We start from the raw sequence: 142,569 nt of genomic DNA on the forward strand, positions 1-142,569 counted from the left end.
AGAAGAGTGGACAGATTTGAGAATTAGTAGGTAAATTAATTAGTAGGTAAGTGCATATTGGTGCCTACAGGGAATGAGGAAGGTTGGGCCCCCCTCATATTTATGTTTGGACCAATGGTGGTGACTCTGACAGGAAAAAGAGCAGGCTTATGGGTGAACAGAAGGTCTGACCTGAATTTATGGGTGTGAGGTGACCGAGTGGGGATGTTCGGAAGACTTTTGGCTACGTTGGTCTGAAGATTGGAAGAGAGGTTTGGCATTGGAAGCCATCTGTGTCCATATGGTAAGATGGCATAGGTGGCACTCCTTTTTTCCTCAGGATCTTTGTTCCGTATCTGCAGTGGATGTACCATATGCTGCACGTTGGGGATACAACGGTGAACAAGAAGACTGGGTTTCTGGAGTTCCTGTCATGGTGCAGCAGAAAGGAATCCGACTAGGAACCATGAGGTTTTGGGTTTGATCCCTGGCCTTGCTAAGTGGGTTAAGGATCCGGTGTTGCCCGTGAGCTGTGGTGTAGGTCGCAGACACAGCTTAGATCTGGTGTTGCTGTGGCTGTGGTGTAGACTGGCGAAACAGCTCCAATTCGACCCCTAGCCTGGGAACCTCCACCAGCGGCCTAAAAAAAAAAAAAAAGACTGAATTTCTGCTCTCAAGTGTCTTAATCTATAAAATTAAAATGATCTATAAAATCAAAATAATAGTGATATTAAGAGAGATGAGTTGGAAGTTCCTGTTGTGGCTCAGCAGCAAGACGTCCGACTAGTATCCAGGAGGATCCATGAGGACGCGGATTCCATCCATCCCTGGCCTCACTCAGTGTATTTCCGATCCTGCGTTGCTTGAGCTGTGGTGTAGGTCGCAGACACGGCTTGGATCCTGCGATGCTGTGGCTGTGGTGTAGGCCCAGGGAACTTCCATATACCGCAGGTGCGGCCCTAAAATGCAAAAAAAGAAAAAAGAAAAAAAAAAGAAAGAGAGAGAGAGCTGAGTTGAATTCCGTTCTCGTTCCCAGAGCAGAAAAAGATACTTGCATACTTTAGCTTTTATAACCTGTTCGGGCTGGGTCTTTTGCGCAGGCGCCCTGGACTGCCCTGGGGGCAGGGGGTGGGGCGGGCCTGAACCGAGAGCTCTGCCCCGGGGCCTGGGCCCGGGAGGGTGGAGGGAGTGGGCTGCCCTGACGTCATCAAGCTGCGCGGCCCGCAGGGCGGGACCCAGAGCGCGACAGCGCGGCCGGCAGATCCGGGCGGGCTTGTGGGGAAGCGAAACTGAGGGAGGAGGCGGCTCTGGCAGCGGCAGGGCCAGGCCTGGTGGCGGCGGCATCGGCGGCCTGATTCCCCCCTCTCCGCTCCTTGGCAGCTCGCCCTCTTCCCTCAGCGTGAGTGCCGACGCGCGGCCCGGGGGGAGCGAGCGGGCGGGCGCGCGGGCTCAGCATCCACTCCTCTGCCGCTGCCTCGGCCCCCCCACCGGCGGTCGTGACCCTCACCGCCCCCTCTCTCTCCTCTCCTCCCTTATACCCTTTCCCCCCGCGCCCTCTCCCCAATTCTCCAGCTCCGCGCAGCCCGAGCTGCTGCTGACAAACGTCTTGCGCACACATTCACACACTCACGTTATCTACAAATGAAGACTGGCCCGGGGTTTATGGGAGCTCTTCTCTTACCCGTATGAATAGGGATGGCAGTGCAAAACCGAGGCCCGGGGAGGGAAGACTGGAGAGGGAATTTGAACCCTTAACCTTGGGGAGCAGCAGGTAGAACCAGGCCTTCTGCCTTCCACGTAGAAGTTCCCTGCCAGGACACATTCTTTTGCCCTGTGTAGGTCACTTGAGCTGGGCACTGGTTAGCTGTGTGGCCTTACCCTCTCGGGCCTCAGTTTTTTTTTGTAGTGGAAAAGGGGAAGGTTGGGTGAGGTGATTTAGGAAGGCCCAAATCTATGGTGGTTTGGGAGGAGCATCAGTCTCCTGCTTTTCGCACACTGCTTCTCCTTTCCTTTCACCCACCTAAACCCAGTTACTGAGTGCTTCCAGTCTCCCGCAGAGTCGCTAAGAATCAGAAGGCCAGTTTTTGCTTAAGTTATAGGCCTTTTGGGGGGCCTTTTTTTTGGGTGGGGGGGAATTTAAGACCGCCCTTTAAAGTGAAATGTGGCGCAGCCTGGTTTTGCTTTCTGTTTATTCAACGGTCTCCCGTTCTTTCTACTGGCCCAGGGTAGCTCCTGCCTGTCCCTAGTAAGAGGCTGCCTCCTTAGGAAGGATGAGATTTTTTTTTGTTGGGTTAGCCGACTCATCCTTGAGCTGGAGAGAAGTGAAAGGTGATTCATGTTTGAATCATGAAGGGATCAGTGGTATCTTTGGATCTCATCACTCTCTCGCTGCTGTGACCCATGCACCTCTCCTCTACCAAGGAATTGCAGCCCAGGTGGTCACCCACCTGTTTTGAGTACTTTCTCTTTTCTGAGTTCTCTTACAGCAAACAGTAGAGTGTAAACCACACTGTATTCACTTCTACTTTTGCTTTTTCTTTAATTTGATCGTTCATTAAGCTTTCAGGAATCTCATCATCACTTTATTTCATCTCATTTTTTTCCCCCTTCATGCCCTCCTCTCATGCTTACTCATGGGCATGGATGATGGTGACATGGTGCCTTTGCTGTTTCCATTCTTTTTTGTGGACGTGGGGTTCTTGTCCTTAAAATTATTGTTTCGGTACATAGGTCCTAGGATAGGCTATCTCCGGTCCCACTAGTTTTCCCATTCTTCTGTTTTCTCGGTCCTAAGTCAACCACAGCTTCCATTCCTTACTCTGTTTAAAAAATTTCCCAATTCTTCCATGTTTTAAACATCCTGAAGTAAATCAAAACCCAGTATTTGTATCATACTGTGTAATCTCTCAATTGTCCTGGTACAATAATAATAGTGATGAGAGCAGTCATTCTAGGATGGTCTTCTCAATCTGGAAATATATTTTCATTTTATGGCCACACTCGTAAGCATATAGAAGTTCCCAGGCTAGGGACTGAATCTGCGCCAAAGCTTCAACCTGAGCTACAGCTAGGGCAATACTGTCCTTTAACCCACTGCACCTGGTCAGAGATTGAACCCATGCTTCTACAACACCCAGAGTTGCTGAAGTTGGATTCCTAACCTACAGCACTACGGCTGGGAACTCTGGAAATATTTGTGGATAGTCATTAGCTTTCACAGTTAATTTCCATTGTACAGTGGTGTCACACATGGGCAATGTTGTATGAAAAATGTAGAATAACAACCGCCTATGGTGTTTTTCCCTCTATGGCTTGTGGAGTTGATCTATGACTTTGGTATCTAACACCAGTGGCCCAGGGGCTTCTGGGTCTGTGAACACCACATTATCCAATAAATTCCACATTTTTCAATCAGAGCTTGGCTAGTGTCCTTCTTGGACCTCATTCTGAGGAAGAAGCTACTCAAGTGCTGGCACTGCAAGCTGTTTGGGGTTGCCAGCTTTCATCCCATTGATGGTTTGTATTTTGGAGTCCCTGCTGTGAGCCTTGTGGCTCTGACAAGGGCAGCTGACTATCTGGATTTGTGGTTGCAGTAACAATGAAGAGGAGAAATGATCCAGAATGCACTGCCCCTATCAAGAAACAGAAGAAAAGAGTTGCAGAGCTTGCTCTGAGCCTCAGCTCTACGTCTGATGATGAACCTCCCTCCTCAGTCAATCATGCGGCAAAAGGTAAGCCTACCTGTGTGGTCAGAGGCCACTGACTGTCTGGTTGTTTGAATCCCTGATGCCTGACTTGGGCAGAATACTGTCCACGGCCCCTTGAGGAAAATTAGGCAAATGCTACAGAGATATTGGCGGCAGACTCTCTTCCCTTCTACCATCCTCCTGCAAAGAGTGGGGAACTTGTTTTAACTAAAAAATTGGAATTTGGGCCGCTGTGTCTTAATTCTGTTGCTGGTCCTTCAGCAGGTGACACTCTCTTGCTCCCTTAATCCAGGTGGAAGTAGTGGTGAGCATCGAGGGCCCTGTGCTCTTAATGCTGTTAATGATCCTGGGGCTCTATCACAGGGCTGGGCTCTTTGCTGCGGTGATCTGCTCTCATTCCCCTCAGGTTTTTGCATTCTGTTTCCTCAATTTTCTTAGTAGTTAATGGTCAGAAACACATCCAAATGAATTGGAGCATCCTGTATTCACTGTTTATATTAAGCTCTAAGGATTTCACTGGTCTGGTTGAAACTAGCACTTTGCTTTGCCTGTTTTTTAGGGTTGTAGATGTTCACAGTTTCCAAAGGTGCTTTCTGTGAGAAATTATAAAGTGTGTGTCTTGAAGCTTGCCTGAGATACCAGACAATTGGAGGTGGCTCCCTTTGCATTTGCCTTGACTTGCCAGCTGTATTAATTTCCTCGGGCTGCTATAACAAAATACCACCAACTGGGTGGCTTAAGACAACAGAAATTTATTTTCCACACTTCTGGAGGTTAGAAGTCTAAAATCAAGGTGCTGGCAGGGCCATTCTCCCTCTCAAGTCTCTTAGGAAGAATCCTTCCTGACTGCATCTAGCTTCTGGAGGTTGCTGGCAATCCTTGGTGTTCCTTGGCTTGTAGCAGCATAACTCCAATCTCCTCCTCTGTCTTCCCTCTGTGTGTGTCCGTGTTCGGATATCCCTGTTCTTATAAGGACATCATTTAGTGGGTGAGGGCACACTCTAATCCAGAATGCCCTCTTCTCAATTTGATCATATCTGCAAAGACCCTGTTTCCCAATGCCATGTTCCCAGGTGCTAGGCGGTCATGACCCTCGGACACTGTTTAACCCAGTGCACCAGCAGTCTTGCATTTTGGATCCTCTGGTGGATCCCTGGTAAATTGAAGTGAAATTTGGTGACAGATTGGTGACTGAAAGAGTGTGAAAAATCCATGGAGTATGGTAGAAAATAGTTTATTCTCAAGTTGTGGGCTAACTGTAGGGCAGTTACTTATCAGCTGTACCAAGTAGCTGGTCCAGAAAGGAGAAGCTTGACAGGCCTTAACAGCTAATGAAGCATTTGCTGCAGTGGTAGTCCTGGCTGGGGAAGAGACTGTCTTATAATCTTGTGTGTGGAGATATTCATGCCTTTAAAGTTGCCATGGTGGATTCTGGGGGGGGGGTGAGAAAGGCTGTATGTAATTGAGATTACTAAGTGGGAAGGCAAAACTATATTGGGTGTATTGGTTCTAAGGGCTGTCAAGGAAAGGGAGTTTCACTTGTTACCTGGGATTAGAGCACTTTGATGAAGGTTTCATGTCCTTGGGCAGGGCTGCGGGGTTGAGGGAGAAACGGCCTGCAAGGGAGAAAGGGAGAGCATGTCTGGGGGAATAAATGATGCTTTGATGGTGGAAGTATCTTGTTTTAAGTGAACCTTGGGGGATGTTTGCTCTCAATAAGATGACTCCAAGTTAGAGGAAGGGATATGGTGAAGGATTTTTCAAGGGAACCAGTTGTTTGTTTGTTTGTTTGTTTGTTTGTTTTGGCTGCCCTGAGGCATATGGAGTTCCTGGCGCAGGGATCAGATCCAAGCCACAGCCACAAACCAAGCCGTAGCTGTGGTAACACTGGATCCTTAACCCACTCTGCTGGACTGGGGATTGAACCCGCATTCCAGTGCTTCCAAGACACTGCTTATCCCATTGGGCCATGGCAGGAGCGCCTTGAGGGAACCAGTTTAATTTAAATTTCAAGCTTTTAAAAATGTGACTGTGCTGAATTTTATAACTGGCAAATAGAACCAGAATATACAAATGTGTTACTCTCATTTAATCTGAGACTGTAACTACTATATACTATTGAAGTTTGTATATTAAATGGTTGTAAAGGTAACATTATATTGACTATAACTTCTGTTCAGGAGCATTTCTATGCTTGGAAATAACTAAGATCCATATTCATAAAAAAATGTGACTGTGAACTGAGACTGTCTTCCTCCCTCCCACAAACTTCCTTTTTATTTTTTTGTCTTTTTAGGGCCGCACCCGTGGCATATGGAGGTTCCCAGGCTAGGGATCTAATCAGAGGTGAAGCCACTGGCCTACGCCACAGCCACAGCAACGCCCGATCCGAGCTGCATCTGCAACCCACACCACAGCTCACGGCAATGCCAGATCCTCAACCCACTGAGCAAGGCCAGGGATGGAACTCGCAACCTCATCGTTCCTAGTCGGATTCGTTTCCCCTGCACCATGGTGGGAACTCCCCTCCCACAAACTTTAATTGTACCAAATGGCTTTAACCTTTCCTAGAAGTAGCACCACATGACTCGGTCAGGATTGCCTCTTGCTGTTGTGTGTACAAAATGGAAAGCTAGAGGTGGCCAGTACCTTGTATGTGTCTGGCAATAGGCCAGCTGCTCCCTTTTATTTGCAGAAAATGAGGCAGGAGGCAGAGGCAAATAGACCTTGCTAGATTTCTCCCAGACCAGCTAATTTTAGGAAGGGACAGCTCCATATTGACACAACAACTCTGAGAGCGGGAGGCTGGTGTCTTCATCAGTAAGACTGCTGTCTGGGCCTCTCCTCCTGCAGTCTCAGGCTGGGCATGGAGTAAATGCTTAGTAAATATTTACTGAATAGAACTGAGAGAAAGTAACAGTAGTATCTTTTCCAAGAAGCTTAAGATGCTTGGCCTCTTTCATTTTGCCTCTCCCTCCTCAGTCTACAGAGGATCATTTCATTAAGTACTTAGCATTTATATCATCTCTGTTCTGTCTTGGCTTCTCTGAGGCATCCCTTGGACAGTGTGCCCTGGTAGTTTACTGTCTTGCCAGCAATTCCATATCCCTTGAGATCTGTATGTCGCTTTTCTATTCAAGTCATTGCGTTAAAGCAGGTGTGTTTCCTGTTGCTCCAAACACCACTACCTGGATGTACTGCTGAACAGATGATTGAAAAATGCTCTTTAGGGAGTAGAAATAGAAAAACAAACAGTACATTGCCGTTTCTGTCTGTCTGGGCCTTGTTTGTGCTTCCTCTGCTCGATCAATGTGATGACTCATTAATAAATCTAGTTTAATCACTTTGTTTATTTCACATTACTGACAAGGGAGCATTGCCAGTCAGACTGACATCTGACCAGACTAAAGAACAGGGATGTTGTTTTCATGGCCACTGGGCCATCATGTCTTCTTTTGAGTATTTTAAGAGGAATTTGAAGGCAATTTCAAGCCTAAGCAAACTCTTGGAAATTTGCCATTACATAACAACCTTTTGAAGCAGGGAGAGGCAGATGGAGGTCATTTTGTTCTTTCTGATTATTCGTTACAGGGAAACTGAGGTCTAGACCCCAAGGCAGTTTCCTGGTCTCCTCCACTGTTGGATCTCCTATGGGCTCTTGGCCCTCCCACAGCCTGTTGCTTTGGAAATTGCCAGGTTCCTTCGCTGGCACCACACTATAAGTGCTTTCCCTTCCACTAGGTTTAATTTTTCCCTAAATAGGCTATCTTCCCTGAAACACCATCGCCTTCCTGTCAGCCCAGATTCATGTCCTTAATCAAAAACTTCCTTTAACGGTATCTGTTTAAATTGCTCTAACGAGTTACCATTTGTCCAGCATGAAGGAGAATTTGAGTCTTTAAACAGGAATGAGTGTGTTCCACAGCAGTTGTTAGGCAGGATGTGAGGTTTATTAAAATCCATAATTTATTCTTCTGTATCTGTGTGTTGCTCACCTTGGCCACTAGTGCCTAGAGCTGCCCCTCCTTGTGTGTTGTCACTTGTATTTTTCAATCTTGGCATGTTTGACCTACTGTTCTGTTATGAAAAATTTTGCCAGTAGCTGGAAAACCTCTGATTCTTCTATAAAATGAACCTTTTCTTCTTTGAAATGATTTGAGAGTAAAGATTTCTATCAGGTAGAGAAGAAATCTTACATGAAAACTCTAAATAATGTTTTGGGCTCTCTAGTAGGTTTTAGAAGGGAGCTCCTAGGGAGGTAAATGGGAATGCCACCCAGCTTTGGCAAGTTCTTAATGAAACTAATGATTTTAATAGACTGACCTTATTACTTCTCTTAATTTATATCCTCATTACAAGATTGTTTGCTCAATGTTTGCTAAATTCTTATCAGTCTTGGGAGGTTAAACCTCCTCTTTAAGTTCCTGCTGCAACCAAGACAGTTGCCTCCTTTTCATTTGAAAAGAGTGGCCCCAAAGGCCCAGGGGTGAAAATGAGTAGTGGCTGTGGCTGTCTCTGGACATCAGGACTAATCTAGGGAACTTTATCTTAAATCATGTCAGGCTAAGAATTGGCTTTCAATACCAAATGAAATAAAATAGAGAAATAAAGCTTATCTGTAATCCAGCACACTTCTTGACCTCACAAAGAACAGTCTAGTAGGATGATTGCTGTCCTCTGAAGATATGTATGGAAAGGAACCAAATTCTTTACAAAGCTTAGAATGATCCTTTATTTTTTATTTATTTTTTTCTTTTTTGGCTGCCCTGCAGCATATGGAGTTCCTGGGCCAGGGATCATATCCCAGGTGCAGCTGCGACCTATGCCACAGCTATGGCAACACCAGATATCCTTTAACCCACAGGCTGGGGATGGAACCTGCATCCTGGTGCTGCAGAGATGTCGGTGATCCTGTTGCAACATAGCGGGAACTCCACTTTATTTCTTTATAGCTTTTTTTTTAAACTCTAATTTTCAAAATAGTATATTGTCATTTCTCACCTTGAAAATGCAGAAAAGGGAAAACAGAAAATAAATATCACAGCACCTCTCAGTTTCCATGGTAACTCACTGGTAATGTTCTGGGTCTTTCCTTCTGAGGGGCACTCCCTGGCACTCTGTGATGTGTGCTGCATTGGTCCACGTAAGCAGCTCAGCTTCTTATTGAGGGAATTAGGTAGCCACCTTAAGAGGACGAAGGGAGATTTGTTGTCTCTCATTCAGGGATATTTTCAACCAGAATTCCTCCTTGCTGACTGCTTAGGAGCCAGGAATTTGGTTGTAAGTTTATTCTAATTTTTTCACCCATATTCACCTGCCTTTCTTTTGCAAAATGTTATAATCCTAAAAAAGGCATATTTATCTTAGCTATTGGATTCTTAAGCCCTCTGAAGGTAGCATTGTTACTTTTGGATGGTATTCCTTTGTATATAGAATGCACCTTTTATTTTTTTGTTTCTATTTTAAAATTATTTTATTTTTGTTTTGTTTTATTTTATTTTTAGGGCTGCACCTGCAGCATATGGAAGTTCCTGGGCTAGGGGTCCAGTTGGAGCTACAGTTACTGGCCTGTGCCACAGCCATAGCAACGTGGGATCCAAGCCACATCTGTGACATATGCCTCAGTTTGTGGCAACACTGGATCCTTAACACACTGACTGGGGCCAGGGATTGAACCCTCGTCCTCAAGGAGATGGTGTTGAGTCCTTAACCTGCTGAGCCATGACGGGAACTCCCTAGCATGCACCTTTTGTAAAACACGTCCTGGACCAGAGTTGTTGACATTAAGCAATATTAGTGTTTTGTTCTCTGGGAGACCTGACAGATGTTCTGTTTCATTCAGCCTGCTGGAGTGCAGGGTGCCAACTAATAGTCCAAGGGGGCTCACTCAGTTCTCTCTTGGATATAAGTATTCCATTCTCATGCTTAAACTCTTGTTGTTGAATCTTTAAAAAAAATTTTTTTTAGAACATCAGATTTTTAGAGCACTTTAAGGTTCATAGCAAAATTGAAAGTACAACAGTATCTCCTACACCTCCTGCATATGCAGAGCCTCCCCCATTAGCAACATCTCTTACCAGAGTGGTACATTTGTTACAATTGATGAACCTGTGTTGATACAGATTATCATCCAGAGTTCATAGTTTATATTATGCTTCATTCTTGACTTTGTACACTCTGTGGGTTTGAACAAATGTGTAATAACATGTATCTTACATTTCTTGGGGCTAAATGTCTTCCACTACAGGTGTGAGGTGTTATAAGAGGGAATGTCCTAAGGAGCTGTACACTTAGTAGGCACTTAGTAAAGATGACAACTGGGTGGCAATACTTTAAATTCACTACAGTGAGCACTTAATTAATTTCTGTTAAATGCGAAGCCTCAGTTCAGGTGTTGGAGATAGAAAGTTGATTGTGGGCGTTCCTGTCATGGTGCAACAGAAACGAATCCAACTAGGAACCATGAGGTTGCAGGTTCGATCCCTGGCCTCACTCAGCGGGTTGAGGATCCATTGTTGCCGTGAACTGTGGTGTAGGTTGCAGATGTGGCTTGGATCTGATGTTGTTGTGGCTATAGTATAGGCCAGAAGCTGTAGCTCTGATTGGACCCCTAGCCTGGGAACCTTCATATGCTGCAGGTGTGGCCCTAAAAAGCAAAAAAATTAAAAAGTTGATTGTGACTCCAGCAGTGACCCTGTCCAGTGGTGGCATGTGGTGATAACTAGCTCTCAGGCAATGTGTGAGTGCTGTGCTGATGGTGTGATGCTGGTGCTCCTGGAGCACCATGGAAGGGAGAACTAGGCCTGGGGTGCTGAGGAAGGCTTCTGTCTTCTCTGAATGGCAGCCCTTAGCGAGTTTGTGTTCTCATGGGGAGGTGGGTAGATCAGGGCAGGCAGGCTTTACAGTGAGGATGTAATCCTCAAGTTATGAACACCTATATAGTGCCCATTTGGGGTATATAAAGAATCATTTTACATGGCTGCCCTCTGTGCCTTTTCTCAATGTTTCCCATGAGCAGCCGAACTTTGACTCATTTCAGGGACTTCCTTTCTTAAATGGATTGTGTTACATTGCTAAGTTAATTTTTTTCTTTTTAAACATTAAAAAAAAAAATTTTTTTTTTTTTTTTTTTTTTTTTTTTTTTTTTGGCTTTCTAGCGCTGCACCTGCAGCATGTGGAGGTTTCCAGGCTAAGGGTCAAATCGGAGCTATAGCTGCCAGCCTACATCACAGCCATAGCAATGCCAGATCTGAGCCAAGTCTGTCACCTATATACCACAGTACACGGCATTGCTGGGTCCTTAACCCACTCAACCAAGCCAGGGATCAAACCTGCAACCTCATGGTTTCTGGTCAGATTTGTTTCTGCTGTGCCCCAATGGAACTCCAAATTTATTTTTATTTTTATTTTTTGCTTTTATAGGGCTGCACTTGCGGCATACGGAAGTTCCCAGGCTATGGGTCAAATCAGAGCTATAGCTGCCAACCTACACCACAGCAACATGGGATCTGAGCCGTGTCTGTGACCTACACCACAGCTCATGGCAATACCAGATCCTTGACCCACTGAGTGAGGCCAGGGATTGAACTTGCCTCCTCCTGGATACTAGTTGGATTTGTTTCTGCTGAGCCACAACGGGAACTCAAAAATGTTTTTTTCTTATTAGGTCTGCACCTGTGGCATATGGAAGTTCCCAGGCTACGGGTGTAATCGGAGCTGCAGCTGCTGGCCTGCGCCACAGCCATAGCAATGCCAGATCCCTGCCACATCTGTGACCTATGCCACAGCTCACGGCAACTCGATCCTTAACCCACTGAGTGGGGCCAGGGATTGAACTCGCATCCTCATGGACCTTAATTGGATTCTTAACCCATTGAGCCAAAATGGAAACTCGTATTTTAAATTTTAATAGATAATATATTCTTATTGTTCATAAATCAAAAATATAAAAAGATAGCCAATATAAACTCTAGTGGTATAAAAATATAGCAACTTTCACTTTTTTGGGGAGTTCCCGCGGTGGCTTAGCAGTAACAAACCCGAGTAGGATCTATGAGGATACAGGTTTGATCCCTGGTCTCGCTCAGTGGGTTAAGGATCCCGTGTTGCCATGAGGTGTGGCGTAGGTTGCGGTTGCAGACACGGCTTGGATCCTGCATAGCTGTGGCTGTGGTATAGGCTGGCAGCTGTAGCTCTGATTTGACCCCTAGCCTGGGAACTTCCATATGCCGCAGGTACAGCCCTAAAAGGTGAAAAGAAAAAAAAAGTTTCATTTCTTGCACTTCCACTTGTTCCAAGTAATCATTTTGGTATTCTGTTTCCATGCCTCAACCCTTACACGTATGGATAATCATGTTTATTGGCCTTATATATTTTTCCTTCCAAAAGCTCTTTTTGCAATTATAAGAAATAAAAACATATATTCTTTTAAAAAATTTTTTAGGAGTTCCCATCGTGGCTCAGTGATTAACGAATCCAACTAGGAACCATGAAGTTGTGGGTTCGATCCCTGGCCTTGCTCAGCGGGTTAAGAATCTGGCGTTGCCGTGGGCTGTGGTGTAGGTTGCAGACCCAGCTCAGATCCCACGTTGCTGTGGCTCTGGCGTAGGCCGGTGGCTACAGCTCTGATTCGACCCCTAGCCTGGGAACCTCCATATGCCGCGGGAGCAGCCCCTTAGAAAAGGCAGAGAGACAAAAAAAAAAAAAAAAAATTTTTTTTTAATTTTTTGGCTGCACTTGGGGCATATGGAAGTTCCCAGGCCAAGGACCAGATCTGAACTGAAGCTGCGACTTATACCACAGCTGTAGCAATGCTGGATCCTTAACCCACTGTGCTGGGCCAGGGATGGGACGTGTTATCACTGCAGAGACAATGCCAGATCCTTAACCTGCTGTGCCACAGTGGGAACTCCCATAAATACATATTCTTTTTTTTTTTATTTCTTTTTTGGCTGCCCTGCAGCATTGGGAGTTCCTGGGCCAGGGATCAGGATCCAGACTGTACTTGCATCCTACGCCATGGCTGGGGCAATGCCAGATCCTTAATCTGGTCTGCCAGGGCGGGGATTGAACCTGCACCCCAGCACTGCAGACACGCCCACCAGTTGTGCCACAGTGAGAACTCCAAAGATACACATTCTTGTTGTCCCTCTTTAGTACAAGAGTTAGGATGCCATACTCATGAATATGGTCTAGGTTTTCTGTTACTCAGTTGACGGTGTGTCTTGGTGATCTCACCATTTCCATACATAGAATGAAGGTTCCCAAGTTTCCTTGGTTCTTGGCACTCTTAGTGGTGCCCTAACTTTTTTCACTGTGCCTCTCAGAAACCAAAAGAAATACCTACTGGTTTATTAAGTACATAGATCTAAATAACAAGCATTTATATCCTAACAATAAATAGGTATTTAAAAGAATAATGTTAATAACTTGAAGACATTTAAAAAATTTTATTCTTAAAAAACAAGGACATTATTAATGAGATTTCTGTGCTGTTGCGCACAGTACAGCTTCTCAAACCTTGGGATCAGATTGGGCACCACCCCTCTCATTTCCTTTTCAGCATTCCTCCTGGCTTGCAGTTTATAACCATTTTCAATGGAAATATGCAGAAATTGTTTACCAAATCTGTTTCCAAGTTTGCCTGAGAAACTACCTGAATAAAATTACATTGGGTTGAAGTATCTTTCAGGAGATTCATGGGTCTGAAAAAGAGAGAAAGGCCCAGTCACAGTGACTATGGATTATCTAGACTATGGATTATCCACTTTTGGGCAGGAGGCAGTTAACCCACCACTCTGGCACTTGTTAAGGTTGGTCTTATTCAGAGTCCTTTGGCAACAAGGTTGCTGACCACAAAGGTAACGGCTTTGCTCACTCGGGGGGCAGCTCCCTCCTGTAGCGCTTAGGAGCAGCTCCTCTACTCTTGGCCTCTGTTGGTGCCACTGCCTGAGTGCCCCATCTTCCCTGTCTCCTCTTTCCTCCCCTTCCTTCTCTTTTCTTTGTTCCCTGTCTTCCCCTTCCCCCCTCACGGCTCGATTCCCCCCCCCCCCCCCCCCCCCGAGCTGGCTCTTCTCTGGGGCTGTGCTGTAGACCCACCCTCTTTATCTGTACGTTTCAAGGACATTGAAAACAGGAAATTAAACAAATCAGAAACTGTGAGTCCCATGATAGAATTGTTGAAAATAAAGCCAGGGAGTTCCCATCGTGGTGCAGCGGTTAACGAACCTGACTAGTAACCATGAGATTTCGGGTTCGATCCCTGCCCTTGCTCAGTGGGTTAAGGATCCGGCGTTGCTGTGAGCTGTAGCATAGGTTGCAGTTGCGGCTCGGATCCCACGTTGCTGTGGCTCTGGCGTAGGCTGGTGGCTACAGCTCCGAATTGACCCCTGGCCTGGGAATCTCCGTATGTCACGGGAGCAGCCCAAGAAATGGCAAAAAGACAAAAAAAAAAAGAAAGCCAGGTGTCAGTGTTTGGAAATTGATGTTCAAATAAATAACAGCAGAAATAACAATCTTTTCTTCAATACATATATTTTATATTTGGCAGTGTTCTTTCAAATATATTATTTCATTTAATCTTCAAACAAGCCTATGAGGAAGGTACTACCATCCCACTTCGAACTCCCGTTGTGTGTCAAGTACCACTAGGAACCTTCAGTGAATTGCACAGTTTGTAAGAGGCAGAGAATACATTGGACCTGGGTCATTTAATGAACTTCACGTGCATAATACATGTATTGAACCATTAGTTGCCTAAGTGAAACTTGGAATTCTGGAGACTGTGCTGTGCCATAAACACACCAAAACATTTTCCTTTTTTCTTTTCCAGCATGCGCTACAAGCCTAAGTGGGTCTGACAGCGAGACCGAAGGGAAGCAGCGCAGCTCTGGTTCTTTTGATGATGCGTTCAAAGCAGACTCTCTTGTGGAGGGAACTTCTTCTCGCTATTCCATGTATAATAGTGTTTCCCAGAAGCTTATGGTATGTCAGTGCTTGGGGTGGGTTTCTAAAGCTCTACCAGCAGAGTGTGAAAAGAGAAACTCTACTGGTATGAACAGAAAGCTAGGGCATGAGTTTTTCCTCTGCTTGCCATCTACTACAGTTGAGTAGAGAGTCTGTCCCCTTCTTGATAGAAGTGTCACATTTGAGTCTTCCATGGGACGTGGCTGCTCAGGCTTGCTTCTCACGTCTTGTTCAGAGTTGGATCTCCCTTTGGTGTCCTTAGTAATGAATTCTTAGGCGCATGTGTGGAACACATAGATGTGTGTCGATGGATAAAGAGGCTTCATGCTGAGATTTTTGCTCTAGTGAGTGAGCTCAAAAGAAATGACTGAAATCCTGCTCACTCCCAGGTGTCTGAATAAATGGGAGTAGCACAGTTTTCTGTATTACTTCTAAAAGAGTATCCAGTTTTCCTTCCCAACTTTTGCATCCCATTGATCTACCACAAGAAGGACAGTGAAAAGGAAGACTCCCTTACCTTCCTCATCAGATTGTGGTGTATGTGCAAAGGTTAGGGCAGCCCAGGTTTGCCTTCTGTCTGGCTTCAGGAATATTACAGTTGACGCCTCCATTTGCTGTTGGATTCACTTAAGAACTGCCACTTCTGAAGTCATCGTCAGGATTCTGGTTTGGGAGCCAAAAACGTTGGGGGGATATGGAAGATGAGGTTTGTGACTCAGTCATACTCTGACCTGGGGAAAGATTTGTGGCTACTGTAGGAGTTTCATCCAGCTCTTGAGCTGGTAATGCCCCTTCCATAGGGAATATAGACCTTCTAGGGGAAATCACATCTTCTTAGGATGGGGGTTCTTTTGTTAGACAAGGGTCTGTGGGTTTGGGGGTTCAGGTCTCTGGTTTGGGGGGTATATAACCGGGCCTAGTGTCTCTAGAGTGTAGTGTAAGCTCTTTAGTTAGTTGTGACATTTAAAAAAATGTTTCTGTCCAGAGTCTTATAGTACCTTCCATACCTCAGTTTTACATGAAGTGGTTTTTCAGTTAATCTCTTGATTAAGACCCTCCAGACCCTCATTGTCCTTGCCTGGTAAGACCATTTGGCTGGCTAAGGGGTGAGGTTTAGAAGTTGCCGCTTAAAGCAGTGCTGTTTTAAATTATGGTCTCTTTATCAACTCTACTCTAGATCTACTTCTCACTTAATCAGACAAATTAGCTGGAAGGATAGTTGTGCAAATGTCCAGTGAGATTCATTATGTACTCTTGGTGCCTTTAATTACAGCTATGAGGTCCCTTCTCATTTATCCAACTTCTAGTTGCCCTAGACTTTCACCTCCAGAATAGACAGCCACCGGGCCCATAGTTAAACTGCAGTTATTTATTTATGCTTCTTTTCATTAGGCTAGAAGGAAAGCTTTACGCCTTACTCATTTATATTTCTCAAATAACATGATGTCTTAACACAAGAGGGCTAAATAATTGCTTATTTATATAAATGCTCCAATATTATCTGTTTATTTATATAAATGCACCATTATTTCTCTTTTTCAGGCCAAGATGGGCTTCAAGGAAGGTGAAGGATTGGGTAAATACAGCCAGGGTCGGAAGGACATTGTTGAAGCTTCTAATCAGAAAGGTCGACGAGGCTTGGGTCTTACACTGCAAGGCTTTGACCAGGAGCTGAATGTGGACTGGCGAGCTGAGCCAGAGGTAACTGCTGTGGAGAGGAGACCGGAAAGCTGTGGTTGTGTGACGTTACATAGCCGTGTTAGCAAACTAGTCCCCAGAGGCAGTGTGATCAGGGTAATTAGCGGGGATTAGAACTAGTTTCTTACATGGGAGATGCTGGGGGTGTCCAGAAAGGAGAACAAAAGCCAGGAGGAGATATGGTGGGAAGTGGATTCATTTCCTGTTGCTTCATATAGGACTATCTGTGACCAGTGGGTAGAAGATGCTGGAAGGCAGTGTGTCTCCACAAAGGACTTTAATAAATAGATACAGCTTTCCACCAGTGACAAAAGTACCTAACAAGGTAGTACGCTCCCTCTGCTGAAAGGATTCAAGTGAGGCCCCCTTTCGTGCTGGGTGAGTGACTGGATCAGGTGCTCTCCCAGGTCCTTGCACCTCCATAGGTTTATGACGTCCCAGTATGAAATAGGTGTTTGTTTATGCCATATAGCTTTTCTGTTGTGGGTTTAGTCTGCTTATCTACTTGAGGACCAGTTTGTTTTAACCCTGAATACCAAAAGAGACTCCATCCCTTTTCATGGCACAGATAATGTTGAGCTTTTTTTTTTTTTTTTTACTATTTATTATTTATGCCCTGTCTTATTCCACAGAGGATTTGAAGTAGGCATAATAAAAGCACCTAAAATAATGGTGATGGAGTTCCCGTCTTGGCTCAGTGGTAACGAACCTGACGGTAACCATGAGGTTTCGGGTTCGATCCCTGGCCTCACTCAGTGGGTTAAGGATCTGGAGTTGCCATGAGCTGTGGTGTAGGTCGCAGATGAGGTTCGGATCCCATGTTACTGTGACTGTGGTGTAGGCCGGTGGCAACAGCTCTGATTAGACCCCTAGCCTGGGAACCTCCATATGCCTCAGGTGCGGCCCTCAAAAGACAAAAAGACAAAAAAAATAAAAATAAAAAAGATAAAAACAATGGTGAAATATTACCATTATAGAGTTGATATTAGAGAGAATAGAACACAAATATCTAGCCTTCCACATCATCGCTGTAGTTGAGCTTAAGATGTGGCTCTGAACTCTGGAAAAAATTGATATTTTATTTGTCTCCTTGATGTCCCAGTTCAGGAAAGAATTCCTGTGAACCTGTGCATGATGAAAACCTAATAAGGGAGTTCCCATTGTGGCGCAGTGGTTAACGAATCAACTAGGAACCATGAGGTTACGGGTTCGGTCCCTGCCCCTGCTCAGTGGGTTAACGATCTGGCGTTGCCCTGAGCTGTGGTGTAGGTTGCAGACGCGGCTCGGATCCCACGTTGCTGTGGCTCTGGCGTAGGCCAGTGGCTACAGCTCCGATTAGACCCCTAGCCTGGGAACCTCCATATGCCGCAGGAGCGGCTCAAAGAAATAGCAAAAAGACAAAAAAAAAAAAAAAAAACCTAATAAGATGTCAGATTGTGATGCTGACAAGTGAGAGCTAATGGTTCTAGGGCTGGTCCTGCTCTGTTGCCTTTTAGTTGTCAAGACCCGCGGAATAGCAGATGAGACAGTGCAGAATAGGGCAAATATTTGTAATTGGGTGCTAGATGTAGGTTTTTACCTCAGAAATACTTAGTGATTTCCATGTCCTCATTTGTGTGAAAACAAGTGAAGAGTCCCTATCCTCTCAGTGGGGCAGAATTGGAACTTACTTTGCTAAACTCGGAATCTGAAATTTGTTCATCTTTCTCTCTCTCTCTCTCTCTCTCTTTTTTTTTTTTTTTTTGGCTTTTTAGGGCCTCACCCGTGGCATATGGCAGTTCCCAGGCTAGGGGTCGAATAGGAGTTACCCCTGCCAGCCTACACCACAGCAATGTGGGATCTGAGCCAAGTCTGTGACCTATACTACAGCTCACAGCAACGGTGGATCTGGACCCACTGAGCAAGGCCAGTGGTCAAACCTGCATCCTCCTGGATACTAGTTGGATTTGTTCCACTGCGCCGCAATGGGAGATCCCATATATCTCTCTTTTGAACAGAGGCAAGCTATTGAGTTTCTTTTTTTTAAGGCAAGGCTGTCCTAATTACCACTTACCATAGTACACTTTTTTTCTTACAAAAGATGCCCTATCTATTGGGTAGGAGTTTGGCTCAGCTGTTAGTTGGTGGCTACTTCTTTAAGGTGGATGAGTCTGGGCAGCCTGAGGTGAATGTCCAGTTCCTGGAGTCAGTGCAGGGAGAGTGCTCAGTGGCCACTGCAGCCTAGGAATATGGAGTGTGAGGCGTGACTCTTCAGAGTCCACTTTGTAGGTGGCCATGGTGTTCAGACTTCCATGGGGAGATTGAGTGCTTTTCACCTCCTAAGGGGTATTCGAGGTGTTTGTGTCCTTCTCTTCAGAGTTTATAGTTCACAGCTATTTATACTTAAAGCAGTGATAGATTTGAGCAGGGGGAAAAGCCATGATTCGCTGCCAGATTCATCGACAGTCTTCAGTATTTTTGGGGGGGACGCGCTATGCCCGTGGCATGTGAAAGTTCCTGGGCCAGAGAGCAAACCTGTGCCACAGCAGTGGCAATGCTGAATCCTTAACCACTAGGCCACCAGGAAACTCCAGTAATTTTTCTTTTAAACTTTTTCTCTATTGATGGTGGTTGGCTTGTCCTCAAGACCTTGCATTGTGTTACCATTTTGTGCCTTTCAGAGTGTATATGTAATATTACCTCTAATCTCATTGCTTCCATTCACGATGGTGAATCTCTTCTCCACACTTGCTTGGGGGGGAACGTGTGGACTGCCATGCAGGTTAGCCACCTGTTTAGGTTTTATAATTCAGGTCCTTCTAGCCCAGTGAACTTAGCCCTAGCTGCACATTAGAATCGCCTGGAGGCTTCTAAAAATGTATTTACACCCAGTCCCCACCTCAGACCTACAGAATCATATTCTCTGAGGATGGGGCCCAGGCATCAGTACTTTTTAATTTTTTTTTTTTTTTTTTTTTTTTTTTTTTGCTTTTTAGGGCTGCACCTGCGGCATGTGGAGGTTCCCAGGCTAGAGGTCAAATCCGAGCTCTATCTGCCGGCCTACGCCACAGCCACAGCCACAGCGGTTCCGAGCCACATCTGTGACCTACAACTCATGGCAACTCCGGATCCTTAACCCACTGAGCGAGGCCAGGGGTTGAACCCGAAACCTCGAGGTTCCTAGTCAGATTTGTTTCTGCTGAGCCTCATTGGGAACATCAGTACTTTTTAAAAGGTCTGCAGATGATCCTAATGTATAGCCAAGATGAAACCCACTGTTTTTAGCTTGCTAAGGAAAGCAGTTGAAAAATCAAGAGCAAGCAGCATTAGAGATGCCTGTTTCTGCTCTGTCTTGGAATGAAAGGTTTCAGGAGGTGAGACTCGTTGCACTCAGTCTTCCTGATTTAATTACCTCATCATGAACTTAGTCTTCTGTGTACTTCACTGGGCCTCCACTATTCTGCATATAGGCCTCTTGAGTTAAGGACCATGTCTCTGCATTCTGAGCACTTAGCCCATAGTAGGTATTTATCAAATAATATTGGAACAAATGAAAGGAACTTTGAAAGTTGGGGAACTTTCTAAGGATTCAAACCAGAATTGGACCTGGTCTTCAGAAGTTAAACTTTAAAATTCTGGCTCTCAGTTCTCATGTCTGATACTGCTTTTGGCCCCAGCTTCCTGGACCCTTTTCACTCTGAATCCCTCTTATTGTCTTGGGGAAGCCCTGGTGGGTTGTGGCCTAGCCCTGAGGGTCTGTCTTACCTGACTTACTTGCCTCTCTTTTGTTTGTAGCCCAGCGCCTGTGAGCAGGTATCATGGTTCCCAGAATGTACCACTGAAATTCCAGACACTCAGGAAATGAGCGACTGGATGGTTGTGGGAAAGGTAGGACTTCAGGAAAATGTACCCTGAATTCTTAGCAGTTATCTCCTGACTTTTCTCCTCCTCAGGTCCAGTATGTACATCTGTGTATTCATGGTTTAAGAAAAATGTGACTCTGAGCTTTCTGGCAGGAATAAAGCTGCATCAAGATTGTGTGTCGTGGAGTTCCCGTCGTGGCTCAGTGGTTAACGAATCCGACTAGGATCCATGAGGTTGTGGGTTCAATCCCTGGCCTTGCTCAGTGGGTTAAGGATCCAGTGTTGCCGTGAGCTGTGGTGTAGGTCACAGATGCGGCTCGGATCCCACGTTGCTGTGGCTCTGGCGTGGGCCGGTGTCTACAGCTCTGATTCGACCCCTAGCCTGGGAACCTCCATATGCCGCAGGAGCAGCCCAAGAAATGGCAAAAAAAAAAAAAAAAAAAGTGTGTTAGGGGCTTTACAGTTACCTTCCTGGGAGATAAGGCAGACAGGGTTTTTTTCTCCCAATCATTTAATGTGCAAGGCAGCACAAAATTCATAACTTCTGTCTTCCTTGTGGATGCTTTTTAGAGTAGCTTATTATACATCTGTGTATTTTCTGGTCACTGTTGGGCACTATTCCAGGTAGATAAAAAGACACTATCCCTGTCCTCAGAAAGTAATGAGGAAGTTGTTACAGAGGGAATTTGTTTAATCTCCTTCTGGAAAATAGAATAAAGTAGCTAGCTATACCACGTCAGCATCATCTGGAGAGCAGTTCTCAAAGTTTAGGGGCCCCCAGGGATCTCCAAGACCCTTTTGGGGGTCTACCAGGGAAAGATTATTTTCATAATGATACTGAAAGTTCTTTGCCTTATTCATTCTTATTCTCTTAAAGTGTCTAGTGAAGTTTTCCAGAGGCCATGACATGTGATAGCACATCTCATTGAATGCACAAGTGGCCAGGAGAATCTAGCCGTCTTGTATTAAGCCAGATATTAAAGAGATTTGCAAAAATGGAAAACAGTGCCACTCTTCCCAATATGTTTTTATGAAATATAGTTATTTTTCATAAAAACATGTTGTTTTTGTTAATGTAACATATTCTTTTAAACTGACTATTTAAACATTTTTACAGTTTTAATTTCTTTTTCTCTCTTTTTTTTTTTCCCTCAGGGTCACACCTGTGGCATATGGAGGTTCCCAGGCTAGGTGTTGAATCGGAGCTATAGCCGCTGGCCTATGCCACAGCCACAGCAAAGCTAGATCTGAGCCGGGTCTGTGACCTACACCACAGCTTACAGCAATGTCAGATTCTCGACCCATTGAGCAAGGCCAGGGATTGAACCACTGAGCAATGCCTCCTCATGGATACTAGTCGGATTCATTTCCGCTGAGCCATGATGGGAACTCCCCAGTTTTAATTTCTAATAATAAACCTCAGTATATACATATGTATATATACATATATATGTGTGTAGATAGATGTGTGTGTATGTATATAAGTATGTATGTGTGTTTGTGTGTATATATATGTACATATATATATTTTTCTCTCCCATAAGCTAAAGCTCTTTGGGGTCCTCAGTGATCTTGAGGAGTGTAAAACCTGAGAACACCAAACTTGAGCATCATTGCTTTAGAGGTAGCCTCATTCAGACATGAGGTGTTGGGCTTGACATCCCCATGAGGCTCCCTCGCCCTCGTTTTCTATGGCACTACCAGGTCAGTGGCTGGTGTCCTGCCTCCGTACTCATCACAAGTCAAGAGGCTTCCTGGTTGAAGGACAGGTTTCTGTCATCTGGGGCGATCCCCATCCTTCTGCCTCCTACTTTGGGGACAGACAGCTTGGAAGGCTCTCCTGTCTGCTTTTCTCAGCCTCGGCATTCATGAGTCTTGTAGCCATATGGTGCTCTAGTCATAGCACCCAGGGGGCTGCTTCATCTTCCAGCCATCTGGAGAAGAGCCAAGGGGATTTAGGATTTTCTCTTTCCTGCCCCTCAGGGATTGATATTCTTTGGCAGTGACTCAAGCCACTTTTTGCTCTACTCACTCGGAACCATAGTGCTTCCATTCATCCTCCCAAATGCAGTTGCACATGGTTGTTATTTTTTTTTGCAACACCCACAGCATATGGAAGTTCCCTGGCCAAGGATCAAATCTGAGCCATAGCTGTGACCTCTGCCATAGCTGTGGCAATGCTGGATCCTTAATCCACTGTGCCACAGTGGGAACTCTGCACATGGTCATTATTGATTGTTTTCTTCTCCCTGTAGAGAAAGATGATTATTGAAGATGAAACAGAGTTTTGTGGGGAAGAGCTGCTTCACAGTGTGTTGCAGTGTAAGGTAAGGCCTTGTGGCTAGAGCTGGAGTTGAAAGTTTTGTGTGAGGGGCTGTGCTGGGCTTTTTTTATTCTTTTGAGTCAGTTGTGGGGAGGCTGAAGTTTAGCTAAGATTTTTCCTGGAGTTCAGATGTGTAGCTTGGCACATTTTTGTGAGGTGTCCTTTTTTCCTGGTGACTGGCCTGACCTGTAATGTGCTGTCCCTGTGGTCAATAGCCAGGAAATGATCTATTTAATTTCAGTGGGTCAGTGTCGGTTCATTGTAATCCTGAAGGGGGGCTGGCACAGTGAAAAATCTGGCATCATTCTTTAGCATCGGATAAATCTTTAGCATCAGATAAATCTTTAGCATCAGATAGGGTTACATTCAAATCCCACTTTTGCAGCTTTTGTTGTTGTGTGACCTTGGGCCAGTTGCTTTAGCTTCTCTGAGTTTGAGTTTCCTCATCTATAAATTGGGGAGAAAATACTTCTCAGGGTTGTTGTGAAAATTAAAAGAAATATTTGATGTCATTTGGCCTAATTTGGGATCAGGAAGTGCATTGGCTGGGGCAGAATGAGCCAAAGAAACTGTGAGGGGGAAATGGGTTGGAGGAGAAGCAAGGCCTCAGACTAGCCTCATAGAGCTTATTTTTCTGGCAGACAGAGTGTTGGGAATATCTTTAAAGTGACTGGCTGTCAAGTGAAGTGAGGCTTTCTTTTTTTCAGAGAGAAAATTAGAGAAGGGAGAAGGGGTCCCTGCTGTGTGATAGGTGCCCTCAGAAGCCCTGGTCCCTTGGGAAATTGCACCTGGAGTGGAGAAGTGGATTTGCTGTGAGGATTAGCAGTGCCAGGAGGTGGCTCTGTGCCAACTTAGTAACCATTTGCCATGTACCAGGCACATACCTACTTCCTTTTGATTTTTTACCATTTTATAGGTGAGATCATTGAGGGTCAGAGTAATTGAGCAGCTTGTCTAGGGTCACACATCTGGTCATTACAGAGCTGGGACCCAGCAGGAGCCTAGCTCTTCAGAGGGCTGTGAATTGAGCTCCTCAAGCTCTTAAGGCACCTGTTCCATCCCAGAGGGCGATGCTCACCTTGAGGTTCTGGTTCTCTCTGGGCAGAGTGTGTTTGACGTCCTGGATGGGGAGGAGATGCGGCGAGCTCGGACCCGGGCCAATCCCTACGAGATGATCCGAGGAGTCTTCTTCCTAAACAGGTTGGTTGGCATTTCCTTCCTGTCCCCTGATGTGCACTTTTCCACCTTTGCCTTTCCGCCCTGCTCTCCATATGTCTGCTGCTGAGGTGTGCTTTTCTGTCTTGTTTTGTTGCAGGGCGGCAATGAAGATGGCTAACATGGATTTTGTGTTTGATCGCATGTTTACAAACCCGAGGGACTCTTATGGGGTGAGAACAAGATTTTGCTTCTGAATTCATAGTGCTAAATGGGCTTAAGCTTCAGTGGCTCAGAAACTGCCACTTGTGCAATGCTAGGAGAGTATTCCTGCTAGGTGATAGAGATGTATTTTGTGGTAGAGATACATTTTGCTTTGAGCTCTTCCGATAGGGTTCCACAGTGCTTCCTGTGGTCCCAGGATTGCCCCAGTAAGTGGCTGTCTTTAGGGCTTTAGGTGCCAAATACCAGCCCCCAACTCTGCAGGTCCTGCTGCTCACTCCCAGTGGAAGAGGGCAGGGCTCGCAGCAGTGGAGAAGGGACATTCCTGATGAAATCAGCAGCTTTGGCATCTACAGGCCTAGGGAGCAGGGAGGTGAGGTTGGGAGTTAGGGCATAGATCCGCCCTCCTGCATTCATTATACATGTCTTTATCCAAGCCCCTGCTTTGTGGCGGGCAGACGCTAGGCCACAGTGCCATCCCCTTCCCCATGGTTAGGTTGTGGACATTCTGCTGGACTTGAGAGCTGATAAGGGTACAGGATTGGATGTTTGTACAGCCTTTCTGTGCTCGTTGGTGTGTGGAGGCCTGTTGCTGCCAGGGAGCTTCAACCTGCCGCTTCCTACCACGGATGAGGTAGAGAGTAAGCATAGTCAGCTCTGCTGCCTATAGGTTCTGCACCCTCAGGTATAGAGGGCCAACTGTACAGTGTCATTTTATAGAAAGGATTTGAGCATCCACAGATTTTGGTGTCCGCAGAGGGTCTTGGAAGCAGTCTCCTGTGGATACTGAGGGGTGACTGTATATTGTCCTTACAGTGGAAACTTGTGACATCATCTGATTTGGTTGCTGTTTGTGGTATGAAAAGGCAGTACTCTGGGAAACGTTTGCGTGTTGCATGAAATGTGGATATCTTGGGTCTTTCATTGTTCTTTTTAAAAATCAGTATCGTGTCTGAAGATCTAGGCTGTGACCAGTGAGGCATGAGGGCAGGCGGGTGGTGTCATTTAGGTTCCTACTTTCTTTGGGTCTCAGCTGCCTCTTTTCTGAGATTAGCCCTTCCAACCTGGGAGGGCCGGTTTAGGACCAAAAGGCTCTTAAGATTTGTTCCAGCTCTAAGATCTGTGGTTTCAATTGTGGCCACTTTCCCTTTCTGCCTCTCTGAGCAAGCTTTGTGTGGGATCATAATTACCAGTCTTTGGCCCTTCTCAAGAAGTGGTAGAGCAAAATGATTTCCTCTTTGCTACATCATTTTTCTGAACACAGTCCTTCCATAATGATAGAGAATGAAAAAAGGAAATTTCATTCTAGCATTCCCTTCAGGGTTTCAAAGCCCTTTTACTAAGTCCTAGAAAGTTAGTTCTCTTTGACAGTGAAGGGGCCAGGAGCCGGCTGTTTTTGCTTCACTCACCCTCTTTCTACTAGGCCTTCGATTATCCACTGCTTAAAGAAACTTATTTTCCAAGTTCTTTAATGTTGCAGCTTAACCTGCCTTACTGCTTCCTCCATGCTGGCAAAACTGGCAGGTAGACCCTTTCAGCCTTTAGTTATTTCTTTCCCAGCTCTCCCTCCCCATTTTCCAGTACTAGCAGGCTGCACAAAAGGGCTCTTGGAATTAGTGTCCTGAGAAAATTAGGTTGATATAATGTTGATTTAATTTTCCGAGCTCCATGTGATTTCCTTTAAACCCCTGCCTGGCAGAGGAACTCTGTCAAGCTGATGGGAAGTCACAGCATCATTTTGGGCTTTTGAATGTAAACGCCTCCAGCAGCTGGTATTTGGTTATTGTCTTTTGCTGTCATGAAAATGAAGTAGTCATCAGGGTTGTACCATTCAGGTTGAGGGTGGAGCTGTTAGTTGCATGGGAAAAGGCCGCTGAGTTTGTGATGCTTTAGGCAGTTTCTTGGCTTGAATTGATTGATAGTGGCTATGGAGAATTGCCCTTTCAGAGATGTTCTTCTGCACTCCACTATAAAAAGTGATTTCTCTTCAGCTCCTAGTGTTTCCTTCTCTCTTTTCACCTCTGTTTTCCCTGGAGGACCAGAGTGACAGCCGAGCCCAGCAGGCTTGATGTGTTTTTCAGGCAAACAGAGACACTCTAGAGCAGTCCCCAGTAGAGATGGGAGTGGTGGAAGCCCCAGGCACATGCCCAGGTTTGCTAGGGTCTCAGTGGCTCTTAGATCAGGCAAATTATAGAACAAAATGTGGAGAAGCCTGGGGAAGTGTGAGGAGGTTGGAGGTAGGAAGCCAGAGGGAAGGTCTCTGAGATTTTTCAGTGTGTTTCTGCTTCTGCAGGTTGTGGTGAAAAGGAGAGAAGAGGCTAGGGTAGGGAAATAAAGAAATTGTAAACAAGAATTGAAAGGGACCAGGGGCAGAAGGGAATTTAGATTCTTTGGGTATATGGGAGCATATTATAAACCAGAAACATTATGTGAGAGATTTGTGGGCCTGAGGTTATGGTTGAGGTAAGAATACACTGGTTGTGAAGCATAACAGGAGACAGAAACTGAATGTAGATCTTTAATGAATGTAGATCTTTAAGCTTCAGTGCTGTCTTGGAAGAAATTAGACAGCGCTTACACAAAGTGCCCCTGCGTGTGGAGCATTGCGCTAGGCATTACAAAGAGAAAAGGATGGAAGGGACAGAGCTTTGTCTCTAAGGAAGTTGCTCTTGTTGAATGTAGTGTCATCTTATGTTTGTTTCGTATTGTACAGTTTCTAAAGGTCTTTGACGTGTGGTACTTTATTTAATCCTACAACAGCCTTAAGAAATAACCTACATTAGTCCCAGTGTACAGTGGATGAAGCTCGAGCTTCAAGACATAAATTGTGCTTGCCTTGGATTGCAGAGCCTGTGAATAGCAGGGGTGAGAACCCCAGCTGTCCTTTCTGAGAAAAGACCTTCTGGCTGTGGTCTGTGAGGGCTACACACATCTTGAAATCACAGAACAGATTGTGTTTATGCTCTCCTTTTGGAGATGTGATACCTTCATTGATTCATTCCCCTTCCTTCTCCCATTCTTTCTTTGGCCAGTGGCTCACCCGGAGAGGCTGGAGCCTGGCGCTAGGGCGTGGCCAGTGGTGAGGAAGGTCGTTTTCACTCTTTCCAGTGGGCGCAGCCTTAAACTTGTAACCCCTGCCTCATAGCTGCTTTGCAGTCTGGGAAGTGCTGCATGGTGTTCTTGACAAATGCCATTAGGTCTCTTTTTGTGTGTAAATGATTATAACCCAAAAATATGAGTAACTGATGGCTCGGGAACAAAGAATGCTAGTGTGGAGTGGCAGGGAAAGGGAGAAAGAGCTAATATACCCTAGCATGCCAAGTGCGCTTGTCACAGGATGATGAAGTGTATTTTTAGCTAAAGTCACTTTCTCCAGGGGCTTTTTCACTGTTTTGATGAAGCTAGATAACCGTCATCAGAGGCAAGGCCCTTGTCACCTAAAAAGTGACTGGACTGTGAACATTAATATTTCCATTTCTTTCTTATAACTGTTTCCCCTGAAGCTTCTGATCATTATCTAGCTGTTACGGAGCCCTGGCCAGGCACCCAGCCATGCCAGATCTGCAGAGAGGGAAGGCTGAGTGGCCTCCACCCCTTCCTTTTGGGTGTTCGTCAGGTCCTCTTCTGCTCCTCTCTAGAACTCAGCCTCTTGTCACCAGTGCAGATGGTATGTCCTCTCTGCTATGGAGGGTTGGGAAAGTAGAATTCATCTCCTAGGACCCGGGTGTGTAGAAGAGAAGTGTAAACACAGTATAGGCCAGTGCCGCATTCAGATTAGATATTAAATTTTAGGTTAAGAGTTAAAGCCACTCAAGTGGCCCAAACTATAATCCAGTACAAATACAAATGGTGATTGTAATTTAGTTATTCCTTAGGTGGGCACTCTGATGGCTGCCTGGAAGCTGCACACCAGTCTCCTATTCTTTCTACCTTGTCAGTGCCCAGCTGTGCCCTGCCCCAGGCCCCTGCTACCAGAGGGGCAAAGGCCAGAGAAGGGGGAGTGTGAAAAAGGAGGGCACTCCAGGCACGGCAGTATCTTGGCTGGGGTTGTGGAACAGGATGAGGGCTCTGGTGAGAGCTGAACCAAGTCTGGAGTTTAGTTAATAGTAGTTGCTGGTTCAGTTTCTTAGTTTTGACAGTGCAGGATGTTAACAAAACTGGGTAAAGGGTATGTGGGAACTTTGTCCATACAATTTGGCTGTAAATCTAAAATTATTCTACGATAAAATGTTAATTGGAGAGTTCCTGTTGCAGTGCAGCGGAAACAAATCCAAGAGTATCCATGAGTATTCAGGTTCGATCCCTGGCCTTGCTCATGGGTCGGGGATCAAGCGTTGCAGTGAGCTGTGGTGTAGGTCGCAGATGTGGCTCACATCCCGCATTGCTGTGGCTGTTGTGTAGTTTGACAGCTGTAGCTCCAGTTGGACCCCTAGTTTGGGAACTTCCATATGCTGTGGGTACAGCCAAAAAAAAAAAAAGAAATAAAAAAGGGAGAGCCTAGGAGGAAGAAGAGAAGGGAAGCAGTGGCTCTGATCTGGAAAGATAGACCTGTGGCTGGGAAGGGGTGATTGAGAGCCCCTGAGACTTTGGTGGGACAGGAAAGGCGAGTCTGATGGTCAAGTGGATGGGATTCTGACTGAGCTTTGTTGCAGAGTGTCTGTGAGCTGGTTGCTTTGTGTCTTTTTCCCTATCTCTGATATGGGGGCTGGACCATCTATTCCGCTCAGTGGGACTCTTGTAAGGCAGGATATGGTGAGGAGAAGATGCAGAGAAATAAAAAATGCATACTGAGATGCCCATTAAGTTGTTTTTATTGAGTCTGAGCTCAGCCTGGTTGTATGAAAGGCATCAGGTATTTCAGGTCAGATGGGCAGCCCTAAAGGGCGGTGATCACAGGGGACACGTTTCTTGGCTGTGGTGGCCCTGGCAGGAACTCTGCATTGTGCTTGCTGAAAGGTGTGTTTACTCCCCCTGCCTTCTCTTTCCTGTTCCCCATTGAGCTATCTTTTTTCCCTTCCTCCCCTGTCTTTCTCTTGCCTTTGTAGAAACCACTAGTGAAGAACCGGGAAGCTGAGCTTCTCTACTTTGCTGACGTGTGTGCAGGCCCAGGGGGCTTCTCGGAGTACGTGCTCTGGAGGAAGAAGTGGCACGCAAAGGGCTTGGGATGACTCTGAAGGGGCCTAATGACTTTAAGCTGGAAGACTTCTACTCAGCTTCCAGTGAGCTCTTTGAACCCTACTATGGTAAGGACGTGGAGGAGGGTATCAGGGGCTGTGAGGGACAGTTCTGGTGGGGATATTAGGTCAGAAGTAGTTATTATCCGGAGTTTCCATTGTGGCTCATCAGGTTAAGAACAGATCTTGAGTTGCTGTGGCTGTGGTGTAAGCCGGCAGCTATAACTCCATTCGACCCCTAGCCTGGGAATTTACATATGCCAAGGGTGTGGCCCTAAAACAAACAAAAAAAAGTAGTTATTATTCACTTGCCATGTTTGCTTTGCTAGGCCCCTCAGCTTGGGGTTCCCAACCCAGGTTGTGAAGGTCTTGGTTCTCTTAGACTGTCCTTTTTACCCCAGGCCTGTGGGATACAGCTTAGACACTCCACTAGGCAAACCCTCAACAAAGCCGTATTAATTCCTCCTATCTTTTCTTATGGTGATGGGAGATAATGAAACTGCCCGATTTTCAGCTGAGAAGTGGCAGAGTTATTAACAGATACAACCCCCCTGCCCATCTCCAGCCCTGTGTGCTGGACAGCTCAGCACCCCCAGCAGTTCCCTCCCATCTGTCTTGCTTTTTGTGATTTGGCAGCAAATCCTAAGTCCTTTGTTAACAGTTCTTACTAAGAAATTGATATTGGTACCTACATGTAGGTGCTTTAAACACAACTTTGGTCTTGAATATAAAGACCTTCTGCTTCAGTTGCTGACTCTTGATGGGTCAGCTCCTTTGGAACTCTGCTTTTGTACAGCAGGGCCCTGTTTTAGCCTCCTGGTCCATCACTGCAAGGCAGCCTTCTAGGATAGGCCCTTCAATGGGTTGCTCCTCACAGGGGCTTTTCTCCTGAGGTCCACCTGGTACCTGTGTTTACTGCCCCAGGGATCTTGTGTCCCAGCTCCTGGGATGCACAGAGCAGATGAGCTGAATGTGAATCTTGTGTCCTGTCAGGTGAGGGTGGGATCGACGGAGATGGAGACATCACCCGCCCGGAGAACATCACTGCTTTTCGGAATTTTGTCTTGGATAACACAGATCGCAAAGGTGTCCACTTTCTGATGGCTGATGGGGTAGGTGACCTCTTCTTCATAGGGTGATGCTTTAGGGATTTATTATGTTAGAGGCTTGAGAATTGGTTTTGTTTGGTTCTTTAGCTGCCCTGGAGGCTGATAGCTCGCTATTCTGATAGGAGGGATGTGTGATACATGTTTTTATTCTTTTTGTACATATTTCCAATGGTAACTTTATCAAAGCTGTGATGTTGTGGACGTCTTTGCTTGGAGCAAGTGGACCTTCTCAGCCCATTTCTTCAAAGGGCCTTGGTTGGCTGTGAGACATGGTGAGGGTGGACCTCGGCTAAGACGAGCTGGGCAGGACTGACCAACAAGAACATCTCCATCATTTGTCACGTGGGTGCTACTCCGGCACAAACTGTCTATACATGGCTGCTCCTAAGCCTCTGGATGGGTGACCGTATAACCAAAGGCAGCAGCTCAGGAAGCTCCACAGGAGGCTCTGTCAGTGGCTGGGCTAAAGTGAATATTCGAGTTGCCTGTTCTTTGGGCAATTGCTTGATGAATGGGGGCAAGCACGCTGCAGCTTTCTCACCTAGTAGTCTGATGCTGCAGGCAGTCTTCCCTAGAGTGAGCCACCAGTAGTGTAGTGGAGGGCCAGAGACGTGGCTCCAGGGTCACATGGCTGCCAGAGTTGACCGAAGTCTCTGGAGCCCCTTGGGTGGCTTCTCAAGCAGTAGCCATGTGGAACGGTGAAGAAAGGTGAGGATGTCAGCATAGTATCTGGACGTGCCCTCTCTGCCCTCGCTCAATAGAGCTTTGTACACAGTGGGGAACAACAGGCAGGCTTGGGTGGAGGGGCGGAAGGGGGAGGGCTGTGACAGTGCTTGGGAGGCAGCCTTGCAGTGTGTCAGCTAGAGTAGCAAACTCAAGGATTGTCCTTCTGGCTTAGGCAACATAGACTGGTAACCTGTGTGATTTTTTTTTTGTTTTTTATGTTTTTTTGATCCTATAAACAGGCATGCATTTGAAGAAGCATTTATAAATCTGGAAGATATTGCTAAACGTTTTTGATGCTGGACACTTAGCTAGGCTGGGGTCAGCTTAATGGAGGCCAGCATCTTTACTTTTCTTAATTATTATGATTAAAAAAACTACTAACATAAAATTTACCATTGCAGCCGTATTTAAGTTTACAGTTCAGTGGGTGTTCAATATATTCACATTATTGTGAAACAGAATTCCAAAACTTTTTTTGCAAAATTGAAACTCTGTACCCATTAAACAACTCCCTTCTCTTCGTATCCCAGCCCCTCGCCTCTACTTCTGTGTGAGCATGGCTCTCTGCTCCCTGTTGGGATCTCACAGGGAGAGAGGCCAGTCCAGTAATAGCAACGTGTGGTCTTTGGACAAACACCCTGGTCACAGACCCTGCCAGCTGCGGGGAGAAGCTCGTGGTCTTGGGACAGGAAAGGGGGTTTTGCAAATAAATCCTTGTTCAGCAGAAAAGGAGGCATGACTGACTGTCCAAGTTGTGCTAACTTTTCTTCTGTCACCAGACTGGGGCCTGTCCAGTGGCGAGCCCAGGACTGAGTGAGCCCATCTGAGTATTTAGGCCACTCTACTGCCTAGGTCTCACTGGACTTAGCAGGGCATTCAGTTTCCTATCTGGTAGTTGGCCTGTGACTAGTGTATTTTTCGTCTGTTCTGCTGTGCTCTTCCCTTGGATTCCTAAATGGATTTTAAACATTTTGGACCATCTCTGGAGTGATTCCATCCAGACTTGGTTCCATCCCTGGAGTGACAGGGCAGGAGAACAGCACTGGCTCAATAGTTAGGCCTGGGTCTTAGGTGCCATCTTCACCCCAGTGAGCCATGTGACTGTGCCAGATAGTGGAAATGTCACGCTGTACCTTTATTGGCCAGATGGTCAAGGTCAGTGAGAAGACTTGAGGAAATCTCAGGCAGGATGAGGTAGGAGTATTCTTTTCAGTCCTCCTCACTTCTCTTCCCCGCGCTGATCCCTGTGCTCTCCTTTCAGGGTTTCTCAGTGGAAGGGCAGGAGAACCTGCAGGAGATCCTCAGCAAGCAGCTGCTACTCTGTCAATTCCTCATGGCACTCTCTGTTGTTCGGACAGGTGACACCTCCTCTGCCGTCTCCCCACCCAGACCCACTAGAGACCCTGCTAGACAAAAGCATGTATAGTGGTGGGCTTAGACGTTAAAAAAAAAATCTGCTTAGTTCTCTTGTGGCACAGCAGGTTAAGGATCCGGCATTGTCGCTGCAGTGGCTTGGGTCGGTGCTGTAGCATGGGTTTGATCCCTGGTCTGGGAACTTCCATTGGCCAAGGGTGAGGCCAAAAAAAAAAAAAAAAAAAAAAATCTGCTGTATCAGGTGACAGGTGGCTGAATGAGGAATTTTGGGGAAAAAAGTGCTGTAGAATCTCCAAAGTCCCTCTAAAACTGAATCTCTCAGGTGCTGAGTCCCTGACTTTGTCATACCCACTGAGACTGCCTTACCCGCTTCCTGGAATAGAAGCTGCTGATTGCTGTTGGTGTTTTCTCTCTAATCCAGGAGGCCACTTCATCTGTAAAACCTTTGACCTCTTCACACCGTTCAGCGTGGGGCTTATCTACCTGCTGTACTGCTGCTTTGAACGAGTGTGTCTCTTTAAGCCGATTACCAGTCGTCCTGCCAACTCAGAGAGGTGAGATTTTCCTTTCACTTTAATCAGACTAGTTGGCCCAATGTCAGAACAGAAAATCCTGGTGCATCTCTGGCAGGACAGTCAAGTCACGTGGAAAACCTTGACTTTAAAAAAGTCACTGGAGCCAAGAGGAGATAGGATTTAGGAGTACTGGTTCTTTGATGTGCCATTCAGTCTCTGCCTTCTCCTCCACAGACCTTATTCAGCACACTCACAATCCTTGCCCTGGCCCTGGAGGGAGAAGGAGACCAATAAGGGGTCACTTGGAGTGACATAGGCTGGGAAAGGGCAAGTCGACCACCACCCAGAGGCAGTGCTGGCGTCCCGGATGGGACACAGTGCCTGTGCACAATGTGAGAGAGGGTCCGGCCAGTCTCAATTGCTAGGTGGCTTATTAAGAACACAGATTGCTAGAAATTGGCACAACATTATAAATCAACTATACTTTAATTTGAAAAATAATAAAGCTATAGAACTGAAAAAAACCAAACCAAACCAAACCACAGATTGCTGGAGTTCTCTTATGGTGCAGTGGATTAAAGATCCAATGTTGTTACTTCAGTGACTTGGGTCACTGCTGTGGCGAGAGTTTGATCCCTGGCCTGGAAACTTCCACATGCCAAAGGTGCAGCTGAAGAAAAAATAAACAAACAAAAAAACCCAGGTTGTTGGGCCCCATCTCTGGAAAAGTCTGATTGTCTTGAACTTAACAGACTCTCCAGGTGACGGTGATGCAGCCAACCTGGCACAGGGCAGTTGGGAACCACTGCCACAGAGAGTAGAAGTAGAGTGCAAGGTAAAAGGGAAGGATTTGAGGTGAACCTCACAGCACACAGTCTGTGCTGCTCTTTGTGCAGACAGGAGCCTTATGACTCAACAAGTGGTTTGGGGAGGAGGAATGGGGGAAGCCCTTGCTCTGGGGAGTGACACTTATCTCCTGCCAGGTATGTGGTGTGCAAGGGCCTGAAGGTGGGCACAGATGACGTACGGGATTACCTCTTCTCAGTCAATATTAAGCTCAACCAGCTGCGGAACTCCGAGTCTGATGTCAACCTTGTGGTCCCCTTGGAGGTGATCAAGGGAGATCATGAATTTACCGATTACATGATACGGTCCAATGAGAGGTAAGAAAACTAATATGTTTTGTCTTTTTCTTTTTTTCTTTTGGCACCACTGGGTTATCAAGGAAGACTAGAGAATGAAGGGCTAAGTGCCTGGGTCTTGGTATCATTTTGTCAATTTTGAAAAATTGGTCACGGGGATTGGTCTGCTTGTTCCGCAGTTCCCTGGTACCTTGGGGACCCGCATCCTGCTCCCATGCCGTGTCACAAGGGTGGCCAGTGGGAGTGTGGCTGACGTAGCCTTGCTCATAGAAGCCTGAGTATGATAGTGAAACCTGGCAGAGCAGATTGTCCCTATGTCCTCGGAGGATTAATTTCCTTTAATTGCTTCTGTTTGTAAAAGGCCGTCATAGTCCTTCTAAAAGGACTTCATCAGTTGCCCTGTGAAGTCCCATAATTGTATAACATGCTTTGAAAGTTTCTGGTACCAAAGTTTTTGCCAGTGCATGAGTTCCCCAAGTGGGCCATCTGAGTTCTGTTTTATTTTCTAATTTTTTAAACTTCTGTAGTTGTTTCCCCCCTCCCTGTGAGTGGAGATAATTTAAAGTTATGACAGTTGGCTCCGTTTCTAAGTGGGCAGGCCTTATTGAACAGTTTTTTGAAGTAGGTTGGAGAGTTGTGTAGTAGCAATGAATCAGCAGAAGTGCTTTCTTAGGGGGCCAAGCAGGTCATTTCTAAGAGTGCAATCCCAAGTCTCCCAGGGACGGTTGAATGTATAGGTGGTCTGAGGGAAAGGTGAGAGGAGAGGAAGTCTTTATCCATCTTGCCCATCATCTCTCAGAATGTCAGCTTTCCTTGGTACTGTCCCATGAGTGCTCTCATCTTGATGGAAGGCTAGGTATCAGGGTGGAGCAGATGCTCATTTTCAGCATGTTTTTATTTTTTATTTTGTTTTTCTGCTTTTTAGGGCAGCACCCATGGCATATGCAGGTTCCCAGGCTAGGGGTCTAATCGGAGCTACAGCTGCCAGCCTACACCACAGCCACAGCAATGCCAGATCTGAGCGGCATATGCAACCTACACCACAGCTCACGGCAGTGCCAGATCCTTATCCCACTGAGCAAGGCCAGGGATCGAACCCACAATTTCATGGCTCCTGGTCAGGTTCGTTTCTGCTGCACCATGATGGGAACTCCGAAGCTACTGATTTTTATCACCATAAGTTAATTTTGCCTATTCTAGAACTTTGTATATTTGGAATCATACATATACACTTCTGTGTCTGGTTTTTTTTTTTTTTTTTTTTTTGGCCTCACCATAATGTTTTATTTGAGATTAATTCATGTCGTATGGGTTTGTTTCTTTTTATTGCCGAATAGTGTATAGTCCATTATATGGATATACCATGTTTATTCTTCTGTTGATGGACACTTGTAATATTTCCAGTTTGGGGCTGTTATGAATAAAGCTGCTACAGTGTTCTTGTACAAGTGGACAGGTGTTTGCATTTCTCTTGGATAAATACCCAAAAGTAGAAATTATAGGTCATAGGTAGATGTTTATTTAATTCTAATGATGCCATGTGGTTTTCGAAAGTACTCCCTTTAGCAAAGTATGAGAGGTTTTTTTTTTTTTTTTTTTGCTGCACCCATGACACAAAAAATTTCCCAGGCCAGGGTTCAAACCCAAGCCACAGCAGCAACCCAGGCTGGTGCGTTTGACAACAGCAGATCCTTAACCTGCTGTGCCATAGGGGATCTCCTCATTGTGGTCTTAATTTGCATTTTGTGCTGACTAAAGATTTTGAGCCCCCTTTTTTATGTGTTTATTGGCTATATGCATATTTTCTTTTATGAAGTGTCTCTTCAAATCTTTTGACCATTTAAAAAATTGATTTGTGTTTTTAAGTTGTAGCAATTATTTATATATTCTGAATATAAGTCTGGTATGTTGTGAATATTTTTTCCCTATCTGTGATTGCCTATTCATCTTCTTAATGGTGTCTTTTTTTTTTTTTTTGGCCATGCCCATGGCATGTGGAAGTTCCCAGGCCAGGGATCAAACCCATGCCACATAGACACCCAAACTGCTGCAGTGACAGTGCCAGCTCCTTAACCCACTGTACCACAGGAGAACTCCTCGTTGCTGTCTTTTGAGTCCTTTTTTTTATTGTAAAGTATACATAAAGTAAAATTTACTGTTTTAGGAATTTCCTTGTGGCACAGTGGGTTAAGGGGCTAGAGTTGCTGTAGCTGTGGCACAGGCTGCAGCTGTGGTGCAGGTTTGATCTCTGGCCCAGGAACTTCTGCATGCTGTAGGTGTGGCCAAAAAAAAGAAAAATACGTATAATTCATTGGTATTGAGTATATTCACGTTGTTGTGCAACCATCACCATAATGCATTCCCAGAACTTTTAAATCATCCAAAGCAGAAACTTTGTGCCCATCAAACAGTAACTCCCTATTGCCTTTATTCCCAGCCATTGGTACCCTCTGTTATATTTTCTATCTCTATGAATTTGCTTAGTGCAAGAACCTCATATAAGTGCAAGTACCTCGTATAAGTGCACTCATCCTTTTTGGTCTGGCTTATTTCACTTAGCATAATGTTTTCAAAATTCATGTGTTGCACTATGTGCTAGGATTTCATTCCTTTTTAAGGCTCATAATCCATTATATGTATGTAGCAGTTTTGGTTTATCCATTCATTTGTTGATGGACATTTGGGTTTTCCCCACATTTTAGCTACTGAGAACAATGCTGCCTTGAATATTGGTGTGAAAAGTGTAATTGTTTGTGTCCCCACTTTCAGTTCCTCTGGGTATACATCCAGAAGTGGGGTTGCTGGATCATTTTATAATTCTGTTTAACTTTTTATTTTTATTTTATTTATTTATTTATTTATTTTTTTGTCTTTTTGCCTTTTCTAGGGCGCTTCCACGGCATGTGGAGATTCCCAGACTAGGGGTCTAATTGGAGCCATAGCCACTGGCCTTCGCCAGAGCCACCGCAATGCTGGATCCTAGCCGTGTCCGCAACCTACATCACAGCTCACAGCAACGCAGGATCCTTAACCCACTGAGCAAGGCGGGATCGAACCCGCAACCTCATGGTTCCTAGTCGGATTTGTTAACCACTGTGCCACGACGGGAACTCCCTGTTTAACTTTTTAAAGAACAGCCTTGTAATTTGCCACACCGTTTTACATTCCAACCAGTAATGCTCCAATTTATCCACATCTTCACCAACACTTGTTATTTTCTGTTTTTTTTTTTTCCATAATAGCCATCCTAATGGGTGTGAACTGGTATCTCACTGTACTTTCAGTTTGTATTCTTCTAAGGACTGATGATTTTGAGTATGTTTTCCTGTGTGAATTGGCCATTTGTTTGTTTATTTTTTGGCCATGCTGTTGGCATATGAAGCTCCTGAGCCAAAATCAAACCTGCTGCCACAGCAGTGACCTTAACCACTGCAGTGACAATGCCAGATCCTTAACCCTCTGTGCCACAAGAAAACTCTGAATTGGCTATTTGTATATCTCCTTTGGAGAAATGCCCATTCAAGTCCTTTGCTCGTTTGTTATTTTTTTAAATTTTACTCATTCTTTATTGAGGTATAATTGACTTACAGTATCATATTAGTTTCAGGTGTACAACATAGTGATTTGATGTTTTTATACTCTACAAAATGTTCGCTATGATAAGTCTGGTTGTCCTTTGTCCCCATAAATAGTTATGATATTATTGACTGTATTCCCTATACTGTGTGTTACATCCAGTTATTTATTTTATAACTGGAAACTTGTACCTCTTAACCACCATCTCTGATTTCACTAATCCCCCCCACTCCCTTCTCTGGCAACCCCAGTTTGTTCTTGTATCTATGAGTCTGTTTCTGTTCTGTTCATTCATTTGGTTTGTTTTTTTAGACTCTACATGTAAGTGAAATAAAACAGTGTTTATCTTTCTCTGACTTTAATTTTACTTAGCATAATACTCTCTAGGTCTATTCATGTTGTTGCAAATGGCAAGATTTCACTCTTTTATGGCTGAGGGCCACACCCATGGCATATGGAGGTTCACAGGCTAGGGATCTAATTAGAGCTATAGCTGCCAGCCTCTGCCACAGCCACAGCACTGTGGGATCTGAGCCACATCTGTGACGTACACCGGATCCGTAACCCACTGAATGAGGTCAGGGATCGCAACCTCATGGTTCCTAGTGGGACTCGCTTCCACTACACCATGACGGGAACTCCAACATCTTCTTTATTTATTCAACCATTTATGGACACGTAGGTTGCTTCTGTATATTGGCTATTGTAAATAACGCTGGACTGAACATAGGGGAGGTGTATATATTTTTGAATTAGCGTTTTTGTTTTCTTTAAAAAATTTACCAAAAGTAGAATTGCTAGATCATATGATAATTCTGTTTTTAAGTTTTTGAGAAACTTCCATACTGTTTTCCATAGTAGCTATACCATCTCACATTCATTGAGTGTTCCTTTTTCTCCCTGTCCTCCTCATCACTTGTTATCTTTTTGATAATAGCTATTCTGACAGATGGGGGGTGATATCTCATCATGGTTTTGATTTGCATTTCCCTGGTGATTAGTGATGTTGGACATCATCTTTTCACGTGTCTGTTGGTCATCTGTGTGTCTTCCTCAGGAAAATGTCTATTCAGATCCTCTCCCTATTTTTAAATCAGGTTTTTTTAAAAAAAATTATTGAGGTATAGTTGATTTACAATGTTGTGTTAGTTTCTGGTGTACAGCAAAGAGATACACACACATACAAACTTTTTCAGGTTCTTTTCTGTTATAGTTTATCACAAGATATTGTATATAGTTCTCTGTGCTATGCAGTAGAACCTTGTTGTTTATCTACTTTATATACAGTAGTTTGTAACCCAAACTCCTAATTTTTCTCTCCTCTACTTCCCCCTTGGGTACTATAAGTTTGTTTTTAATATCTGAGTCTATTTCTGTTTTGTTCATAAGTTCATTTGCATCATTTTTTTAGATTCCACACTAAGTGATACACGATATTTGTCTGACTTACTTCACCTAGTATGATAATCTCTTGTCTGTCCATGTTGCTGAAAATGGCATATCTCATTTTTTATGGGTCAGTAATATTCCAGTGTGTGTATATGTGTGTGTGTGTGTGTACACACACACATCTTTATCCATTCATCTAGGTGTTTGGGTGTGTTTTTTTTGATGTTGGATTATATGAATTCTTTGTATATTTTAGATTGTAACCTCTTACCTGATACATTGTTTGCAAATATCTCTTCCCATTCAGTAGGCTGCCTTTTTGTTTTGTTGATAGTTTTCTTTGCTGTGAAAAAGCGTTTTAGCTTTTGATGTAGTACCATTTGTTTATTTTTGCTTTTGTTTCCCTTGCCAAGTAGATATATCCAAAAAAAATTGCTAAGACTGATGTCCAAGAGCATACTACTGCTTATATTTTCTTCTGAAAGTGTAATGGATTCAGGTTTTACTCCAGTCTTTTTTTTTTTTTTTAATGATCATACCCATGGCATATGGAAGCTCCCAGGCCAGGGTTGAATTGGAGCTTCAGCTGTAACCTATGCTGAAGCCATGGCAATGCTGGATCCTTTTTTCTTGGTTTTTTGTTTTTTTCTTTTTTTAGTGCTGCACCTGTGGATGATGGAAGTTCCCAGGCTAGGAGTTGAATCAGAACTGCAGCTGCTGGCCTATGCCAAGCCACAGAAACCTGGGATCCCAGCTGCATCTGCAACCTATACCACACCATGTGGCAATGCCAGATCCTTAACCCACTTAGCAAGTCTAGGGATTGGACCTGCATCCTCATGGATACTAGTCGGGTTCTTAACCCACTAGGCCACAATGGAAACTCCCAGCACTGGATGATTTAACCCACTGCACTGGGCCAAGGAGTGAACCCACACCTCCACAGCATCCCAGTTTGTTGCACTCGGGAACTCCTACATGTAGTCTTTAATCCATTTTGAGTTTACTTTTGTATATGGTGTGAGAAATTAGATGAGTTTGATTCTTTTGCACATAGTTATCCAATTTTCTTAACACTATTTATTAGAGAGGGTGTTTTTCCCCTCTGTATAGTCTTCCTTCCTTTTCTTTCTTTTTTTTTGGTCTGTGCCTGTGGCACATGACTAAATCCTGGGCTAGAAATTGAACCTGTGCCACAGTGACCTGAGCCACTTCAGTGACAGCACTGGTTCCTTAACTAGCTGCATCACAAGGAAACTCCATTTTTGCCTCCTTTATCATAGATTAATTTCCCATATATGTGTGGGTTAATTTCTGGGCTCTTTGTTCTGTTCTATTGATCTATGTGTCTTGTGTGTGTGTGTGTGCCAGTTCCATACTGTTCCGATTACTGTAGCTCTGTAGTATAGTTGGAAATTAGGGAGTATGACACCTCCAGCTTTGTTGTTATTCTCAAGATTGTTTTGGAGTTCCCGTTGTGGTGCAGTGGAAACGAATCCGACTAGGAACCATGAGGTTGTGGGTTTGATCCCTGGCCTCAATCAGTGGGTTAAGGATCCAGTGTTGCCGTGAGCTGTGGTGTAGGTCACAGATGTGGCTTGGATCCCATGGTGCTGTGGCTCTGGCTTAGGGTGGCAGCAACAGCTCCGATTAGACCCCTAGCCTGGGAACCTCCATATGCCTTAGGTGTGGCCCTAAAAGGACAAAAAGTCCAAAAAAAAAAAAAAAGATTGTTTTGGCTTTTTGGGGTCTTTCATGGTTTCCCACACATTTTAGAATTATTTGTTCTAGTTCTGTGAAAAATGCCATTGGTATTTCAATAGGGATTGCATTAACTGCAGTTTTCCTTGGGTAGTATGGTCATTTTAACAAAATTCTTTCAATCTGTGGACACAGTATATCTTCCCATTTGTGTTGTCTTCAATTTCTTGAATGAATCAGTGTCTTACAGCTTTCTGAATATAGGTCTTTGACCAGCTTGGTTAGATTTATTTGTAGTTATTTTACCTTTTTTGGCATTTTTTGGCCATGCCTATGGTATGTGGAAGTTCCTGGTCCAGGGATTGAACCCACCCACAGCAGCAACCCAAGCTGTTTCAGTGCTGATGCCCGATTCTTAACCTGCTGCCACTCAAGAGAACTGTAGCATTTTATCTTTGTCATGCAATTGTAAATGGTAATGTTTTCTTAATTTCTTTTTCTGATAGTTTGTTGTTAGTATATAGAAATGCAACAGATTTTTTTTTTTTTTTCTTTTTAGGGCCATACCCAAGGCATATGGAGGTTCCAGGCTAGGGGTTGAATCGAATCTGTAGCTGCCAGCCTATGCCACAGCCACAGCAATGCCCATATCCAAGCTGCGTCTGTGATCTACAGCACAGCTTGTGGCAACGCTGGATCCTTAGCCCACTGAGTGAGGCCAGGGTCGAACCAGCATTCTCGTGGATACTAGTCAGATTCATTTCTGCTGAGCCATGATGGGAACTCCCTTTTTTTTGGGTGTGTGGCCTCTCTAGGATTTTCTATATATAGTATCATGACATCTGCAAACAGTAACAATTTTACTTCTTTTTTCCAACTTGGATACTTTTGTTTCTTTTTCCTGTCCGATTGTTGTGGCTAGGACTTCCAATATAATGTTGAATAAAAATGACAAGAGTGAGCATTCTTGTCTTGTTCCTGATCTTAGAGGAAAGATTTTCAGCTTTTCACTGTTGGGTGTAATGTTGGCTGTAGATTTGTCATATATGGCCTTTGAGGTATGGTCTCTATCTACCAACTTTGTTGAGAGTTTTTAATCATTGATGGATGTTGAATTTTGTCAAGAGCCTTTTCTGTATCTAGTGAGATGATCATATGATTTTTATTCAGCTTGTTGATGTGGTGTATTACATTGATTGATTTGCAGATATCGAACCATCCTTGCATCCATGGGATAAATTCCAGTTGATTATGGTGCACAATCTTTTAAATATATTGTTTAATTCAGTTTGCTAATATTTTGTTGAGAATTCTTATACCTGTGTTTTATCAGAGACATTTGGCATGTAATTTTCTGTTTTTTTCATGTCTTCAGTTTGGTATTGGGTGATGCTGGCCTACTAGAGCAAGTTCAGAATATTCTTTCTCTTCCTTTTTTAGAGTAGTTTGAGAAGGATAGGTGTTAAATCTTCTTTCAGTGTGTTCTTAGAATTCACCTGTGAAGCTGTCTGGTCCTAGACTTTTGTTTGTTGGGAGGTTTTTTTGTTTTGTTTTTTCCCTGATTCAGTTTTACCATTGGTAATCACCTATTCATATTTTCTGTTTCTTCTTAATTTAGTATTAGGAGCTTTTACGTTTCTAGGAATTTATCATTTGTCCTACGTCATCCATAAAATTATTTGTAATGTCTTATTTCCTTTGTATTTCTGTGGTGTCAGTTGTGACTTTTATTTCTAATTTTATTTATCTGGGTCTTCTCTCTTTTTTACTTAATGAATTTGGCTACAGGTTTATCATTTTTGCCTATCTTTTCAAAGAACCAGCTCTTAGTTTCATTGATCTTTTCTGTTGTTTACTTTAGTCTCTATTTGATTTCTTTCTGTTCTGATCTTATTTTTTTTCCTTCTACTAACGTCAGGTTTTGTTTGTTCTTTTTCTAGTTCTTAAAGGAGGCGTAGGTTTAGATTGTTTGATATTTTTGTTTCCTGAGCTAGGGTTGTATCGTTATTCCCCCCCCCCCCCAGAACAGCTTTTGCAGTGTCCCATAGATTTTGGATCATTGTGTTTCCATTTTCATTTGTCTCCAGGTTTGTTTTTTTTTTTTTTCTTTTCCTTCTTTCTTTTTTTAATGGCTGCACTCATGGCATATGGAAGTTCCTGGGCCAGGGACTGAATCCCCACCACAGCTGTGGCCATGTTGGATCCTTAAACCCACTGTGCTGGCTGGGGATTGAACTCCTGCAGTGACTCAAGCCACTGCAGTCAGTCTTTTTTTCTTTTTCTTTTTTTTTGCTTTTGAGGGCCACACCCAAGGCATATGGAGGTTCCCAGGCTGGGGGTCACATTGGAGCCACAGCTGCCAGCCTACTACACCACAGCCACAGCATGCAGGATCCGAGCTGCATCTGTGATCCACACCACAGCTCATGGCAGTGCCAGATCCTAACCCACTGAGCGAGGCCAGGGATTGAACCCGCAACTTCCTGGTTCCTAGTTAGATTCGTTCCTGCTGCGCCACGACAGGAACTCCTGCAGTCAGTCATATTCTTAATCCACCCTGCTACAATGCAAACTCTTGTCTCCAGGTGTTTTTTGATTTCCTTTTTGATTTCTTCAGTGACCCATTAGTTGTTAAGTCACATGCTGGTTTGTGTTTTTTGCAGTTTTTTTCTTGTAGTTGATTTCTAGTCTTACACATTATGGTTGGAAAAGATGCTTGATGTTATTTCAGTCTTTGTAAAGTTATTGAGACTTGGTTTGTGGCCCAACTTGTGATCTATCGTGGAGAATGTTTGACATACACTTAAAGATAATGTATATTCTGCTATTAAGTCCGTCTGGTCTAATGTGTTATTTAAGGCTATGATTTCCTTATTTTCTTTTTGGATGATCTGGTCATTGATGTAAATAGGGTGTTAAAGTCCCCTACCCATTACTGTGTTACTGTCAGTTTCTCCCTTTATCGTAACTTTTGCTTTATGTGTTTAGGTGTTCCTATGTTGTGTTCATATATATTTACAATTGCAGTACCTTCTTGTTGGACTGACTCCTTTATCATTTTGTAATGTCCTCTATCTCTTGTTACAGTTTTTGTTTTAAAGTCTATTTTGTCTGATATAGCTATAGCTACCCTAGCTTTCTTTGGGTTCCAGTTTCATGAAATATCTTTTCCATCCACTTGTATTCAGTCTGTGTGTGTCTTTAGATTTGAAGTGAGTCTTTTATAAGAAGCATTTAAATGGGTCTTTTTTTTTTTTTTTCAATCTGTTCAGCCACTGCATGTCGTTTGATAGGAGCATTTAGTCCATTTGCCTTTAGAGTAGTTATTGATAGGTGTTTATTTATTGCCATTTTTTTCATTTTGTTCTAGTTGTTTTTGTAGCTTCTTTTTTGTTTTGTTTTGTTTTGTCTTTTAAGGGCCACACCTGCTAGGGGTTCCCAGGCTAGGGGTTGAATCAGAGCTGTAGCTGCTGGCCTGTGTTCACAGCCACAGTAACACCAGATCTGAGCTGCGTTTGCAACCTACACCACAGCACCACAGCACCACAGCTCATGGCAACGCTGGATCCTTAACCCACCGAGTGAGACCAGAGATTGAACCACATCTTCATGGATGCTAATTGGGTTTGTTAACTGCTGAGCCATGAACCTCTGTGTGTATGGTTTTTTTTTTTTTTTTTTTTTTGGTTCTTTTTTTTTTTCTTTTGCTCTCTTCCCCTGTGATTTTGACTGTCTTTAGTATTATATTTGGATTCCTTTCTCTCTTTTTAGGTGTGCATTTATTATGTATAGGTTTTGGTTTGTGGTTACTGTGAGGTTAATATGTAATTATCTGTCTGTCTGTGGTTATGAAGTTGATGATCTCAGAGTTTGAATGCATTCTAAAAATCTTGCATTTTCACTCACCTCTTCCCATTTCACCTTTAATGTTTTGACATCATGTGTTACATTTCTGTTTTGTATATCCCTTAACCCCTCATTGTGGATAAATATTTTTTTACTACTTTTGACTTTAACCGTTCCTACTAGCTTTATAAGTGGGTTATATAATAGCTTTATTGTCTATCTGCCTTTACCAATAGGATTTTTTCCTTTTTTTTTTGTTTTTTTGTTTTTTGGTTTTTGGGTTTTTTTGCTGTGCATGAGGCATATGGAAGTTCCCAGGCCAGGGATTGAACCCTGCACCACAGCAGCGATGATACCTCCTTTTCCACTTTACATTTCTTGTAAAGCTGGTTTAGTATTGCTGAACTCTCATAGCTTTTACTTTTACTTTTTTGTAAAAATCTTTATCTCTCTTTCAAATCTGAATGATAGCCTTGCAGGAATGATAGCCTTGTAGTATTCTTGGTTATAGATTTTTTTTTTCATCACTTTGATATATTGTGCCTTTCTCTTCTAGTCTGCAGTTCTTGCTGAAAAGTCAGCTGACAATCTTATGGGAGTTCCCTTGTATGTAACTAGTTGCCCTTCTCTTGCAGCTTTTTAAGATTCTGTCTTTATTTTTTACTTCTTGTCATTTAATCATAATGTGTCTTGGTGTGGAGCTCTTTGGGTTTATCTTGTTTGGGACTCTCTGTGTTTCCTGGACTTGAATGTCTATTTCCTCTCCAAGGTTAGGGAAATTTTCAGCTATTATTACTTCAAATGAGTTCTCTGCCCCATTTCTTTCTCTTTTCTTAAACTGTCCTCATTTTTAAAATTCTTTTTTCTGTTAGCTTGGGTGATTTCTACTATTATGTCTTCCACTTCACTGATCTGTTTCCCTATACATCTAATCTACTGTTGATTCTTTCCAGTACATTTTAAAGAAGTTATTATATTCTTTAGCTCTGATTCTTCTTCACATTTTTTAACTTTGTTAGACTTCTCACTATGTTCATTCTTCTCACTTGGTTGAGCTTCTTTATGATCATTACTTGAACTCTTGATCAAGTAGTAGATCAAGTGCTTATCTCCACCTCTCTTAATTCTTCTGGGGTTTTAATCTTGTGCTTTCATTGAAATATATTCCTCTGTTTCCCATTTTGCCTAGTTCTATGTTTATTTCTGTGTATTAGATAGATTGGTTACATTTCCCAATTAGGGAAAAATGGCCTTATATAGGAAATGTCCTATGGGATCCAGCAACATACTCCTTTCTGGGTGTGGGCTACATAGGCCCACCTGTTGTGACAGGATTGACCACTGTGGGTGTGCTATTAGGTGGGGCTGGCCCCTGACCTGGTTGGGTACCAGGCCCTGCCTTGTGTGGTAGTTGCCAGCCTTCTGGTAGGTAGGGCTGGGTCCCATTGTAGGGCCCTGGGGTTGGTGCTGACCCTTTGATGGATGGGGCCTAGTTCTGGAATAGGTGGCTGTGAAGCATGGGACAGCTGGCTGTGGGTTCTGGGGGGGCCCAAGGGCTGGTGTAGTCTGCTTATAGGTAGGCTTAAGTTCTGGGGCAGCTGTCAGAGAGACTAGGGATTCCTAGGACTGGTGCCAGCCCATTGATGGGTGGGTAAGCCCTCAGCATTAATAGGTAGAGGGAGGACACCCAAATAGTGCTTGCCCCACACCAGTGTACTCATATTAGAACAAGCTCCCCATAAATGGCTGCTGCCAGCATCTGTGTCCCCAGGGGGAGTCCCAGTGGGCTTCTGTCTCTCAGGGAGACTCTCCAAGATCAGCAACTGGGTCTCACCCAGGCTCCTTAAAAATTACTGCCTGAGGAGTTCCTGTTGTGGCACAACAGAAATGAATCTGACCAGTATTCATGAGGATGCGGGTTCAATCCCTGGCCTTGCTCAGTGGGTTAAGGATCTGGCACTGCCATGAGCTATGGTGTAGGTCTCAGACATGGCTCAGATCCCGAATTGCTGTGGCTGTAGTGAAGGTTGGCAGCTGTAGCTCTGACTCAACCCCTAGCCTGGGAACTTCCATATGCTGCTAGTGTGGCCTTTAAAAGCAAAAAAAAAAAAAAAAAATTACTGCCTGACTTACATCTGGACAAATTATAATTCAAAAAGGTATATGCACCCCTATGTTCATAACAGCACTATTCACAATAGCCAAAACATGGAATCAGCCTAAATGTCCATTGACAGATGAATGGATAAAGAAAATGTGGTCCATACACACAAACTGGAATGCTACTCCAATATTACAGCCGAAAAAGAATGAAATAATGCCATTTGCAGCAACATGATTGGATGTAGAGATTTCATCTTAGGTAAGCCAGAAAGAGGAAGACAAATACCATATAATACCACTTGTATGTGGAATCTAAAATATGATACAAGGAGTTCCTGTGGTGGCTGAGTGGAAAGGAATCTGACTAGCATCCATGAGGACACAGGTTCAATCCTTGGCCTTGCTCAGTGGGTTAAGGATATGGCATTGCCATGAGCTGTGGTGTAGGTTGCAGACATAGCTCAGATCCTGAGTTGCTTTGGCTGTGGCACAGTCCAGTGGCTACAGCTCTGATTTGACCCCTAGCCTGGGAACCTCCATATGCCACAGGTACGGCCCTTGAAAGACCAAATAAATAAATAAATAGAAAAATTTTTAAATAAAAATAAAATATGACATAAACTACTGTATCTGTAGAAATTATTTTTCTTCTTTATTTCGTTAATTCAATGAAGTACATTGGATGATTTTCAAATGATGTCTGTATTTTTTGATAAACTCCAGCTGGTTATGAGCATCAATCGCTCATGCTACATTTGATTTACTAATATTTTATTAGGGGTTTTGGAGGGTCTGAAATAAAAGAAGTTAGGAGTTCCCTTGTCGCTCAGCAGGTTAAGGATCTGGCATTGTCACTGTAGCTACTTGGGCCACTGTTAAGGCACAGTTTTGATCCCTGGCCCAGGAACTTGCACATGTGGACATGGGCAAAAAGAAAAAGAAAGAATAAATCAAAGAAGCTGGAAAGAAAAGCGCAAATCAAGTCCAGAGTAGAATAAAGAACATAATAATTTGCTCTTATTTCATTTTTTTAATATAATTATCTGTAGCATTTAAGTAAATATATATGCATACATATTTTTTCATTTTTTTATTTGTAATGATTTTTATTTTTTCCTTTATAGCTGATTTACAGTGTTCTGTCAATTTTCTACTCCACAGTAGGGTGACCCTGTTACACATACATGTATATATTCTTTTTTCTCACATTATCATGCTCCATCATAAGTGACTAGATATAGTTCCCAGTGCTCTGCAGCAGGATCTCATTGCTTGTCCATTTCAAAGGCAATAGTTTGCATCTATTAACCCCAAATTCCCAATCCATCCCACTCCCTCGCCTTCCTCCTTGGTGACCACAAGTCTGTTCTCCAAGTCCATGATTTTCTTTTCTGTGGAAAGGTTCATTTGTGCCATATATTAGATTCCAGAGAGAAGTGATATCGTACGGTATTTGTCTTTCTCTTTCTGACTTACTTCACTTAGTATGAGAGTCTCTAGTTCCATTCATCCATGCAGATGACATTATTTTGTTCTTTTTTATGGCTGAGGTAGTATTCCATCGTGTATATATACCAAATCCATTCATATGTTGATGGACATTTGGGTTGTTTCCATGTCTTGGCTATTGTAAATAGAGCTGCAGTGAACATGCAGGTGCATGTTCTTTTTCAAGGAAAGTTTTGTCTGGATATATGCCCGAGTGGGATTGCTGGATCATATGGCAGTTCTATGTATAGTTTTCTAAGGTACCTCCTACTGTTTTCCATAGTGGTTGTACCAATTTACATTCCTACCAACAGTGCAGGAGGGTTCCCTTTTCTCCACAGCTGCTCCAGCATTTGTTGTTTGTGGACTTATTAATGATGGCCATTCTTACTGGTGTGAGGTGGTACCTCATGGTAGTTTCAATTTGCATTTCTCTAATAATCAGTGATGTTGAGCATTTTTTCATGTGCTTGTTGCCCATCTGTATATCTTCTTTGGAGAACTGTCTATTCAGGTCTTTTGTCCATTTTGGGTTTTTGGCTTTTTTGCTGTTGAGTTGTGTAAGTTGTTTGTATATTTTAGAGATTAAGCCCTTGTCTTATATGCATACATATGTATTTATTAAATGCTATATATTTTTCTTTAAGGACAGCTTTAGCTCAGTCTCCTATGTTACCTCTTCAGTATTATTTGGTTCAATTTTTTTTTTTTGGTCTTTTGTCCTTTTAGGGCTGCGACCCCGGCATATGGAGGTTCCCAGGCTAGGGGTCTAATCAGAGCTGTTGCTGCTGGCCTACACCACAGCCGCAGCAACGTCAGATCCGAGCCACATCTGTGATCTGCACCACAGCTCACGGCAGTGCTGGATCCTTAACCCACTGAGTGAGGCCAGGGATCGAACCTGAAACCTCATTGTTCCTAGTCGGATTCATTTCCGCTGAGCCATGGTGGGAACTCCCTGGTTCAAAATATTTAAAAAATTTCCCTTATGATTTGTTCTTTGATTCATCGTTATGAAATGTATGGGATTTTTTTTCTTTTTGGTCATGGCATATGGAGTTCCCGGGCCAGGGATCAGATCCAAGTAGCAGTTCTGACCTGTGCTGCAGCTGTGGCAACACCAGATCCTTTAACCCACTGTGCCTGGCTGGGGATCAAACCTGTGTCCTGGCACCGCAGAGATGCCACCAATGCCCTTGCCCCACAGCAGAAACTCCAAATGTGTGGTTTCTAATATCCAGATATTAGGGGATTTTCAAGATACGTATTATATTTAGTCCCATTGTTCTCAGAATGTACTCTTTCTGATTTTTCATCCTTTGAAATTTATTGGGCTTTCTAATGGCCCACTGTATGATCTGTCCTGGTGAATATTCCATTTGTAGTTAGTTGGTTTCTTTTTTCCTTTTTCGTTTTTTTTTTTTTTTTTTTGCTTTTTAGGGCAGTACCTGTGGCATATGGAAGTTCCCAGGCTAGGGGTTGAATCAGAGCTGCAGCTGCCGGCCTACAACACAGCCACAGCAACACAGGATCTAAGCCACATCTGCAGCCTGTAACCACAGCTCACGGCAGTGCCGGATTCACAACCGTCTGAGCGAGGCCATGGGTCGAACCTGCATGCTCATGGATACTAGTTGGGTTCATAACCCACTGAGCCCCAGCAGGACCCCCCCCCAGTAGTAGTTGGTGATTATAGTGTTCTATATAAATGTTAATTTGGTCACGTTGGTTCATAGTTTTTCAGATCTTCTATATCTTGGCTGATATTTTCACCTCTGTCAGTTGTTAAAAGGAGGCTGTTAAAGTCTTTAACTATGATTGTTGATTGGTCTGTTTCTTCAGTTTTGTTATTTTTTACTTCATGTCTTTGGGATCTTTGTTATTAGGCACATACATTCACATTTAAGGTTGTTTTGTTTTAATAAATTGATCTTTTGTTGTTATATAAAATAACCCTTTTTATCTCTAGTAGTACTCTGTCTTGAAGTCTACTTTGATATTATTATAGCCACGTCAGCTTTTGTTTGCTTAGTATTTGCGTGGTTTATCTTTTTTTTCCTCTTTTTTGGCTATACCCCCAGAATATGGAAGTTCCTGGGCCAGGGACTGAGTCTGAGCCACAGTTTCAACCTCCACCACAGCTGCAGCAATGCCAGATCCGTGACCCACTGCACCAGGCCAGGGATCAAACCCGCACCACTGCACAGACTGCTGGATCCTTAACCCACTGTACCACAGTGGGAACTCCTTGTGGTTTATCTTTTTATGTCTTTTTATTTTCAACCTTTGTCTTGGTAAATAACATATGGTTGCTTCTTACCTTTTTATCCCGTGTGACAGTCTGCCTTTTAATTGAAGTGTTCAGGACACTTACATGGAATATAATTTTTGATGTGTTTGGGTTTAAATCCTTTATCTTGGTTGTTTGATTTCTGTCTCTCCTGTCTTTTCTTTGTTTTCTGTTTCTTCCTTCTTTCCTTCCTTTTTTGGGTGACAAATTTAGTATTTTTGTCTGTTTGGATTTTTTTATTTTTATTTTTATGGTCACACTTGTGGCATATGGAAGTTCCCCAGCCAGAGATCAAATCCAAGCCACAGATGTGACCTACATTGCAGCTGTGGCAACACTGGATCCTTTAACTCACTGCGCCTGGCTGGCGATTGAACCTGCACTTCCACAGCCACCTGAGCTGCTGCAGTCGGATTCTTAACCCACTGTACCACAGTGGTAACTTCTTTTTATTCCTTTTGTGTTATACTTTACTTGTTGCGCTAGAACTTACAATGTGCATCTTTATTATAATTTACCTTCAAAGGGTGTTTTGCTGCTTCATGAACAGTGTAAGAACCTTACTAGAGTAAACATGCATGCAAAGTTCTTTTGCTTTTGTGTTCTTGTTTTATGTAATCCTTACTTTACTTTGCTCTTGTTTTTATTTTAAACAGTCTATAGTTGTTTTAACAGATTTAAAGATATACACACTTATATATGTACATCTCTCTGTCTTGTTTTTAAAGGTCCTTGATATTTACTGACATACTTAGCTAGTCTGGTGTCCTTCACTCCCCCCTGCAGAACCAGGTTTCCTCCTTCCTTCTTCCCTCCCTCCCTTCTTCTCTCTCTCGTTTTAGGGCTGCACCTGTGGCATATGGAAGATCCCAGGCTAGGGGTTGAATTGGAGCTGTAGCTGCCGGCCTACACCATAGCTTACAGCAACGCTGGATCCTTAACCCACTGAGTGGGGCCAGGGATGGAACCCCCAGGGATTGAACCCACATCCTCACGGTTACTAGTTGGGTTCGTTACCGCTGAGCCACAACAGGAACTCCAGAACCGGGTTTCTATTTGGAATCATTACCCTTCAGTCTAAAGAATTTCTTTTAGCTTGCTTTTTTAGTGCAAGTAATTCCTGAGGCTACTTCTTTCAGCTTTTGTCTTTTGAGAATGTATTTCTCTTTCAAAGGATATTCTCATTAGATTTAGAATTTGAGGTGTTTTCTTTCACATTTTAAGGATATTGTTCCACTGTTCTCTGCCTTTCCTGTTCTTGATGAGGAGTCAGCCATTAGTCCTATCATTGTTTCTGTATATATCGTATGTCCATTTTTCTCTGATTGCTTTTAAGATTTTCTCTTTATCTTTTGTCAATTAATCTGTGAGAAAGGAAGCAAGACTATACAGTGGAGAAGATAGTCTCTTCAGTAAGTGGTGCTGGGAAAATGGTCAGCTGCATGTAAAATATGAAATTAGAACATTTTCTCGCACTATGTACAAAAATAAACTCAATATGGATCAAAGACCTAAATGTAAGACTGGAAACCATAAAACTAGAAGAAAACAAGGGCAGAACTCTCTTGACATAAATCATAGATGTTTTTTGGGGGGGCGTTCAGTCTCCTAAGGCAAAGGAAACAAAAGCAAAAATAAAGAAATGGTACCTAATTAAACTTAAAGCTTTTGCGTAGCAAAGGAAACTGACGAAACAAAAAGACAACCTAGTGAATGGGAGAAAATATTTGCAAATGATATGACTGATAAAGGGTTAATATCCAAGATGTATAGACAGTTCATATAATTCAATATCAGTAAAAATGAACAACCTGATTAAGAAATGGGCAGAAGTGGAGTTCCCGTCGTGGCTCAGTGGTTAACGAATCAGACTAGGAACCATGAGGTTACGGGTTCGATCCCTGGCCTTGCTCAGTGGGTTAAGGATCTGGCGTTGCCATGAACTGTGTTGTAGGTTGCAGATGCGGCTCGGATCCCGTGATGCTGTGGCTCTGGTGTAGGCCGGGGGCTACAGCTCCGATTCGACCCCTAGCCTGGGAACCTCCATATGCCGCAGGAGCAGCACAAGAAATGGCAAAAGACCAAAAAAAAAAAAAAAAAAAAAAAGAGCAGAAGACTTGAAAATACGTTTTTCCAAGGAAGACATATAGATGGCCAATAGGCATATGAAAATATGCTCAACATCATTAATCGTCAGAGAAAATGCAAATCAAATGATATCATCTCGTACCTGTCAGAATTGCCACCATCAAAAAGTCTACAAGTAACAAATGTTGGTAAGGATGTGGAGAAAAGGAAATCCTTGTACACTGTTGGAATGTATATTGGGGCAGCTACTATGGAAAACGGTGCAGAAATTCTTCAAAAAAATTGATTCAGCATATGATCCTGCAATTCCACTCCTAGGTATCTATCAGAAGGAAGTAAAAGCACTAATTTGAAGTAGCACCCCAGTGTTTGTGGCAGCATTATTTACAGTAGCCAAGATATGGAAGCAACCTAAGTGTCCATTGATGGATGAATGGATAAAGAAGATGTGGTGTATATATATACAATGGAATAGTAGTCATAAAAAAGAAATTCTGCCTTTTGTAATAATATGGATAGACCTAGAGTGATGGAAATCACTTAGTGAAATCAGACAGAGAAAGATAAATACTGTATGTTTCACTTACATGTGGAATCTAAAAAATGAATGAATAACAAAACAAATGGACTCATAGACTTAGAGAACAATTTAGTTACTAGTGGAGAGAGGGAGGAGGGATGGGGCAAGATTGGGGTAAGGGATTAAAAGGTATAAACTTATGTGTAAAATATATAAGCTATAAGAATAGCTAATATTTCATAGTAACTTTAGAGTATAATCTAAAATTTTGAATCAGTATGTTGTACACCTGAAACTAGCATAATATTGAAAATTGACTATTTCAGTAAATTAAGTCATTTCTAATATAGTTTTCATTTCTAGTATTTCTCTTTTTTAAAAATACAGTTTTTGTATCTCTGCTAGTATTCTCCATCTTCTTATGCATGTTATTTTATACCTTTTCCACTAGATCCTTTAATATGTTTTTCATAGTTTGTTTTTTTTCTTTTTTGGCCTGTGGCATATGGAGTTCTGGGCCAAGGATCACACCTGTGTCCTCGTACTGCAGAGATGCTGCCAATCCCATTGTGCCACAGTGGGAACTCTCATCATTATTTTGTAGGTTCTGTCTGATAATTCCAACATGTGGACAATTTCTGGGTCTTGTTCTATTGGACTGTTTTCCATCCTATCAGTGGGTCACATTTCCTTGCTTTATCATGTCTCGTACTTTTTATACAATGTCTGGTTTTTAATTTTTTAAAAACAGTTATGGAGACAAGTAGAAAGGGCAGCCATTAGTTTAGGTGCATCAGTTTAGTGTGTAGTTAAACTAGGTCTGGGCTCTGCTGTTGCTTCATTTAGAAACAGTTCACTCCTGTTTTCAAATTTTTAAGGATGAGATCAAAACCTTCTTTTTAGGTGGACTTGGGATGTGAGTGCCTGGAGGGTGTCACTCACTTATTCTGCTTCACCTTAAGCTCTCAGGAGGGCCCATGTAACTGTACTTTTGGGTGTGATTGAAGGGGTTCTCTTTTTGAGTCTCTAGCCCTTCCTCCAAACATAGATTGCCACTGCTCTGGCTAAACTTCCCTGTCCTGGTATCTTTTGGCTGTCTTCTGAGATCAAATCTTTTTTTTTTTTTTTTTCCCTTCTAGCCATTGTAGTCTGCAGATCAAAGCTCTGGCCAAAATCCATGCCTTTGTTCAAGACACGTGAGTGTTGCCGCTTTTCAGAATTCACCTATTTCAGGGGAGGCCTTTTTGTTTGTACTTTCCCCAGAGCTCTTTGTTTATATCATTTCTACAAACAGTTAAAAATGCCTGTTTTATCCCATACCTTGCCATGGTCTAGGAAGGATGCCAGAGAAGCATATGACATGAACTTTGCCCTCAAAGATTTTATGTGGTCTTTCAACAGTTAACAGTAACCCAGCAAAAGGATACAAGAGAAGTTAGGGAGAGTACATCACAGGGTGCAGGGTGGCATAGCCTGAGTAGAATACATAATGTTCAGGGGACACAGAGTAAAGAGAGGTCAGGAGAGGAGAGGTGCGACTGGTCAAGGAAGACTGCTGGTAGGGGCATTATAAGCTAATTCAGCTTCCTGGGGCATGGTGACATCCACCGGCCTGTGTCAGCAGAGGATGTGCCAGTGGGGAACTGGAAGAAGGGTGTGTGGGGACCCAGGCACCCACGATGGTCTCCTTCCCTTTGGCGGGTTGAGGAGATAGTCTTGTCTGTGTGCACGTGAGCTCCTGTCTCCAGGAGGCAGAGCTGGGTGTTACAAACACCCTGGGCTGATGGCAGCGTGGCCTCGTGTGTACACACACGTTCATTCACATGGACCTCCTCTCTCTGGGGTTCTGATGGGCATGCAGGAGGCACACTCCTTGTACCTGTTGGAAGTTTTAATCATTTGCTGGCTTCATGTTCCTAGGACCCTGAGTGAGCCTCGGCAGGCAGAGATCCGGAAAGAGTGCCTTCGACTTTGGGGGGTGAGTGTCGCCCCAGCCCATTTTTGCTCTAGGGCAGGGAAGCTTTAGAGAAGAATGGGATTGACTCCTGAGACTGTCTCCTTAGGGTCGCCCCCTGCTGCCTGTTGTCACAGCACTCCAGAGCAGGGTGTCTCAGCCTTGTTGAGACAGGCCTTCTTGGCCCTGTCATTGCCAGTTTAGCCCTACAGCTGGGTTGGAAAGGACAAGGGTGGTTGGTGAACAGGCTCGTTTTCCTGCTGGTGACCCTGGGTAGCAGCAGTGACCACAGAAACCCCCAGGGAAAGGGAAGTGGCCCGTAGGGTGTGCTACTATGGGCCTGCAAGGGAGCAGGGCCTGAATTAGCCATCTCCAGCCCCTTCTTTCTAGCTTCCTTTGTTGCATTTCCTCCTCCCCAGTCCCAGCTTGTGCTCTTGCCTGTGTAGTCACACACGGCCTTGGTTCGAAGTGCATTTGGAAACCAAAGCTCTTTGCTATTTTGTTTCAGATCCCTGACCAGGCTCGAGTTGCTCCTTCTTCCACAGACCCCAAATCTAAATTCTTCGAGCTAATCCAGGTAAATTTGGTGTCTGGTGAAAATAAAAAAGAGGCCTCATTAGATGTGGTGTCACAGGTGGAACTTCTGCTGTAGGGTGCTGAGTTCTCGGAGAGCCCATCAGGCTGGCTGAAGATTCTTGGCCCGGGATGTGGTGTGTTCAGCACCCCTACTGCCCACAGGGTGGTGCTAGTAGGGCCCTGTGAGATGTCCCTGCAGGGGAGACATGATGTGTGAGATGATCTTAGGGGAGCTGGTCAGAGGGCCAGGAGGGGCTGCCAGGAGCACTCCACAGTGGAGCTGCCCTAAGCTTAGGCTCCCTCTTCTGTTTCTGGTGAGTGGTCCTGGGAATTCTTCTGCCCCATGTTTTCCTACCCCTAACTTCCTGCTTTTCCCCGGGCTTCATTTAAATCCAGCCCAGGAATTCCTGTTATGGCTCAGAGGAATTGAATCTGACTAGTATCCATGAGGACTCAGGTTTGATCCCTGGCCTCACTCAGTGGGTTAAGGATCCGGCGTTGCCATGAGCTGTGGTGTAGGTTGTAGACGAGGCTTAGATCTGGCATTGCTGTGGCTTTGGTGTAGGCCAGTGGCTACAGCTCCGATTGGACCCCCTAGCCTGGGAACCTCCATGTGCTGCAGGTGCAGCCCTAAAAAGCAAAAAAAAAAAAAAAAAAAAAAAAAAAAATCTGGCGCAGATCCTGGGCCATTGTGTTGGTTTTGTGGGGTCAGGGATTGTAGTATAAGGTTCAAGATGGCCTCAGAAGAGAAGCATGTGTAGGAAGTTCCCATGTGGCACACAGCTGGTTAAAGACCCGGTGTTGCAGGTGTGATGCAGGTTGCAACTGAGGTGCGGGTTTCTTCCCTGGCCAGGAACTTCCACATGCTGAGGATGTGGCCAAAAACAAAAACAAAAAAAGGAAAAGCACATGTAAATTTTTCTTACCTGCTCTCAGACCAACTGCTAGTGAGTCTGTGCCTTCAGTTTTATTGAAAGGAGGCTTTTACATTCCGGTGACATTTCCTTATAGCTCTGGTAGATCGATCTGCACTGGGGAACCCAGTGTGCTTTCCTTTCCCAGCCTCTCCTAATAGGTCCTGAAGGAATGCTCGAAGCAGGCGAATTAGATCCCAGTCAGAGCGCCGTTAGGTAGAGCAGGAGCATGCTTCTGCCAGCAAGTGCTTCTGTCCCTCCCCTCTCGCAGCCTGACCCCTCTCCCCCAGGCCACCCTACTGAGCACCTGTCCCTCCCCCAACCCAGCCCTGTTTTCTCTGACCCGGGGCTGCAGGGCACTGAGATCGACATCTTCAGCTATAAGCCCACACTGCTTACTTCCAAAACCCTGGAGAAGATCCGCCCCGTGCTTGACTACCGCTGCATGGTGTCTGGCAGTGAGCAGAAGTTCCTCATCGGCCTCGGGGTAAGTCTGCAGCTGGCTTCCTACCCAGCCTGGGGTGGCAGAGCCTCATTCTCTGGGAATCTGGACAGCTGCCTGCCACACTCCATGTGTGTTCTCTTGACACCAAGGACCTGGAGCTTTGACCCCAGGGAAGGTGTTTCTTGACGCTTCACCTCCTTTCTTCCTCTTGAGTTAGCCATTCATTCATTCTTTCTTTCATATATTCATGTATTTGCTTATTCATCTCTGTGCATTGCTAAAGGGGACACTGCCTCTTTTCTTGTAACGTAGAACTTCCTAGGTGAGCAGGCTGAGCTGGCTTGAGTCCATGCAGCCATTTCTTTGCAACACCACCACCACCCCATGTCATCCCCTGTCTTGCAGAGACACCACCTATCCTTACTCTGGTGCCTTGGAGTCTAAGATGAGGTGAGGGAAAGCCTTGGCAGTTCTGTGTCTTAACTGGGTAAAGTCCTCATTGCTCTTTCTTTCCACTCTGACTTGTCCTTCTATATATGGTTTTCTCTCTTCTTCCTCGATTATTTTGTGTCCTCTCACATTTTCTCTTTTTCTCTTTTTACTTTCCCTGCTTTGCTCTCTGGACCCTTCACCAAACCCACTTCAGACATGCCAAGCCTGATCTTTCTTGAGCCTCTGGTAGTGAACTTGGGCCTCTTGAATGGTGCCCAGGCTTGTTCCCTCCCACCAGGACAGAGGCAGAGTCCCCTCTTGCACTGAGGCAGTGGAGGACAGCACTGTATTATCCCTGAAGTATAACTAATTTCTCCTGGATGTCATCTCTGGCATTTCCCAGCCCCGTCAGCTTGTAGCCATGCACTAAAAGCCCTTTTGTAAACTGAGCCTCCCACCCCTCAATCTGTATGCCTGCCTGACCTGGCCCTCTCTTTGTTCCCATAGAAGTCTCAGATCTACACGTGGGATGGCCGCCAGTCAGACCGCTGGGTCAAGCTGGACCTGAAGACTGAGCTGCCCCGGGACACTCTGCTCTCTGTGGAGATTGTCCATGAGCTGAAAGGGGAGGTCAGAGGTGGTTCTGCTCATGTATTACGGCTCTGCCATTTAGGGAACTGGGGCATAACTGAGCCTGGCCCTTCCCCCCAACACCCCAAGTTAACTGGGTTACATCGTATATAGTGTTTGACAGGGCCCAGGGCCAGGTAAAGGCTTTGTGATTATTCCTTCTCCTTGAGTAGTTGCTCTAAACCACAATCTGGGTAGGAAAGGACCACAGTCTCTGTGTGTGTAGGAGAGCTTGATCATCCCCATGCACCGAAGGCCCTGGTGGACCTGCGGGGTGCTTTTTAGCTGCTGATAATTTTTGACCAAGATCCTATGGAGAAGCAGCAACGTAGTATTTCCCACGAGCTTTGGGTGTTAACAGTCTTATGGATAACTTTCAGAACAGTCAGAGTGGGAAGCCAAGTCCTGCTGGAGTGCCATGGCAGCAGCAGTGGGTTTGCGGTTCCAGGGGGCTCATCATCCAACCCTCAGATCTCTGTCTGCTCCGAAGCAGGGGCTAGTCTGGTGCTGAGGATTGGCTGGGGGAGGGGAGAGAAACGCCCTGTGCAGCGCCCTCTCCGCCCTCCCCCCATGATAGACAGAGGCCAGCATGCCGCAGTGGGCACAGTGGGCTCCAGGCTGCTGCCTGGCAGGGTGGGCAATGTTCTTGTCCTTCTAGGGGAAGGCCCAGCGGAAGATTAGTGCCATCCACATCCTCGATGTCCTCGTACTGAATGGCAGCGACGTGCGGGAGCAGCACTTTAACCAGCGGTCTGGCCTGGGCCCTGGGCACGGGGCAGGGTGGGCCAGGGCACTCTGTGGCAGCAGCCTCCATGGCTTGGCCTGTCACCTGGGCCTTCTCTGCTTAAGGATGTCCTTAGAGTTTCCTTCCTTTACCTACTAGCTGGCTCTAGGGCAGGGTGAGAAATGGGTGTTGGCACTTCAGTTTACCAGGGCTTGGGCCTTGGTTTCATAGGTGCCAGCACATCTCCTTTTCCTCACTGTTCAGAGCAGAGATGTTTGTGTTAAGCTTGAGCAGGAGGGTGACCTTATGGGGCGAAGGGAGGGTCTTCTCTGAAGAACATGTTTTATACTTGGCAGTCCCCCTTAAGTCAGTTCATCTGGATCCCAACTCCCTCGGGAATACCTTTATTGGGGGGTGGATGCCTAATTAGTGTTTAAAGGCAGGGGTGGGGACATACAGGAGGGACGTCTCATAGCCCATGTTGCTGGTGTCACTCCTAAGCTGGGCCATCTGGGTGGGGGCACTGTGGTGCCTGTGGTTCAGGGCGATGGAGCAGACAGACATGATAAAGATGGTACCTGAAGTTCTGGTGGAGGTGACTGAGCTCAGCCCAAGTTACACTTCAGGAGACCCAACCAAGATGTAGTGAAATTAGGGGTCAGAATCCAGAGAGGGGATCTGTGAAGATGGCATTGGAGGACAGGGTGGGCTTCCAGAGGGGCATGAGGGCTGCCTCTTGGAGCAGTTGTGCTGCAGATTCAAGAGTTCCTCCCACTGGTGCCATGAAAATCTGCCCCGCACCCCTGGGCGGGGCGTAATGCTGGGAGAGGTCCCCTTACTTGCCTCTGAGAAACTCTGTTTGGATTATAGAATTCAGCTTGCGGAGAAATTTGTGAAAGCTGTTTCCAAGCCCAGTCGGCCTGACATGAACCCCATCAGGTGAGCAAATCACCTCTCCCTCCAAACCCTGCTTCCCTGTTGCTTCTTCCTGGTCCATGCCTGCCCCCCTCTCCCCCGTCCTGTGATGGGCGGGAGAGCTCCGGGGGGAGACCGGGCCAGGCTGACTGCTGTTGATGAGTGACTGGCTTGGAGGTGCTGGGTGGGTGGCCCCTTTTCCAGGAGTCTTTCCCATCCTGCCTGTCCCAGCTGGTGAAGCTCCATGGACACTCCGTTCCTGGGGTTCCGGTGCCCTCCTTTTAGAGGCACATGCTTCTCACCCTTGTGAGCCACACATTCACACTTCAGTATCATTAGCATGTCAATCCTGGCCTTTTCATTTTTTTCAGATAAGGAAAGGGTGCTAAGGGAATGGGCGTTTTTCGAACTTGAAGAGAGAAGGCGTGGTTTGAGGTGATAGGATCTTTGGTGCTTGGAAAGGTGGCCAGGCTTTGTTGCCACATTAGGTAGTGTGGAAGTTCCAGGCCCTGAGGGAAGATGGGGACAACAGTCCCGGAGCAGACAGACGAGAACAGACTTTTCCAGGCTGGGCTGAGGTCTGAAGTTATTACCTTTGGGGTTTCATGTGACTACTAGAGACTGAGGTGTCTGTTTACACTTTATCAAAATTATTTTCATTATTCTTTTGAATGTAAATTTACTTAGAATTGGAGTTCCCATTGTGGCTCAGTAGTTAACAAATCCGACTAGGAACCATGAAGTTGTGGGTTCGATCCCTGGCCTCGCTCAATGGCTTGAGGATCCAGTGTTGCCGTGAGCTGTGGTATAGGTTGCTCGTATCCTGCAGTGGTGTGGCTGTGGTGTAGGCTGGCAGCAACAGTTCTGATTCAACCCCTAGGCTGGGAACCTCCATATGCTCCAGGTTGGCCCTAAAAAGACAAAAAGACGGTGAGAATGAACTTTATAGAAGTCTTCTGAAAGTACTTTTTGTCCTGCGCTTTAAGATGTCCTTGTCTGCCAGGTTCTGAGAAGCAGCTTTTAAGGACGCTGCTTTTGTTGTTTGGGATCTGGCTGCTCGTTCTCTGGGCATCTTAGCAGTGATGTTTCCAAAGGCATGTTCAAGGGCCCCCAGAGAAGGAGGGCTGGGCATCAGACAGGAAGTAATTCTGCTCTAGCAGGGCCTAAAAGCCATGTAGACAGACCCAGGTGAGAGCCTGGCCCTTGCTTGTGGCCTCTAGTGACAGTGACAGTGACATGGGGCGGGAACACTTCCTCTCTTACCCTCGCCTTCCTTAACCATGGCTGCACTCCCTCTTGCCCTGGGGCAGCCTCACGGGGGTCCTTAGCTTGTCTGTGGAGGACACAGCGTGTCAGGCTGGGATCGTCATGCTTGGTGGGTTGGGTGGTGGGTGCAAGGCTGGAGGCCTCAAGTGAAGAGGGGCTGCTGCCCAAACAACTGCCCCCCAGGAAGCCTCTGTTCTCCTCTGTCGCTCTCCCACAGGGTGAAGGAGGTGTACAGGCTGGAGGAGATGGAGAAGATTTTTGTCAGGTGAGGAGCGTGGGACTGGAGAGGAGTGGGGGTGGGGGCACCGTGTGTCTGTTCCCTGTGGAGATGGACTCGGGCTGTTACCCCTCCTCCCCTGCTCCTGCTGTAGCTAGGAGCCCCCCCGGCGGCAAGCCGACTCCGCATCCTGTCTCAGCAGCCTGTCAGAGGGGAGCAGGGCAGCGTGAGGCAGAAGCACGGGCTCGTTGATGCTGTAATAGTTACAACGGTCCCTGCGAGGGCAGCGCAAGCTGCTTCAAACCCTGTGAATCCCAGCTCCTGGTGCTGCCGGAGAGATTGAGCCTGGGGTTGAGGGGGCATAACTGCCTCAGTGCTCTGGATCTGTGGGTCTGCTGGCTGCTCACGAGTTAACTCTTTAGTGGCCACACTGATGCCTTGGGTGGTGGGCTGAAGACACAGTGGCACTTATGGTCTCAGATCTTACCCTTACGGGTGTCACCCTGACATCCCCCCAAAGAGCAGCAACATAGCAGGGCCATGTGTCACTCCCCTGCCTCCGTTGCTTAGTGCGAGTTCAGAGCCTGAGTTCTCAACCCCACATCACACCCACTCACTTGCTGTGTGGCCTGGAGCAAAGCCAAGTCTCTGCCTCAGGATCTTCTGCTGAGCTGAGATGAAGTACTGCAGTTGGGTGGTTTTGACTGACCTTAGGCTCCCTCTCTCCCACTCCCACTCCCTGTTTGCCCGCCTGCTCGGGGAATCCAGGTTAGAAATGAAGATCATCAAGGGCTCCGGCGGCACCCCGAAGCTCAGCTACACGGGGCGGGACGACCGGCACTTTGTGCCCACGGGCCTCTACATCGTCAGGACAGTGAATGGTGGGTGATGAGCGACTGTTCCCTCCCTCCCCCTCCCTCAGACAGGGTGATGGGCCCAGACTCTGCCCACCGAGCCTGAGGGGGCAGCCCGGCTGGCCTTGGAGGTGCATGCTGAGGGGGACGGTGTTCCCTGCGCCTCTTTGCTCTGGGGGTGGGGCTGGAGACTTGCTCGTGCCCGCATGGCGCCCCCCATAGGCAGCAGCAGATGCAGAAAGTCAGGCCTGGCCATCTGCATCCCCTGTGGGATGCCCTCTGGCCCACAGCCCCGCTTTCTCTGCCACAGTCCCAGGGATGTTGCCCTGGTGGCAGGGTAGCAGGACTGGGGTGGGGTTGTGAAAGTCACTGTCTTACTCATCTTCCTGGAGCCCCTCTGGGCTGGTGTCGAAGGCTGTGTCCTCACAGGCTTCTCTTTGCTGCTCTTGGCGGGGTGGGGGGTGAACACCAGGAGTGGAAGAAGGTACTGACCTGTCCCCTGTGGGTATTCTGTGTCCTTTCTGGGCTGCTTCTCCCTTCCCTCCTGTCAGAGCCATGGACTATGGCATTCAGCAAAAGCTTCAAGAGGAAGTTCTTCTACAACAAGAAAACCAAGGACTCTACTTTTGACCTCCCTGCAGAGGCCATTGCTCCATTTCAGTAAGCATCCCTCTTCCAGGCCCGCCCCCTCAGCAGCCCCAGGCATTCCTGCCAGGATTCTTGGGGCACACCTGGGCCCTGAGACCCACTGCTCCCCAAGAAGGTGGGGATGCTGGCCTCTGCAGGCTGTGGCTGGGGGTCCTGGGTGTGGGAACACGCTGAGGGCCCCCAGCCGTGCCCTCAGACCCAGGGTCCACTTACCAGCTCGCTGGTCATAGATTTCAATAGCAGCCGGCAGCCCTAACGTGCCTGTAACTAGTGTGTCACCTCACTAATACTGCTCTGTTAGAGCTGCAGAGACAAACCGGAACATCAGTCATTGGGGGATCCAGTGGGATGCATTTAGCAGAAGTAGCTGTTGGGAAAAGCTGGTTCTGGGAGGCAGGGAGGGGTGGGGCCTACTGGGTGCATCTTGGCTGCTGGAGGCAAGACCCTCAACTGGAGTCGTTGCTGAGACAAGAACACCCCTCCCCAGTCCCGGCTGCCCAGGTGGGTGGTGATCTCTTGGTCCTGCTCTACCGGGTGCAGCCCTCTGACCTTCTCCCCCTGCCCTCTTCCCCTCCCCAGCATCTGCTACTTTGGCCGGCTCTTCTGGGAGTGGGGGGATGGCATCCGTGTGCACGACTCCCAGAAGCCCCAGGACCCAGACAAGCTGTCCAAGGAGGATGTCCTCTCCTTCATCCAGACACACAGCGCCTGAGGGCCTGGGCCCCGCCCCGCGGATGCCCTGTCATTGCCTGCGCCTGGGCCCACAGTGCTGCTTCCCTCCCCTTCTCAGAAAGGGATGGGAGGCAGCGCCTCTCTCTCTCCGAGAGCTCAGTTGGGGCCCTCAGAGGACACTCACATGTTCCTTCTGGGACACTTTTGGACTCCTCTCTCCGGAGACCTGCCAGGATCAGCCTGAAGGATGTAGCTCCGACAGCAGGTTTGAGGCTGGGGCCTGTGGCCCGTGGCCCGTGGGGCCAGTGGAGGTCACGTCAGTGCAGTGGGGCTTCGGCTCTGTCCTTCTCTCCTGTATTCTGTAGACTCACTTTTCTGAGTTTGTGCACTGCCCCAAGGGCGGCCATGCCCCTGCTTTGCTCAACTTTTTACTGGGCCAACCCTGAGTGGGAGGAGGCCCACCATTGTGAGCTGGTCAGGAGCCGCTGCTGTACACATCAAGGTTTTGTTTCTTTGAACTTGCTGTTTTGATGCCAAGTTGGAAAAGATTTTGTCTCCCCCCGCTTCCCTCCCTGTCCTGGTCTTCCTTGGAGTTCTCAGCCCAGAGCTCTGCCAGTCCTGCAGGCCGGGAAGGGAGGCGTGTGGACCCCACGTCAGGATGCAGATAGCACTGTCTAGTGGGGAGTGTGACTGCTTCCTGGGTCCCACTCCCTCTAACGTGAACAGCTTAGAGGCGGAGGAAGCAACCTTGAAGACCTGCTTTTTTCTATGCCTGGCAGCAGAGGCCCTGCCGTAACAGAGGGTACCTCCGGGGCTTGGCCGCACCCCTGCCAATCATGGCACCCCATTTGCCCCAGCTACCTTGCTACCCTCCCCCTCCTTTTTCTTCCCTTATAACAGAAGGCACAGTTGCTTTTGTCTTTTTGTGGTCACTCCATTTCCTCTATCTTGGTGGGCGGAGGGGGAAGAGGGGAAGCTGGGCAGTAGCTTTGGGTAGGGGAGGGAACCTGTGGTGGTTTTTAATGGGAAATATCTCTCAGAGATGCTCTTATGGGCTCCCCCGGCCTCATCCCAGTGCTAGACTGGTTTCCATGGAGATAGGGCATCAAGGCTCCAGTGAGGTTGGAACTGACTCCACCTCAGGGGTCTCCAGCCAGCATCCAGCCCCTCCCCCCAGGTTGGTAGCAGCACCATTGAGATGCTGTATTTCCACCCAGTTCTGGGTATATCAGTGTGTCTTGCAGAATCTTGGATCATTAAAGATAAACATATTTTTAATGCCTGTGTGGCTCTGTACTGGGGCTGCTGCTGTTTGTCCTCAGCGCTTTGTGGTCTGGGACTTGCTTGGATGAAACAGCTTGGGCTGGAGGTGAAGGGGAGGAAGCATGACTCAAAGAAGAGGGGAGAAAAGAGGGTTTCTTTAAACAGAGCCTGGACAAGGCTCCAAGGGCTGCTGCTACTTGCTGCCGGAGAGGGGCCCCAAAGAAGAGTCGGGAAATCATGTTAGAAGCAGGGATTGGAGAGTGAATGAACCTACCGGCCAGCAGGGCAGGGAGGCACCTTCCCCCTCACATAAATCACACAGCTCACTTGGTGTCGCACCGTGACAACCCAGGATCGGGCTCTGTGACTAAAATAACAGAGGCGTCAGACCAATTAGTGCCACTAGATGGGGAGGGAGGGAGAGATGATTTTGCCGACCTGGGCCAGACTCCCCTCCATTCTGCACCTGCACCAGAGGTTCGGCAGGTGCTGGTGGCGCCTCTCCCCTGCTGCTCTAGGCTAGTGCTTCTCCACCAGTCACTCCTCCGGTGCAGGTTCCCCCAGAGCCTTAGCCCCCGTGTTGCTTGGCTCCTTTACCCTGGCCCCCAGGGTCCTTCCTTAGCTCCCAGGGCCACCCCTTTCCTGGCTTTGACTGACTCAATTGGTGTGATCTCTGTTCCCAAACCCCTTTGGCCTTTTGGTTGCCCTGCTTGGCCTTGCTCCAGCCTCCCAATCCCAACCCTCCTGAGCCCCGGGTTCAAGGCCTGCAGGTGTTGTCTGTGTCAGCCACTGCTGGCCACTCACCAGGAGCCTGGTCATTACCGTGGCTCTTGCTGTCCTCTGGCTGTGCCACGCCTCACCAGACCTGCTGCCTCTTGAAGATGGGTTGACTCCATACTCCCGTGGGACCACCACATGATCACTTCAGGTCCCCAAGTTGCTCTTCGCTGAAAAGACTGATTTTTTTCTGTCATGATCACAGACAGTGGCCCTGACTAGGGGGTAAGACAGCGCGTGGTGGGGGTGGTGTGAGGGCTGCCTCTCAGCCACAGCAGTGCCCCAGGCTCCAGTTTTGGCTTTGGAAGTACCCTTATTCCCCGTGTACGCTGTGGGCTTACGTTCTCCCCCCGTTCTCCCCTCTGAGTTCTAAGCACTTTCTCTTGGACACTTCTTCCGCGATTCCTGAAGTGACCCTTCTGCCCCCCAGCTGCCATCAGACCGTGACATTTACTCAGCACACGGGAGCAGATGGAATGTTCTTTATTGCCTTTCCCTTGGGCTAAGGCAGTACAGGGTCCTTCTGGAGACCCCAGCCCCACAGCAGGACCGGAGACAAGAGGACGCCCTGCTCTAGTGTCTGGGTCAGGGAGAAACGGCCCTAGGACCTTGGTCCTCTTGAAGCTTGAAGGGCCTGCTCGGCCAGGACCATGGAGCTGAGGGGAAGCCCGCGCTGCCTGCGGAAATCTCAGGCTCACGTGGTCCAGTAGGCGTAGAGGAAGGTCAGGAGGATGAAGATGACCACGGAGAGCAGCATGTTCTTCCGGTTCTCCTGGCGAAGCAACTTCAGCTCCTTCTCTGTGAGGGAACACGGTGGTGGGGTGGAGGTTTCGAGCGTCCGCTGCTCCGCCCATCTGTCTCTGCCTGACCCACAGGACTGCACACCCTGCTGAGCGCAGAGGTATTGCAGCCGTAGAGTCCATGAGAATGACTGGCCTCCCTCTCCAATTAGCCCAGATCCTCACAGCCTTTTGGCTACAGATCCAGGCCCAAACTTTTCTGCAAATTCAGTAAAAGAATGTGTGAGGGGGTCACCAAAAAAGGCCACACCTGAAAGCCAAGGTAGATGGGGAGAGGTCTCACCAGCTGAGTCCTCTGGCTTAATGCTGGGTGGCTCCAAGGTGCTTCTCCTTTTAGGGTATCTCATCTGGCCAACTAGAAACTCTGAGACCTGCTGGGACTGCCTCAGGCCAACAGTGGAGTAGGTACAGGGTGGGGCCACACCACCAGGGCTCACAGCCCTGCTCCCTGGTGGCCACCCAGCTGAGCAGGTACTAGGGATGCTAGGAGGCGGCAGTTTGTGCCCATGGGGTGGTCAGGCTGCCTGTAGAGGAAGGCAGCCTCTTACTCTGCAGCCAGTGTACCCGTTCAGATGACACTGCTGCGTGTCCTCTGTGAGGCCTAAACTCAGTGGTAATGCTGCAGTTGTGTGTGAAAATTGCTGCTCTGAGAGGAAAGCGATGTCCCCTCCCTGTGGGTGAGGGCGCAGAGAGACACACCTGCAGAGCAGCTCCGGGGTGGCCAGACGGGACCCGAGGAAGGGAACACGACGTGCACTGTGCTTAACTGTGCTGATTCACGCTGGTTCCTTGGGGAGGCCACCTGCCATGGGGCTATTCTAGGGCTGATTCTCTCAGGGTAAATGGAACAGACAAGTCTGAGCCTTTGCAGACCCTTTTCCTCCCTGGCTGCGGGGTGAGGGGAGCGGGTGCAGCCTTCCTCTAGCTCCCAGTCCTGTCTGGGCTCTACCCCGTTCTGCCCCCATCACCCAGAAGGTGGCAGCATTGCTCCACCCCACAATAACCCCTCAGGCACCCAAGCCGGAGGTTCATCCTCCCCTGCTGGACCCCTACTGGCACCACACCACCACAAGGTTTTCTTGGGAGGAGGAATAGGGAGGACAGCACCCCCCGCCCCAGGTCAGGGTGGATGCGAAGCTCTCTCCTGGACCTGGCACAGCCACACCCCTTCATCCCGCAGGCCTCGCCGTCTCTCTCGGAACCAAGAGACAAACCTGCTCTTCCAGGCTGCTGGGCCCTCAGTGGGTCCTGCACCCTCCTTCCTGAAGAATGCCCTTGACGCCCTCACTCTGTGGGCTCTGCCCCCTCCTGACCCTGGGGCTGGGGGGTGGGTGCTAGTAACAGGAGGGACCCTTCTTACCATAGTTGGAGGCTTTGCTCATCAGGCTGCTTTTCTCCTTCTCCAGGGACCTCCTGTGAGGGAAAGGGGGTCAAAATGGGCTCAAAGCCCTCTTCCTTCTTCCCGCCTCAGGAGTAGCTGGCACACCAGGGCAAGTGGATAGGAGAACCAGGGCCCAGGTCTCCAGTGGCAGGGGGGTGGGAGGGATGGAAGTTGAGGGCCAGGGCCCAGGGCAGAGATGAAGGGCTGGGGGAGAGGGGGGAGCACTACCTGGCTTCTGGGCTCAGCTCTGCCCCATAGAGCCTGGAGTTCACGGCCTCCAGCTCTCTCCGACACTGTGACAGCTTCTCCTCCAGCCCATCGATCTGAAAGACAGCACACCCAGCAGGAAGAGATGGGTGACAGAGCTTTTCCATTTTCAAGATGGCTGGGATCCTGGGGTGGGGAGGAAGGAGCCTCTAGGAGTCTTTTTGGACACTGTCCCTGCCCCAGGACCTAGGTTTGCTGTCCTACACGTCCATGTGGTGCAGCCTGAGTCCTGCTGGAAACAGTTGTGGGTGTTGTTCAGGGTCTCACAGCTGCCCTGACCCCCTGGGCCAAGCACGGGCTGGGGACAGACAGAAGCAGCCCCTCAGCTGTCTCCCCAGCGCCTCTGGCATCCAGCCTGTCAGCTTAACCATTCTGTCCCACAGCAGCAGCAACCAGAGCCTCAAATGGCAGGCATCTGCCACACAGGCGGATCCTAGAATGAAAGGAGATAATGTGGGAAGGTTTTGCCTTTCCAGAGCACTCCACATGCGTTTGGACGGCTAAGGACCAAAAAGCAGAGGCATATTTTCGCACTGGTATACTTTATCTTAGTGTCATCTAAGTTATAATAATGCACATTTTCCCATGAGATTCAGTAAAAGTTACTGAAAACACAGCTCAAAAACTCTTCTCTTTCTGACGTGGTTCTTGTGCAAAAACATTAACCATCATCCAGGCAGCAGTAACTTGTGGGACACACTAGTTAAGCTGAAAGGCTGGATGCCAAAGGTATAAGTTCTCCCATTTGTTTTGATTATAGTTTCAAAGATGTGTTCTTGGGGAAATAATCTGAGTTATGGGAAAATGTTTTAAGGAATACTGGACCGGGTCATCCACGGTCCTGCTAACATGCATTTGGCTCTGAAAGGTCACCCGTCTAATCGGCCACCTCCCTGGGCTGTGGCTGCTCTTCCTGCACCTCCGCCCTGCTGGTCGGAGCCTAGTTTTCAGTGGCTGGGAGTTCAGAGGTCCCTGAATAGTACCTTGGGTCCAGCTAATGCTCCGTTTTCCATCTGACTTCCCTCATTCTCACCACATCCCCGAGAGGGATAGCAAATAGGACCTCGATTTCACAAACGGGAGAATGGGCCCCCTAAATGGAGTGACTTTTCTGAAGACTCAGAGTGGAACACCTTTCTCCTTATCAGTTTCAGCCAGTTCTCTGTTCCAGTCCTTTCTGGAGTGGCCCCTGTCCAGACGGTAATCAATGACTACAAGTTCCTTATCCCAGAATTCCTGGCAGGTGTTCTGGGGCCGGTGTCAAGAGTTGCACTTGAAAACCCTGGGCCTTCTGCCCCACTCCCTGGCCAGTACCCACGCCGGTCCTGCTGGGTCAGCCACTTTCCCTCGTCCCAACACCCAGCCCAAATGCCACACCATCTACCTGCTTCCCTACAGCCCAGCCTGCTGCCTACTCCAGCTCTGGAAGCAAGGCCCTGTGGGAGGGAGCAACTGCAGAGCCTCGAGTTAATTGCCTGGTTAATTGTGTCATTTCTCTGCTAATGGGCACCAGAGGGAGGGCTGTCCTGGGAAACAGCCCCAGCCAGGAGACGGGGCTGTACCTGGGGAGGCCAAAGGCTGTCCTGGAACCTGAGTCAGAGGGAAATGAGCACCGGGGAGCCAGACTCAGGCAACAGCACAGTCTGATGGGATGGTTAGTGGAGCTGGAACCAGGAGGGGCAGGGCTTCGGGCTGCCATGCAGCCCACCCTTTACAGCAGCACCCCCAGCCCACACAACTCAGCCCCTCCCTCAGGACCCCAATACTTGCTGTTTCCATTTCCTGGTGTAAAAACCACAATCGGCACCACATTCCGCACTAGATCCCACACAAAGTGTGATTCTCGACGCTCTGTTCCCTCCACTGGGCCTTCTCTTCTACCCTTGGCTGAAGAGGCACTGCCCCTTCCCCTGGTGCACCAATCAACCCTCCTCTCATGAAGCTGAGCACACATGATGTCACCGTGCCAAATTCTGGGTGCCCCTAGGGTAGATGATGTGAACTTGCAGCCCAGGGTCAAGCCTAGCCCAGACTGGCCCATCCCACCCGTGTATGTGACTGCCTGGCCTCAAAGGATGCTTGACTTCGTAGTTCCTGTCCTAGAAGGAAGGCATGGTGGCCGCCTGTCTCCTCTTTGTGGCCTGCAGCCTGGCCCACTGCAGCCTTTGTGTTTGTAGCCATGGAGGAAAGAGTGGAGCTGGGCCTTACGTAGCACTGGGAAACTGAAACTCTCCCCTCATGCCCACAGAGGAGGGGGGAAGCTAGGAGATGCAGTGACACAAGCACAGATGGATTACCCACTGCATGTTTTCGTCCCGGGGTAGATTTCTCCCTGTGGCCAGGCCCTGGCTTGCCTGTCATTCTGGGGAGGAAGTTTGGGGACTGCCATCCCTAAACACCTCTAGAAGGCCACCAGGGGCTTAGACAAGGGATAATGGGCCCAGAGCAAGGTCAGCAGCTCATGCTAAGCAAATTTCCAATTGAGGTTGGCAAACCACAACTGGCCATGCCAGTCTGTCATCATGCTCTGGGCTGTGCCCGTGGAGCTGGCAGCCAGAGGCCTTTATCTGATCAAGTCCAATTTATCTGCAGTTCCAAGAATACCCCACTTTCACTTACCACTTTCTAATGAGCTTAAACAGGCTAACACAAATCAAGGTTTTAGGGACTGAAGCTCTAACCTCCCTCTATGAATATTTATGTCCTACTGAAGCTCTGATTCCCTTCTAAATAGCAAGTTCTCTTCTTTATAACCCAGCTGCTTGATGTGGGCTGAGCAAGGGGAGTCTGGACGTCTGGAGGCTCTTTAGCAGGCCTCACACTGATCCTCGGGGGATCCCACGGCAGTCACACACCCTGCAGCACTTGCTGAAGCAGAAGCTAATTCTCGAGCAGCTATAGTGATGGGTGAAGAAATGCTGGTGACGTACCGGTTGCAGATAATCAGGGAGGGAGGATAAGGATGCATCTTTCAGCCGTGACTGGGGTCAGGCAGCGTGGCTACAGAGCAAAGACAGACCCAGAAAATGAGGGAGAGGACCAGGAGAGGGGGCCTTAAAGAAGCCCCTAGATGGCTTTTCCATCAACTCTCAAAGACATGCACATGAATGATGCACTTTGCAGATGCCCCCGAACAAATCTACAGTCCTTGGTTAGTTTCGTCTCTGCCACCAGACTGAGCAAGATAACCAAAACCAGAAGAGAAGACACAGGTTAGGACCAGAATAAGGAGACACATGCCAAGAAGATTCTGGACACACAAGGGCCAGAGCTGGACAAGCAGTTGGAAGCCCCAGTGCCCCAAAGCCTGAAATAGCAGTTCCTGAAGAGCACCGTAAGCAGGAGTGTGGGCTGTCGTCAGGCACCTCCTTGACTCTGTGCTTCAGTTTATTCACGTGCGAAGCAGGTTTCATGTGCAAAGAGCCGCTCTAAGGATAAGAAGCAACACTGCAGAGTGCTGAGAAGGGTGCCTCACACACATGAGGGTTAAAGCGTGTTTGCTGACATTATTATCAGTGTTTTGCACTAGATCTTTAGGGAATAAGAAGAAAATGGAGCTAACTTGTGACGAGGGTAAGAGGAGACAGAAGTGATGCGCGATGAAGAGAACCCTGCCTTGGTCACTGGCTGGCAACAACAGGAAGGGAGCTGAGAGGGGTCAGCAGGGTGGGGCCTGCAGGGCAGACCACGACAACAGAAATGCCACCACAGGCCAGCCTGCAGGGAACCTTGGTGTTCTGCCCAGGGATGAGGCTGGGGGATAGGGGGGTTCTGAGGCCAGGGCCAAGCTGAAGAAGCTGGGCCTGGTGGAAGCTGAGGACAAGAGGCCTGGAGCAGCATCTCAGGTGTGGTCTGGGCCCCAGTGGGCACCTCAGGAGACATGGAACAGCAGGTGAAACCCAGGTTCATGGATATGGAGGCTCCTTAGGGCCTGGCGCCCAGCTAAGCTGGGAGCAGGAATGCAAAGCCCCAGGACTAAGGCAGAAAGAGGCGCCTTCAAAGAGATCCAACCACCTTGGTGGGAAGAAAAGGTTACACTTGAGAGGCCATGGAGGCGCCCAGGACTCCCACCTAAAAGGCTGGACAGTAGGTGAGGTGGCAGGAAGCCTGGCTCAACTGGTTCAGTTCTTGGACTTTCTTAGAGCTGTGGGGGGCAGCACTGCTGGCTGTGTGTGTCACAGGTAAAGTGACAGCCAAGGTGGGGACTGAGACAGGCACTCATTCAGGCAGCATGGGAGCAGAGAGCGGAGGCCCTCGATGTACAGTAACACGCACACAGGACGCATCCACACGTTACCGTTACACTCAGAAGACCAAGTGTCCATTTTTGTACAAGGAAAGAGAACAGTGTGTCTGTGTCATTGAGACGACAGTCAGGGGGTGAAGCACGGCTGCAAAGGGACCTGAGGAATCAGAGGCAGTGGTGTGAGCTCCCTACCAGCAAGCAAACCGTGCCTGTGGCAGGTCACACACAGCCGAGGACCTGGCAGGGGTCATGTAACCCCGTGTGCAAGCAGTTCAGGGGACCGGGAAGCAGGAGCGCAGGATGTCCTTGACCCGATACCTGCAGTGGCTAAAACCTGCCCCGGGGGCTGCTGGTCTGAGCCAGGCGGGAAGAAGAGAGAAGAGAGGGAGGGAGAAGCGGTAAACGGGGCAGAGTGGAAGGCACGCCCCTCTGGCAGGAGGAGTAGAGGCCCTGGGGGAGGCCTTGGGGACGGGATGCAAGAATCTATACTCTGACAGGAAAGGCCCACAGGGACTCCTCCACCCTCAGGCCAGGAGCCACTGCCCTTCTTGTCCAAGCGCGGACTGGGGGATCGGAGCCTGCTGGTGGCTTCGGAGCAGGCTCAGTGAGAAGCCTAAGGCCAAGCATTCTCCACAGAGGTGGGGTTTCCGACGAAGAACTGAAAGATCTGCAGCCCGACGGACAGCCAAGGTCGGCAGGGGCCCCGACCCCAGTCAAGTGGGGCCAAGGGAAGAGAGGTGGGTCGCTCCTGCTAGTGGGTGCCAAGGGAAGAGAGGGCGCCTTCCCCTCCAGTCATGGGGCAGGGCCCCTTCCGCAGGTGCAACTCTGAGCGCTGTGAGCTCCCCTGGCCCCAACCCGCTGGTAAAATGGCCCCTGCTGCTTGACTTGGGGAATAACACCCTATTCTCAGAGCCTCAGGGAGGTCTCCCTGGGTCCCATGTGCCATAAAACCACTGTGTTAAGAGAAACTGTAAAATTCACCCGTAATCCCTGGAGGCATCTTTTCAGGAGTATGGAGCCTCCTGGAATGGAAGCCCCAGTGAGGCCTCTTTGGGGTCAGGGAAGGTCCTCGCCCTCGTGAGGCCAGGCCTGTGGGGACCAGCTCCAGGGCTGGTTGCTGCCCGGCCTCACCAGCAGCTTTTATGCTGCTGATGAGCATGGGCCACAGGCTGTGGCTCTCCTCCTAAAGAGTCTCCTCCCGAAGGGGGCTGAATGGTGCTCCCAAGAGCATCCTGACAGCCTGGGAGGGGGCTCCCTGCCTCCTCCCTAAGGAGCCACTGTCCAGGGCCAGACTCTCTTCTGGGAAAGGCAGAGGCCCCCCTGGGGCTGGGCACTGCCAGGCAAGCCACTGTGCTTTCTGGTTTAGGCAGTAGTTTCCCATCTTGCTGGCCTTGCTCTTGGGACCTTCTGGGCTGTGAGTGACAAGAAGTGGCTGGGAGTGAGTTAAGCTCAGGAGTCAAGGAGCAGTCATGGGGCATATCCTGCGCCTGCCTGGCTGGGTCCTTGCTGGGCACTGAGACCTAATAAAGAGCACAGGGTTGAGGTACTGGAGCCCAACTCAAATCATGGAGTTTCACGTGTCTGGCTGGCACAGCACGAGCATCCTCTGGAAGCCCAAGTCCACAGTAATACCAGTAGCAGCCACGGCTTCTGCAGCAGGCAAACGTGCCAGGCACCGCTCTAAATGCCCCACACGATTCGCTCACAGAAGGACTTGCTCGCAGCATGCGCACAACCACCCTGGGGGGTGAGGAGGAGGAGCATCAGTATCCACATTCTGCAGATGAGGAAACTCAGCCTGTGGAGATGAAGCAACTTGTCCAGGGTCACGCAGCCAGGTCCCGGGGGAGCAGGCTGTGGGAGTCTGTGCTGCGAGCCACTCTTAGCCCCTGGATGTAACGTAACAGTGGCTCCTTAAACCCTGGGCACCAGGCAGCTTGTGGGCAGCTTCCCGCACGCTCCTCAGTGTCTGCATCAGCTGTGCAAGGAAGGGACTGTCCCCATTTCACAGAGGAGCAAACTCCTGCATGGAGAATTTAAGCAACCTGCCCTGGGTCGTGTTACTGGGAAGTGGCAGAATTGGGGTCTGAATTTGAGTTTTTCTGCTTCAGAGCTTAAGCTCCGTCTACCACTTCAAGCTCTTCTTCCAAAATCCCTCGTGAAAACATTCATGACAAAGAAGCGGTCTGTGGAACAAAATCATCCCACATCCCAGCTGAAGCCCATCGAAGCTTGTTGATCTGGCTTTACCGGATCCTCTACTCTGAATAATCTTGTACAAGAGCGTCACTCGGTTTCTGTCCACATAACAGATACTCGCTGTGAGGGAAGATCCTGATTGAAAGCCACTTGGAGACAGTGAGATGAGAGCCCAGCATCTGTCCTCACACAAGGCAATTACCCTCCAACTCCCAGCGTCGCAGTCACCCAGGCACCTCCCCCAAATCACCTCTGCTGCCAAAGTGCGCTCTAAACGCACACAACACACAACACGGACTTGGTTGTGAGAAGGAGAAAGGTGGGCTAGTTGAGCCCAATAAGCCCTTCTTTCCCCAAAGCCTTTCTTCTCACTTGCCAACAACTCATAGCCCAGAGAGTGGTGTCAGCTGTTTCATCTCCAGCCCAGCAGTCCGGGGACTGGACTGCTGCAAATCCACTTGTTTTCACACGTCGGGGAGGCCCTGGGATGTTTATTATAATGGGCAGAGAAGCCAGCCCACCTGCCCAGATGGTCTGTGGCAAGAGTGCAGGGGCTCCCCATCTGGGGCCTGGAGGCCACACAGCCAAGTCACAGGGGTCACAGGCTCTGATTTTCCAGGTGACTAGCCTCAAAGCCCAAAGGCCCGATTACCCGGACACTGGTTACGGGATGTTTCTCTGTGGGGGCAGAGAACAAAAACCTTCACCATGGGGCCTGAATCATCAGAAGTTTCTTTCCCAGGATGGGCAGATGAAGAGAGAAAACCTCCGTTTTTAATCAATGAACGATCTCAGGAAAAGCAGAGAGCTAAGGGGCTTGTCATTTCTCTGGAGCGTCACCTCCTGTCCCAGGTCAGCAAGGCAAGGGGCCCTGCTGAAGCCCACGCAAGCTCCGAGGCCTTCTGAGAGCACCTGGCCTGCTGATCAGCCCTGCGAGCAGAGCCACGCCAGTCCTTGTCTGAAGCCTTGAGCAGCTGTCCCTGGGCCAGAACGTTGTTTGGGGTTTGTTTTCTCTTCTTTCCCCCAATATATTGCTTTTGATAAATTAGCAAAAGCTTCTTCATTGCTGAAAGGCTCAAAGCACTTTTCAAGAATTGGCATCCACCCTGCGTCTTATGAATTCATTAATTAAGATGCTGGCAAACAGCCACTCCACACATGCTGACATCCAGCCGTGTTAGGTAATGAGGTTTTAGTCTCCTGACCCCCGTCAAGTGCAGTGGGGCCAGACGCAGGCTGCCGAGAGAAATCACCTGCCCAGTGGTGACCTGCCACTTGTGCCTGGCAGCAGGTGAGGCTCATTTAATGGTCAGCCACCCTTGAACAGTGCCTGCCTGCTGCAAGCCTTTCTCCCAGCCCCGGGCCGGGCGGCTCCCAGCAAGATGGGGTCCAGCTGCCTGCTCCACTTTGGCCTCCCGACCTCTGACCAACAACCCCCTCTGCTGGGCCCAGAAGTCAGAGGTGAGGGTTCAAATGCCCCTCTAGCCACTCAAGCCAATTCTATAAATACTTACTGATGGTCCACTCGGCTGCCTCTATCTTTTGTCTCAGAAAATTGGTAGGTTCCCATTAGCCTCGTCCACAGCCTGTTCCATAATCGGAGGCTGTCTTCATCCACACTCAGTGCTTCTGTCCCTCCCTTCTCTGAGGGAACTCATAGCAGTGGCTGATGTTATGCAAATAATTATAAGTATCCAGGCTCTTCTCCTGCTGCTGCTCATCATTCCTGGGCTATTTTCTCCTCTCAACCTACCTACGACCTCTCCTTCATTTTCACTGATCCTGGCCTCTTTTTCCGATAAGAATTCCAGTGATTTTTAAATGACTCCCGTTAACTTTTATTCCCTCTAGCAGATACTATTAGTTAGCCAACGTTGATTCCCAACCCCTCTTCCCTCTGTCTGCCTCTTCCACTGAGGTTAGAAAAGCTCAATAGATGCCTTCCCAGACTCACTGCAGCTAGAGGTGGTCAGGAACCAGTTCTGAACATCTTCCAGATGTTCCAGAAGTCAGCTGGGAGACTCCTGGGAGAGCTTATGCTTTGCAGATAAAAGGGACAAAGAGAATCACAGTTCTATTTTCTTTTTTCCCTGACTTAAAGTTGGATATGATGACTGGAGCTGTGGTAGCTATCTTGTGACTAAGAGGAAACAGCTAAGAGAATGCAGAATTACCAGCCCTGACATAGCTGAGGTTTTGAACCAAAGCCAGTAGCCACCTCCCTCCAAATTTCTTGTGATGGGGAAAAAAAGTATACTCCTGTTCACTTAGGTCACTGAGGTCATTTTTCTGTAACTTGTAGCTAAAAGCTTTCCAAACTGATAGATTTCTGTACTAAAGACCAGATCCAATGGACTTATCCCCTTTATGACATTAGCTAAGACATTGCATGTGTTGATTTAAAACCAAGTGGCTGTTGGAACATCTAAAGACACCTCATTGAATGGCCCAGCTGTGGAAAAAAGTACAATGACTAAGTAACAGCTCATTACTATCAGGTATTAAAAAACAGGCCTCACATCAGCCCAAATCCTTTCAGTTTAGACAGAAATGCAACCTTTCCCTCAGCTAGAATCCTATGAGTTTAGACTGAAATACAACCTTTTCATCCACCCACACAACTTGAAAAAGAGTACCAGAGCCAGTGATTTTCTCATCTGAATTATAATTCTCCCTTGTTATTCAGAAGAAGACTCATAGCCAGTTTTTCCCAAGTCTGAGATTTCACAAGGTGGCAAATAAGTCTGATAAAAAGGCCTTGAGAGGAGCCACAAGGAGGGGAGGTTGGGAGGTGCCTTGGTGTCTGAAGAGGTGACTGCCCAGGACAGCTGGCCTGAGCCAGCCCTCAGGGGGAGTTCCGCCTGCTCAGTAATTGCTTCACTACAACAAGAGAAGACTGTTTGCAGGGGCTGAGATCACTCACTTGTGGGGGTTTTATCGCACTCATCAGATTAACAAACATTTTTGATTAAATCACCACTTCATTGGCTCTGAGCACACGACTTTTAATAACAGGACAATATCTACTGCTTCTGAGCACCAGCACACATTCAGTACTCAGACCCACAGAGGGCAAAGGAGGAACAAGGTGAGGAGGACAGCCAGATGCCAAGTTTTTCTCGGGTGCACAGCTGCTGAGCTCAAATATTAGAATATCCAAGCTAAAGGTAACCTAGACCCCAAGATGACCAATGTAAATATATTGATATTGGTAGGTTAAAAAAAGTGGGCAAGAAGTTCCTTCTGTGGCACAGTGGGTTAAGAATCTGACTGCAGCAGCTCAGGTTACTTTGGAGGCACAGGTTCAATCCCCAGCCTGGCACAGTGGGTTAAAGGATCTGGCATTGCCACAGCTGCTGTGGCTCAGATTCAACCCCTAGCCTGGGAACTTCCATATGCTGCAGGTGTGACCATAAAGAAAGAATAAGTGGGTGGGCGAATGTGACTGGTATAAGCCACTAGGAAAGCATGCACCCCACCAAATTCAAAACACTGCCTAAAACCCATGTCAAGGATGGGATTAGGATGGAAAAGTAGAAGGACTGGAGCTCACCTTCTCTCATAAAAACAACAAAATTACAACCAACTGTTGAACAACCTTCAACCAAATGGACTGCAAACTTTCAAAAAAGATATCCTACTGCAGAAGACAAAGAGGAGGGCACATCAAGGCGTGGGAGCAATTACACGATATAAGCAACCCCATACCTCCCAGTTGGGAAGCCCACAGGCTGGAAGGTAACTGTATCACAGAGACTCACCTACGGGAGTGAGAGTTCTGAGCCCCTGCAACATCTGGCATTGAAGGCCAGTGGGGCTTGTGTGCAGGAGCTCCTTGGGACTGGGAGAAACTGAGACCCCATTCTTGAAAGGCGCACACAGGCTTTCATGTGCACTGGGTCCCAGGGCAAAGCAGAGACTCCATAGGAATCTGGGTTGGACCTGATAGCAGTTCTTGAAGGATCTCCTAGGAAAACAGGGGGTGACCGTGGCTCATTTTAGGGGAAGGGCATTGGAGGCAAAGTTCTCTGGAATAATCATCAGAATGTGTTCCTCTAGAGGTGGCCATTTTGGGAAAACCTGGCCCCACTCATCAGCACTGAGAAACCCCAAGCCAAACAATAATCCAGGTGGGATCACAGCCCCACCCATCAGTAAACTTGCTGCTTAAGGACCCCCACCAGGCACACAGCCACTTCTAATTGCACCCAGAGAAAAAGCCCCCCCCACCAGAGGGATAAGAATCAGCTCTACCTACCAAAGGGCAGGCACCAGTCCCTCCCATCAGGAAGCCTACAGCAAGCCCCCGTACCAACTTCAGCCACAAGGTGGGTAGCCGTCAGAAGCAAGAGAGGCTACAACTCTATTGTCTGCAAAAAGGAGACCACACCGAAAAAAAAAAAATTAAAAATTTAAAAAATAAAAAAGATAAAATAGAAAAAAATAAAGGAAAAAAAAAAAAGAGAGAGACAGAGACCACACCAAAAACCTATACAAAAATGAAAAGGCAGAGAACTGAAACTCAGATAAGAGAGCAAGAAAAAAAACCAGAAAAACAGCTAAGTGATCTGGAGATTATCAGCCTCCAGGAAAAAAGACTTTGGACTGATGATAGTGAAAATGATTCAAGACATTGGAAATAAACTGGAGGCAAAGATTGATAAATTACAGCAAACATTGAGCAAAGAAACACAAGATTTAAAGCTTAAGCAAGCAGAAATGCAAAATACAATGACTTAAATAAAAAATTCATTAGAAGCAACCAACAGCAGAATACAGGAGGCAGAAGAATGAATAAGTGAGGTGGAGGAAGACTAGTGGAAATCACTGATGTGGAACAGAAAAGAGAAAAAAGACTGAAAAGAAATGACAATCTAAGAGAACTCTGGGACAACCTTAAACACACAAACATCCGTATTATAGGGGTGCCAGAAGGAGAAGAGAGAAAGGAACAAAAAATATTTGAAGAGATAATAGCCAAAAACTTCCCTAACATGAGAAAGGAACCACTCACTCAAATCCAGGAAGCACAATGAGTACCATATAAAATAAACCCAAGGAGGAACACCCCAAGACACATATTAATCAAACTGACCAAAATTAAAGACAAAGAGAAAATATTTAAAACAGCTAGGGAAAAGAAACAAATAACATACAAGAAAACCCCAATAAGGTTATCAGCTGATTTTTCAGCAGAAACTGTGCAGGCCAGAAGGGAGTGGCACGGTATACTTAAAGTGATGAAAGGAAAAAATCTCCAACCAAGATTACTCTACCCAGCAAGGCTTTCATTCAGATTTGAAGGAGAAATCAAAAGCTTTACAGATAAGCAATAGTAAGAGAATTCAGCAACACTAAACCAGCTTTACAACAAATACTAAAGGAACTTCTCTAGGCAGAAAAGGCCACAACAAAAATGACAAGGCTCACTAGTAAAGCATATATATATATATATATACACATACAGTAAAGGTAGGGAATCATCCATGCACAAATATGCTACTAAAACCAGAAAATCGTGAGGAGGGTACAAATGCAGGACCCTGGAGATACACTTGCAATTACGAGACCAACAACTTAAAACACACACACACACACACACACACACACACACACACACACACTTCTATATCAAAACTTCAGGGTAAGTGCAAACCAAAAATCTACAATAGATACACAAATACAAAAAAGCAATTCAAATACAACACTAAAGACAGTCATCAAACCACAAGAGAATGGAAGAAAAAAGAGCAACAAAAAAAATCCAAAGCAGTTAATAAAATGGCATAAGAAACATACATATCAGTAATTACCTTAGGAGTGCCTATCAGTGGAAATGAATCCGACCAGGAACCATGAGGTTGCAGGTTTGATCCCTGGCCTCGCTCAGTGGGTTAAGGATCCGGCACTGCCGTGAGCTGTGGTGTAGTTGCAGATGTGGCTTGGATCTGGCATTGCTGTGGCTGTGGCACAGGCCAGCAGCTATAGCTCCAATTAGACCCCTAGCCTGAGAACCTCCATATGCTGTGGGTGTAGCCCTAAAAAGTAAAAAAAAAAAAAAAAGAAAGAAAAAAAGAAAAAATTACCTTAAATTTAAATGGACTAAATGCCCCAACCAAAAGACAAAGACTGGCTGAATGGATACAAAAACAAGACCCACTCCATTTCTAGGGACATATACAAATTGAAAGTGAGAGGATGGAAGAAAATAGTCCATGCAAACGGGCATCAAAAGAAAACTGGAGTAGCAATACTCATATCTGACAAAATAGACCTTAAAATAAAGAATATTATAACAGACAAAGAAGACATTACATAATGATCAACGGATAAATCCAAGAAGAAGATATAACAATTGTAAATATATATGCACCCAACATAGGATCACTTCAATATATAAGGCAACTTCAAACAACCTTAAAAAGGAGAAACTGACAATAACACAATAACATCCCACTTACAGCAATGGACAGATCATCCAGACAGAAAATCAAAAAGGAAACACAGGCCCTAAATGAAGCATTAGACCAGAAGGACCTGATAGATATTTATAGGACATTCCATCCAAAAGCAGCAGAATTCACATTCTTCTCAAGTACACACAGTATATTTCTCTAGGACTGATCACCCTCTGGGCCAAAAATCAAGCCTCAGTAAATTTAAGAAAGCTGAAATCATATCAAGCATCTTTTCCGACCACAATGCTATATGACTGGATATCAACAAGAAAAAAACTACAAAAAACACAAACACATGGAGACTTAACAACATGCTACTAAACAACCAGTGGATCACTGAAGAAATCAAAGAGGAAATTAAAAAATACCTAGAAGCAAATGACAACAAAGACACAACACTCCAAAACCTATGGGATGCAGCAAAAGCAGTTCTAAGAGGGATATGTATAGCAATACAAGCCTACCTCAGGAAACAAGAAAAAGCTCAACCCCTCCCTACAAAAAAAACCCTAACTTTACATCTAAAGCAGCTAGAGAACAGACAAGACCTAAAGTTAGCAGAAAGAAAGAAATCATAAAGACCAGAGCAGAAACAAATGAAATAGAAATGAAGAAAACCATAGAAAAGATCAATGAAACTAAAAGCTGGTTCTTTGAAAAGATCAACAAAATTGACAAACCCTTAGCCAGATTTATCAAGAAAAAAAAGAGAGGACTCAAATCAATAAAATTAGAAAGGAAAAAGAAAAGTTACAACAGACATCACGGAAATACAAAGGATAAGAGACTACTACGTACTAGCTCCCTTTGTGGCTCAGTGGTTAACGAATCCAACTAGAAACCATGAGGAAGGGGTTGGATCCCCAGCCTCACTCAGTAGGTTAACAATCCACTGTTATATGAGCTGTGGTGTAGGCCGGCAGCTGTAGCTCTGATTCAACCCAGAGCCTAGGAACTTCAATATGCTGTAGGTGGGGCCCTAAAAAGCAAAAAGAAAAAAAGGCTATACTACCCAAGGCCATCCACAGATTCAATGCAATCCTTACCAAATTACCTAGGACATTTTTCACAGAACTAGAACAAAATATCTTAAAATTTGTTTGGAAGCACAAAAGACCCAGAATAGCCAAAGCCATCCTGAGAAAGAAAAATGGAGCTGGAGGAATCAGGCTCCCTGACTTCAGACTATACTACAAAGCTATAGTCATCAAAACAGTATCTAACTGGCACAAAAACAAACACTGATCAGTGGAACAGGATAGAAAGCCCAGAATTAAACCCATGCACCTATGGTCAACTAATTTATGACAAAGGAGGCAACAATCTCCATTGTATAATGGAGAAAAGATAGTCCCTTCAATAAGAGGTGCTGGTAAAATTGGTCAGCTACATGTAAAAGAATGAAATTAGAACAATCCTTAACACCATACACAAAAATAAACTCAAAATGGATTAAAGACCTAATATAGGACCACATACTATAAAACTCTTAGAGGAAAACATAGGTCAAACACTCTCTGACACAAACCACAGCAATATCTTCTCAGATCCATCTCTCAGAGTAATGACAATAAAAACAAAAAATAAACAAATGGGACCTAAATAAACTTAAAAGTTTCTGCACAGCAGAGGAAACCCTAAACAAAACAAAAACACAACCCACAGAATGGGAGAAAGTATTTGCTAATGAAGTGACTGACAGGGGATTAATTTCCAAAATATATAAACACCTCCTGCAGCTCAATACTAGAAAAACAAACAACCCCATCAAAAAACGGGCAGAAGATCTAAACAGACAGTTCTCCAAAGAAGACATACAGATGGCCGAGAAACACATGAAAAGATGTCCAACATCACTAATTATTAGAGAAATGCAAATTAAAACTACTATGAGGTACCACCTTACACCGGCCAGAATGGCCGTCATCAAAAAGTCTACAAACAATAAATGCTGGAGAGGGCGGGAGAAAGGGAACCCTACTACACCATTGGTGGGAATGTAAATTGGTGCAAACACTATGGAAAAGAGTATGGAGATTCCTCAGAAAACTGAAAAAAAGAATTACCATTTGATCCAGCAATTCCACTCCTGGGCATCTATCCAGAGAAACCCATGACTTGAAAAGACCTGTACCCCAATGTTCACTGCAGCACGGTATACAATAGCCCAGAGGTGGAAACAACCTAAATGTCTATTGACAGAGGAGTGGATAAAGAAGATGTAGTAGATAAACACAATGGAATATTACTCAGCCATTCAAAGGGATGAAATAATGGCATTTGCAGCAATATGGATGGACCTAGAAATTACCATGTTGGGTGAAGTTAGTGGGACACGAATGTCATATGATATTACTTACATGCGGAATCTTAAAAAAGGATACAATGAACTTCTTTGTGGAATGGAAACTGACTCACAGACTTTGAAAAACTTATGGTTACCAAAGGAGACAGGTTGGTGGTGGGGGATGGATAGGCTGGGGTTTGGGATGGAAAGGTAAAACTGGGTTGTGATGATGGTTGTACAACTATAAATAAAATTCATTGAGTTAAAAAAACAACATGTCAGCCAAACAAAACACACGATTATTATGATTGAGATTTGGACCACAGTCAGTGAGTCTAACCCCTGGTGAAATTCAAGTTCTTCATGTTACAGATGAGGAAACTAAAGTCTAAAAAAGGGGGATGACTTAGCTATGATGGAAGGATGCAAAAGAACTACACAGGCTACTGATAAGAAAGCACTGTTGTTATCCACCCTGTGCTGCATGTGCGAGGCACTTTACATATATTGCCTCATTTAATCCCCAAAACTACACTGTCAGGTAAATGCAGTTTGCTGGGGAGACTCAGGCTGTCCACTAAAACACACTTGCCGGTTCTTCCACAGTAATGGAGCCATAGTTGGGCACATGTCCTCCTGGCTGATGAATGTATTTCCCAGCTGGCCCTTGCAGTAAGTGAGGCTTTGCATCCTAGCTACATCTTTGTTGATGCAAAGTGAGCACTTGGGCCCAATATTCTCCTTCTGTTTTTGTTGTTGTTGTTTTATTTTTAGGGCCGCACCCTTGGCATATGGAGGCTCTGAGGCTAGGCTTCTAATCAGAGCCACAGCTGCCCGCCTACGTCACACCCACGCAGGATCCAAGCCGCATCTGCGACCTACACCACAGCTCACAGCAACACCAGAGCCTTGACCCACTGATTGAGACCAGGGATCGAACATGCAACCTCATGGTTCCTAGTCAGGTTCATTTCTGCTGCATCAGAACAGGAACTCCTGGGCCCAATATACTTAAAACAGTGGGTGTGCTTCCTCCACTCTTTTTCCCTGGCAGTAGACACCTCAATGGGGGTACGATCTAGTTTTATTAATGAGGTGACAACATGGCCCTGGGGGATGGCCAGAGCCACTACTGTCCGGGTATTCGAGACCAGGGAATGGCAAACTATGGCATATGGGCCAAACATAGTTCATGATACGTTTATGTAAATAAAGCTTTATACTTATTTTTCTTCTTTTTATGGTCGCACCTGTGGCATATGGAAGTTCCTGGGCTAGGGGTTGAATCAACAGCAGCTGCCAGCCTACACCACAGCCACAGCAGATCCAAGGTGAATCTTCGACCTACGCCATACCTTGCAGCAATGCCAGATCCTTAGCCCACTGAGCAAGGCCAGGGATCAAACTGGCATCCTCACGGACACTATGTCAGGTTCTTAACCCACTGAGCCACAACAGGAACTCCTGAAACACTCATTAATTTATATATTTCCCAGGGCTGCTTCTGTGCTAAGGTCACCTATCCGAGTGTAGTTGACTTTCATTATTAGTGGTAGTTATGTTCTGTAAAGTTGCCAACAATGAATTAGCAAATACTGAACCAGGTTAGGTTCCTGTGAGCCTCTGGTCACAACATTTTAATCAGCTGATCAATACAAAACCTTGTTTTGTGTGTGTTTCTGTTTAAAGAGACCTTATATAATATATAGTTGATTAACTGACACTGAGCTCACATCCAACAGCAGCATAACTCATGCCTGAGAAAGCTTATCTAAAACACATTCTCCATAAGGCATGTCATAGCCTTCTTGCACCTTGGAAAACTAAACAGCACTTCAGCACCACACTTGAGGGCCATTTTAAACAACAAAATCACCAACAAAAAAGCACAAAAAGGCAGGAAACTTGGCATTAGAGACGAGAAAAAGGATACTTATTTGCAGCACAAAGAAGAGTGGAAAAAGACATAGCCTTCTTCTACCTGAACTGGCCATGTGGGCCTCGGTCGGATGAATCAAATCTTGCCACTTTCAGTTAATTACTGTGAAAGTATTTCTAGTATTGGTCTAGAGGTTACAAACCCATTTTAACAAGCAAATTCACAAATACAGAATCTGCTAATAATGAGGATCAACTGTAGTTGCAACAGAGCCCATATGGCCGACAAGGCCTAAGACAGTCACTCTCTGATCCTTTACAGACAACACCTACCAATCCCTGCTCTAGCCTGTTAGGAAAACAAACAATTTTCTTGTTCTTGAAGCCACTGACTGAATTTTGGGGTTTCTCTGTTAGAGCAGCTTATCGTGTCCTAATACAGGCTATAAAGCCTATGCCCTTTCCGCTAAGAGTGTCATCTCTTTTTTGCATCTGAATTTTCTTTTACAAGGTGATTCACTTTTCCATCAAGCTTTTTTCCCACCAAGTATGCCAGTATTTCTCAAGGGGTGGTACTAAAACCTGCATAAGCATGTGTGTAGCTTGTTAAAAATGTAGATTCTTAAAAAAAAGGAAAGAAAAAAATGTAGATTCTTTGTTAAAAACACACACCCAAGTCCTACTAAATTACTCAAGATAGAGGAGAATTCAACTGTCCATTTTTAACAAGACGTTTCTTCATGCATTTTTAAGACTGAGAACTGATGAACTAGTAATAAGTTCAAGATAATTATCCAGTATCTTTCTTGCAACTCCTGGGAGGGTGATTTAAAGGAACTGTAACACAAGAGAAACAAGATGCACCAGGAGGCAAATCACCTGGGCTTGATTCTCCATGCTTCAACCCCTTCAACCTGGACTCTACTTGGAACCTCAGTTTCCCCATCTATAAAAATTTCACAGGCTTGTAGTGAGGATTAACCAAGAATGCAAATAGAGTAACAAAGGCCAGTTGCTCAATAGACATCAATTTTCTTCCCCTTCCATGTGCAGTCAATTATTTGTAAGCTCTTTGGGAACATCACCATTCCAGAATTCTCTACAAATTCCCACAGGTTCCCATAGTATAATTTTTAAGCGACACGCTTCAGTACCCCAGAGGAAAAACTTCCCATCTCAGGGGGCAGTTAAGCCATCGGTAACAGATTAAACAGTATGGGCATCCCCACCTTTCCGGGTCCCCTCATTTACAGGTCTCTACCCCTCTGGGAAACCCTCACCACGAAGTACAAGCCCCTTTAGGGTTCCCCTCATTTAAAAGTCGCCCATCAGGGCCCCCTGATTTCCGTCTCGCTCTCCTTGGGGCTCCCCTTCCTCCAGAGGGAAAGAGACACGGATCTCCGCGTCTCGTACTCTCACCTTCTGTTCTCAACCCCTGTGGCCCCTCAGGCTCTCCAACCTTCGGATCCTCGTATTCCTCACCTCCGGGCACTCCATCTGGCCCTCTCACCACCCTCGCGGCCCTCTCGCAAATTCACGTCGCCCTCACTTCCTCCCCTCACCCACTCCTCCAACCTGCAACCGGGTGGACCCACTACCCCTGCATGGAGAGAAGGCAGTTAACCGTGTGGCCCACCCCCCATTTCTCCCCTCACCTCTAGAGCTACGCCCAGATTCTCCCGCTTCTTTTTGGTCATGTTACTTGCTGGGATCTCCGAGTCATTATTGGACGCGCCCACCAGTAGCACTACGCATGCGCAAACCCTCGTGCTTCTCTCTCATTGGTCACCGAGATGGCTGGCCGCGGGACTACTGGCGGTCGCCATCTTATTGAGGGGCGTAGCCGGTTGGGCCCGGCCATGTTTGTGAGGGGAACCACTATTTGAGGCTTCAAGCTAGGGGGCGGCGGGAAGAGAATGAGCCCATTGGCGCGGGAGGAACAATGGCCCGCCCAGGGGTGGAGCTGCCCCTTTCCTTACTAAAAGAAAGCCACTTTACCGCACAGAAAGGGTCATTTTCTTTCACCCCATCTCCTTCGTGTCCTTCATCCTTTTTGTAACCACCCCGCTCAGTGCGAGGCCAACTCCCACCCTTTAATTCTGTCAAGTTCTTCTCAACCTTCAAGGCCCATCCTGAAGCGCTGTGCCTCCATGAGCCCCTTCGCCTTTGAGGATGTTAATGACTTTCTGTTGTTGTTTCTCCGTTGTGTCTTGTTTGTACTCATTTTTCTTGTTGTGTCGGAAGAACAGTCTACAAACATCATAGAAAACTTTTAAGTGAAAAGCAGCATCCTTGGAGTTCTCTTGTGGCTCAGGGGTTAAGGATCACTGCAGCGGCCCAGGTCACTTTGTGCTGGTTCGATCCTGGCCCAGGAACTTCCACTTGCCACAGGGGCGTCCAAAAAAAAAAAAAAAAAAAAAAAATCCTGCCACTCCTAACACAGGTCTAGCTTTGTTTCTGAGTATTTCCTTCCAGGCTTGGTCTCAGTCACAGTATTTTATACCGTTGTAATCCTAATGATGTAGACTCTTTGAAATGCTTTGTGATCTGACGATTTAAAAAAAAAAAATTTGTGTGATGTCCCAGTTACTCATATACGCTACACCAAAATTTCCTGATAAGCAACTTTACCACCTGCAATACTCTCAAATATTTTCTAATCTAGTCTATTTAATTAAAAAATAGGTTGGTGACAGGATACTTATTAAGCTTATCTCATAATTAATGGATACTGAACTGCAATTTGAAACAGACATTTCCCCACACCTTGAAATCATCATTTGTGATGGCTGCATATGCCACCACATGAATATATCCCATTCTTACATTGGATATTATTTTATCAGACATTACCTCCAAATAATGCTAAAGCAGATATTTTTTGTGTACATAGCCCTGGCTGAATTATTTAAGATAAATTCGCACAAGTGGAATTATTGGGTCAAAGACTATAAGACTGGAATTGAAGCTGCTTATTTTCTGACGGGTTATCTCTCTGTTGGAGTCTGTGTTTCTGTGTGTGAATAATAACCCCAACTCTGTGTTTGGGGAAAAAAAGTGTTTTTGGATCTGTGTTCTCTTCTTGATAGAGTCATTGAATGATGGAGCTGGAGGGGACCTGAGATACAATCTTGCCTGGCTGCCTGACTGAGGCCCACAGAGGGAAAGTGCAGTAAATTCTGTTTGACCAGGAAGCACGCTGCTGAGCAGTTGTTTAGTGCAGTTCTCAGCTAAAAACCCAGCCCAGGAAAAACTTACTCAAGAACATTGTCCATCAAGTGTCAATCAACAGCATTTATTGTCAGAACACTCCTCACAGCATTGGTTCCAATCCCAGAAAAACCAGACTCTGTGCTTCCCAATTATCACAGGCACAGGCCCAGGGGAGGTGAGAAGAGAAGGAAAAACACTGTGTTCTTTTAAAAGTGGCTCCTTCTGCGTTTGTTTGGCACCAGGAAAAAGCCACAGAGATCTGGGTATACTTCATGTCAGTCCCTTGTCACTCTTCCCTATTCCCCAGGAAATGATGGGCAGAGCTGGCATCCTTCTCCTCAAAGAGCCTCAGATTTTCCAGACCAAACCTTTTCCTACAAGGTTCTGACAATGGGACAAAATACTTGACATGGGGCTGGAATGCAAGCCTACATGGGTTTTAGCGAAAGAGGGACTTGTGGCGAGGCCAGCCTGGATTGCAGTCCCAGCTCTGCTACGTAGAGTGTGATTTGAGGCAAGATACTTACACTCACTGAGCTTTGGTTTCCACGACCATAGAACAAGCTTGTTGTCTCCAACTTACAGGGTCATTTTGAGAATTACCAAGTGGTTGGTGCTGTGGCTTGTGAATAACCAGGAGAGAGTCAGCCGTGCTAAGCTTTTCAACAACTCACTTAACAATTGTTGCCATTTGTATTTTTTGGTATTGTTTTGATGCTGGTTTCTATCAGCTTTGACATTATTGTAAAGCATCTGTTGCTAGGAGTTTGGGAGCAAATACTTGTGCAGGATGAGTAGTTTACCACAAAAGGCAGCCACCAACATGCACAAGTGTCTCTCTTCAGAGAGGAGACACCTTCTCCACCTCTCTACTTGTTCTTCCTGATGAGACCATCAATTACTGGTCTCGGTGCCCAGACATTACAGATGGTGGTGATCCCTGTGGCGCTGGGGAGGCTGAAAGAGCCCCAGGTAACCCACTGAGGTCCCACTGAGGTCCTTTCATCCCTGGTACATACAAAACCCAGCTTTGATTCCCATGGGGGCTGTTTGCTGGCAGCTTGGCCTGGCTTTGTGCTGAAGATTCCGCCCACACGCAGATGGATTACTGTGGGCCAGCTGTATGTCTGTCTGACTTTGTTCTCCAGTGAACTGTGGTCCTGAACTGTCCATTTGGGAGTTTTAGAGCTAAGTTTTTAAGGGAAATTGAGCACTGTATTGGCATTTAGAACTGGGTTCATTCCTGGCTAAGGTAAGTTCTCACTATATGACCTTGGGTAGGTCAGATCTCCTCTTTGGCTCTCAATTTCCTTGTCTGTGAAATGGGCACTGCGGGGGGAGAACTAGACAGCCTAGCCACCCTACGATTCTGTTTTTAGTGACCTTGTTGTTAGGTGCCCAGATGTAAGGCAGCCTCATTGGCTGTAGGTAGACATATAAAATAAGAACCAATCATTACCCTCAAGATATCTTCAATCTAGTTAAAGAGACAGACTGACAACATGAAATAGTGAATGCCAGACAACATATAATTAAAAGCCAGCTGTCTGGTACTTCCTGTTGATGCATTAGGAGCTCAGAAAAAATGAGGATGCTGTGAGTATTGGGGGGGTGGCTTTGTGGAGGCTATGGGTCCTGAAGGATAAATGAGATTGGGTTAGATGAAGATGGGGGAGAGGGCACCCCAGATGGGAACCGAAGGGCTTCCTGTGCCTATAGAGGATGCCCTTTTCCGTTCTGCACAAAAGCACTGCATAGGCTACCCACATCCCTGGCTTATTTGTCATGGAGAACTTTAGGTCCTTTCTTCTATGCCTTGTCCCATCCTGAGCTAACCTGACCACGGGGCCCAGACCTGGGACACCTCCCCACCTGCCTCGAGGGCACCTTCTCAGAGCAGGAGTGGGGGAGAATGGAATCTTTCACTGTCAGAAGCATTTCGGGCAGGAAATGAAGAATTTCGTAGGTGGTTAAAAATACAGTGGAGGCTGATTTATGTTTGAATTTTGTTCCAGGACAGCAGATTATAGCCCAGGTTCTGAGGCAAAGGCAGCCGTGTCTTTATGGCCTGCTTGGATCAGTTTTATGTCTTAGTGATTTTTATGTTTCAGCTAAGCCAAGATGCTCCAACTTTTTTGTCCCATCCTTCATTGGGGAATTCATGTACCACTCCTTGCACACAACCTCATTTCCCCATAGAGAAAACAGCAAAAGAGATGAAAAGAATGGTTTTTTACTTACTATTCTGTTAGTATCCAGTAATTTTTAACTAAATTAAATCAAATCATAAATAGATGATGAACTTACATGAGACCCTGAAGTAGATATCTGGTGACATTGTGAAGATAAAAGGACTGGAATCTAAATATTGTTGAATATGCAGGTCACTCCATCCCATAATATTTTCTTGATAAGAAGAAATTTCTATCAGACGTCAGTGCCAAGATAAGCTGTATGACCTTTCCCGGCATGCTGATATGTTTTTACCTTATGGCTGCTGTACTTTTGTAACTGATCATGCTTCATACCTTTTTTGCTCATGACGGAGCTCGGCTCTGAACTTCAGGGGTTTTGAGCACAGGTTTCCATGTATTCCCTGGCTCTATTCTCTTTTTCTACCCTTGTTTTCCCATTGCTCTTAGCACTTTATTTATTTTTTTGGTCTTTTTGCCTTTTCTAGGGCCGCTCCTGGGGCATATGGAGGCTCCCAGGCTAGGGGTCTAATCGGAGCTGTAGCCACCGGCCTACACCACAGCCAGAGCAACTTGGAATCCAAGCCGGGTCTGCAACCTACACCACAGCTCACAGCAACGCCGGGTCCTTAACCCTCTGAGCAAGCCCAGGGATCCAACTGCTGTCCTCATGGATACTAGTTGGGTTTGTTACTGCTGAGCTACAACGGAAACCCACTGAGCAAGGCCAGGGACCGAACCCGCAACCTCATGGTTCCTAGTCAGATTCGTTAACCACTGCACCACGATGGGAACTCCATCACTTTATTTTTTTATCCCGCCGTATTGCATGCGTACATCTTGGTAAACTACCTCAAATCTTTTTTTAGAACACAAAGGAGTGTAAATAAATCAATAAATACATCCTGTGTTTGTAAACATGGCACTTTGTTCTTTCTAAGGCAATTTTCACATCCTTTAGCTCCATGGGTCCTCACACAGCTCCTTAAGGAAAGTCAGACAGTCTCAGTCACCCCATTTTGCAGACAAGGAAGCTGGGGTACATCCATGAGTGAAATGGTTTGCAGTGGAGGGCACACCCACTCCTCCATCTGTATGGAAGAGCACCTGAACCCTGAATAAGGAGACAGGAATATGAAGCTAACAGGTGATTTTTTTTTTTTTAACTAGTAGATGAGTATTGAGAAGGAGGAAAGGTTGGGGGTCACTAGTTGGAGAGGACACAGGTTGGGGTGACCATTGGCTCTTCAGAGATTCCTCCAGAGTCCATATCTTTGTTGCCATCTCTACTGTCCCCCACCACTTTCTGATAACAGACCCACTCCCACAGGTCACATGGGTGGCATATGACCCAAGCTGGAGAGTCAATCATAGAACCACATGCTCCTGGGTATAGTGATTGGTTCAGAGGAGAGAAAACATGACCCAAGCTGGGCCAATAGGAGTTCTTCATGAGATCTTTTAATTAATTAATTAATTTTTAATTTTTATTTTTTGGTCCTGCCCATGGCATGCAGAAGTTCCCAGGCCAGGGACTAAACCCAGAACAGCAGTGACCTGAGCTAGAGCAAGTGACAATGCCAGATCCTTAAACCACTACACTACCAGGGAACTCCTTCACTGAGATTTTTAGTCTCTAGCTGGGAAATGAAATCTCAGCTAAGCTCTGGTTACAGAGATGGTGGGATGTGATCCTGAAACTGCTAGAAGCTGTGCATGAAAAGAAGCTCCCATGGAGGAGTATGAGGGGAGGCAGGCAGCATGTATAAAGCATCGGCTATGAGAGATGGTGAGAGAGAGTGCCTTGTGGATGTTTGACCTCAGAATGAGATGCTGTTCTCAGCCCAGAGAGGAAGGGATGCAGAGTCCTAGCAATGGTCCATCTCCTGGAGCACCCCTTGGGTGTCCTCCCAGCACTGCCCACCCTTTATACCTTTCCCCTTCAGTTGGGGAGTTTTGAGTTATTAAAATTTTTTTCCTTCTTGCAACAAAAAAATAACCTAAACTGGGTGTTCCTATTACGGCGCAGTAGAAATGAATCTGACTAGTATCCATGAGGATGTGGGTTCGATCCCTGGCCTCAATCAGTGGGTCAGGGATCTGGCCTTGCTGTGAGCTGCAGTGTAGGTTGCAGAGATGGTTTGGATCCCGTGTTGCTGTGGCTGTGGTGTAGGCCAGCAGTTCTAGCTCTGATTCGAACCCTAGCCTGGGAACTTCCAAATGTCGTGGGCATGGTCCTAAAAAGCAAAACAACAAAACAAAACAAAACAACCCCTAAACTAAGACTGTGGCCGAGCTGAAATTAAAACCTAAGTCCGCTGGCTCCTAGACCTGTGTTTTTTTTTTTTCCTTCACGCTGGCTGGCAGCAGAGATGCCCTCCCAGGGAGCTCTCAGAACTCTGGCCTTCGGATAGACCAAACAAAACCATGCCATCCAAAGGGCTTCTCAGCCTTCAGAGAGGGGGTCTCTGGGAGGCACCAAGTCCCTTGATCTCTAGAGCAGTTGCCTTAGGGGTGTGTGTGATGGTTTCCAGAACAGCAGGCAAGGACAGTGATTAAAAGTTCAGGCCCTGAAGCCAGACTGCCTGAGTTCACATCAATCCGGGTCTTCCACCCATTAGCTGTGTATCTTGGGCAACTCACGTTTCTGTTTCCTCCTCCGATATTTACACCCATGGGGTTGTTGGGAGGCTCCATATCTGTATAAAGTGCTTGAAATAGTGTGCAACAAATGCTAGCTATTTACTATGCAAGCAACCTGCTTTTTTTAGATTGCATTTGCTCACAAAACATTCCCAGACCCTTAGGGTTTAGCTTTCACTCACTTCTCTAGCTACTGCTAGTCCCCTGAGATCTCCCTTGGTCTGATCACATTTTTAGCATAAAAACAAGTAGCATTCAAAGCACAAGTCAGACACCCACATGAAAGGCAATCAGTCTCTGACCTTTTACACACCTTGATGTGTGCATTGTACCTGTGATGAGTTAGTTGTCTCAGCTCATTTATTCCTCTAGGGCAGGAGCTGACCAGCCTGATTAAAGTTTCTCTTCAAAGCTTCATTCAACAATTATTTATTAAGTGCCTACTATGTTTGAGCTCTATAGTGGGGCTAGGGGACAGGGGCTCTTTGGGTGGTGACGGACTAAAAGATAACTACAATGCCATGCTACCAGTACTGTGAGAGAGGCAATCATAGGAGCTATGGATGAATTGAGAACATGGTCCTAGTTCAGGCTGAGAAGTTAGGGAAGGAGGCTCAGAGAAAGGAAAAGATGAGTGAGGCAATGCAATTTCACACCAATCAGATCAGCAGACAACTGACAGAACCAAGTGTTGACAAGGATGTAGAGCCATGGAAACTCAAACTCCTGGTATAAATTGGTACAAAACTTTAGAAAACAAATCAGCATTAACTCGAAGAGCTGAAACGCACTGGTGCACCAATTGACATATTATAATCATGCATTTGTTGCAGCAGCAAAGAATCAGAGACAGTTTAAAGACTCTTTGTATTAGTCAGCTACTGCTGCAATAATACTATGTAACAAATAATCATGAAACTATCTCAGTGACTCACAGCATTTACTCCTTGCAGCAACAGGATTTCAGGTTAGCTGAGGTGATCCTGCTCAGGTCTGCACTGACTCATCTGAGGACTCAGGCCGAAGGGACAACAGTTTCCTGCGAGCATGCTCTTCTCATGGCAAATGGAAAGCAGCAAGAAGCCAAGTGATACCATTCGGTAGTATTCTGTTGGTTAAATTTCATTATTCCAAACTCAAAGTTAATGGGGCAGGGATATATTCTCCACCCACTCTACATGGCAAAGGATGTGAATGTATTTTTTAATTAATTAATTAATTAGGGACTTTTTGGCTGTGGCAAAAAAAATTCTCAGGCCAGGGATCAAATCAGAGCCACAGCTGTAGCAATGCTGGATTCTTTTTTTTTTTTTTTTTTAATTTTGAGTGCTTTTTATTTAGCCATAGACTTGATAATTTTACGTGTTGCATATATGTTGAATAAGATAGTTCCCCTGTCTAATAAAATGAGATTTTAATAGATAGATCCTATCAAACAATGAACATAATTTAAGGATTAAGAAATATACCTTGCTCCAACTTTTTGGAATTAAGATAAAAAACCACAAATAAAAGTGGATAATGGCAGGTGTTACCTTGATGAATTTCAAAGACATTTCTCCACATGTATTTTCAATGTGTAGTGAATAGCCACTCACAGGCACATTCATGACCAGGGTGCCTCATTAGGGTAATGTTCTGCAAACTAGGTTTCATTACTTCCCTCCTCCCATTCCTTGATGGTTTGGTATTCATTCATTAGCAATGAAGAAATTCTCAGAAATCTGCAGTGTGGAACAACTAACCACCACCATTCATTTGTCTCTTCAGTATTGAATGTCTGAGAAAGACCAGAATCTCACTAAGTATGAGAATATCTAGTTCCATCCAGGTTGCTACAAATGGAATTCTTTTGCTCTTTTATGGCTGAATAGTATTCCACTGTGTACATATACCACTTCTTCTGAATCCATTCATCTGTCGATGGACATTTAGGTTGTTTCTATGTCTTGGCTATTGTGAATAGTGCTGCAATGAACATACGGGTGCATGTGTCTTTCCAAGGAAAGTTCTGTCCAGATTTATACCCAAGAGTGGGATTTCTGGGTCATATGATAGTTCTATATACAGTTTTCTAAGGTACTGCCATACTATTTTCAATAGTGGTTATACCAGCTTACATTCCCACCAACAGTGTAGAAGGGTTCCCTTTTCTCCACACTCGCTCCAGCATTTGTTATTTGTGGACTTATTAATGATGTCCATCCTGACTGGTGTGAGATGGTACCTCAAAGTAGTTTTGATTTGCATTTCTCTAGTAATAGTGATGTTGAGCATTTTTTCAGGTGCTTGTTGGCCATCAAATATTTTTTTCTATAATGGATTTGGTTGGGGCCAAGTTGAGACATCATACAAACATTTCAAGAAGCAAAACTGCAGGGACATGGAGTTCCCGTCGTGGCGCAGTGGTCAACGAATCCGACCAGGAACCATGAGGTTGCGGGCTCGGTCCCTGCCCTTGCTCAGTGGGCCAAGGATCCAGCGTTGCCGTGAGCTGTGGTGTAGGCCGCAGATGCGGCTCGGATCCCGCGCTGCTGTGGCTCTGGCGTAGGCCGGTGGCTACAGCTCCAATCCGACCCCTAGCCTGGGAACCTCCATATGCCGCGGGAGCGGCCCAAGAAATAGCAAAAAGACAAAAAAAAAAAACAAAAAAACAACAACTGCAGGGACAAAATAATTAGGTCCAAAGATTGCCGGGGCCAGCTCAGCAGGATGGGGCTAAAGAACGGGTGCTGTGGAACTTAAGGAAAATAGTTAACATAAAACAAGACACAGAGACATTTATCTTAAGTAAAGGTGGGAACCCAGGGGACTCAAGGTCTCAGGGACCAAGAGCCGCAATGCTGGATTCTTAACCCACTGTGGCACAGTGGGAACTCCAGGACCTGTGGCGTATGGAAGTTCCTGGGCCAGGATCAAATCAGAGCCACAGCTGTGACCTATGCCACAGCTGTAGCGATGCTGGATCCTTAACCCACTGCAGCACAGTGGGAACTCCTGGATGTGAATGTATAGTTCTATATAATTGTGGAATAAAGAGTTGGGAACAATAATCCAATGGACTATATCCATCAATAGAAGCATGGATCAATAAAGCATAGTGTGATTATATAATGATGGCCTAAAGCAGGGTTCTGGGTAGCTCCCACTGTACCACAGTGGGTTAAGAATCTGAACACAATGGCTTGAGTCACTGTAGGGGGGCGTGGGTTCGATCCCCAGCCCAGGGCAGTGGGTTAGAGAATCCAGTGTTGCCACAGCTGTGGCTCAGATTCAATCCCTGGCCAAGGAATTTCTAGGTGCTCTGGGTGAGACCAAAAAAAAAAAAAAAAGGCAGGGCTCAGCAAACTACAGTCCACTGGCCCAATCCAGCTTGCTGCCTGTTTTTGTAATTACAGTTCTACTGAGACACAGTCACATTTGCTCATTTACATATTGTCTATGGCTGCTTTCACATTATAATGGCAGAGTTGAGTAGTTGCAACAGAAGTTTAAAATATTTATTGTCTGTCTCTTCCAGAAAAGTTTGCCGACCTCTGATCTAGAGCTACACACATCAACACAGATAAATCTCACAATATTGTATGAAAAAACAAGTTGCAGAGGAATATAAACCATATGATACCATTTCCCTCGTTTCAGACACATGCAAAATATTCAAAACAATACTGTATATTAACTACTCAAACATATGCCAAGTATCTTTCTTAGTAATCTATGATCTTTTTTTTTTTTTTTTTTTTGGCCGCACCTAAGGCATGCAGAAATTCCCGGGCCAGGGATCACACCAAAGCAACAGCAGTGACAATGTTGGATCCTTAACCCACTCAGCCACAGGGAACTCCGGTAATACTTCATTATTTCTTTTCTTTTCTTTCTTTCTTTTTTGCTTCTTAGGGCTGCACCTGTGGCTCTGATTCAATCCCTAGTTCCCAGGCTAGGGATTGAATCAGAGCAACAGCTGTCGGCCTACGTTACAGCACAGCACCGCAGGATCTGAACCTCGTCTGTGACCTACACCACAGCTCACGGCAACACCGGATCCTTAACCCACTGAGCGAGGCCAGGGATCGAACCCACAACCTCATGGTTACCAGTCGGATTCGTTTCCACTGCTCCACAACGGGAACTCCCAATGTTTCATTTCTCAAGTTGAGTGATGCTGGCCATATGAGGGTATTAATTTTATTATTATTTATATCTTTTAGGTAAGTCCTAAGTATTTCATAAAAGAAAAAGAGTTCGGGGAGCACGGGCGATGGGTGAAGGGTATTCTAGGCCCAGGATCAGGATGCAAAGATGCAAGAGGAAGAATAGGATGACTGAAGCCTGGAGGGAATGGGGAGAGGAGACTGGGAAGACAGGTAGGGTCTTTGGACCATTCTAAGGAGTTTGATTCCTTACCGAGTGGAGGGGTATTCCTAGGCAATTCTGAGCTTAAGCGGCACCATATTCAGATTCGTGTTTTAGAGGCATCAGCTGGTTGCAACATGGGGGACAGTGGGGAACAGGGCTGCAACACAAAGTGACAGAGCACCTCCTAATATTTTGCTCCCCTCCAAGTGCCTTGCTCACTCACTTTACTCTCAGCCCTTGTCTGGGGAGGGAGATGAACCTGGAGGCAGGGACCAGGTTAAGAGGCTGTGGTGGTGATCCAGGGCCTAAGCCAAAGCAGTCACAGCAAGGATGGGAAGGAGGTGACATCTTGAAGGACTGTGAAGGAGAGGATCAAAGAGGGAATGTGGAGTGTAAGAAAGGGGGAGAGCTTATGAAGCCACCCACCTTTCTGCCTTGGACCAATGGGTGGTGTTGCTGTTTGTGGGGCCAGGAAAGCCAGGTAGAATGGCAGATTTTGGAAGAACAGTAGTGAGTTCAGTGGAGCAGTAGCCCCGGGACTGGGCTCCAGAGTGTAGCCGGAGGGCTGATAGATGGAGTGTGTGTGGGGGGGGCAGGTGAGTAGGTGAGGGAGCCTGAAGTTCTTTGTTTTCTTTATGCTCTGGGAGGGGAGCAATGGGCATTGGGATGGGCGCGGAGACACTGTGTACCACCTCCCCTGCAGCATTCCTCCTCCTTTGCCAGGAGAGCCCAAAATGTCTTCAGGAGTCAATGTGCCCAGCCCTGAGATGAATCATGATTGGTCCAAACCAATGATGACCATCTAATCCCCTCTTCTAGCAATTGGCTTAGGAGTAGACATGGGACCTCATCTGGCAATAAGACATAAGGGATGATATTCTGGGACTCTAAGGAAATTTTCCCTCTATGATAAGAGACATGTGAGAAGACAGTCTTGTCTTCTCACTTTACATATTCGTTTTCCTCTGCCTAATACCTTCATTTCCTAGGAAGCTGTTGGGAGTGAGTGTGAGGCTTGGAACGGCAGCAGCCATCTCATCATCATGAGGCGACACATCGAGGATGGTAGAGTGAAAAGACAGGAAGAGCCTGGGTTCTTGATACATGTGAACTGCTAAACTAGCTTTAGGACCTACTACCTTCAGACACTTGTCCAGTACATAAAATGTGTCCTTATGATTTGAGCCACTGCAGTTGGTTTTTCTGCTATTTGTGGCCAATTACACACTAATCAGTACAGGGGATGTGAAATTTTGAAATACTTGAAGTGTGGTTTGAAAGAGGGAAACCAAATACAGTGTTAAGGGTTCAGTTGAGGAGGAGGAACTTCACAACTGGATCATCATCACTCTCCTTTGCTCTCTCGACCCCAGCTACACTGGCCTTTTGCTGTTGCTCAAACTGCCAGGCACCCTCCCGCCTCAGCTGCTCTTGCTCCGGATGACTACATGGCTCCCTCCTTCACCTCCTTCAGGTCTTTACTCAGATGTCACTTTCTTGATGAGATCCTCAATGGCTATTCCCTTTTTTTTTTCTTTTCTTTCTTTCTTTCTTTCTTTCTCTCTCTCTCTTTCTCTCTCTCTCTCTTTTTCTTTCTTTCTTTCTTCCTTCCTTCCTTCCTTCCTTCCTTCCTTCCTTCCTTCCTTCCTTCCTTTCTTTCTTTCTTTCTTTCTTTCTTTCTTTCTTTCTTTCTTTTGGCTGCAGATATGGAAGTTCCCAGGCTAGGTATTGAATCCAAGCTGCAGGCCTACACCACAGCTATAGCAACACCAGATCTGAGCTGCATCTGTGCGCAGCCTGCAGCAATGCCAGATCCTTAACCCACTGAGCGGGGCCAGGAATTGAACCTGCATCCTCAGAGACACACTATGTCAGGTTCTAAAACTGCTGAGGCACAGTGGGAACTCCCTGACTATTCTCTTTAAATTGAGCCCCTCCAAGTCTCCTTCCTTTTCCTCCATAGCAAATATATTTTGCTTATTTGTTTTGTTGTCTTTTTACACTAGAATGGAGCTCATTTCATTCTCTGATGTATCCCCCCCCCAGCCCAGAATAGTGGCTATAAATAGTAGGTATTCAAAAAATATTTGTTGAATGAAGGAAGGAAGGAATGCATTTATTTGTACGAACTCTAAGACCAACAAAAATGTATTATTTTTTCTTGCTGACCTCAGCAGCCTGTAGGATGAAAGCAGATGGCTGGGTGGATTCAGGGCTGGGGCTTTGCTCAGAGGGGACAACAGAAAGAGAAAGCACAGGGTCAAGAGCTTGGAGGGGCTTCTCTGGGGTAGGGTCTCCCCGTCTGTGGTCATCAAGACACATGGTGTGGTGTTTGGGAGCAGGGACTCCAGGGCCTGTATCTGGTCCCTCCCACCAGCTCACCCAGCACACAGGGTGTTAGGGGCTGCATGGGGGCTCATTGTTAAAATGGCTCATTATGCTGACCCATGAGACTGACCACCTTGTTCAAGGGACATCCTGTTTTCGCCACTAGTACCTACTTTCCCAAGACTACAAGACCCCCCTACGAGGGATACTACACGCCTCCAGCTTTCTCAAGATTAGAAGCCCACCCTACCATGAGAACCTCTGACTTTCTCATGACTACGTGACCACCAGAGTCCAGCTGCAGGCGAAAGATAAACGAACCCCACCCCCCCTGCTTCAGGGAATTCATTTCCCATCTGCAGGGTGAAAGAAGGCCCCGCCAGAAGAATGCGGGGGGTGGGGGGTGGGGGGGCTGGCTCTTTTCAAGGGTCCGTCACCCTCTCCTTTTCCCTCTAATAAATTTTCTTCTCTTTGTCTGAACACATGGCTTGTTCTCTTTTTCTTGCACTCGCCTTACACAGGGAGCACCCTCTCCTGCTTCCCTCCGGGGTGCTGCTCTGGCTCCAGGCTCCCGCTTCCACCTGGTGACTCCTCCCACCTGGACTTGACCTCTCGGTGCTGCTTCGCCACACTCCCTGCCATCGCCGAGTTCCTCCTTCTCAGCATCCCCTTGCTACACCCGAAGGCCTCCTGTCCCCCTCCCAGATGTCTCACGTTCTTCCCTGTCTGTACTTGTTTGATCGCCAACCCAAAGTCCAGCCTCCGTCCCCTCCCGCCGCGCTCGCTCCGGAGCCCGAAGGCGGGGCGCCCATGAAAACGCTCTGTAAACCTTTAGGGGGCGAAGGAAAGGTCCTGTTATTTCAACCAGACACGTTTCGAGCCGAGTATTCCTTTTGGGTATTCCATAAAATGGCACTTGCTCACCATCCTCCGTTTCCTCTGGTGAGGAACATATGCTTTCCCACGTGTTGTCACATTTACGGCTCCAAGCCCCCCCTCCCCCCCCCCCCGCCCCCGAAGTGGGTGCTATTATTGCCACTTTCCAGGCGAGGACGCTGCGGCCCAGAGAAATGTAGGCTCCCGCCCAGAGCTGCAAGAAAGCTGTGGAGCCGGGTCTGAGGGGTTCTGCGTTTCCCGGGGATGAGGGAGCGAGAACGTGCTCCCTGTCTCCACCTCGCCTTCAGGGCCCTGAACGCCGGCACCCCTGCTCCGCAGGAAGCGAGAACTTGATCTGTGGGTTTTGCAGGAAACAAAGGCAGGGGAGCTCTTCCTAAACGGCTTGCTGGAGGCAGCAGCGTTGTTACCTGTGGCCTCCGGTCTCAGGTCTCCCTCGCCTCCTCTCTTTGAGGGTGTAAGGAATCAGAGAGCTCGGGCGGCCCTCCTTCCATCTCCTGCCTGGATTCCCTTTGGCTCTGCCTGGACTTACCGATCACTGTTTAGCTGCCTGCCCCGCTCTGCCTGTGGGGAGGGTGGAGGACACGCAGCCGCCTTCCTCTGACCTTCCTTGAGCCCCGGGGCTGTGAGCTTTTGGTGCCTGATCCCTGGCTTGGATGACGGCCTCTCTGGACACAGCCAAGGGCTCCCTTGCCCTCTAGCTTCCAGTTGGGTTTAAGGAAGGGAGGGAGGGGGTCCCCACTGCAGGGCAGGCCTCCCCATACTGGTACTCTCTCAGGGATGCAGGTGGGGTACCCCACTCTCCCCGGCTCTGGATGCTGCATCACCCCTAATGGTTTTGTAATCAAGCCAGTGCCTTGTGGGGCTCCTGGGCACCCAAGCCTTTCTGTGTCCTCCACTTCTTGTTTTTAGGGAAGAAGCTTCAGCCTCCAGGACCTTCCCAGAGTTCCAAAGGGCAGTTGTTCATCAGGAAAGGGAGGGATGCAGAGACCAGGGAGGAGCTGTCCAGAGACTTGGGGCAGCCTTGGGGCAGGGTCCTGGTTCCTCCTTAAGGAATATACATAATATCTTGGAGCCTTTCTGCACAACTAAACCCCTGCAACGAATGGAAGAATTACTTTAAGCATTCTCCATTCTGGGAAGGAGGACCAGCAAAACCAGTCCTGGGGCCACTAAATTTACCAGCTTTGAAAGACAATGCAAGCTTGCCTCTACCCTGATTCTTATCTACAGCCCTATCTTCCACTCCCCAACCTATGAAACCATCTCCTAATCCCTTCCAAAGAGGGGCACAGTCTTTAAGGCTTTAACCTGCTGTGGCCCCCTTGGCCTGACAAAGTAAATAAGCTATCTTTTTCTCCTTCATTCAAAACTCTGTCTCTGCCTTTCTACAGAGGCTGAGTTTCAGCAAGTTTCCCTAAACCCCTCCTCACACCTTTGCAAACAAGCTCTTTGTTAAACTCCCCTGTATCATCCAGGGTAAGGCTGTCATCTCATTGTTCCCAAGACCCTGAACTAATCAAGCACCAGCCACTTGAGAAACAGCTGAATCCCCACCAGGAATTGGGGACTGAGAGAGACAGCCTCCCGGAGCAGAAGGATGCAGCCGCTACCCCCTGACTGGCAGTCTCCCAGCAGGGGGTGAGCCACAAGCGGGGGTTCAGTCAACTCCAGTCTGCAAAGCAGACTCTGCCTGCCTGCTGCTCACGCTTGGAGTAGAGAGCCAGTGCTGGAGGCTGCTGCCTTCCCTTTATTCCCAGCGGGTCCCACTGTGCAGTGCACAGTGATCTCCAAAGATTTTGATCCTACATCCCTGTGGGTAAAACATTTTTGAGGATGTGCCTGTACATTAGCAAGGGTCCCAGGAGGAAACAGATGTCACATTGAAATTAGAGTAGTGGGGAGTTCCCATTGTGGCGCAGCAGAAACGAATCCAACTAGGAACCATGAGGTTGCAGGTTTGATCCCTGGCCTCGCTCAGTGGGTTAAGGATCTGGCATTGCCATGGGCTGTGGTGTAGGTTGCAGATGTGGCTCGGATCCTGCGTTGCTGTGGCTCTGGTGGAGGCCGGCAGTTACAGCTCCGATTGACCCCTAGCCTGGGAACCTGCACATGCCACGGGTGTGGCCCTGAAAAGACAAAAGACCAAAAAAAAAATTAGAGTAGTGGAGTTCCTGCTGTGGCTCAGTAAGTTAAGAGCCTTGCTAATATCCATGAGGACATGGGTTCAGTCCCTGGCCTTGCTCAGTGGGTTAAGGATCCGTCATTGACCTGAGCTGTGGTGTAGGTTGCAGACTCACTCACATTGCTCACATTGCTGTGGCTGTGGTGTAGGCCAGCAGCTGAAGCTCTGATTTGCCCCCTAGCTTGGGAACTTCCATATGTGACAGATGCAGCCCTAAAAACAAAATAAAAACAAACAAACAGAAAGAAAATTAGGGTGATTCCAGCAAGTTTCTTTACAAAGAACCTTAATGGTATGGGGGTAGAGGAACCACAAGGAATGGTGCAGTGAGCAGAGCTGTGATCTTTCCTCCATCTGCAGGGGACTGGAGAGCATGGTCACACACAGATTTGGGGGAGAGGGCCAACCTGTGAGGAGCCTTCCAGGAAGGGACACAGCCACCTGAGGTGGCCCTGCAGGGAGGGAGTCATGGGAATAAATTCTTGGATGGCACTTTCTCTTCCCAGTCCTCTCATTTGCCAAAACCTACTTGACACCCCAGGGCAGGGAGCCTCAGGGCTGGGTGGAGGGAGCCCAGGGACAAGCAGGAAATAGTAAGCTCATATCCCCAGCAAATGTATGTTTATTTATTAATAAGTTCTAACCATGCACAATTGTGCTAATACATTATGTACATTACAAAGTACATACAGAGGGAGTGGGATGGACCGGGAGTTTGGGGTTAGTAGATGCAAACTATTACATTTAGAATGGCTAAGCAATGATGTCCTACTGTACAGCACAGAGACCATGATGGAATATAATATTTAAAAAAAGAAAGTGTGTATGTGTGTATATATATATATATATATATATATATATATACGCACACATGTATGATTGGGTCACTTTGCTGTAAAGCAGAAATTGGCATAGCATTGGAAATCAGCTATACACTAAATAAAAAAAAAATTAGCAGGCAGTAAATTACTATGCTTAGCCTTTGGTTAAAAAAAAAATACCTACAAAAAGGGAAATTTTTTTTTTCGTTTTTCTTTTTATGGCTGCACTCCTGGCATATGGAAGTTCCCAGGCTAGGGATCCAGTCGGAGCTACAGCTGCCATCTATGCCACAGCCAGAGCTACGCGTGGTTTGCTACTGCTGAGCCACAACAGGAACTCCAGTTCGCTCTTTTCTTCATTGTTGGCTCTGGAGGCTGGAGTGGCCTGTTGTTCCAGGGCTACTGCTCGCCCCCTGTGGCCTCTCCTCACTCCTGTCCCCCCACTGCTGAAGGGCCGGCCCAGGGCACCTCCCCCTTGTTCTCTCGGGGTAATGAGTCACACTTACACAGCTCTGGCTGCCAGCTGGAAGCTGCTCCAGGCACTTCATGTGCTTCAACTCATCTAATTCCCGCCACAACCCTCTGAACACGGGAGCTGTTTTTACCTTCTTTTCCTAAATGGAGGAACACCAGAGGCTCAGAGAGGGGCAGTGACTCACCTGAGGCCACACAGCTAGTGAGGGGCAGAGCCAGGATTCGGTCCCAGGGTCTGTGCTGGACCCACAGCTATTCGGCTTCTCTTGGCTTCCCTGAGGCCAGGAAGGAAGCCCACTCAGCCTGGCCTTCGGAAGCTATCTTTCCACCTCTCACTTTCTCCAACTCCTGCTCTTCCTCTCACCTGGTGATGGGTGGGGGCGCCTTGACAGGTAATGAGGCTCATGGGGCAAATGGCCTGGGAGTCAGGAGGCTGGGCCTTCTCTGCTTCCATCCAGCCTGGAAATAGGAGAGTTGCAAGTCTGCCCACACCCTCGCTCTCCGGCAGGCTGGCCTCCTCCTTCTCTGGCTGACCGGCTCCTCCTGACCTCTGACCTCCGCCCTCAGCCGGCTCCCGCCCCCCTCCCACAATGCACTCCGGCCCCCAGCCTTCCAGATGCCCACTGGCCTTGCAGGCCCAGCTGAAATCCCCCCCTCCCTTTAGAGAATGTTGCCCCCCACCTCCAGCCCCCCAGCCCACCTTTTGAATCTGAGAGCCAGGCTCTGCCAGCTCAGGGAGGGTGGGAGCCACCTCTGTCTTGCTCACAGTCACCACCTGGACACTTTCCTCAAAGGTGCTGGGGACAGAGCTGATTGAATCAGACAAGGAATGGAGGGAGGTTTGTGAGTTTTGACGTTGTTTTGTAGGCCAGTGGCAACTCATGAGAAGTTTTTCAGCCTGAGCATTTTTCTTTCTTTCTTTCTTTCTTTCTTTCTTTCTTTCTTTCTTTCTTTCTTTCTTTCTTTCTTTCTTTCTTTCTTTCTTTCTTTCTTTCTTTCTTTCTTTCTTTCTTTCTTTCTTTCTTTCTCTCTTTCTCTCTTTCTCTCTTTCTCTCTCTTTCTTTCTTTTTTCTTTTTAGGGCCACACCTGTGGCACATGGAACTTTCCAGGCTAGGGGTCGAATCAGAACTGCAGCTGCCAGTCTACACCACAGCCACAGCAATACTGGATCCTTAACCCAACTGAGCAAGGCCAGGGATCGAACCCGCATCCTCACAGATACTAAGTGGGATTCGTAACCCACTGAGCCACAATGGGAACTTCCCCATGAAGTTCATGATCAGAATTCTCCAAGTGATGGAGTTCCTGTCGTGGCACGGTGGTTAACAAATCCGATTAGTAACCATAAGGTTGTGGGTTCGATGCTGGCCTTGCTCAGTGGGTTAAGGATCCGGCGTTGCTGGAGCTGTGGTGTAGGCTGGCGGCTACAGCTCCGATTCGACCTCTAGCCTGGGAACCTCCATATGTCGCAGGAAGCAGCCCTAGAAAAGGCAAAAAACAAAAAAAAAAAAAAAAAAAAAAGGAATTCTCCAAGTGTCCCAAAGTGTTTGGGGGAGCATTTCCCCTGCTACTGAAGAGTGTTTGCCTAGAGCTGCAGCAATTTGATAAGACCCCTCCCCGATGGCCGCAAAAGAAACGGGGGGGGGGGGCAGGCTCTTTAGCAGCAAGAGCCAGACCCAGACGGGGCAGTGCCGCAAGGCCGGCCTTGCTGATGCAGGCACTACTCGTGCCCACCCAGTGGGGGGGCGCCCGCCTGCATGGGGTGCACAATAGCCTCATGTCAGGAAGCCCTGGGCAGCTGAACTCTGTGGCCTCACAAGACAGGTCGTCTCCCTCACGGTTTCCAAGCCTTTACGAGAGCTGTCTTCTTGTCCCTTAACTCTGTTGGTATTGAAGCCTGGGCGGCCTGACAGCCCTGGCAGACAGCCCGGAGGCCAGCGCCCCAGGCAGACACTCTCTCTGCCTTATTATTCAGCTGTAGCCGCCTCACGATTGGGTGGCATTTGTGAGCACAAAAGAGAAGACGTGGGCACTCAGGAGGCACTTTCAGAAAAGGGCGCCACGGGTCTCCTGGCTGGAGAGTCTCCCGAGGTCTGATTGAGTCTATTTTCAGCTGTCCAGGCATTTCTGTTTGCATCTGACCCTGGTCCCTGGGCCTCTGCCTGCCTGGGGGGCCAGGTGGGGGCGCTGGCATGGAGATTTCTACCAGTACCTCTCTGCCTGAAGGACCCGGACCTGGCTGCCCAAAGCTGGAGTTACAGTTTCCCAGCCCAGGTGCCCTACTTGCCCAGTCTCCCACAGATGGGGCAACGGGGGGCGGGGGGGCACAGGCACCTGCAGCCACCTGGCTTCTCCCTACCTGCCAGACCCACTGAGAAGTGAGCAGAAGCAGCTAGGCTGTTGCCACCATGTAGCTGCCAATCAGTGATAAAGGGCCAACTCCCTTAATTGGTGCCTCGTGTGATTCCGGGCGCCTTTGTCACCCACATCATCATCCGTGGTACCCAGATCAAAGCCCCTGCCAGCTGTGCACCAAGCCCTGCTCTCGGCAGGAAAAAGTGCACTGGAGCAAGTGAGGATGAAAGATGAAGCTGAGGATGGAAAGGCGTTTTCGTTGACAACAGCCTCTGTCCCTTGGCTGCTCCCTGCTGGCCCCTGCCCCCAACCTTGTTTCTGGTCCTGGGAGCAATGGGGGCTTTGAAGATTCCACCCAGAAATGGTGCCTTGGTTCCCAGCATGCCCTGTGGCGGTCTGTTGTTGATTTGAAATCTGTTCGCCCGGGAGTCCCAGTCCGGCTCAGCAGACAGCAGTATTTGCTTATTAATTTGTTTATTGATTTACTGGGCTGTACTTAGGGTTTCTCCCGGGAAGAACTCCAGACGTGGGGGCCGCCTCGCATCCAGCCATCATTCAGACTCAAGTTTGGGCTTAAGATGCTGCAAGGTCTGGAGCGGGCAGGCCTCGAGCCAGCACAAAGTCCCAGAAGGACTGAAGGGCTGGGCAGTGGGGTGTTGGAAGGTGGAGGCCAGTTGATGAGGAGGTGGGCCGACTGTAGTAGCTCCAGGGATGGAGGCCCCCTGTGCTCTGTGGGAACGGCGCCCCCTGGAGTTGTGCAAAATGGTGCTCCTTCTATGGGCCTCCGCCTGTGGAGAGGTTATTACAGACTCGTGGCCAGAGGGAAAGAAACTCACACCTCCATCTCGGGCCTCGGCAGTGTTTAAGAAGCCTCCTTCCCAGAGGCAGAGGATGGAGAAGAACCAGTCCAAGGTCTTTGGTGCCTGAAGGCGCTCGGATTCATGTCCTAGGATGGGCTTTCTGAACGTGCCAGGACTGAGTATGACAGGGGTGTTTCTAGCAACAGTTCTCTCAGCTGTTGCATAATAATTCTACATTCAAAAAACCCTCTGAGGACGTCTGTGGCTTTGTCGCCTTTTCAAGGCATATGTTGACTACAGATTGTGGGAGCAGGATGGGGGGAGGGAGAAGGCAGCAGCGTCTGAACAGAATTCCGTCATGGATATGAAGATCTCCCACAGAGGCCATGTCAGAGGGAGCCGGCTGTGAGTGTGGGCTTGGGGGGCCCGCAGACCTGGAGCGATTCTGGCTCCATCATTTGTGAGCTGGGCAAACTCAGGCAAGTTACTTACCATCTCTGGTGCCTTGTTTCATCTGTAAAACGAGGGTGAGCGTATCAGCCTCTTGGAACTGATGGGAGGGTATTAATAAGATAACATAAGAAGCGCACTGGGCTGTTATTTCCCTGTCGTATACTCAGGATCGGAGACAGGAAATCCCTAATTAGAGACACGGAAAGGAGGGCCCTGGTAAATGAATCTGGGGCCACCTTTTCAGATGTGCCTTTCTCTTTGGCTGCTCTGGACTTCTTTTTTCTTTTAAGGGCCATACCTGTGGCACGTGGAGGTTCCTGGGCTAGGGTTTGAATCCGAGGGACAGCTGCTGGCCTACACCACAGCCACAGCAATGCCAGATCCAAGCTGCATCTGCAACCTACACCACAGCTCACGGCAACACCAGATTCTTAACCCACTGAGCAAGGCCAGGGATCGAACCCACATCCTCAAGGATATGGGTTGGGTTCGTTACCGCTGAGCCACAATGGGAACTCTCTGCTCTGGACTTTCCTAGGCCTCCCTGGAGCCCCCTCTCTTCTGTCCCTCAAAATCAAGATCAAAGTTTCCTGGTGTCACCTTAAGCCAGCCTGGCAGTAATAGTGCCATGGAGGATGGCAGGGGGAGGGGGCGGGGAGGGAAGGGGCTGAGGGCAGTTCCCGTGGAGCCACAGCCCTGTGAGCATGCTCAGCGTCTCCAAAGAGAACCACACTGAGGTGTCCACTGCCCAGGTGCCCAAGGCAGTCCTCCATTCCCTGCTGTGAAGGCTGGAGCAAGAGCTTTAATCTCCCTGTGCCTGGTCTCTGCACCTGCAAAAGAAGATTATAAGAGTATTTGTCTCACAGGGTTGTTGTGAGGTTAAGCAAGCTTATACATGTTACACCCTTCAAACACCAGGCATCTCATTCACAGGTTCCAAGTCATACTCCACCCAGGGTTTAAAACACTCGTAACTCATCTTCCATTATTCTACCCCTTTCCTGTGCATGCTGTGCTCACACCACACCAGACCATCCCTGTCGTTCACACATGGGTTCTGTCTTTGCATTTGCTGTCCCTCAGCCAGGAATGCCCTTCCTCCTGGCCTTGGCCTGTCAAGTCCTTTTCATCAGAGTCTGTCTCTGTTCACTCTGGAAATCCTTTCTTGGCCCCTCGTGACAAAACCTCTCCTCTCTCTCTCTTCCCAGAGTTCCCCAAGTTCTCAGCACATCTCAGTAATACCACATTCACCCCTCTCCCCCGATATCCCACCATCTTGAAAACTCGGCTGTATTCTTTGCAATTTGATGTTGGTGTCACTTCCTCCAGGAAGGCTTCTTGGATCTTTTCCCCCACATCCACCTCCCAGTTGAGTCCTGGTCCTCCCTCCTCTGAACTTCCCTCAGTACCCTGTCCAGATCCAGTACCGCCACACTCAGTAGAGCTGGTCTTTTTCCTTCTGTGTCTCCCCAGCTGACTGAGTCAGTGTCAGGGCTGAGATGGGCTGCAGGCACTAGTAACCCCCCAAATATTGGTTTATACAGGGTAGAAGTTTTATTTTTCTCTCTTGAACATCTGGAGCCCAGGGCTGATAGGGTGGCTCTGCTCCACGTGGTCCTCTGGGACCCGGGCTTCTACTATCTTGTTGCTCGGGGGTGGTGCTTACGTGACCAAGGTCGTCTCACAGTCTAACATGGCTGCTCCAGTTCCGGCCATTACATCCACGTTCCAGTCGACTGGGGGAAGAGCGAGTGTCAGTTATCTCTTAAGGAGTGTTCTAGAAAGAAGCTATCCTTTGACATTTCCCTTTACACATTATTGATCAGAATTTAGTCACATGGCTGTCTAGCTGCAAGGGAGATTGGGAAATGTAGTCTTTATTCTGTCCGACTATGTGACGAGCCAAAAGTTTCAGGACTAGGGACGAAGGGGAGAATGGCATGGCGATAAATACCAGTCTCCACCTCAGGGCCCTGGCCGCCTCCATTCCTGTGTCGTGCTCCTGCCAGACCATAGCGCTTTGCCTGGCACACAGCGAGCACTCAGTGTTTGTGGAAAGACAGACTTGTGTCGACAGCCGTGGTGTGTGTTCACCTCCCCCACCAGAGTGGGTGCGTGGCAGCCTCTGAGGGCCTTGTCCCCACCTCCACTCACTCACCCACACATGTCTGTGGATGCCTCCTATGTGCCAGATGTTGTTCTAGTGCCAGGCTAAAGCAATGAACAAAAGGGACGAAGTCTGCACCCGTCTGAGCTTTCATCCCAGGGGCTTTTTTCTTTTTTTCTTTTTTTTTTAGGGCCACACTCATGGCATGTGGAGGTTCCCAGGCTAGGGGTCGAATCAGAGCTGTAGCCACTGGCCTATATCACAGCCACAGCAATGAGGGATCCGAGCCACATTTGCAACCTACACCACAGCTCATGGCAACGCTAGATCCTTAACCCACTGAGCAAGGCCAGGGATCGAACCCACAACCTCATGGTTCCTAGCCGGATTCGTTTCCGCTGCGCCATGACGGGAACTCCCCCAGGGGCTTCTGTAGTACTCTGAAGCCCTGTGCTAAACACTTTCTGAAGATTAACTCATTCGGAGGGGTAGCCGTGTTAGTCATCACTATTTTACAGATGAGAAGACCGAGGCATGGAAAGGTCAAGTGACTAGTCCGGGCACAGGTTACAGGAGACAGAGCTGCGATTTAAACCCAGGCGGTCTGGCTCCAGAGCCTGTCCCCTTAGCCTCTACTGGGGGTCACCTGTTGGCGTCTTTTATGCTATGGCACTCTTGCTGCACATGCAGAGCTGAGTCCTGCTTTCTGCTCTGAGCTGTGCCACAGATATGTCCCTATAATTTTGGTCTTTTTCTAGGGCCGTACCCACGGCATATGGAGGTTCCCAGGCGAGGGGTCTAATTGGAGCTGTAGTCGCTGGCCTCCGCCACAGCCACAGCAACACAGGATCCAAGGCACATCTGCGACCTACACCACAGCTCCCGGCAATGCTTGATCCTTAACCCACTGAGCAAGGCCAGGGATTGAACCCGCAACCTCATGGTTCCTAGTTGGATTCATTAACCACTGAGCCATGACGGGAACTCCTCCCTGTAATTTTTGTCGTCATCATTTGTGGGGTGGAGCAGCTGTGGTCTCCGTGGGTGGGGGAGAGATGGGGGCTGTGGTCCTTGTGAGGAGTCAGGAAGGGCGTGTGTGCATCTGACTGGGAGGGGCCTGTGACTGACACCCCTAGGACTGGATTGAGTGACCTTTACTCAAGGTCTACCCCTGTTTGACTGTCTTCTCAGCCCCTCTCCACTCAACTCTGCTCCCCAGGGAGGCTGGTGGGCCTTGAGCCTCCCCCCATCTTCCTTGGCTTGTTCTGTGACTGACTTACAGACCGCAGAGGTGTCTTGGCCATTTGGCCAGTGGAGGCCCAAGAGTCCCTCCCAGCCCTCACCCCGTGGGCTCTGTAGAGTCTGCCGGTCTCCCGAACCCTTTCCTAGCCCAGGAGGAAGCGGAGGAAAGTAAGAGAGCTCTGGAGGAACTCAGAGTAACCAACCATAACATGCTGGGACTGGAATTCCAGTTGTGGCTCAGTGGAAATGAACCTAATAGCCATAAGGATGCAGGTTCGATCCCTGGCCTCAGTCAGTGGGTTAAGGATCTGGCATTGCTGTGGCTGTGGTGTAGGCCGGCAGCTACAGCTCTGATTTGACCCCTAGCCTGGGAACTTCTGTATGCCACAAGTGTGGCCCTAAAAATACACACACACATACACACACACAAACAAGATGCTGGGGCTCACACCCCCCACCTCTCCCTTCCTCACCTCTTCCCTCTACTGTGCTTAAGGGACCAAAGAGAGGGAATAAACCCTTCCCGGACACCTGTTCCCCACTGATGATGCTACATTTCACAGGGAGGATGCTGGGGCTCAAGGAGGCCTCGTCCCTGACACTGTGTCACTGGCTTGTCTATGGCAGGGTGGAAGTTGAAACTCTGTCTCTTCTCCAGTGGGCAGAAAGTGGCTGCCCATTTTGCAGATGGGCACAATAAGGCCCAGAAATTTAATTAAGCTATGCCCAGGCCACAAATTGCACAGTGAATCAGGGACTTGGGGCTTGGGGACTACCAGTCCAGGGAAGACCCTTCTGACTCTAATTTCAGCACCACGGGTTTGGTTTCTAACCCCAGAGATCTCATAGCACCTGGTTAAAATGGCGCAAGGCCCTGTAATCACCAAGTGTGGCCAGGCTGAGTGCTGGCAAGCATTGTGTGAAGCGTCGTAGGGAATGCAAAAGGAATTAAGATGCGATTCTCATATGGAGGCAATGGTGGGTCGGGTAGGGGAGGGGAGGTTCCAGCTGGGTTGGGGAGATGAACTCTTGGAAATAGGAAACACATCTAACACTCAAACATTTTGATATATGGTAATGCTCTTGATTTTTGGGGGTTTTCGTTTTTTGGTTTTTTTGGTCTTTTTAGGGCCACCCCGTGGCATATGGAGGTTCCCGGGCTAGGGGTCTAATCAGAGCTGTTGCTGCGGGCCTACACTATAGCCACAGCAACGCCAGATCTGAGCTACATCTGCGACCTACACCACAGCTCAGGGCAACACCGGATCCTTAACCCACTGAGTGGGGCCAGGGGTCGAACCCACAACCTCATGGTTCCTAGTCGGATTTGTTTCCCCTGTGCCCCGACGGGAACTCTGGTAATGCTCTTGAGAGCCAGTGTGGACTAGAGCAGTTAAGAAAGCTTAATGGGGGAGGAGGATTTGAGCTGAAACTTAAGAAGAAGTAGGAATTCAACTCACATGCAAAGGATGGAGAGGTGGCAGGAGGGTAGGGGTACCAGCCTGAGGCACTGAGGCTGGACTGAGGTGGAACATGTCAGGTGCAACGTAAAGCCTGGCTTGATTAGAGTGGCCTTGCTGGAGAGGAGTAAGCAATGATGCTAGAGAGGAAGTGAGAAGCCTGACAGTGGAGGCGGGTAGAGCAGCAGAGGTATTTGAACTTAAATCTCTAAGTCAGGGAAGATAGCTGTTCAGCCTGCCTCCAATCTCCTGCCTGCATTCATGGCAGACATTACTAATCAAACACTATACTCTCCCTGTTGAGCCGCAGGAACCTTAGGGTCCTTTTCAACCCAAAGCTGCAGGCAATCCATGCCTACTTAGTTGCTAAGGGTAATTGGGAGCCACTGCATGTTCTTCTTCTTCTTCTTCTTTTTTTTAGGGCCACACCTGCCGCATATGGAAGTTTCAGACTAGGGGATGAATCAGAGCTACAGCTGCTGGTCTACACCACAGCCCACAGCAACCCTGGATCCTTAACCCACTGAGCCAGGCCGGGGATCGAACCCACATCCTCATGGATACTAGTCGGATTCTTAACCATTTGAGTCACAGTGGGAACTCCCCACTGCAGGTTCTTGAAGAGGAGAATGGTGTCAGAATATGTTCTGTGTTTCTGGAGCCTGTGTGGACTGCTTGCCATGATCCCCATCAGCCTTGAGTCACAACTTTTGGGGAGGGGGGTTCTGGGCCTCTGAAGACCACAGGGCAGTGTGTCCTCCACCTTCACCCCTGCAACGCCCCCTAGCACAGGCTTGCACCCCTGGGGAGAGGGCCCAGCTTTTCTCATCACAGAAACTGAGCAGAGAGAAAGAAGCAGTCACACAGGCAAGATTGAATTCTGAACGCAGCCCTGGTTGGCAGCCCCCCTGCTGAGGGAGAGAGGAAGCCAGGCCAAGGCTGGGTGGGGGATGCAAATTCTAATTTGGTGAGTTTAAATGCACCTTTAAAATGCATAGAAGTCCGAACAAAACTCATCTGTCATGGTTTTCAGAGTGAGAGAGATCCATCCACCCACCACAGATATGTGTGTGTGTGTGTGTGTGTGTGTGTGTGTGTGTTTTTTTTTTCTCCCTTTCCCAAAAGTAAGTATTGATTCTCAGTGACTGTAAACAGGCCATAAGAATGCTCTCAGGCATCCCGCCCTTTGATTTCAACCATGCAGATATGACTCTGAGATGACATTCCTGCCGTGGTTCTGGTTTGTTGGTCATTGCTGGTGTGTGTGTGTGTGTGTGTGTGCGTGTGTGTGGGGGGGGCAGGTTGCTGAGAAGCACAGGGAGTAGAAAGGTGGGGCTCAAAGGGAAAAATCCTGTCCCCCTGGAGCTGCCACGGGCCCTGAACGCAGGTGTCTGTGGTGGGTCTTGCAGGCTGGTGAATGGGAAGGGAGCTCCAACATGCCTGGAGCAGGGAGCTGAAGGTCCCCTGCTTTGCAGGCCCCCAAACCCCCACCCCACCTCCAGGCGGCAAGTTTATCCCTGCCTGGGGAGGCTTGTTGATAACCCCGTTCCCTGGTGAGCAGCAGGTCCGTGAGCGGCTGAGAGATATGTTTATTTTCTTTGAATGTTGTTCAGGGTTCAATTTACCCAGTGGCATGCTAGTAAATAAATAAGAAAACCAAACCTTTGACAGGGGAAAATATGGAGTTTTCCTCCTGCATTCCCGAGTAATATCTCAAAACTTTTGTGACTCACGAGGGCCTGTAGTGTTTGGCTAAGGGGGAAAAGAAAGAAAGAAAGAAAAGAAAACCATCTTGTTTCTTATATATTTGTCAACAGCTTTACAGCAAGTGGCTAATATTCCACATAGCGTGGCCCTGTGCACCATCTGTGCTGACGCCAGGTTTCTCGAGGTCTGTGGCTGTGTCTGAAGCCAGGAAGTGTAACCTGTATAATTGTATCTCCGTAAAGGGGCCGTTTTCTACTGCCCAGAACCCATTACCCACCAAATCTCCTGACACTAATCTCCCAGGCCTCCAAGATCTGGGCACTGGGGGTGGGAGATTATTGCACAAAAGTCGTTCAAATGCTCCAGTTCAGAGCACAGAGGCAGTTAAGGGGAAAAAAAAAAAGGCAAATGAGGGAGAAACTGTTACAGGCGAATGAAGCAGTAGGAGGTGAGACCAGCGAGGGGAGAATGACAACTCTGCATTCTGTTATGTGTTTGCCTGGAAGACTTTGAGACCTCGGTGCCACGCCTTGGGCAAGGCACAAGGAGAGGAGGTGACAATAACAACAACAACATAATCACATAATAGTAATAATAAAGGGGCCATTTACTGAGCCTTTACTTGGATCCCGGGCACTGTGCTGAGCGAATTACCTCAGCGTTGAGTAGCCAAGGCAAGCTCCTTGTGCTCCGGGAATTTACAGTCTGGCGGAAGAGAGGGGAGTGGGATCAGCTGGATGCTGAAAATCCAATGAGAATCGCTGTCTTGAAGGATAGTCAAGAAAAATCTCAAACTGGGGAGTTTTTATAAAATTTGAAATTTGGGCTCTGATTGATGTTAGAAGCCTCAGTGCTTGTCTCTCTGAGCGACAAAGGGCCAAGGTTACCAGGAACCTGATAACCTGGGTTTTCATGGGAGAGTTTGCCAAATTTGGCACAGAAGGGATGGGTAAAGGGGTGAGAGCAAGATGGGGCTGGTGAGGGAGAGAAGGGGACATTCAGGGCACAGAGAAAGGCAGGGGGCAAGAAGAGAGGAAGGCAGTGGGGAAATTTTGACCACTAGGGTGTGCGGTGAATAAGGCTGTGGCAGCTAAATGAAGGCTGGAGGACTTGGAGGCCACAGTTTTGAGAAGGAGGGAGCTGAGGGATGTTGGCTGGCCGGCCGGGCGCTGGGTTCAGTGGTAACAGGTCCTCTGGATGCTGAAAGGAATCAATGAAGGCAACTGAGAGTGAAATTGCTCCTTCAGTTTCAGGACAAAGTTGGAAGATGTGTCTCCCAAGGAGGGAGAGGGGAAAGGAAGGGTTGTAAAAGGAATCCAAAAGGCAGTGGATGGAGGGAGATGGTGGGGAAATGGCTGTCCGAGGCGGCCTCCCCTGTCCGAGGAGGCGTGGGTGGAAGATAAACAGAGAAGGGAGATGCTGGGAGCTGTCCAGGCCCCAAGTGCTGAAATAGATTCTCGGAAACAGCTTATTTTGGTCACACAGAGGAGCTAAGAGCCTCCTACCCAGTGGTTCTCAAAGTGTAGTTCCTGGACCAGCAGCATCAGCACCACCTGGAAACTAGCTATCCATGCAAATTCCCAGGCCCCGCCCCAGATTTAATGCATCAGAACCTGCGGTGGGAGGGTGCATGCAGAAGCAATCTGTTTAAAAACAAACTCTCCAGGGGATTCTGATGCCACTCAACTTGGAGAACCACTGTGCTAACTGACAGCTTTTCCTGTTTCTAACCTACACCCCTAGTCTTTTCCTCCAAAAACAAACTCTGTATGCAGCTCTAGTATGGCACCTGCCACCCTGCCTTTACAGAGCCTGTGTTCATTTTCTCATCACCTACCCACCTTTGAACCACCAGTGCCTGGAACAGACTGGCATACAGTCGGTATGCAATAAATGGATAAACCTTAGGAAGGCAGCCAATGTGATCTTGAAAAACATTTTAAAAGGTTGGGTCACTTGCTTAAAATCTTCCAAGGGCTCCCAATGCATTTAGAATGAAATTGAGCTCCTTACCAAGGTCCTCAAGGCCCTTTGGTTTGGACCTTGACCTTGACACTCTAATTTATCCTGCTGTCCCTTTTAGCACTATTGCGGTCTTCCAAACACCCCAAGATTGTTCCTGTCTCGAGGCCTTTACAGAGTGTGCTGTCTATCTAAAGCGCTCATTGTGGAAGCACAGTGGGCTTCTTCTCATTTCTCAGGGCTTGGCTCAAATGACACCTCCTCAGAGAGGCCTTCCCTGACTATACATCTAAAGCATCACCTTCCCTCCCCATCCTGTTAATTTGTTGGTTGGTTGATTTTCCTCTCTGTGGCACTAGTACAGATTCCAAGGGTGTGTGGGGAGGGATCCTTCTCTACTTTTCCATATTGTCCCTGCCAGTGTCCCTCCATATAAAAGAAAATTGTCATTCACATAAACAATTGGCATTGCCTCAATTAAAAAAGAGTTCTAATCCAAAAATGTATAAACAACTCAACAACATCAAACAACAACAACAACAATAAAAACCCAATTGAAAAATGGGCAGAAGACTTAAATAGACATTTCTCCAAAGAAGACATATGGACAGCCAACAGGCACATGAAAAAATGCTCAACATCGCTAATTATTAGAGAAATGCAAATCAAAACTACCATGAGGTACCACCTCACACCAATCAGAACAGCTATCATTAATAAGTCTACAAATAACAAATGCTAGAGAGGGTGTGGAGAAAAGGGTACCTTCCTTCACTGCTGGTGGGAATGTAAATTGGTACAACCACTATGGAAAACAGCATGGAAGTACCTCAGAAAACTAAACTATACGGAACTACAGTATGACCCAGCAATCCCACTCCTGGGCATCTATCCAGACAAAACATTCATTCAAAAAGATACATGCACCCCTATGTTCATTGTAACACTATTCACAATAGCAAAGACATGAAACAACCAAAATGTCCATGACGGATGAATGGATTTAGAAGATGTGGTACATATATGCAGTGGAATTCTACTCAGCCATAAAAAAGGACAAAATAATGCCATTTGCAGCAATGTGGATGGAGCTAGAGATTCTCATACTAAGTGAAGTAATCAGAAGGAGAAAGACAAATACCATGTGATATCACTTATATGCGAAATTTAAAATATGGCACAATGATCCTATCTACAAAACAGAGATCATGGACATGGAGAGCGAACTTGGGGTTGCCGGGGTTGGGGGGAGGAAGTGGGATGGGCTGGGGTTTGGGGTTGGTGGATGCAAACTGTAACATTTGAAATGGATGGGCAATGGGGCCCTACTGTACAGCACAGGGAACTGTGTGTGACTGGGTCACTTTGCTGTACAACAGAAATTGAAGAAACAAAATTTTTTTTTCTTTTTAGGGCTGCACCCATGGCAAAGGAGTTTCCCAGACTAGGGGTCGAATCAGAGCTGTAGCCACTGGCCTATATCACAGCCACAGCCATGCAGGATCTGAGCAACGTCTGTGACCTACACCACAGCTCATGGCAACGCCAGATCCTTAACCCACTGAGGAAGGCCAGGGATTGAACCTGCATCCTCATGGATACTAGTCAGATTCATTTCTGCTGAGCCATGACGGGAACTCCAGAAGAAATATTGTAAATCAACTATACTTTAATAATTAAAAAAAAAAACTTTTGGGAGTTCTCTTCACTGCTCAGCGGTTAACGAACACAAGGATCCATGAGGATGAGGGTTCAATCCTGGCCTCCCTCAGTGGGCTAAGGATCCAGCATTGCTGTGAGCTGTGTGTAGGTCACAGACATGGCTCAGATCCCCTGTTGCTGTGGCTGTGGTGTAGGCCGGCAGCTGTAGCGCCAATTTGACCCCTAGCCTGGGAACTTCCATACACTGTGGGTGAGCCCCCACTACAAAAAAAAATTTCTATATTTATTTAGACTTAAAGTAAAATCGTTGTGTGTACTTCACAAACCCAATTCCCTTCTAGTCCTCTTGCTGCCTCTAAGTCCCTTTGGATGGGGCTTCTGGAAGAGTCATGGGCCAGGTCCTTTAATCCCACCTTGGGAAGCATTATAGACAGGGTGAGATGGTTCCTGTAATCTGAGGTGCTCCACTGAGCAGGAGGAAAAATGGGCCACCCAAGGAAGACCCCGAGATTATGGGTGAAGCTTCAACACACTCAGAGAAATGAGGAAAAGATGAGTCCTTTGGGACTGGGGTATGAGTTTCATTATGGTTGATCAGAGACGGCTTCCTGCAGTGGGGAAGATTTTATTTGTATTTTTATTGATTGATTGATTGATTGTCTTTTTGCCTTTTCTAGGGCCGCTCCTGCGGCATATGGAGGTTCCCAGGCTAGGGGTCTAATCAGAGCTGTAGCCACCAGCCTATGCCACAGCCACAGCAACTCGGGATCTGAGCCGCGTCTTCGAACTACACAAGAGCTCACGGCAACATCAGATCCTTAACCCACTGAGCAAGGCCAGGGATTGAACCCTCAACCTCATGGTTCCTAGTCGGATTCATTAACCACTGAGCCACGAAGGGAACTCCGCATGGGGAAGATTTTAAAGGGACAAAGGTGACTAAGATAACTGTGATAATAGTCTGCTCGGTGCTTGACTCCATGCCAAGAACTGTTCTAAAAACCCACATTTATTTTATCCTTATAAGAACTCTATGAGGTGGGTGCTGTTTTCATGCCCATTTTACAGATGTGGAAACTGAGGTCCAGAGAGGTGAGGTACCCTCTCCTAGGTACCCGGATAGTCAGAGGTCGAGGCAGGAAATCTAGTTTGAGTCTCGACCATCACACTCTCCTGCCTTTCCAGTAATGATGTCAGCAGTCTTTCAGGTTTCTGTACAGCTCTCGAGCCTATCCCCACACTCTGGCTGGTTCTGAGCACCTGTGAGGTAGTCAGGGCCAGCATTTCATCTCCATGTTCAAGGTGAGGGTGCTGAAGTTGGTAGGGTAAGCAAACAGACCACCTAAGGCCCCACAAAAAAGAAGAGGCAGAAATGGGGCCACAGTCTATGAGCCCAGCCCCAGCAAGAGAGGGCATTTGGGAAACGACACTGAGAGCCAGCAGGCAGGCAGCATTCCTGCTCCCTTCCCCAGCCCACCCTCTCCCAGCCGTAAGATATATATAGCGCCAACGGAGAAATGAATCGTGTGTTTGTCTGCAGCCCCTTCTGCAGATCCATCACAGAGCCGTGCTCAGCGCAGATTTTGCAAACAGCTTGAGTTACTGAATTAATTAGAATAAAATTAATCAAAACACCCACCACAAAGGAACCTGAGCGTGTGGAGTGTGACTGGGGTGAGGGAGGAGGCGCAGCTGAGAGATGGCACTGCAGGCTGGACTGGCTGTCCGCCCAGAGCCCACTGGGGCAGGCAGAGAGCTGCAGGGTGGGGCTCTGATTCCTGCTGGCACTCCTGCAGCAGGTTCCCCAGCCCCCATTTCTGCACACTGGGCCTCGAAAAGGAGGGGACTCTGCCCCTTCTGTCCAGCCTGTACATTTTCTAGGGCCTGAAGCTTGGGTTCTGTCAGAATGTTCGAGGTGGTGAATGGGAGGGAGGTGAACAGACTGTGAGAATGCAGCTGAGGAGGTCAGAAGACCTGGGGTCTCTGAGCATCATTAGGCCAGTTTTCCAGAAGAGAAGGTTTTCGATTTTACTTGCCTGTTTCAACCCTTGGAAGTCATATAAACTAGATGAGAAGGTAAGAGCATGGACCCTCAGCCAGCCTGTTTGGGTTTAAAGCTTGGTTCCTCCACTTACTAGTTGTGACCTCAAGCACTTCCCGGCTGCATCCTTTCACTGAGCCTTAGTTTCCTCGCCTGTCAAATGGGGATAAAAATAAAGTACCTCTCTTATGGGGCCTGATATCCACTCAGAGCTCCATAAGTGTATGCTCTTATTATAACTAACTAGTCAAGACGCTCTGTCCCTTCTCCCTCAACTTGGCTTCACAGTTCCCTGTTCTTCCTGCTGTCACTGTCCCACTCAGGGCTTCATCACTCCATCCATTCATTTGTTCCATAAGCATTTTTGGAGCCCACCATGTAACTGACACTGGACGGGAGCCTGGGGACTCAAAGATAAGATCCAGCTACTGCCTTTGTGTGTTTCCCATCCAACAAGGGGGTGCGGATGCACCTAGTCAAATTCCCAGGGGTCAGGGAATGCTTCTCAGAGAGCTTTGCCTGGGAAAGGCATGCCAGCCAGGGGAGCAGCATGAACAAAATGTTGCCACCAGAGTTAGTATCCTAAAACCCAAATTTGATCACGTCATGTCCTTGTTCAGAAACTACAACCAGTTCTGTTAACTCACTGTGGTCCACACGGTAGTGGATGTGAAGCCCTCTGCTCGGGTTTCCTGCTTCTCCCAAATCTGACTCCACTTACCTTCAGGCTCTCCAGCCCCCCACCCCCTCCACTCCCCTTCAGCTGGGGACTGTAGGATGATAGAATTATCACGGAACACAATGATTATGTGTATGCAGCAGGTGCTTAATCAATGATCCTCCCTATCCCTACACACACTAAGTTTCTCTATCAGCTTCTCTTTGTTTAAGTGTGTGCAGGAGGTAGCACCCTGCAGCATCCAGCGTGCTGAGCCCTGGCCTGGGATTCAGCAGAGAAATTTCTAGTCCTGACTTTGCCTCTGGGCAGCTTGGCCTTAACTCTTGTTTCTGTCCCAAGTGGACCTTCCTTTCAATTTCCGAAGAATGAAAGGTCCCAGGGTTTTTCAATACGAGCACTGTGGGCGTTTTCAGGGGTCAACTCTTTGTGAGACCCTCCCATGCAATGCAGGACAGTATAGCATCAGTAGTGCCCCAGGTATAGAAGCCACCAGAACCACCCCCTCATGTTTCCAACCCCTCCTTCCAGCCCCTGGGGCAGTGACCACCTTTTTGAAAACCATTTTGTAGTCCTTTCCAGCGCTGATTCTTCTATCAGTCTCTAACTCAATGATATGTCTCATGCCTCGAGGGGACCCTGCTTGTGCACCACCCCCAGTGCCTAGAGGGGCTGAAAGTTCAAGATAAGGCAGTAAACATGGTGTCAGTGAGAGTGTCCTGGGAGCAGCAGCTACAGCCCAGGCTTTGGAGCCACAATGGGAAATTTCGAGTCTGGCTCTGCTACTTACCGCCTGTGTGATGCTAGGAAAGCTTCTCAACCTCTCTGAGCTGGTTCATCGGTAAAATGAAGGATGGTAGTAAGAGCAACACCTCATAGTGTTATTGGAAGGGTTAAATAAGACACTGCATGTGAGGCACTTACCACAGACCCTGGCAAGTAATTAGTGCTCAATAAAAGGTTTATTGGGTGATCTTGGACCAGATTAAATTTCTCTCAATTTTCTCATTCAACAAGGATAGGAATGCCACTCTCCCAGGCTGTTGTGACATCAAAGTCAGCAACGCAAGTATATGCCTGGCACAGTTGTCCCTCTGCAGGACACACAGCTGGTGGGAGATGATTTGCCCTCTTTGGAGGGCAGTTGGGCAGCATCTTTCAAAATGACAAATGCATGTACCTTTTTCCCCAGCAACTCCAACTCTAGCTCTTTTTCTGTAAGTATACTTCTGAGTTTGTAAAATAACGCATGTACAAGGTTTGTATCAGCAAAGATTGGGGATAACTCAAGACGGCCACCCATTTGGGGATTGGTTAAATTAATTATGGAACCTAATGCACCAGAATACTATACAGCTATAAAAAGGAATGATGAATTTCATTATATACTCCTTTAGAAGGATCTCCAAGATACATTGTTCTGGAGAAAAAAAGAACAGGGTGCTGTAACGCCTACATTTGTGTGCTTGTCCATCCACAGAATATCTCCTAAAAGATCTAGAGCAAATTAGCAGCAGCAGCTATTGTCTTCAGGGAGGAGAAGGGTGCAGAGAAGGGAGGAAGACTTCTGTGAATGTGGAACTACATGCTTATAAAAGCTATTGATAAGTATAAAACCTGACTTAAAGCATGAGGACAGTAATGAGCCCAAGTCTGAATTGAGGTCCTCTGCTGGGGGTGACCATGAGCCTCAGCTCCTCCAGTCTCAGGCATATGGCCCATCGCTCTTGCCAGCAGCACATGCTTCTAGAGACCAAGACGGGGGCTCAGCTGGGAGCCCAGAAGCATGGTGCCCCCTTGGAGGAGGCAACATCTGGGTACATCCCCCGCCCCATGGGAGGCCGCTTTCTCCTGAGGGCCCCCACATGTTTGCACTTTTTAACTGAGATTGTGGTGCTAAGAGCCTGATTGCTCTGCCCAGAACTGCACCACCCAAGGGCTCCCTGGGCGCTGATGGGATTGGAAAAGGAATCCTCGGGTGGCCTCTCAGGTTTTCCAGGGAGAGTCTATCACATAGTGCCTGGCTTCTGCACCCCTGTTCCTTGCTTGAAGCCAAGGAGCTGCGGTTCCTTTGCTGAAGGAAGGAGGTGCCACCCTGAAGGAGGATTCCGCCTCTCAGAGGGAGAAGAGGGAGGGGGAGGCAAATGCAGAGCCCATGGAGTCAAGGCCACTAGGGTTCAAGCCCCGGCTGGGCCACTTGCTTACTGTGTGATCTTGGGCAGGCACTGAGCCTCTGTGGGCCTCAGTTTCCCTATCAGTGACATGCAATGATCACACTCACTTCGTAGGGCGGTTGCCATGAGTGAAGGCAATGTCTTTAAAAGTGCAGTAGCACAGAGTAGAAAACAAGGCCAGGATTTGAGTGCAAGTAATTTATCTGGAGGGTGATTTTGGAAAGCACTGGGTGAGGGAGGGAGAGAAGGAGGAAATCCCAAAAAGGGTGCCTTGAAGAGCAGTTACCAGCCTGGATCCTGGGCCCCGTCCTGCCGGGCTTCTGGGAGACTGTTTAGAACAAGCCCAGTTGTCTCAGCGAGAGGCCAGGTTGCTGGGGTATTTGTACACTAACTCCCTACATCATTGGTTGAAGGCTTCTCTGGGCACTTAAACTCCTTGCAGTCCCAGCCTGCCTGGAGCTCAGGGCAAGCAGGCGGGGAGTGGGTGGGTGGCTGGAGAAAGCCGTCAGGCAGAGAAACACAGGTGCTTGGAGCTGGAGCAAGTCCAAGTGCTACGCCTGGAACTGCAGAGTGCCAAGGGCGTGTGGTAGGGGCACCACTATCTCTGTCACAAGTGGTTTAGCACTTGCTTGACACTGTTTTAAGCACTTCACAAATATTAACTCGTTTAATCCTTCCTGCAACTCCGTGAAGTAGATGAAGACACCAAGGCAGAGAAAGGTTAAATAACTTGCCCAAGTTCACCCAGCAAGAAGGGGTAGCCAGGATGGGAGCTGAGGAAGTCTTGCTTATTGGGTCTAAAGGAACCTTCGAGAGCACTTAGGTCAGCCTCTTCATTTTATGGATGAGGAAACCAGAGAGGAGAAGCAATTTGTCCAAAGTCACACAGCCAGCTACTGCCAGAACCAAAACTTGAATTTGCATCTCTTGTTCCTTCTCTGACACCAGCCCCCACCATCACTTTCTTAACCTTAGCCTTTTCTCCTCTGGGTTACCAGTCTCAGACGGGGCCAGAAGCAGGTGCAAGGGGTGTGGAGTGTGGCATTCTGCAGAATGCTGGGTGCTGCAGTGCGGAAGCTTGGGGGCCATTAATCGGCTGGTAAGGCGGGCATGGCGAAATCAGATTATGATCTTTAAGATGCATGCTCGGAATCTAAAAATCAGCAAAGGAATCAGGACCCAGAGGAGGCGTGTGTCGCTTGTCCCTGCTTTTTAACCCCAGGCTGGCATCAAAGAGAAAAAGATGAGCTGGGCTCACTAGGGTGTGAAATTTCCTTTTTGTCTCCTGAGGTGGGGAGGGAGAGATGAGAAATTGCGATGAGCCCCGTGTATAATTAAAGGCTCTAGAATTTCTTGAGGATTATGTTGCTCAAAGAGACACAGGGGGCTCTGGGTGGCATTGCTGGGCCCTGGCTGATGTGCCTTTAGACAGACTAAGAGAGGTAAGGAGGGGTGTGTGTGTGTGCGCACTTGCACGTGCTTGGACTGAAGGGAAATCATAACTGACAAGATGTAAATTAACTCTTGCAGCTTCATGCTTCTCAGAAAAGTCAGAGCAGAGACCGGCTGTCCTTGCCTAGAGACAACATTCTAGAATCTTCACCCTTGAGTTGCCAAGAGGTGTCCTTGTCAGTGGATGGCTGCGGACATGGTGAGCATGACAAGGGTAACCGTGTCCCAATTTGCCTAGGACTGTCCCAATTTTAGCACCGGCAGTGCCATATCCTGGGAACACTCTCAGTTCTGGACACATCACAATGGTTGGCTACCTTAGACATGGCCCTTCAATCCCCACCCCTGCTCAGGCCTGACCAAGAAAAGCCATCTGTATCAGAAGACTGGGCCTGGGAGTTCCTGTCATGGCTCAGTGGTCAATGAATCGACTAGGAACCGTGAGGTTGCGGGTTCGATCCCTGGCCTCGCTCAGTGGGTTAAGATCTGGTGTTGCCGTGAGCTGTGGTGTAGGTCACAGACACGGCTCAGATCCCAACTTGCTATGGCTCTGGCATAGGCTGGTGGCTATAGCTCTGATTAGACCCCTAGCCTGGGAATCTCCACATGCCGAGGGAGCAGCCCTAGAAAAGGCAAAAAGACAAAAAAAAAAAAAAAAAACCCCAAAAAAACAAAAAGGAAGACTGGGCCTGTGGGGGCTGGATGAGGACAAGGTCACTGGCAAGGGCTGGGTGCCTGGGAAGGAACCTGGCTCAGGGACACTTAGGATGAGGCCTGAGGCCAGGCTGTGAGCGCTGTGCAACCTGGGAAAGTCCCTTTCCCTCACTTGGTCCTGTTTCAAATGAAGGAGTTAGACTGGACGTCGTCTCTTTTTCTTTTTTTTTTTTTTTTTTTTTGGTTGGGGGGAAGAAGATTTATGTTGAACTTATGAAAGTAATGCAATTTGGGGGGGGGGTTAAAGGCAGCACCTGTGGCATATGGAAGTTCCCAGGCTAGGGGACCAAATTGGAGCTGTAGCCACCAGCCTACGCCACAGCCACAGCCACGCCGGATCTGAGCCCAGTCTTTGACCTACACTGGAGCTCCTGGCAACCCTGGCTCCTTAACCCACTGACGGAGGGATTTAATGCCCATCCTCATGGATGCTAGTTGGGTTCTTAACCCACTGAGCCACAATGGGAAGTCCATGAAAAAGTAATAGAACAAAAATTTAAGAGTGAGAGGTTAAAGTCCCTTTCTCCTCATTATCCCATGGGACAACTGTTAACAGTCTCTTTTTTATCTTCTCAGACATTTTCTCTGCATATGCAAGCAAGCGGGTATATATAGCCTTTATTTAAAATGTAACACAAATGAGATCTTTCTCTGCGTGCTATTGCGCAACTTGCCTTTTCTATTTAACAATATATCCTGCACAACTTTCTGCACACATACATCTCCTTCATTCCTGCCAGCTGTAGAATGTTCTATTGTCAGGATGCACCATGGCTTGTTTAGCCAGAACTGCTGGTTGCTAGGGCCCTGCCAGTTTGGCTCCCAAGTTTACTGCCCAGGCAAGAGAAAGAGCCAGGGGTGGGATGAGGCTGGGGATTATCAGCAGAATGTCAGGCCACGAAAGCTTGGTGTCTGTCACATTTCTTCACTAAGAGATGAAAATGATTTGGAGAAGGGTGAGGAAGAAACAGAGCACTGGGGTCCCAACAATAACGTGGAGGACGGAGGGCTTCTGAAAATACACAAAACGGTCTTTTTGGCACAGGCTTGGGGCCACAGACACAAGGCTCTCTGCTAATGCAATGTGACAGGGCTGCAGGGCCTGATAAGTTTTTCCATTTCTTTGTCTTTCCTGAGAGAAGCTCATGATTATCACCTTCTAGGTCACCAGGAGTGGAGCACAGAGGGACAGCTCGGCTTGTGCGCTTCCAGCTGGCTCCCATCAAGAAGTTAGAAGGGAGCCTGCAAATGCATTTCCTGTTATCATCTCTCCACCCTAGAATGACTTTCCCTGGCGGGGCTGGGGGAGGGGAGGCGGGCACAGGCCCCTCAGGAGGACCTGGGCAGGAATATTAATGCCGGAACGACTTCCCAGCGCAGCGGGAGGAGAGACCGCGGCCCAGCAGTCCTGGGAGGGTCTGGTGGCTGAGCAGCCCGGGGAGGGACAATCCGTCGGCTCACGGCAGTGGCCTCCCAAGTCCTAATGAAAACGTCTGCTCGTTCCGGGCAGGGTGCCCCCACCTCCCAGGCCTCGCTCGGCCACCCGGAAGAGGGTGGGCGCAGCGTGCGGCCACCCTACCGGCCGGGTTAGGCGTGAACAGCCAGCGACCTCGCTTTCTTCCCGGCTGGTGCATCCGTCTCGCTGGGTCTAGATAGATAACGCAATCTCTCTGCCCACACCCCATTTGCTAGGAGACAGCCTGGGCTTCTGAATTTTTTATGGCCTCACTTAGCTTGGAGGAAATCCAGAGGTCAAAGCCGGCGCAGACGCTCCAGTCACCTTGCCCGTCCGGGCGCGCAGCCTTTCCGAAACCGGCTCACCCACGGGGCCCTAAATTACGGCGATTACACTGCAATTCGCGGCGCGATATTACTTTGATACACTACCTGCTGTAGCCGGCACTTGGAGGCGTGCATTATTTACCAGGGAGGCTGCCCGCGCTGCGCACCAGAACCGCCAGCGCTCGGCAGGGTCTTTCCTGTCCCTGCAGCCCAGCCCACGCTGACACAGTGCGGGGTCTTGGCGGGGAGAGGACAGGAGCAGCCACCCTTTCTCCGAGTGACCCTTTCCTGACCGCGATATAGGCCAGGAGAGGAACGAGCAACAGAAGTGGCAGCTGCCAATGAAGTTGGGGGTGGGTGGGTAGGGAGAGGCGCTGAGCTCCGGCTCCTCCTGCTCTGAAGGACACCTCTGGTCCCCCTTACCTGTCCTAGGAGCCCCTGTCGGGCACGTCCTGGGACCCGAGCGAGAGGAGGGCGCGTCCAGAGCGCAAAGCTCGCGGAGACTGGCTAACCGCAGCAGCCAGTTAACCCTGGACCAGTCTCCACTGGGCCTGTGCCCTCCGGTTGGCGAAGACAAGGGAGATCCGGCTACGTCCCTCCCCTAGGTCTCTGGAAGCTGAAGCCGCTGCAGCCAAGGCCTGGTTTCATTCTGGCTGGGGGCTGAGGGCTGGAGTTGGACAGCCGGCCTCTCTGCGGTTCCCCCATTATGGCTTGGCATCAGCATCTAGATTGCAGGTTACTTCTGCTTTTATCCAAAGCGGTCCTTAAGGGAGATGGATTTCTGATTGAAATCCAGTCAATTGATGCCGGGGCTGGCAGGGCGCAGCTTGAGCACACTTCTGGGGAAATTGCCTGGGGTCTGAGGGTGGGCGGGGGGCGGGGGGGAACAGGAGCCCTCTCAGCCCTGCTCTGGAGCCTATGAATAAGCTCCCGTTGGTTGGTATCCTTAAGAGTCCCCTATAGAGAATTTGCTGTGCTCTTCCTCCTGCTCCCCAGGATTGATGGAGCCAGAAACCTCCTGCAGGGGCCCCCAGAGGTTCTTGCATCCAGTGTGGCATCCAGACAGTGTGTGGTTAATGAGTCCGAAGAAAGGACCAGCGTCGGTGAGCTTTGGGTGTCTGTTTTGGAGGGTGAAGGAGGATGGTCTGCAGCGGGTCATGGTGGGTGGTCTGTCCAGATGTGGATCCCTGTTAACATCCTAGTTCCTGTTCTTCAGGATTTACCAACAAACCAACAAATTGGTCCCCACAGGACATGCCTGGCGGAGGGGGGTGCCCCCAACCCTATGAAGTGTGTCCAGAATCCTTGTTATCTGCCTCCCTTTCCTGGATTGTAACCCCCACTTCCATTCTGGCCTTCATTTTCCAACAGGGAGTAGCCGAGGAGCCCTAGGAAGGCATCTCTGACCCCACATCTCCCCAGCACCCTGAAAAAGTCCCTGATGTGGATGTTCTAGACTCCAGATTAAGCCTCCCCCTCTTGCAGAGCCCAGCATAAAATGCAAATTCTCCTGGGAGTGGCAACACTTTGAATCTGTGCTGTCTTCTAGTGGAGGAGTCTGGCAGCCCTGCAGGAGCACCTGGAGCACCTGGCTGTGGAGGGGCTTCTGGAAGGAAGCACAGGAGCAGAGGAAGGAGAAGGAGTTCAAATGCCCGTACCTCCCGGGAGTTCCCATCGTGGCGCAGTGGAAACGAATCCAACTAGGAACCATAAAGTTGCAGGTTTGATCCCTGGCCTCGCTTAGTGGGTTAAGGATCTGGTGTTGCTGTGAGCTGTGGTGTAGGTTGAAGACGCGGCTCGGATCGGATGTTGCTGCTCCTGTGGTGTAGGCCGGCAGCTGTAGCTCTGATTGGATCCCTAGCCTGGGAACCTCCATATGCTTCAGGTGGGCCCCTAAAAATCAAAGCAAAACAACAATAACAACAACAACAAAAAGCATATCTCCCACTTGCTTGGGAGAGGAGGAAACATGAAGACCAAAGACTATCCCGGAAATGCCAGGAGCTCATTCCACCTGCTCTTCCTCAGCCCACAAAGCACATGCATTTCCTCCCTGTCCACTTTGGGACCTGCCTGACATGAACATATTTTTAAAAGGAATCCCAGCTGCTGCAGGAGCAGATGGTGTTGGGGGGTGGGGGTGCCAAGGGCAGGAGAAAGGGCTCCACTTCTTGTAGTAGGAGGCTCACTCTCTCTCTCATCCATCCACTCTCCAAACAGGTTCATCATTTTCTGGGACCAGAGTCCAGTCTCCTGAATTCTAGCTCTTCTTGGGAACAGCAGGTAGAAGGAGTGAATCCTACAGGACTCCCAGGACAGCCCTTCTGCTCTTTCAGGGCAGTCACCTTGTCCACACCCCACCTTATCATCTTGGGGCTACACCTGCCAGGCCTCCTTACGCTGCCGCTTTAGAGTCCCCACACAACCTCAGCTCTGACAAGAATTGATTACGCTTCCGGTCTGATGGCAGCGCCCCTGGTTTCCAGGGAGTTCCGAGTCTGGGAGATAGTCTTCTGACAACCAAAACAATGAATAGCAAAATTGCACGGGCATTTGGGACTGTTGGATGTCCAGCTGGCACACTTGCTGGTCTAGAAATGTCCTCAGAGGTGAGTGGGTTTAGTCAAGCCGACCAGAGAGAAGAATTTTTTAATTCTAAAACAGCTGTCCTTATAAAATAAAAATAAATAAAATAAAACAGCTGCCCTGCCTTTTTCCAAGAGGGCCTGCTGCAGGGCCCCTACCCTCCAGGGGAGGGAGGAAAGAGACAGGCGAGAGAAGTCGCTTCACGTCTCCCCTCCCCCACCCAACCATCGTAGGGGGAAAGGTGGGGATCCATCGGCTTTGGTGCCACAAATATCTGGGCCCGGTGCGCCTGTGCCCTTGGGGAAGCCTCCGCGGCATCTGAGACCCCAGCGTTCCGTGATTTCTCCTGATTCCTGGATGTTCCTGGAGGGGCCGGTCTGCTCCGGGAGCGCACCCTCCGCACCTCCTCCTCCTCCTCCACCGCCCGCAGCTCTTAATTTATTATTAACTCTGGAACTGACTTTGAAATTATGGAGGACCATGTTGTTTCTTTCCTTGGCGTCTCTTATGGTCCCCGAGGGGAGGCGAGCTGAGAACGCCAGATACACAAATATGCTGTGAACACCCTGTGGATTTGCGGCTCTAGCAAGGGGAAGGAAATTAGCTGTAATAAGCCGCCGCCTGACTCGAAAGCTTCCACCGCAGACCCTCAGAAGGGCTCCTGGCCCCCTTTGTTCTGCTTCCCCGGCCACCTGTCGGCAGGTCTTGGTCTTCACTCCCCCTGCAGGACAGTGACTCCCTCCCCTCCCAGTCCTGGGAGGTCACAGACAGGGAGTATCTGTATCCCTGGGACCTGGGGGGTGGGGAGGGATGGGGAGGGGGAGTCCCCAGGCCCACAAAGAAGCCATCCCTGGCCTCTCCCTGAGTGATTAGCTTGAAAGGTGGTAGGAAAAGCAGGTGGAAATCAATTTTCATTTTCCTAGAATTACTGGAAGGGAGAGGGTTATTTGGAAGTTTCTGAGAAGCGAAAAGGATTCATTGGCCCCCAAATAAAAGGATCCGTAGGCGTTTGGCCTTTCTTTTGCTTTGCTCCTGAGGAGAACCAAGGGCTAAAACCCTTAAGTGACTACACCACAGCAGCAGCTGCACTTGGGCGGAAAATAGACTCTGGCTGTGGTTGGAGCAATGGAAGGTGCTGGTTCTAGCCCTTGGCTGCCTAACAAGTTGGCACACCATGATCTGGCCTCTGGCTTCCCCTCTCTGGTTTCTGGTGCAAAGAACAGGACTCAGTCATGTGGCAGACCTTATATAAATGTTCATTGAATGGAGTAGGTTAGGTTGTCCTGCTAATTTGCTGTGTGACCTCTGGCAAGTCACCTAACCTCTCTGGGCTTCTATTTTTTAAATATATAAAAGAACATTGGGGAGATGGGTGTGCCATTCCTGGGATGCAGAACTAATCACAGGTTCACACTGTGACACAAACACGCTTTCTGCCATGCCCACCAGACAAAGGGACGTGCAGTATGCTGCCCCTCACACTCATAAGGTCAAAGGCAAGTTTTACACCCAATAGGACAATCCTGAATTTTCACTACTATTATCTTTGTGATTTAAAACTTTGTCAATAAAAACCAATTCCTATCAATATTGTTGTATCTTTTTACTTTAACATTTACTAAGTTTTTTTTTTTTTTTTTCCCACCTTGGAGTATAAATGGTGAAGAGTTTGAGTTCTGGAGCCTGACTACTTGGACGTGAATCTTGGCTCAGCCACTTACCAGCTGGGTGACCTTGAGCATTGTCCTTAACCTCTCTGTGCCTCAGTTTCCTCATCTATAAAGTGGAGAACATGATACATCATAGGTTGTGATCTGAAGGGCTTAGCACAGTGTCTGGAGCATAATAAGGGCATATGTAGTAAGTGCTGCATATTATTACTGTAATAACCGAATGCCTTTAGACACTTCTCAGGAAAGGTAAGCACTTTGTTTTTATCATGCTGGGTCCTGAATCTTTGCTAGAATGAGCAATTAGAAACGTTACTTCTAAAATCTTGAGAAGCACCAATCGGGATCATCTTAAAGTCTGCTTCCAGCTAGAGTGTTGGGAGTGGGGTGTGTGTTCCTGTTAACTGGTTAACTGGGAGTAGCCCGTTCCTTTTAGCTTCATTCTCTTTGTAGTTGAAAATTTATTTGAAATGCACAAACTCCTTTCCTCGCTCTAGTCAGTAGGGTAATTAATATTCCTGTCGGTGGAGGCCTCAAGGTAGCACGGGAAGGAGCCCCAGCTGGGCTGTGGGCAGATTGGCAAGTCTGTCCTGCCTCCAACCCGGCTTCTGTGAAATGGGGGTCAGGAGACCCTGAGGGAGTTGGGGCTTTCCCTTCTCACAAGCAGATAGCATCTGAGATGAGGGTCCAAGAGAGATTTGTAAAGTCTAAAGCCCTGACACCCAAAGGTGCCTCATCCTCACCAGGGCGACTCTACTTCCTGGGACCCCATTTCCAAAACAAGACCAGGGATATGGCCTAAGTGTGCTGGCCCCAAGGGACAGGAGGTTGTTTCACTCCTTTTTTGTGTATTCTTTTCCAATCTTTTTTTTTTTGTCTTTTGTCTTTTTGCTATTTCTTGGGCTGCTCTCGTGGCATATGGAGGTTCCTAAGCTAGAGGTCTAATCGGAGCTGTTGCTGCCGACCTATGTCACAGCCACAGCCACGCCAGATGCTTACCCCACAGAGCGAGGCCAAGGATCAAATCCACAACCTCACGGTTCCTAGTTGGATTCGTTCCACTGTGCCACCATGGGAACTCCTTTTTCCAATCTTGCTTTAGCCTAAAGTCAAAACAAAAATCCAGTTGATGGACAGTTCCATGAACTAAGTCTTTAGAGGCTAGATGCATGTGTTCAAACATGCAGTGCATGTATATGGTGTTCAACCTTGACCAAAGTTTCCAGAGTTTATCCTCACGTCTAGTCAATACCGCACACTTTGACGATGGAGTTATTCATTCACTGGACAAGAATTTATGGAGAACCAGCCAGATGCTATTCTAGACGCTGGGGAGACAGCCATGAATAAGACCGACAAGGTCTGTGCCCTGTGGACACCACAACCAAGTGGGGAGAGACTGATAATAAACAGAGAGATAAATAAGAAGGCGAGTTTGGAGTTCCTTTCATGACTGAGCGGAAATAAATCTGACAAGCATCCATGAAGACACAGGTTGGATCCCTGGCCTCGCTCAGTGGGTTAAGGATCCGGCATTGCTGTGAGCTGGGATGTAGGTCACAGACAAGGCTCGGATCCCGAGTTGCTGTGGCTGTGGTGTAGGCCAGCAGCTGTAGCTCTGACTGGACCCCTAGCCTGGGAAACTCCATGTGCCTCGGGTGCAGCCCTAAAAGGACAAATAAATAAATAAATAAATAATTAAAAAAAAAGAGGGGGAGTTTAGGGTGTGATGAGGGCTGTGAGGTGAATAAACCATGGAGCTGCGATGGCAAGGCCCTGACTCGGCGCACGACAGATTCTGCTGAGCAGGCAACTTTGTATAACAGAGATTGTCCTAAATTCTTTCTCTTTAATAGGAATACATGGAGTTCCCACTGTGGCACAACGGGATTGGCAGTGTCTCTGCAGTGGCAGGGACACAGGTTCACTCCCTGGCCTGGAACAGTGGTCAAGGACCCAGTGTTGCCACAGCTGTGGCATAGGTAGCAACTCAGGCTCAGATTTGATTCCTGGCCTGAGGAACTCCATATGCCATGGGGTGGCCAAAAAAGAAAAAAGAGAGGGATAGACAACCAGGCATAATAAAAATAAGAGTGCGGAATTCCCGTCCCATGGCGCAGTGGAAACGAATCTGACTAGGAACCATGAGGCTGAGGTTTCGATCCCTGGCCTTGCTCAGTGGGTTGAGGATCCGGCATTGTCATGAGCTGTGGTGTAGGTCACAGCCATGACCTGGATCCCATATTGCTGTGGCTGTGGTGAGGACCGGCAGCTGTAGCTCTGATTGGACCCCTAGCCTGGGAACCTCCATATGCTGCTGGTGTGGCCCTAAAAAAGCAAAAAAGAAGCAAAAAAAAAAAAGAGACTATTGTTAACAGAGACCGAGCACTTGCTGGTGCCACATCCTGTCTTGAACAGTTTACAAGAATCATCTAATCTCTCCAACAGCCCCATGAGGAGGGTATTGTTACCCTTCTATACAAATGAGGACATCGAGGCACAGAGAGGTTAAGTAACTTTCCCAACATTGCACAGCTAATAAGGAGAGAATCTGGAATGTGAGAGTCCTGATGGATTTATAAATATCGTTGCTTTTGGGGGCTACTGTATAAGTATTTGAACTGTCACTGTAATAGATACACTCCATTAAGTAGTCTTTAATCAATTTGACCCATTTTCAAAGTGCATTTGGTAATTTGCAGGTTTTATTTTATTTTAGTGAGGAGAGCAAGAGAGCTCTCTTAGGAGTTAACTGGGAAGCTGGTGGTTCAGAGGTTTGTAGTTGCTCGGGGTGGGAGAGAAATCGCAAAGCCTCGGCGTAGGAAGCTGCAAGGGCGGTGGAGAGCGTCGGGCTCAGGTCCCTTCTTGTGTAGATCAAGAGAGTGAGTCCAGAGAGAGGGTGAGTCGTCCAAAGACACACACCACACACACACATACACACCACTTCGGGTCCTCCTCCCTCCAGCCTCCCACACTTTATGAGAGTGTCAGATTCCATTAAGACTAACCAAGCACAGTGTTCAAACAGTTTCAGCCTATTTATCCAGAGACACCACAACTTTGGAGGCCCCAAACGTGCCCATTTGTTACTATTTGCAAAGATGGTATACACCAAATATGGGTTTTCTGTAAACAAATTAAAAAGTAATAAAGTGGCCCCATCTGCATACAAGAGCTCCATGCTTCTATTTTAATGAAGCTTGCTTTTGCAAAGCCATTTTGATGGCTTGTCAACCAAGCTGAAGCCCGAAGCCGAACCTGGAGATGGGGCGATGGGGCTGCCCCTTCTTCCTCCCTCCAGGATGTAGGGTCACCTGCTGTGTGCTGAGGAGCTGGGCTGGGACCCGGGAATCTGCTCTACTTAGAAAAACCACAATTCGTTTTTTCTTTTCTTTCTTTCTTTCTTTTTTTTTTTTTTTTTGTTGCTTTTTAGGGCCGCACCTGAGGCATATGGAAGTTCCCAGGCTAGGTGTCGAAATTGGAGCTAGCCACAGCAATGGGGGATTTGAGCCGTGTCTGCCATCTACACCACAGCTCATGGCAATGTTGGATCCTTAACCCACCGGGCGGGGCCTGGGATTGAACTCGCATCCTCAGGGATACCAGTCAGGTTTGTAACCTGCTGAGCCACAACGGGAACTTGCTTACAATTCTGTTAAGTAGCAAGGCCAGGGGTCACAAGACCGTCCACATGAGCTACATGAACAGTAATAAGAATAGTAATATTTCATCAGCATTGATCATATGTCAGGGTGTTGGAAATCTTCTGTCTGCGCCTTCAAATCCCCTCTCTGCCCTCTTCCATCCACCCTGTGCCCCAAGGAGGCTGCCCCTGTGGATTGCATGCCCCGGGCCCCTGTGAAGTGAAGTCCTCTGGTTGGCACTGCCCCTGGGAGATGATGGAGGGGATAGGGCTAATGTGGGCATTTCAGGAGGCAGGGGTGGCTTCTTCAGGGCTCATGGTGCCTGTCTCGGCCCCTCTCCTATAGCATAGCTCTGTCTCTGGGTTTCGCTTCCTCCTTGGGCCCCTCTAGGCCTAGAGGTGCTAACAGCACCCCAGTGTTGCTGGACCTGGGGTGCTGCATCATCCCTTGCTGCCTTCCTCAACCCTGCCCGTATCTTTGTAAGCACCCCCCTTGGCAAACTTTCCTCAGTGGTCTGAATAAACCATTTGTTTCCTGCCAGGACCCAGGTAAACACAAACAGCCTGAGCTAAGCCTTTTTGTGTCCTTTTTTTAGATTCCACATGTAAGTGATCGCAGATGACATTGGTGTCTCACTGTCTGACTAACTTCACTTGGCATGATAATTTCTAGGTCCATTCATGTTGCTGCAACTGCCAATCTTTCTTTCCTTTTAATGGCTGAGTAATATTCCATTGCGTATATGTATCACATCTTCTTTATCCATTCCTCTATTGATGGACATTTAGGTTGTTTCCATGTCATGGTTATTGTACAAAATGCTGCAGTGAACACTGGAGCACATATATCTTTTTGAGTCATTGTTTTCTTTAGATGGATGCCCAGGAGTGGGATTGCGGGATCAAATGGTAGTTCTATTTTTAGTTTTCTGAGGAATCTCCACACTGTTTTCCACAGTGGTTGCACCAGTTTACACTCTCACCAACAGTGTAATAGGGTTCCTTTTTCTCCACACCCTGTCCAGCACCTACTGTTTGTAGACTTTTTGATGATGGTCATTCTGGCTGGTGTAAGGCGGTACCTCATAGCAGTTTTGATTTGCATTTCTCAAATAATTAGCAATGCTGAACATCTTTTCATGTGTTTTTTGGCCATGTGTCTGTCTTCTTTAGAGAACTATCTGTTTAGATCTTCTGCCCTGAGCTAAGCTTTTTGGAAACCCTCTTCATCTTCCTTAAACCAGCTCTGTGAGGTAGGGGCTGTTATTAGCCCCGTTTACGGATTCTTCAGCTTGCCCACAGCCAAAGAGGTGGCAGAATTTGAATCCAGCCTATCAGTGAACAGAGATAAACTTTCTTTAATAAAATTTTTTTTTTTTCTCTTTTTAGGGCCACATCTGCGGCATATGGAAGTTTCTAGGCTAGGGGGTTGAATTGGAGTTGCAGCTCCCAGCCTACACCACAGCCACATCAGATCCTAGCCACGTATATAACCTACACCACAGCTCACAGCAATGCCAGATCTTTAACACAATGAGCAAGGCCAAGGATCGAACTCACATCCTCATGGATACTAGTTGGATTGTTTTCACTGCGCCACAACAGGTACTCCCTGTCTTGAACTCTTTTATTAATAAACACTTACGGAGCACCTAGTAAGAGCCAGGCCCAGGGCTAGGCACTGGGGTTTAGCAATAAGCAACAGTCTCCTCCTTTCTATGGAGGAGACTGCAGCCTGGTTCCCTGGTTCTCAACCATGGTGGCATGTTAGCACCACCCAGGGAATTAAACAGAATCAATGCCCTGCTGCTCCACCCTCAGCCAATTAAATCAGAATCTCTGGTGGTGGAGCATTAGTGTTTTAGAAAATTCCCCTAGAGGTATTCCCACTGTGGCTCAGTGGGTTAAGAATCCGAATGCAGTGGCTTGGGTTCCTGCGGCTTTAATCTGTGGCCTGGTGCAGTAGGTTAAAGGATCCAACGCTGCTGCTGCTGTGGCTTGAATTCAGTCCCTGGCCCTGGAATTTCCATGGGCCATGGGTGCAGCCATAATGAAAGAAAGAAAATTCCCCTAGTCAGTCTAATAAGTGCCAAAGTTGGAGCCTGGACTCAGGGGCCATGCTTGAGTGCCACAGGGGGTCAGAGAAGGTTGAGAGAATTTGTGGCTGAATGGGTTGGGAATGTGGGCTGACTTTGAGGATATGGAAAGATGGATGCTAGTAGAAGTGAATGCTCTAGGGTGGGAAATAATTGGCCAGCATGATTTGTTATTCATTCAACAAACACTAGTTGGGCAGAAACTCAAACCCAAGCAATCAGTGTAGTTCACGTGCAGAGATGGACCTTCTGGCTTCTCTCTGGGGCTCTGGAAATGGCTCGGTGTCAGGGAGCCACGCACAACCCTCTCTGCTACTGAAGCCAGTGACAAATCTTCTAAAGCTGCCGTTTGGAGCTGAGGCGGGACCAGGAAAAAGGGTGTGTCCTCTACACGACTTCCATCAGCCCCTACCGCCAAAACCCAGACTCTGTGGTTCAAACCCATTTTTTCCCCTCCTTCCGAGAACTTTAATTCTTGATCTTGCTGCCAACCTACCCAGACAGGATGAAAGGAATTTTTGAGTAAATGAACCATCCATCATTCTCATTCCCACCCCCCGCCCCCGCCCCCGAACAGCTATGAAGCCAAAGTCTTGTTCCAGGAGATAAGGGAGGTGACACCCCAGAAGGAGACTGAGGAGGGGGGACACAGCCCCGCCCTCAGGGACCCCAGTCTGAGGGGGCAGAATAGTGACCATTTCTTCAGGCTGGAAGTCTGAGTGGGGGGACTTCACGGGCGAGGAAGCCTCACTCCCATGCACAGTTAGGACGCGATACCTTCTGATGGAGGCCCCTGCAGAGCTGTCCCTAAAGTCAGCAGAGCCTTCTGCTGCCTTTGGATCCCTCCACTTTCCCCAGCAGCGGCAACCACCCCATCCTGATGGAGCCCTAGGCCATCCACCCAGGGTGCAGAGACCCTAAGGGAGTGGTTGGTGGCCCGAGGCCAGCCTAGCAGGGGGAGACACCCGTGGGCAGATGATCTCTCTGTGCCTGCTTATCTGCCAGGAATGGAGCAGAAGGGGAAGGAAGTAGAGAATGAAGGAGAGAAAGGAGGGAGCCAGGCTGGGAAGCCTCAGCCCAGACCCCGCTCCCGGGAAGGCCCATCCTCCCACCTCTGCTGCCCTCCTTCCCGACACCCTTGCCCCTCCCCTTCACCACGGTGAGGTGCTCCCGTGTCCTGAGCTCCTCCACATCGGATCCCTCCCCTTCCCCAGGGAGGCCTGACGCACATCTGCCCCAGTTTTATTTTTTATTTTATTTTTGGTCTTTTTGCCATTTCTTGGGCTATTGCTGTGGCATATGGAGGTTCCCAGCTAGGGGTCGAATTGGAACTGTAGCTGCTGGCCTACACCAGAGCCACAGCAACGTCAGATCTAAGCTTTGTCTGCAACTTACACCACAGGTCACGGCAATGCCAGATCCTTAACCCACTGAGCAAGGCCAGAGATCGAACCTGCAACCTCATGGTTCCTAATCGGATTCATTAACCACTGAGCCATGATGGGAGCTCCTGCCCCATTTTTAATATCTAGACATCCCACCATCGCCAGGGCCCACAGTGACACCAGATGGACCAGCAGCTGATCATGACAATTGACATTTACCATGTGCCCGGAATTGTTTGAAATCTTTGTCCCTATTAGTATCTAATCCTTACAACAGCACACTGGGAACTGACTTCTATTATCATCTCCAATTTATAGATGAGGAAACAGAGGCACAGAGAGGGTAAGCAATTTGTCCAAGGTTGCGGAGCTGGTAAGCACTGGTAAGCACTGGTAAGCCCAGGCAGCCTGGCTGCAGAGGCCCTGCTCTTGCTGGTTTGTCCTCCCACCTCTTGGTAAAGTACAGGGATTAATGAGGTGTAGATGTGAGACCAAGGCTTTGGTAGGTGGAGTTACAGGAAGCAGGCCTCACCCCTGTCCCTTTGGCCAACTGTCCCTGGAGAGGAAGGAATTCAAGCTGGAACTTGTTCAGATTCTGTCTCCCCTCCTTCTCCTACTGAGAGGCTGAGATTTGGGGCTTTGGACTCCTCCAGGTGGGTGTAGATGGGGAGCAGGAATGATCCTAAATTAACACACCCCCCCCGACCCGAGGCTGGCAGGTCCAGCCAGCCCTGCACAGAGGGCAGCCCAGGGCGGGGGCAAGAAACTCTATTAGCAGTTCTGGATTGGCTGCATCTGGAGCCAGGGCCAGCCTCCTTTCTGCTCCTTCTGGAGAGGAAGGTAAGTCACACTGGTTTTAAGGTGGCCCAGGAGGAGTGGATCACCCCTCCTCAGGCAGTTTCTAGGTTGTGTACACAGCCTACACCAGCGGGTCACTTACGGCTCAGTATGTAGGAGGCTAAGCTGCCACTGACCCAGGCCCTCCCTGATGCTAGGACGTGTGCATTAGCTCACTAATCTTCGTAACTGCTCTGTGTAGTGGGATCACGGTCATCCCAATTTTTCTGTAGGTTCGGAGATGCCAAGTCACTTGCTCAAGGTCACACAGTCCCTGCAAACTGCAGAGCCAGTGTCCGTGACCACTAGCTCCTTGACTTGCAGCCGGCTGAGGAACATTCTAGGACCCCTCCCCCTCACTGAAGCGCCGGTCTCTAGGTTGCACTGGAGGACAGCGAAGTCAGGAAGCCCATTCTGATTTCTGCTGATGGGACAGGGGGTAGATGTGTCACCAGAAGTTCAGGGATGAGGAGCAAAGGCCAGAGGTTGGGGAGGATGGCAACCCCGAGGCTAGGTGAGGGGGGCTCTGTCTTCTGTTATCAGGACGGGGGTCTCCAAGAAGCCCTCTTTGCTGAGGTAATAAACCTGCCTCCTTACCTCCCTCCAAAGAGGTCCTTTTGTTCCTCCTCCGTTCTCCCGTTACCATAGCGCCAATAAGCCTCGTCTTTACTGCCGACAGCAGACACATTGAGCTGGTTAGGGATGCTCCCTTGCCTGGTGTTTGCCCAGCATCTAAGAGGAGGCCTGGGCCCCATTCCCACTCCTCTATTGCAGAGCTGAGCGGCTTCTTCCTTTTTTCATAGTTCTGCTCCAGGAGCTGAGTCCCCTAATCTCTTTTCCAATCTTTGATTACAACACTTTATTAATTCTATAGCCATATGGTGTGTAAAAGTCTCCTGATTCCTGTGAGCCTTGGCTGTGGTGACAGACTCCTGGAAGGTACAGACTAGATTGGAGGTGGGGGACTGACGTTTACGGAGCGCCTGGCCCACTATCTGCCAGCCGCCTGGGGACACGGTGGACATTGAATCCTTCCCTGGGACATCCCTAAAAAGTTCATGACCTTGGATAAGTTTCTTGAGTTCTGCGGGCCTCCAGCTGCCTCCTCTATAAACTGGGGAGAAGGATAGGACTCGCTTCCCAGGGTTGTCCTCAGGAACAGATGAGTCTGTCCAAGTAACACAACTAAGAATGATGGGGTTTCCGCACAGCAAGCCCGTGGGGGACTCGCGGTGATGGCGGTGGTGAGGGGGATGCTGCTTGAGGTTTCGAGGCTGACATGACTCTCCTAGATCACACAGCCAGGATTTATGCCCGGGCCTCTCCAGCGCATTCCCCTACACTGTTTGGGCATCCAATCCAAAGCCTTCATCCTACAGGAAAGGAAAAATCGAGCCTGGAGAGGTGCAGCAACTTCCCCGAGAACACGCAGCAACAAGCCAAGGGACATGTGAGAACCTGCCTTGCATGGGTGACAGCCTGGTTTGGGTCAACTCACAAGGCACTTCCTGTCTCTGGGCTGCAGTTCTCATCTGCAAAATGGGTGAAGTAAGAGTCAGACACGATGGGCTCTAAGGCAACTTCTAGTTCATTGTTTAAGTGGTAGAGGCTAAATCTAAATCATGAAGATTGCGTGCGTGTGAGAGGGGCGTAGGAAGATGATTTGAGATGATTCATCTTCCAAGGGTGGGTTTTTTTTTTCCCCACACAGGTGGCATATGGAACCCCTGCTACCACAGAGACATCTCCTGATCCTAAACCCCCATGCCACAGTGGGAACTCCCCACTGGTGGATCTTTAGTAAATTTTTGCACCAAATCTGGGGTGCATCCCAGACCCCCCCTTCCTCCCTACTCAGGCCTTCTTCCTTCATCAGCTAGGTGGACACTCCCAGAGCTGGGCTGGAGACACAGTTCCTGGGGCCTCAGCATCCAGCCTGGGCAGGAGGTAGTGGGCAGTCAGCCAGGTCTCCAGGAGGCCCATGGACCTCTTCCTGGGGACCAGCATCTCCTCAAGCTCCAGCTGACCCCCTGCTGGGAGGGAGACAATGCCACTGGAGCCTGTTGGCTGTGTGCTGTAGCAAGGCCTGCAGCCACGCTTCCCAGCATCCCTGAGACAGGCCCGCCTGGGGAACAGCCCTGAGCAGCCAAGAAGTCGGACACACCAGAAACATGGCCTGTGGGTGGTGGTGACCCCAGTCAGCCTCCTAAATCATAGAGATGTTTAATAGTAGAAGGAACCCTAGGGAACCTTTGTGACTTCCCTGTACTGCAGGTATCATCAGCCCCATTTACGGATGAATAACACATGGCCCAGGCATCGAGCGCAATCTGCCCAAACTGGCAAAACAGATTCTCTTGATTCACTCGTCTATGCTCTTTTGCCCAAAACTGTGCCCCAGCCAGGGCAGGCATTATTTTGGGGGGCTCCCTCTGGCCCTGCTTTTTGAGATGGGGTAGAAGAGGGAGAAGCGGGGGGTGTGCCCCCACCCCCACACTCTCCACCAAACAATCCACCATCCTAGTCTCTCCAAGGGGGCTACATGCTGATGGCTGAAAAGGATCAAAACAGTGAGTTAAAAGCAAAAAAACACACAGCATTTTCTTCACAATTCCCTCTGCTCTTGAGGAAGGAGGCTTGAGTGTTCGCAGAGCTTTCAAGTTGTCTAGAACAGAAATGGGACCCTTTCATGGCTCTTCCTCTGTGTTCGGCCCTTGGTGCAAAGTGCTATTATTAGCATTGCCTTCGCTATCTGCCATACAGGCTTCCCCTCCAAGAAGTAATTAAATGCATTATTTGGTGCGAAATAAAAGCATCTATCTGCATCGGTGGCCTCAGACACTGCCACATTCCTTTTTTGCAGTTTTGAGGGTTGGGAGGTCTTGTGGCTACAGCAGATCTAAATGAGGCCATTAGCCCTGGGATGGGGGGAGGGCAGGATGGAAGACAAAGGGGCAGGCCCTGGGGACCTCCTGGCAGTTAGAGGAGGTGGTATGCGTATGCGTTTGGGGGTCATTGGGGAGCTGGAAGGGCCAAGGTGTCCAGTTTGAGCCAGGCAGGGCAGAGCCATTCTCTTAGTGACAAGGTAGAGAACAAGGATTAGGGGGGTGGCCATTGTCCTCCTCACCCCAGGTAACCTAGACCCCACCAGGGACCCTGGCTGTGGCCTCTGGAGGCTCTGACTCCTCTGAGCTGAGTGAGCCTCAGCAAGAAGCATCCTCTCTGTCTCTTATCTATAGGAGCCAGAAACTGGGCTTTTTTCAGCCTCCGTATCAAATCTGTTTCCTAGCCCTGCTGGTTTGATTTACTAAATGGTTTCAAATCCATCTGCTTCTCTTGCTGGCTATCAGGGCCCTGATGCAGATCCCACTGAAGCAGAGGGCAGGGGCAAGCTGGGGTTTGAATCCTGACTCCACTATTACTTGCTCCGTGACCTTGGACGAGGGTGGCCCAGATTTAGCAAATCAAAAATAGAGAACGCCCATGTGAATTTAATAGGCAACATTCAGGATGCATTTATACTTAAAAAAATTCCTTGTTTATCTGAAATTCAAATTTAACTGCTCATTCTGTATTTTATCTGGCCACTCTACCTCGGACAAGCTCCTTAAACTTCTCGGCTCCCTTCTCTATAAAGTGGGGATACTAATAGTAGCTACTGCAGGGGTGTTTCTGAGGGTTAAATGACTAAAAAATGTAAAATACTTAGAACGGGATGATAATAACCATCAACACTCAATTAGTGGATTAGGAAGTGCTTTTTACCTTGAAAAATGCCTTGCGAACGCAATTGAGGTGTTATTTTTGCTACACCTCCCTTCTCCCTCAACTTCATCAGAGCAAGCAAAGCAGCAAAGTTGGGTGGAAGGACGGAGGTGAAACCTAAGAGGAACTTCCAGGTAGGAGGGGGTGGAGACTGCAAC

General features: G+C 47.7%; 2 protein-coding genes and 1 non-coding gene across 7 annotated transcripts in view; 1 reads left to right on the forward strand and 2 right to left on the reverse strand.

The window, feature by feature from the left end:
- CMTR1 (cap methyltransferase 1) lies at positions 1,217–64,457 on the forward strand. Its single transcript, XM_001924210.5, is given in 25 exon segments — positions 1,217–1,378; positions 3,573–3,710; positions 14,518–14,669; positions 16,194–16,352; positions 20,124–20,216; positions 22,447–22,518; positions 23,620–23,714; positions 23,830–23,902; positions 28,937–29,048; positions 29,051–29,134; positions 30,059–30,177; positions 32,162–32,258; positions 32,696–32,828; positions 33,773–33,952; positions 54,072–54,128; positions 54,853–54,910; positions 55,395–55,463; positions 56,732–56,863; positions 57,761–57,883; positions 58,542–58,633; positions 59,478–59,546; positions 61,006–61,053; positions 61,774–61,886; positions 62,411–62,519; positions 63,087–64,457. Coding segments are annotated over 24 exon segments (2,505 nt in total). The 5' UTR covers positions 1,217–1,378; positions 3,573–3,577; the 3' UTR covers positions 63,220–64,457.
- On the reverse strand, positions 65,685–86,451 carry CCDC167 (coiled-coil domain containing 167). Of its 3 annotated transcripts, none has more exons than XM_021097996.1 (4): positions 86,391–86,451; positions 67,629–67,793; positions 67,380–67,432; positions 65,685–66,218 (listed from the first exon to the last, which is right to left on the reverse strand). In XM_021097996.1, exons 2-4 carry the CDS (start codon positions 67,772–67,774, stop codon positions 66,181–66,183), a joined length of 237 nt encoding a protein of 78 aa, XP_020953655.1. In that variant the 5' UTR covers positions 67,775–67,793; positions 86,391–86,451; the 3' UTR covers positions 65,685–66,180. The 3 variants fall into 3 exon arrangements, with proteins under 3 accessions (XP_020953655.1, XP_013833297.1, NP_001230293.1); NM_001243364.1 differs by having other exon boundaries at positions 65,688–66,017; positions 67,629–67,723; positions 86,391–86,448; XM_013977843.2 differs by lacking the exon at positions 86,391–86,451 and having other exon boundaries at positions 65,685–66,017; positions 67,629–67,789.
- Positions 137,870–142,569, reverse strand: part of LOC102165560 — an 18,620-nt gene continuing 13,920 nt past the window's right edge. Inside the window, exons 3-4 of one of the 3 annotated variants that reach the window (XR_002345699.1) lie at positions 140,145–140,178; positions 137,870–140,019 (exon numbers count right to left, since the gene is read on the reverse strand). This is a non-coding gene — a transcript (uncharacterized LOC102165560). Of the gene's footprint in view, positions 140,179–142,569 lie in introns of all 3 variants that reach the window. The other 2 variants (XR_002345697.1, XR_002345698.1) reach the window with 2 other exon arrangements.

The sequence above is a fragment of the Sus scrofa genome, chromosome 7, assembly GCF_000003025.6.
Source record: "Sus scrofa isolate TJ Tabasco breed Duroc chromosome 7, Sscrofa11.1, whole genome shotgun sequence".
In the NCBI taxonomy this organism is placed as follows: Eukaryota; Metazoa; Chordata; class Mammalia; order Artiodactyla; family Suidae; genus Sus; species Sus scrofa.

Coding starts and splice junctions, on each gene's coding strand:
- CCDC167 (XM_013977843.2), bottom strand. CDS start 67,774: ATGGAAAAGCTCTGTCACCCATCTCTTCCTGCTGGGTGTGCTGTCTTT. Junction 67,433..67,628: donor GAGCTGAGCCCAGAAGCCAG/GTAGTGCTCCCC, acceptor TTTCCCTCACAG/GAGGTCCCTGGAGAAGGAGA. Junction 66,018..67,379: donor GAGCAAAGCCTCCAACTATG/GTAAGAAGGGTC, acceptor GTTCCCTCACAG/AGAAGGAGCTGAAGTTGCTT.